Source organism: Squalius cephalus (genome assembly GCF_949319135.1).
Source record: "Squalius cephalus genome assembly, chromosome: 11".
Classification (NCBI taxonomy): Eukaryota; Metazoa; Chordata; class Actinopteri; order Cypriniformes; family Leuciscidae; genus Squalius; species Squalius cephalus.
This window is the reverse complement of record NC_137132.1, coordinates 32009001-32153179: the sequence shown is the minus strand read 5'-3', so window position 1 is coordinate 32153179 and position 144179 is coordinate 32009001. Positions and strand designations below refer to the sequence as shown.

General features: G+C 39.4%; 4 protein-coding genes and 1 pseudogene across 5 annotated transcripts; 2 read left to right on the top strand and 3 right to left on the bottom strand.

Annotated features, from left to right (window-relative positions):
* Positions 1 to 33842: 33842 nt before the first annotated feature.
* LOC307167238 (olfactory receptor 52K1-like) lies at positions 33843 to 124874 on the top strand (the record flags this gene model as incomplete). Its single annotated transcript, XM_079886227.1, has 4 exons — positions 33843 to 33905; positions 122939 to 123528; positions 123964 to 124085; positions 124822 to 124874. 4 exons carry the CDS (start codon positions 33843 to 33845, stop codon positions 124872 to 124874), a joined length of 828 nt encoding a protein of 275 aa, XP_079742353.1.
* LOC307167241 (olfactory receptor 51I2-like) lies at positions 42781 to 50798 on the bottom strand (the record flags this gene model as incomplete). Its single annotated transcript, XM_079886229.1, has 3 exons — positions 42781 to 43077; positions 45303 to 45567; positions 49885 to 50798. 3 exons carry the CDS (start codon positions 50796 to 50798, stop codon positions 42781 to 42783), a joined length of 1476 nt encoding a protein of 491 aa, XP_079742355.1.
* LOC307167240 lies at positions 82036 to 92322 on the top strand (annotated as a pseudogene). The gene is made up of 6 exons: positions 82036 to 82134; positions 83264 to 83392; positions 89760 to 89953; positions 90662 to 90809; positions 91794 to 91997; positions 92141 to 92322. The product of its transcript is annotated as an uncharacterized misc_RNA (transcript).
* On the bottom strand, positions 105268 to 106218 carry LOC307167239 (olfactory receptor 4B13-like; the record flags this gene model as incomplete). Its single annotated transcript, XM_079886228.1, has 1 exon — positions 105268 to 106218. One exon carries the CDS (start codon positions 106216 to 106218, stop codon positions 105268 to 105270), a length of 951 nt encoding a protein of 316 aa, XP_079742354.1.
* A 2267-nt stretch (positions 124875 to 127141) lies between the features above and the next one.
* On the bottom strand, positions 127142 to 128089 carry LOC307167237 (olfactory receptor 6N1-like; the record flags this gene model as incomplete). The annotated part of the gene is made up of 1 exon (XM_079886226.1): positions 127142 to 128089. The coding sequence occupies one exon, from the start codon at positions 128087 to 128089 to the stop codon at positions 127142 to 127144; it is 948 nt and encodes a 315-aa protein (XP_079742352.1).
* Positions 128090 to 144179: the final 16090 nt, after the last annotated feature.

Below are 144179 nucleotides of genomic sequence, written 5' to 3'. Positions count from 1 at the left end.
ACGCTGATTTGACGCTGCTGTTTTCATATCTCAAGATTATCCTTATAACAAACTCCTCCAACACACGTGTGTGTGTGTGCGTATGTGTGTGCGCACTGCGCAGCCTAACGTGACGCCCGTTCTCCAGTATTAACCACTCTAAACGATGAGTGTCTTCCACACTATACATTCAAATATTGCAGTATTTTCATTTATAATTGTTTGTGTATTGAGTGATCTGATTTGTTTATTTTGAGTGTTTTACAGTGTTGTATTTTGATTTGTGAGTTCCTTCAAGAGGTGCTGGTAGAAGGTCAGTGAGAGTAATACCCAATGCCAGCACCAAACTTCGACTTTCATATTTTCATTTTCTGTAGTATTTTCTTGTTTGTTGATCTAAATGTTTATTATTTGTGCATGTTTGAGTGAGGGTGTTGTATGTTGAGACCATAAATAATTTCACACTCTTGTTACAGGAGCTGAGGCTTTGGGGCAGACCACTAGTAGGCCCGTACGTGGTGGTAGAGAGCTCGTCACAGAGTGCTGTGTGATTATTTCTTGACTTTATTGCAGTGTGTGTGCTGTTACTTGTACACGGGGTGTTGAGAGTGATATTGAAGCCTTGGGCGTGTGTCTGCCATCAAGCCTCGGCCTCCTTTGGATTATGGTCTCTCCTGCATGTGTTTGTTGATGATTCTCAGCTTTTATATATATTAAAAATGATTGTATTTAAATAAAAACTTTTGTATTATTGGTATCCACGTCTCTAGCCCTTTCTTGCTAATCACGTTCCTGTGTATCCTTTACCAATTCTTAGTAGTAACATCTATATTTCCCTATTAAATAGGGTGGCGTAGTCATGTGACGCTAGAGGCAGTGTTCCTATATGTGCCCCAAGTGTGAAGGGCCAAGGTCCCGCTACACCAACATAATTTTCGAGTCTATTTAAAAGAATGTTGTGGTCGATAGTGTCAAATGCAGCACTAAGATCGAGTAACACTAATAGAGAGACACAACCACGATCGGATGATAAGAGCAAATCATTTGTAACTCTAATGAGAGCTGTCTCGGTACTATGGTACGGTCTAAATCCTGACTGGAAATCCTTGCAGATATCATTTCTTTCTAAAAAGGAACATAGTTGTGAGGATACTGCCTTTTCTAGTATCTTTGACAAAAAGGGTAGATTCGAGATCAGCCTATAATTGACTAATTCTGTAGGATCAAGTTGCGTTTTTTTAATAAGCGGTTTAATCATAGCTAGCTTAAAAGTTTTCGGTACATATCCTAGAGACAAAGATGAATTAATGATATTAAGAAGAGGATCTATGACCTCTGGAAGCATCTCTTTCAGTAGCTTAGTCGGTATAGGGTCTAACATACATGTTGTCGATTTAGATGATTTAACGAATTTAGTACATTCATCCTCCCCTATAGCAACGAATGAATCAAATTTTTCTTCAAGGAGACTACAATGCACTGCCTGACGCGATACTGTAGTAGGGTCATTATACGAAAACGTGCCATTTTGTGTCCCTCAGAAAAAAAAAGCTCTGTAAATCTTAATAAACCATAAAACAAATAAAATATTTTATAATTTAGTTTTCATAATATGTCTCATAATATAAGAATAAATTAATTTCTGTTTCTTTTGTTTTTAAAGGATTTTAATTACATTTTTGTGCAAAGCATCTTGCAGAAATGTTGAAAATGGCCTGTCCCTCAGTATGATTTTTCTACTTCTACTTGCTATCGAGGCCAAAAAAGTCAAAATATCATAAAAAAACATATACTTGTATAAAGCCTTAAGTGTCAGTTCATTAGTCATGAATGGATTTTATTCTTAACATGTGTCAAATTTTGAAAAAAAAAACACAATTTATTTGGGTCCCTAGGTTCTCGTCAACCCTGTTACTTTTTATGAAAACACCTCCTTAAAGATAATGGACTGTTCCAAATGTTGCATCAGTTCCAGGAAGTGACATCATCTGCCTTTCATGATGTTGATGGTAGAAGACAAGTATGTGTTATCTTCTTTTAATGAATTTTCTTTGAGTTTATGTAATGTCTGAAAGACAGGGACACGCTCATTGTGTCAGCCCTGTTACCAGAAAAGCATACGTTAAAAAGTTATTTGTACATATTTAAAAATGTACACATATAACAACATTTAAGCCTCTCATTAAGGCACATAATATGGTGTCATTACCTATACCTCATGGCTAGTAATGGCCGCCAATAACATTTTTCGTCAACCCTGTTACCGTCAACCCTGTTATCATTCCAGGGTAACAGGGTTGACGAAAGTATGCTTTTGTGTGTCTTACCCATGTTGTATACCCAAGAAGGGTTAAATCAAGGGCAACTGGACTTGGCACTTTCATATTTGAAGATGTTTTGGAGCTACTCCTTAGTTGCCCTGGCTGTGTGTTTCGGGTCGTTGTCATGCTGGAAGACCCAGCCACGACCCATCTTCAATGCTCTTACTGAGGGAAGGAGGTTGTTGGACAACATCCATGGCCCCTTCTATCCTCCCCTCAATACGGTGCAGTCGTCCTGTCCCCTTTGCAGAAAAGCATCCCCAAAGATTGATGTTTCCACCTCCATGCTTCACGGTTGGGATGGTGATCTTGGGGTTGTACTCATCGTTCTTCTTCCTCCAAACACGGCAAGTGGAGTTTAGACCAAAAAGCTCTATTTTTGTCTCATCAGACCACATGACCTTCTCCCATTCCTCCTCTGGATCATCCAGATGGTCACTGGCAAACTTCAGACGGGCCTGGACATGCGCTGGCTTGAGCAGGGGGACCTTGCGTGCGCTGCAGGATTTTAATCCATGATGGCGTAGTGTGTTACTAATGGTTTTCTTTGAGACTGTGGTCCCAGCTCTCTTCAGGTCATTGACCAGGTCCTGCCGTGTAGTTCTGGGCTGATCCCTCACTTTCCTCATGATCATTGATGCCCCACGAGGTGAGATCTTGCATGGTGCCCCAGACCGAGGGAGATTGACCGTCATCTTGAACTTCTTCCAATTTCTAATAATTGCGCCAACAGTTGTTGCCTTCTCACCAAGCTGCTTGCCTACCCACATAGCAACATTGTTTCGGCCCAGTGTGGAATGCGGATCTGGCCCACATGCGGCGTGGAATGATGGCACTTGACTGGACCGCTCCTGTTTGCCAGATCTGGGCCACAAGCAGGCCATAGCAATGCCACATGTCAGCCAAGAGCAAAGAAATAAACCAGAACTGGACCTTATCTGAGCCACAAAGTCTGTGTATATTAAATATAGAGTCATCTCATCCTTAACCCTCTGAGGTCGACAAACGCGCGGGCGCGTTTTGCTGGATTTTCTCCACATTGTAGCACTATAAACTTAAATTACTCCGTCATTTATGGTCATACAGAAAAAAGAAATATAAAAAAAGAATCTGTGATATTTCTCCTTTTGTATGTGTCCACTTACAATCAAATCAAAACATTGTGCTTTTGTAAAATAAAGAAAATAAACAGGGTGTGCGTTCTGCCTCTCCGTCGCGGTGAACTTTTTTTTCTTGAGCACGTCTATAAACTGAAACAAAACTCAGCGAATACTTGTCACACATTTATGAGCCATATACCTTTATAAACATTTAAGTGTGTACTTTTAAATGATCGGATTCAAAACGAAAACAAATATTCTCTGTTTAAGTAATTTGTATAAAACCAACAAGATGTCCAGCTTCTCAAACGCTTGCTCATTACAGTTAATTTGGCCACGCCCACTCGCGCAAAAGATATTCACATGCAAATCTCCACATGGAACGCGGACTCGCTCATTACCTCAACAACAAAACACTTCACTTCACTTTTCGTCGAGTTTGAAAGACGTGCCTGAGCTTACATTGGATTTAGGCTACCTCAGAAGAAGAAGAACGCGATTTGAAGACAAGAAAGATGTAAGGTAAGAAATTCTTACATATTAGTTTGTTATTGTTGCATAAATGTCACGTTGCAGTTGAACTGTTGCTAGATATATGGGGAATATTATAATATTTAGACCCGTGTTTACTGTTACTGTGTTTGTGGATATCTGGTCAAACGTAGATATGTATATGGTAACCATAATGTTTTATATTTGAGCGCGATCGCAATTGAATGTATCATGTTTTGCAGCGCGATCGCGTTTCAATGTATCATATTTTGCTGCGCGATCGCGTTTGAATGTACTGTATCATTTTTTGGATGAAAGCAAAACGCACCAAACGGCTTCATGTTTTTATTATTATCTCATTTCATATCATCATAACGGATGGAAACATTTGAAGTAACATGATAATCAATATATTTTTCTCTAGCTTAGTTGTTACTGAAATCTTTTGGAAGATTTATACTGCTATAGGTTATTTATTGTTATTATTATTTTATCCGGCACTGCACATATACCTTATGCCTACAAGGCACAACAAACCTGGTGTTCATTATATTAAATATTGTTGGAAACATTTGTGTGTGTGTGTGTATTCTGTGAATTTTAAAAAGGAATTTTAAAAAGCAATTTTAACCAGAAAAATCTAATATTTATTTCCAAAATCGTGCAGGCCTTTCTCTTGATATCACTTTTTTTTTTCAGGGCCCAGATGCCACTGAGGACTTCAACATTCACATGAGTCTCTGTACGTGAACACGGTAAAGTGAAAATCTTGGAAATGAAAGGTATGTACAATGTTTTTAGGAATGGCACAAAGGTCTCTGTCTTTGAAGTGCTTTTTTGGCATTTGTTGTGTATCTTTGGATTATGTTGTGTTGTAAATAAATCCAAACAATTTAAAAGCCATTCTTTTTTAAATCTCCTCATTTACAGTATTGTGCAAGGTTGCTCAGAATGATAGGGGCCTGATAGCTCCTAATAGGGCCGTTAGGGGAGGTTCTTTGTCTTTCTCAGGTGAGAAAAGCTTACATATTAATGAGCTCCCGCATAAAGCTTTTTCACACAAAACACGTCGTAAAATTTTTTAATCAATATATTGTCTTATCTGAATGAGCAGTCAGGGTGATTTTCACATAGTTTTGCAGCAAATATTCTAGGCTACGTCATACAATTTTCAAAAGTCTTGTGAAGAAATAATCAGTATGGGTTTCATGGCCTTATTTCAGTGAGAATTTTTTTTTTTTTGTATTTTCACAAACCACGCATAAATGTCATTATCTCAAAACTACAAACTTTTACATACATTCTGCTGATATATTATTGTAGCAGAGTTTGTGCTGAATACAGTGTAATTAGACTTTAGCCATGAAAATGTCACAAGTAACAGAAATAACCAGAAATGTCAGAGCATGTCAGAACACCTCCAGGGCCCAGAAAACAGCTCAGACCTCAGAGGGTTAAAAGTGTCTAGGTTTTGACATAAATGCAAATATAAATGTAATTTTACAAAATATGATCGATTTTCAAATACTGCTGTATTGAATGAACAGCTTTTAGCAAACTCTATTGCTATACTGAGATGAGGAATATATACTGTATGTGTTTTGTCAAAAATAAAGTCATCAACTAACTAATGAATCCTTTACTTTGAAATACGTATGATGAAATGTATACTTTAGTTTTGAAAGACGTTGACTAGTTTTTAAAAGATTATAAAGTATGTATGTGCATGCATATATATATGTGTGTGTGTATATATGAAGAGTTCAGATGCAAAAGCCTCTAAATGCCATCTGAAATTTTCTCCTAGAATGATCATTTTTATGAAGCTTGTATATTTAAGTTAGCTATAGGTGACACACCTGAATGAATGGCTCATTAAGTATGCAGGGACGTAGTCTCACCAGGTGTGAACTACTAAATATGCATGATGCTGTTGGAGCGTTTACGCCCCATCCGCATATTGGCTTTCCAAACTAAAAGTGTTTCACAAAACTAAAATCAATGTATCGTTTTTTTGTGAATGATTAGGCAGGATGATTTTCATATCATTTTGAAGAAAAAAACACTAGGCGATGAAATCCATTAGTCAAAAGTCTTATTGCCACATATTTAGTATGTGTTTTGTGGCCTTATTTCAGAAACTTTAATTTTTAGTTTTTTCGATAACCATGCATAAACATTATTCTCTCAAAAATGAAAACATGTACATACATGTGGCTCACATATTATGGAAGTCCTGTTTGTGCTATATAGAGTGAATTTACACCTTTGCCATTAATAAGTTTATAAGCAACTGAAAAAAGCACAAATGTCAGGGCATGTCAGAACATCTCAAGGACCCCAAAAACACCCCAGACCCCAGAGGGTTAAAAGAGGAACCCCTGCTTGCTTTGGGGAAAACATTCGAGTCAGATTTAGAAGACCTTAAGCATGAGCTTCATCAAACGAGACGGCTTCTTTTAAGAAGGGAGAAAAGTGGAGAGAGACCAGCTTCTCTACTTGAGTTTGTGGGGTTTTTGGAACCTTACAAAGAGGTTTTCCTTGAACTTTTTAGGCTTAGTAAAATTTCGGTTGTGATTCCAGTTAGCACTGCATCCTGCGAAAGAAGTTTCTCTGCCCTTAAATTAATAAAAACCCACCTCAGAACAACAATGGCAGATGATAGATTAAGTCACCTGGGCATACTCAGTGTTGAGTCAAGGAGGGCATATTCCATTAATATGGAGGACTTTGTAAAACATTTTGCTTCATCTCACCAGAACCGCAGAATTATGCTGTTCTGAATGTTTGTTTTTGTGAACTTGGTGGTGCCATACCACTGGGTAGATGCAGGTCATACCTGGTACAACTATTGAAGTTTATCATTAGAGTCAGTGTTAAAGGGCTCTATGTTTTTGTGTATTGTTGTTCTATTATTATTCTTGTGGTACATATTTGAATGTGTACAACTGCCTTGTCCTGCCTTGTTTTGACAGGTCCAAGTTTACCTCAGTTTTTGTTTACTACTGGACTTGATTAGTCCAAGGAGCACTTTGAATACTTGTTGTTCTGTTGCTGTATACTTAATACATATATAATTGTGTACATTTTGGGAAAATAAACAACTTTAATTTAATCTATATACATTTTGTGGAAAATAATTTATTTTTAGTGTAATTGAACACTTTGTATATTGACCCCCCAAAATAATACCTTGCCACCCCTTTCCCACCCCTGTTTTAAAAGTCTAGCTCCACCACTACATGTCAGCCAAGAGCAAAGAATTAAACCAGAACTGGACCTTATCTGAGACACAAAATCTGTGTATATTAAATATGAAGTTATCTCAGCCTTAATAAGCCTGTTAACAAAAATAATCACTGAAGGTAAGAAGATAACAGAAAAAAGACTACAACTGACTTCAGACACAGCCTTGAAGTCAACTGAAGAGAAAAGACATTAAATCTCTGAAGATCTCAGCAGAGGAGGATTAAACAACTCCACGAACAGCATTACCATCTTCACTTATTACTAACCAGACTGACTTTTTTTCTGTCAGATGTCTACAAAAGTTTTATTGAGAATTAACAGAGGTTTAAGTCACCATAACAGTGATTAGTGTTTCCATTAGTTGAGCTCTTAACTCTTATCATATCTTTTGTCGTTTTTGGCTGCTGTGACAGTGTGTTTATTAAACACATTTGCAGCAGCAAAGAAAGCTAAAGTGAAACAAGATCAGGTGATGATGGTTGCCTGTTGATGGATTTAGAATCATCTTGAAATTGGCTGATTCACTGATGTCTTTTGTATACAATTGTGTTGTTCCCTTAATATATTCTCATCTCACCAATGGTGACAAGCACATTTTTTTAGATAAACATAAATTCAGAACATCACTGAAAAGCTACTAAATGTAACAACAAAAACAACAGCAAAAAATAAAAGCACATACAGTATTTAGAATTTAAAATAATAGAACAGTTCAGCTGCATAATTTATTCATGTTGCAATGCATGCTGGGAGTTTTGTACTATGCTGGTACCCAGCATGCATTGCAGCAAGGTACTTTTGATTGTCACCATTGTTGAGATTCATAAATTTATTATTGATGTCTGTGTGTGTCATCATATGTGAATTTTTAATGCTCATTTTTGTTAAAGTCTTCTAACTGATTGTTATAATATTGCTGGATCTCATGCTGCAATAACACAGGGTTTGTGACGTGAATATATTAATGGTACAACACAGTTATTAGATTCAAATGACATCAGTGAATCAGTTTTTTTCATGATGATTATAAGACCATCAACAGGCAACCATCATCACCTGATTTCGTTTCTCTTTAGCTTTCTTTGCTGCTGCAAATGTGTTTGACAAACACACTGTCACAGCGGCCAAACAAAGACAAAAGATATAAGAAGAGTCCAACTAATGGAAACACTAATCACTGTTATGGTGACTTCAAATGAAACAAGTTAAACCTCTGTTAATTCTCAATAAAAACTTTTGTAGACATCTGACAGAAATAAAGTCTATATGGTTAGTAATAAGTGAAGCTGGTAATGCTGTTTGTGGAGTTGTTTAATCCTCCTCTGCTGAGATCTTCACAGATTTAATGTCTAATTTTCTCTTTGCTGAAGTCAGTTGTAGTTCTTGTGTTTCTGCTCGTCTCTTTTTTCTGTTCTCTTCTTTCCTTCAGTGATTCTTTTTTTTAACAGGCTTATTAAGGCTGAAATGACTTCATATTTAATATACACAGATTTTGTGGCTCAGATACGGTCCAGTTCTGGTTTATTTCTTTGCTCTTGGCTGACATGTGGCATTGCTATGGCCTGCTTGTGGCCCAGATCTGGCAAACACGAGCGGTCCGCTCAAGGGCCATCATTCCACGCTGCATGTGGGCCAGATCATCATATCATCATTCCACGTGTGCCAGATGTGTGCCGGATCTGGGCCAACACAATGTTGCTATGTGGGTAAGTGAAACGTAGGACGGCGGTCTAAAGTTCGAAGTTTCCCAGCAGAGCGCAAGTCCATCTCCGGGCACGAGAACCAGACCGGTTCATTAAACTTGAATTACTTGAATGTTTAATTTTTACTTCTAAAATGTTTGTTATATGAGTTTAAATGTAGGCAATATTGTATACATGTTAAAACTGTATAGAATATGCTGTATTGCTGTACTCATCGACAATAAAGTCCAATGTCATGTATACCATTGGTTGTATGGAACATTTTTACAAAGGTTTAGACGAAATAAAAAAGAAAGTTAATATTACTCATAAATAAAAACAGTTAATATTACTCATAAATATTGGTTTTTAAATGTTTTCCCCCAATTATTTCTACTCAATTTTATTTGTTAATGTACCAAAGCAGTTATACAGTTATTACTCGCATCTTCTTTTTACTTATTATTTTTTACTTACATTTACTCAGTTCATACACTGTAATTGATTTCACTGCTTTAAAATTTAATCAATATTTTTAAGTGTAAAAATGTTTCACCAGAAAACAAAACCAAAAAAAAAAAAAAAAAAAAAAGTAAATTATAGTAAAAGTTTTTAGAGTGCGGCCTAATTTGACTTTAATAAACATGGTTGTTAAAGTTCATAATGTATGTTTCCACTCTCATATTGCCTTAGTGCTTATACCCAGAAGGCCTCTTTGTCCAGAGCTGCTCTCAGTGGGATAACAGAACAGATAATTATCTTGTAATGATAACACTTTAATTAAACCCCACTGACCATACAATGACACTTAGATCCCTTCGGGCTGATCATAGCTTTTAGTGACCTCTAAATTAGCTAATTTTTAATGTCAAATAGCATTCAGTGGTATAGTAACAAATTCAAATATTTTTAGTGCACCACCAAATGATGTAACTCAAAACATGTAATTAACAACTCATTAACTTGTTTTTACTCCTAATATGGTCCCTTGACCATTCCAGGAAAGCATCTTGACCACCACATCTCCCAGTGGGCTGAGATAAATGGACCTTCAGGTTTAATTAGACATTACAACAACAATTAAATCCATTTGGTCTAAAGGTCAAAAAACCTGTCCAATGAGGCTTATGACTGATGTTTTAGATGAAGAATATTGCGTCATTATAATGGATGATGACACAGAGATAATGTATACTTTTCAGATTTTCTTTTTTAGTTGTTTTCTCTGACAACAATTAAATATATTTATAGAATAAAATAAAATAAGATAAAAACTGCTTTATGCCTTCAAAACAATACCACCTGGGACCAGGAAGGGGGTTCAATTGAAATTTGATTCTGACCAAGCAATGTGTTTTTATATTTATATTTCAATATATTCATATTGCATTTTTATGTCCAAAACACACACATAGCACATGTTAATATTTGTTAACACTTTTTTTAATGTGTGCTTAATACAATTAAGTACAGAGTCACAAAATGTACTTACTATATGGTTAGTTGGAATTAGTGTTTGGTTTAGGGTTAGTTGCATAAAATTAAGCATACTTTAATGTAATTGGTATAATAAATACATGTAACAAATCCCCTGTAAAATAAAGTGTTACCAAATATTTCAATTAAATCCGTGTTTCAGTGGGGTGTTAATTTACAGGATTACAATGACAGTGAATGTCAGTCAGGTGCAGAGGTGGGTAATATGTGATGGATGGGACGGCTCTGGTGATACACCATAAGTTTCACTGAAATGTCCAATCTCAGATTTAACCCCGAAATTACTGTATTTATGCAGTGACAGTGCCTCTGGCCTGCTGCCTGCATCAGCAAATTGACCAATCAGCGTGTTGTCAAGGCAGAATTTCAGGCACGACCAATCATATCAAACAGAGATATCTCAAATCATTTAAATAACTTGAAATTTTGAGTTCAGAACACTGAAAATCTTAATCTGAAAGATTTTTGCAGACAAATGAGTACATTAAACACACTTGTTTAATTTTTGATGCCAAAACGTATTATAAGTAAGGTTAAGTTACACTATTAACCCTTGCTGTAAAAAAAAAGGGCAAAATTCTGACAATATCATACCATTTTCCATTAAAACAGTAATATACCGTAGAAAACAAAAATAGCCTACAGGAATATACTGTAAATTAACAGTGCTCAAAATCGACACTCAGAGGCTGTTTTCACAATCACACCCTATACCCTCATTCACTTTTTCCTACATTAGTTCACTAATATAGTCCACTTGACTGAGTGAATGAAAAGAAATGAGTGAATTCAGAAACGAACACCTGATAAGCAGAATCACTGAAGGACAGAGAAACAAGAACAGAAAAAAAGAGAAACACAAGAACTACAACTGACTTCCAGTCACACTGAGTGTGAAACCAGTTCACAAACCAGTTTATGATTATTTATTTCATACATGTACAAAAGTTCTTGTTGAGAATTAACAGATATTTAGTTGTTGATATTTGATTGAAAATAATAAAGTTTGTAGTCACCATGATGGAGATCAGTATTTGTTTTAGTTGGTCTCTTGACCCTAGACTTTATAACATTAGTTTATCTATGGATGCTTTAACAGTGAGTGTATAAAACACATTTGATATGGCAAGAAAAAGCCAAGAGGAAGATGATCAGGTGTTTTAGGCTGTTGAGATGATCGCATCCAGTATATAAGCTTTTAATTTATGGGTATTTAATACTTATCGTATATCTGTTAATCTACAACATGAAATACAGCAATGTTTCTGTAAGCAGTTATTCTGAAGGATATTAAATTCATATAGTGCACTAACACATTTTGAACTCCTACTTAACTCAGACATCAACAATCAGCATATGAATCTCAACAATGGTCACAATAAAAAGTTTCATGTCACAATGCATGCTGGGTTCCAGGATAGTATAAAACTCCCAGCATGCACTGCTGCATGAATAAAAAATAAATAAATAAAATCTTGTATAACTGCAATCAATATAACTACAATCATTCACAAACCATGTGTGCATGAACAAGTGGGACCTGCAAAAACACAGCTCAAGCAACAAGAAAAAAAAAACTACTGTTAAAAAGTCAAGAGTCCAGAACCCAACTAAAGCAAACACTGATCTCTATAATGGTAACTTCAAACCAAACATTTTCAATGAAACATCTCTATAACAACTTCTGTAGATGTATGACAGAAATAAAGTCATACTGGTTAATAATAAGTGTAATAATGTGTAATGGCTGGAAGGCAGTTGCATTTCAAAATGTATTTTAACAGTAATAAACTGTAAGTTATAAAACAGGTATGTACTGGCAACACTGCTGCCAGTAGTTTACTGTAAAATTAACTTTTTTGGGACACCATTGTGCTGAAGAGTAGAGCCTGTGCTTCAGTCCAGGAGAAGATCTAGAAACATTGATGAGTTGCCGCATGTTGCTTTATTTAACAGGCAGTGATTGTGTAGTTGCTGGTCCAGTGGAAATCTTTTTATGTACAATAGTTTTTTAGTGGCCTCAAATTAAATAAGTTCACAGTAATACTTTGCTCACATTTTTAATGCATTATACATTTTAGTTAATACATTTAAATGACAGTTGGTGAGTTTAAAGCAGTCGGTTTCTGCAAGTGAAATTAGATAACTCGAGTTTTAATTTAGTGCATTTTTACAGTAAAGAACTGTACAATTAACAGTAAATTACTGGCAATATTGAAAATATATATATATATAAAAAAAAAACTGGTAAGGTCGAACAGTGTATGATCACTTGATTTCTTTATTAATGACAACATTTGGGTTTACAGTGTAACCAAAACACAATGGAACTAAACCAAAACAGAACATACATCTTACAATTAAGGCCTATCATAGAAAGTCTTACATGTCAAGTCAAGTCAAGTCAAGTCATCTTCATTTATATAGCGCTCTTAACAATGTAGATTGTTTCAAAGCAGCTTTACAGAGATAAACGTATAATTTAAGGTAACAGAGATTGTTTTGGCTTTATAACGGTTCTTTAATAAAGTTATTTTCCAGCTAAAGTTAGTTTTGATTGATTCGCTTCCGTCGCAACGATCATTTGTTATTAAATTAGGGGCCGCTAAGACGACACCATTCTCTCTACACAGACTTTAAACGCGAACCTGTGAGAAACGCTGATGGTGGTCACATGCACATTAAGAACGGGTTCTATAGTTATGTGCGTTTGAATATATGTGCGCATGTTTGGAATTCCCTACAAACCAAGCCTAAACAAAGTACTGGTGTTTTCTTATCATTTTTGATACAGCATTTTATTTTATTTTATCAATTCGGGGTAGATACGCGAATTGAGTTTCCTGACGACGCTTTATCTGTAGAGTGGTAAAGGGATCCTCCATAGGGAGAGACTAGTTGGCACTTCAGCACTGCGTTGTCATCGGGTCCAGGCGCAGGTCCTTCATCAGATCTGGATACGGGCTGGATCCGGCAGGCTGCGGGAAAACCTCGGGATAAACAAAAGACACTAAAATTAGCGTAGATGCCATTCTTCTTATGATGTAGCCTAACGAGTACATCAGGATTTATGGGAAGTGTTCCCGGTTCCAGCTGACCTAATCTATGCAGCCTAACACTGAATTATAGAAGTCTATAATGTATTATGTGAATGCTAGGTCAAAGAGATGTGTCTTTAGTCTAGCTTTGAACTGACAGAGTGTGTCTGCTTACCGGACAATGTTAGGAAGACTGTTCCAAAGTTTTGGTGCTAAATAGGAGAAGGATCTACCGCCAGCAGTCGATTTTGATATTCTAGGTATTATCATCTGGCCGGAATTTTGAGATCGCAATAGACGTGAAGGACTATAATGCGTTAAGAGCTCGCTCAAGTACTGCGGAGCTAAACCATTTAGTGCTTTGTAAGTGATCAGCAATATTTTAAAATTGATGCGATGTTTAATAGGGAGCCAGTGCAGTTTTGACAGAACCGGGCTAATATGGTCATACTTCCTGGTTCTGGTAAGAACTCGAGCTGCTGCGTTTTGGACCAGCTGTAGTTTGTTTATTAAGCGTGCAGGACAACCACCCAGTAGAGCATTACAATAATCTAGCCTTGAGGTCATGAACGCATGAACTAACTGTTCTGCATTTGTCACTAAGAGCATATGGCGTAATTTAGATATATTTTTAAGATGGAAAAATGCAGTTTTACAGATACTAGACATGCGACTTTCAAATGAAAGATTGGTATCAAAGAGCACACCCAGGTTCCTAACCGACGACGAAGACTTAACAGAGCAGCCATCAAGTGTTAGACGGTATTCTAGGTTATTACGTGAGGAAGTTTTATGTCCAATAATTAGAATCTCTGTTTTTTCAGAATTTAGAAGTAGGAAATTACGAATCATCCAATTTTTTATATCAGCTATGCATTCCGTTAATTTTGTGAATTGGTAGGTTTCGTTTGGTTTTGAAGAATTATAGAGCTGAGTATCATCGGCATAACAGTGAAAACTAATGCCATGTTTCCTAATGATATCTCCTAATGGTAGCATGTACAGAGTGAACAGCAGTGGTCCTAGTACTGAGCCTTGTGGTACGCCATACTGAACTTGTGATCAATGAGACATCTCTTCATTTACTGCTACAAACTGATAACGGTCAGATAAGTATGATTTAAACCATGCTAGTGCAATTCCACTAATGCCAACATAATTTTCGAGTCTATTTAAAAGAATGTTGTGGTCAATGGTGTCAAATGCAGCACTAAGATCGAGTAACACTAATAGAGAGACACAACCACAATCGGATGATAAGAGCAAATCATTTGTGACTCTAATGAGAGCTGTCTCGGTACTATGGTACGGTCTAAATCCGGACTGGAAATCCTCGCAGATATCATTTCTTTCAAGAAAGGAACACAGTTGTGAATACACTGCTTTTTCTAATATCTTTGACAGATAAGGTAGATTCGAGATCGGCCTGTAATTGACTAATTCTGTAGGGTCAAGTTGCGATTTTTTAACAAGTGGTTTAATCATAGCTAGCTTAAAGGTTTTTGGTACGTATCCTAGAGACAAAGATGAATTAATGATATTAAGAAGAGGATCTATGACCTCTGGAAGTATTTCTTTCAATAGCTTAGTCGGTATAGGGTCTAATATACATGTTGTAGATTTAGATGATTTAACGAGAAATTCTACCTCTCCTATAGCAACGAATGAATCAAATTTTTCAAGTTCAAGTTCAAGATTTATTTAGCCATTTCAACATTACAGTTGATAGGAATTTGTCTTGGAATGCTCACATATACAACTTAATTAACAACAATACACTGACACAACAACACTTCCACACATATACCTCACATATATCCCCCAATAACATCAAATACACAAACATAAACAACACATATTGCACATTAAGTGAGTCATTCAAGCATTCAATGTTCTAGCTTCAGACCATGTTTAGATAACGTATGGCTTGGTGATAGGTACTATCTCTGAAGCGTGATGTTCTACTGATGATGCTTCTGTACCTCTTCCCCGAGGGCAGTAAAGTGAACAAGTGATGTGCTGGGTGATAGGGGTCAGTAATTATGTTTTTCGCCTTTTTATTAATTCTGGAGTCGTAATGTGAGGCTATAGTAGGCAGACTACAGCCAATGATCTTAGATGCTCTTCTCACTACTTTCTCTAGCTGTTGCTTACCCTGACTAGTCGCATTACCATACCAGGACAGTATAGAGAAGGTCAGCACACCTTCTATGGCGGCTCGGTAGAAGTGAGTCATGCCTTTCTGGCTAACCCCAAATTTCCTCAACTGACGGAGAAAATAAAGTCTCTGATGGGCTTTGCTAACAATAAGACTGATATTCAAGTCCCATGAGAGGGATTGATGAATGGTGGTGCCCAAGAAACAAAAGGAAGAGACCCTCTCAACAACCTGATCATTGATGGAGAGGGGAAGATGGCGAACTGCCTTCTTCCTAAAGTCCACTATAATCTCTTTAGTTTTAGATGTATTGAGGATTAAGTTATTGACCTCACACCACTTCACCAGCTGTTCTACTTCACTCCGACAACCAGATTCATCCCCATCAGAGATAAGACCTATTACAGTGGTATCATCAGCGAATTTTAACAATTTAACTGATGTTAAATTGGATGTACAGTTATTGGTATAAAGAGAAAATAAAAGAGGAGACAGGACACAACCTTGTGGGGCGCCAGTGTTAAGAACCCTGGTTGATGACACACGATTATTAATTTTAACATATTGGTTCCTGCATGACAAAAAATTCAAGATCCATTGACACAGTACAGTATTAACACCTATGGCTAGAAGAGAGTTATACAGCCTGACAGGGATAATAGTGTTAAAAGCTGAACTAAAATCAAGGAATAAAACACGTGCATATGTGTTCTTAGACTCAAGATGTTGGAGAATAAAATGGGCGCCTAATGACACTGCATCATCTACTCCCCTATTCGCCCTATACGCAAACTGATGATGATCCAGTGTAATATGCGCTAAGTTCCTACAGACTAGGCGCTCAAACACCTTCATAACAACAGACGTGAGTGCAACAGGCCTGTAATCATTAAGGCAGGTGATGTTATTCTTCTTAGGCACTGAGATAATCATAGCTGATTTAAAACAAATGGGAACTATTGAAGAAATGATAGACCAATTGAAAATGTAAGTAAGTATGGGAGTAAGCTGGTCTGCACAGCTCCTCAGTGTAGCTGGTGCGATACCATCAGGCCCCCCTGCTTTCCTGATGTTTTGATGGTGGAGCAACCTCCTGACATCATGCTCTAAGATTGAAAACGGAGGCTGACCTACCAGACCCAGATGGGGGTTACTGAGAGAGTCTATTCGAGCTTCATTGGACTCAAATCTGCAGTAGAAATCATTAAGCCTCTCAGGGAGCGAGGGGTCACAATCTAAAACATGATGCTTGATCTTATAGTTAGTGATTGTCTGCAGGCCCTGCCAAACACCCTTAATGTCATGGACTTGGAGCTTATTTTCAAGTTTTACTCTATAAGTGGCTTTAGCTGTTTTAATAGCCTTTTGAAGTTGATATTTAAGGAGTCTGTATTGTGCTTTATCACCACATCTAAATGCAGCATTTTTCTCCCTGCATAAACACCTTACATCCTTGTTGAACCAAGGCTTGTTGTTACTGTAACTGATGACAGTTTTAATGGGGATACACACAGACTCACAAAAATTTATATAAGACATTACAGAGTCAGTGAAAATGTTAATATCATCATGCTCAAAAACACTCCAGTCAGTAATATCAAAACAGTCTTGTAACATGTCTATGGCCAGGGGAGAGTACAACCTGACCCTCTTAATCGTTGGTTTAAATGTTTTGAGTTTCTGGCGGTATTTAGGAATGAGAAATATAGTGTTGTGATCAGACTCACCAATCGGGGCTCTAGCTAGAGCTTGATACGCCTCCGGAATGGAAGAGTAGCACTGGTCCAATGTTTTATCCAGCCTAGTGGGAATATGAATCTGAGGCTTGTATCTGGGAAGAGCTTTCTTCATAGATACATGGTTAAAATCTCCCAACACCAGGATTGCAGAGTCCGGGTTGGAGTTTTCCATGGTGAAGATGTGATCGGCCAGTTGCTGTGTCGCTGACGTCATCGCAGCACTCGGTGGAATGTAAACAACACACAATATGACGGAGGAGATTTCTCTTGGTAAGTAAAAGGGGATACACTTAACTGTGAGAAATTCCAAGTCCGGTGAACAGTTGTGTGTCAAGGTTTTGGTGTTCGCACACCAGTTCTGGTTGGTGTAGACGCAAACACCTCCGCCGCGCTGCTTAAGTGATTCACCGGTGCGATCCGCCCGATGAAGGGTGAAGCCTTCCAGTTGTAACGCAGAATCAGAGAGTGATGCTCGGGAGGGCTAGCCGGTGCCCTCGATGTCTTAGCCGAACCAATGCTCCTCCTCGCTTACCTCTTTTCCTCGGCCGATGTTTTGGGTATTTCCAAGGGAAATCAGGGTGTGAATCTAGCACAAATGACTGTGAAACCGGCAAATTATCTCGGATGTGTATGAGTTCGGCTCTGTCATACTGAATGAGTCCATCACAGGATTTCAAGAACAAACAAAACAACAAGTAGACCAGACAAACAGAGAGCAAAACCGAGTCGCCATAGTACGGCGCCATCTCAGGGAGACTACAATGCACTGCCTGATGCGATACTGTAGTAGATGGTTGCATAGTTATAATTTTCTCCCTGATATTATCAATCTTATAAGTGAAGAAGTTCATAAAGTCATTACTGCTGTGCTGCTTGGAAACTTCGGTGCTTGAAGCTTTCTTTTTCGTTAGTTTAGCCACCGTTTCAAATAAATACCTAGGATTATGTTTATTTTCTTCTAATAGGGTTGTAAAATAAGCAGATCTAGCAGCTTTTAAGGCCTCTCTGTAAGTAATCGAGCTCTCTTTCCATGAAATGCGAAATACCTCTAGTTTTGTTTTCTTCCAGTTGCGCTCCATTTTTCTGGCTGCTCTCTTAATAGTCAGGGAGCCAAAGTCTCAAAAATGGGTTGAACCTGACATGGTCTGTTATACTTTTTATTTGTGTTTTTTCTGTTAACTTTGACCCTAAGAACCAATAATTGAAGGGTCTGCTCTGCCGGAAATATCGCGAAAAAAAATTGTGGCCATTTTAGTGTATGCACCCTTTATTTTTTATCAGAAAAATGTGAAAAATTATTTTTTTCCTCAAATCCTCAGTGGGTTTGGTAGGCTGTCAATAAATGCATTCCAGATACAAAGAACACATTTGCTGACAACATCCACTGAAAAAATAACTCTTAAAACACATTTCTACATGATTTTGCATCAATTTAATGCAAAAAATTAGGCGTTTTCTCACTTTTTTCCAATATTTTCATCTTTACTTCATTGGCAATCAACTATTCCCCCAAGTTATGACATCAGTCAATATGCCATTCTTTTCACCAAACAGTATACTCATTCCACAGAAAAAATCATAAAAATCCAACCAAAATCAATGGATCTGTGATGATTTCACTAATAGTTGATCAGCAGGCTCAGAACCACAATAGAATTGTAGGCTACTCTCAAAATTCCGAAAGACATGTAGTCCATGAGCCAGGGGGGTTGATCGGTATCATCGGGGGGAAAAATGCTATCATTGTTATTTGGCAAGGTATACACCCCTAGTATTAGAAAAATCATGATAGCAGTGCAGGGATGGTAGTGAAATCACTTTTTTCAGCTCATGAAGTTACTAACCCCCTAAGATAAATTCCGTTTTTGAAATCTGGTGTATATCTGGTTTAGGCTCATGCTAGGGATATTGTCAATATTCTATAATATGGTGCTTGGTATCGCTGGAAAGGGGACCTTTTAGGCTTTCATTTAAGCCCAGTACTGAATCTGTCTGCCAAACACAGAGGTCACATGACTTCTTTAAACCAGAAATAACACACATTTTTTCACAATTTCCGCCTAACACTGTATGCTTTATTTTATCCCTGTGGTATGAAAGAACACCACGGACACAAAACTCAACAACTTCAATACTCAAGGCACTCTGATGACTCAGAAAATGTATAATATACCCATACTATTTATTTGTGAGAGCCTTAAATTAGACTTGTGCAGCCAGCACAAGTCTTCAAATTAGAATAGAGCCAATAGAATGGACAAATAGAATACCCTTGTCCAGGGCCAAATGTTGTAATAAAAACACTTGTAATTGGTGTAACAAAATGTTTCTATCATGTATTTTGATATTTACCCACTTTCAGTTAGAATGTCAGAAAGTAGCTCATGCACTGAATGTTGATGGATTTTGACAAGGTTTTGTCAGTTTTGTGAAAAGATTGTTGGAATCAATCGCTGTAAAAATCTATTATTGTCTATCCATTATAAAAGTGCATCTGTCCATCTATCCATTATAAAAGTGCATCTATCCATTATAAAAGTGCATCTATCCATTATAAAAGTCCATCTATCCATTATAAAAGTGCATCTATCCATCATAAAAGTGCATCTATCCATTATAAAAGGGCATCTGTCCATTATAAAAGTCCATCTATCCATTTTAAAAGTCCATCTCTCCATTATAAAAGTGCATCTATCCATCATAAAAGTGCATTTATCCGTTATAAAAGTGCATATATCCATCATAAAAGTGCATCTGTCCATTATAAAAGTGCATCTGTCCATTATAAAAGAGCATCTGTCCATTATAAAAGTCCATCTCTCCATCATAAAAGTCCATCTCTCCATCATAAAAGTCCATCTATCCATTCTAAAAGTCCATCTCTCCGTTATAAAAGTGCATCTATCCATCATAAAAGTGCATTTATCCGTTATAAAAGGGCATATATCCATCATAAAAGTGCATCTGTCCATTATAAAAGTCCATCTGTCCATCATAAAAGTGCATCTGTCCATCATAATAGTGCATCTCTCCATCATAAAAGTCCCTCTATCCATTATAAAAGTCCCTCTCTCCATTTTAAAAGTGCATCTGTCCATCATAATAGTGCATCTCTCCATTATAAAAGTCCATCTCTCCATTTTAAAAGTGCATCTGTCCATCATAAAAGTGCATCTATCCATCATAAAAGTCCATCTATCCATTCTAAAGTCCATCTCTCCATTATAAAAGTGCATCTATCCATCATAAAAGTGCATCTATCCATCATAAAAGTGCATCTATCCATTATAAAAGTGCATCTATCCATTATAAAAGTGCATCTATCCATCATAAAAGTGCATCTATCCATCATAAAAGTGCATCTATCCATTATAAAAGTGCATCTATCCATTATAAAAGTGCATCTATCCATTATAAAAGTCCATCTATCCATTATAAAAATGCATCTATCCATTATAAAAGTCCATCTCTCCATTCTAAAAGTCCATCTCATAATCATAAAAGTGCATTTATCCGTTATAAAAGTACATATATCCATCATAAAAGTGCATCTGTCCATCATAAAAGTGCATCTATCATCATAAAAGTCCATCTATCCATTCTAAAAGTCCATCTCTCCATTATAAAAGTGCATCTATCCATTATAAAAGTGCATCTGTCCATTATAAAAGTGCATCTCTTCATCATAAAAGTGCATGTCTTCATGTTCATTTTATGAAGTATACTTAAGTAATTTTCAAGTATATTTTTAAGTATACTTTATGTAGTAAGTATACTAATATCAATGTGTACTTGTAGTAAAATTGTGTACTATTTCAATACTGCTTGGGACTAAATTGGCTCACTTTTAGTATTTTTAGTATTTGTAAGAGTAGTAAACTAAGTACACAACTAGGTTTCTAATTTGTAATGCATCTGTACTACAAGTGAACTTATAAGTAAACTAGCAGTTTACTGTTTTAATACAAGTAGTACATTTTTTAGTTTATGAAAGTACACACTGATGTGTACTCTCAGTAAACTACTAGTATATGTATATGAAAAAACTATGTAAAAAAGTATATTTAATTGACTACTCAATCAAAAGAGTTAACACAACTACAAGACAAGTATACTTTGAATTCTTAATTATTCTTTTAAGCAGGGTTCACCAATCTTGGTCCTGGAGGGCTGCTGTTCTGCAGAGTTTAGCTCCAACCCCAATTAAACACACCTGAACCAGCTAATCAAGGTCTCACTAGGCATACTAGAAACTTTCAAACAGGTGTGTTGGAGCCGGTTGGAGCTAAACTCTGCAGGACAGCGGCCCTCCAGGACCGAGATTGGTGAACCCTGCTTTTTAAGTATATCTGGATCAAAAGACTGAGTTCAAGTACAGGCCAAATATACCTGGGCCCGTATTCATAAAGAATCTTAATGCAAAGAGTAGCTCCTAGTGACAAAATTCTAAGAAAATTCTTAGAAATGTGGCCGTTTACTCTTAAAATTAAAGAAAACATCCCAGTAAAGAAAAAAGTAATTCAGAAAGCATCTTAACCCTTAGGTCATCTTAACCCTTAGGCATCTTAACCTCTTAAGGTCAAAATTGTTAGGAGCACGGACGAGGACTTTTAAGAGGCTTAAGAGTTTCTTCAGCAGAGGAGAACATGGCAGAAAGAAGAAGGAGAAGAAATCTGTTGCAGACAATGGGTGACAGTGAGTTAATAAGACGCTATAGATTAGATCGTGCAGGGATCATGTTTGTGACTGATCTTAGAGACGCGCTAACATCTCCGACAGCGCAGAAATGCAATAGCGCCAGAAATTAAAGTAATCACTACATTACGATATTTGGCAACTGGGAAAATGCAACAATGCAGCAGTGTGTAATGTACACAGTCGCATGTAATTTCAAAGTGAAGGCTTAGAATAGACACTATACTTAAAATCACTATTTTTTTCCTTCTTGGACTACCAGCCAATCACAGTCTTCAAAAGATTGTGTCATACATAGCAAAGGGGTCAGCCCCGCCTCCTCACTAAGATGAAAGTTTTTGTCTTTTCCTTGCTCAGAGTTGCTCTCAGATTGGCCCCGAATCGCTCTTAAGCTAAGGCTACGTTCACACTGCAGGGCTTAATGCTCAATTCCGATTTTTTGAAAAAATTTGATTTTTTTGCAAGGCCGTTCACATTTCCAATTAAATGCGACCTTTTGTGATCTCCTGTGTGAACGTGAAATGACCCAGAAGTGACCCGCATGCGCAGAAGAGTACTCAACGGTCAACGACGTCACTTGTTGTTTGCGGAAGTAGCTAAACATCTTTTTTATTTTTTTTTAGCTAAACTTGAACTAACTGTGATTCCCTCACACACACACACACACACGAGCGCGCGCAGCGACCGTTACACAAGAGCCAGACAGCAGCCGCTGACCTATCTAATATCAGATTCAGCACAAATAAGTTAACATAACGTATATATAATGGCCGTGGGCTTTTATTTAATTTTTTTTAATTAACGGGCTCGTCGAGGTCGACCCGTTCGGCAGATTTACCTCAGCTCGACGAATATGCAGTCCGTTTTCAAACCGACGACTACAGAATTATGCCGTTTTTCGCGTATCAATGACGTGCGGGTCGGATACATGCGACCTGGCCGTTCAGACTGAAGTCGCATTTCAAAAGATCGGATATGTATCGGATTTGGGACCACATACCCAAGTGGCCTGGGTCGCATTTGAAAAGATCGGATCTGTGTCGTTCAGACTGTCATGAAAAGATCAGATACAGGTCGCATAGGGGCAAAAAAATCGGAATTGGGTCGTTTCAGCCTGCAGTGTGAACGTAGCCTAAGACTCCTACGTAAAAAAATTTAAAGGAGAACTCCGGTCAATTTTAACATTGAGCTCATTTTTTTGTAAATTTGGAGTGCTGTCAATACAGAGAACAACGACAAAAATCAGTGTTGCCTACACCATGTTATACTCTTTTTAAAATTTGCACCCTGTTGACTTCAATGGGGCAAGTTTTAAACCTGCTTTTAGCCTCTTAACATCCTTGATGTGTCATTACAAGTGCACAGCCACGTGAGTGATTCCTTCAGAGTGAACGCGGGTCAATCTGACTGCAGTAGATGTGAAAGATATGGATAAAAATGATAATAATTCAGCCACCGCTCACATGGGCACTTGTAATGACACATCAAGGATGTTAAGAGGCTAAAAGCAGGTTTAAAACTTGCCCTATTGAAGTCAACAGGGTGCAAATTTTAAAAAGAGGATAACATGATGTAGGCAACACCGATTTTTGTTGTTGTTCTCTGTATTGACAGCACTCCAAATTTACAAAAAAATGAGCTCAATGTTAAAATTGACCGGAGTTCTCCTTTAAGCTAAAGCTAGAGTTTTCTGAGAGGATTCTTAGAATCTTTTTGAATACGGGCCCTGGACTTTTCTCTTAGTATAAATCAAGTACACTGAAGTGTAATTTTAAGTATATTTCTGAGAAGTACATAAAATGTAGACTGAAAGTATACTTTCTTATTTTAAGTTTAAAAGAAGTATACTAAGTGTGAAAAACACCAAGCTTACATTAGCTACTGCTACTATTCCCCACCAATTCACAAGCACAAGAGAAAAAGTATTTTGTACTTACATTTAATACCCCTGGAACTCAATGGAAGTTGATTGAAGATGGTATATTTGGTAGTGTTGTTATAACCAGTCAACTGAACCAACAATCTTTTCACAAAACTGACAAAACCTTGTCAAAATCCATCAACATTCAGTGCATGAGCTACTTTCTGACATTCTAACTGAAAGTGGGTGAATATCAAAATACATGATAGAAACATTTTGTTACACCAATTACAAGTGTTTTTATTACAACATTTGGCCCTGGACAAGGGTATTCTATTTGTCCATTCTATTGGCTCTATTCTAATTTGAAGACTTGTGCTGGCTGCACAAGTCTAATTTAAGGCTCTCACAAATAAATAGTATGGGTATATTATACATTTTCTGAGTCATCAGAGTGCCTTGAGTATTGAAGTTGTTGAGTTTTGTGTCCGTGGTGTTCTTTCATACCACAGGGATAAAATAAAGCATACAGTGTTAGGCGGAAATTGTGAAAAAATGTGTTATTTCTGGTTTAAAGAAGTCATGTGACCTCTGTGTTTGGCAGACAGATTCAGTACTGGGCTTAAATGAAAGCCTAAAAGGTCCCCTTTCCAGCGATACCAAGCACCATATTATAGAATATTGACAATATCCCTAGCATGAGCCTAAACCAGATATACACCAGATTTCAAAAACGGAATTTATCTTAGGGGGTTAGTAACTTCATGAGCTGAAAAAAGTGATTTCGCTACCACCCCTGCACTGCTATCATGATTTTTCTAATACTAGGGGTGTATACCTTGCCAAATAACAATGATAGCATTTTTCCCCCCGATGATACCGATCAACCCCCCTGGCTCATGGACTACATGTCTTTCGGGAATTTTGAGAGTAGCCTACAATTCTATTGTGGTTCTGAGCCTGCTGATCAACTATTAGTGAAATCATCACAGATCCATTGATTTTGGTTGGATTTTTATGATTTTTTCTGTGGAATGAGTATACTGTTTGGTGAAAAGAATGGCATATTGACTGATGTCATAACTTGGGGGAATAGTTGATTGCCAATGAAGTAAAGATGAAAATATTGGAAAAAAGTGAGAAAACGCCTAATTTTTTGCATTAAATTGATGCAAAATCATGTAGAAATGTGTTTTAAGAGTTATTTTTTCAGTGGATGTTGTCAGCAAATGTGTTCTTTGTATCTGGAATGCATTTATTGACAGCCTACCAAGCCCACTGAGGATTTGAGGAAAAAAATTATTTTTCACATTTTTCTGATAAAAAATAAAGGGTGCATACACTAAAATGGCCACAATTTTTTTTCGCGATATTTCCGGCAGAGCAGACCCTCCAATTATTGGTTCTTAGGGTCAAAGTTAACAGAAAAAACACAAATAAAAAGTATAACAGACCATGTCAGGTTCAACCCATTTTATTGAGCTTTTGAGACTTTGGCTCCCCGACTATAAGGGCCCGAGTGTGCTCGTTGTACCACGGCGTTAGACTATTTTCTTTAATCTTCTTTAAGTGCAACGGAGCAACTGTGTCTAAAGTGCTGGAAAAGAGAGAGTAAAAAGTTTCTGTTGCAATATCGAGTTCTTCTAATCTATCCAGGATACTGAGATGATTAAACTGATTAGGAAGATTATTAATAAAGCAATCTTTAGTGGCAGAAGTGATAGGTCTAACATATTTGAAACACGGAGTCGGCTTTGCAGCCTTGGCTAAATGAAGTTTACACGAGACTAGATAATGATCTGAGATGTCATCGCTCTGCTGCAGAATTTCAACAGCATCAACATCTATTCCATGTGATAATATTAGATCTAGAGTATGATTACGACAATGAGTAGGTCCTGACACGTGTTGTCTAACTCCAATAGAGTTTACAATGTCTTTAAATACCAAACCCAATGCATCTTTTTCATTATCGATGTGTATATTAAAATCACCAACAATTAGTACTTTATCTGCAGTCAATATTAATTCTGATAGAAAGTCCGCAAATTCTTTGATAAAGTCTGTATGGTGCCCTGGTGGCCTGTATACAGTAGCCAGCACAAATCTCAAACGTGATTTATCATTTATACTATATATTTTTACATTAAGTACTAACACTTCAAAATAATTATATTTAAAACTTGATTTCTTAGTGGTTTTGAAAATATTACTATAAATTACAGCAACTCCTCCCCCTTTGCGTTTCAGACGAGGCTCATGTTTATAACAGTAATCTTGCGGGGTGGACTCATTTAAAGTAATGTAATCGTTTGGTTTTAGCCAGGTTTCTGTCAAACACAGCACATCTAGGTTATTATCTGAAATAATATCATTAACAATGAGTGCTTTTGAAGTAAGCGATCGAATATTCAGCAACCCAAGCTTTAGCATTTGCTCGTCTGTATTATAGCTGTTTTTTATTTGTTGAACATCAATTAAATTTTTAACCTTAGATGGGTTTAAACGTTTTTTGGATTTCCAAATTCGGGGAACAGACACAGTCTCTATATGATGATAGCTAGGTGAAAGAGGCTCTATGTGATGGAATTTATCTGACCTGGGTGACGCGAGGCCGCTAGCAGACGTTCGGTTAAGCCAGTCTGTCTGCTTCCTGACCTGAGCCCCAGATTGTCATGTTTGAGCTCTAAGACTATGTGCCATATTACTAGAGAGAAGAGCAGCACCATCCCAGGAGGGATGAATACCATCCCTTTTCAACAGGTCAGGTTTGCCCCAAAAACTTTTCCAATTGTCTATAAATTCTATATTATTAAGCGGACACCACTTAGACAGCCAACCGTTAAGAGAACACAATCTACTATCTATCTCATCACTCCTGCGAACAGGAAGGGTGCCAGAGCAAATTACAGTGCTTGACATCGTACTTGCGAGTTCACACACCTATTTTGGTGATCTCCAACTGGCGGAGTCGAACATCATTTGTGCCGACGTGGATAATGGTCTTAGAGAATTTACGATTAGCATTAGCCAGCACTTTTAAATTTGCTTTGATGTCAGGCGCTCTGGCTCCCGGCAAACATGTGACTATAGTGGCTGGTGTCTCTATTTTCACGTTCTGTGTAATAGAATCGCCAATAACTAGGGCACAATCAACAGAACTCTCAGTGGGTGTTTCACTGAGCGGGGCAAATCGATTTGTTATGGTAATCGGAACGGAAGAGTGTTTTTTTGATCCGTGACTAGAGCGATCCCTCACTGTCACCCATTTGCCTGGCTGCGCAGGCACTAATTCAGCTGGAACCGAATCATGTAAAGAGTTCACTATGCTAGGCGCATCCAAAGCATCTGAAGCTCTAGCACTCTTACTATCCTCAATTAAAGTTTGGATGCGTGTCTCTAGTTCTGAAATCTTCTCCGTTAGCCTAACTGTCTCCTTGCATTTATCACATATAAATCCTATATTGCCAGCAGAGAAGGCTAGTCTAAACATGTGACATGAAGTGCAGGTGACAATAACAGGACAAGACATTACTCACCGTGTTTGTTGAGTGATTCTTACTCACCTGAGCTTTTTATGAACTCAAAGGCGTGGGCGCGCAAGAGAAAAATAAATAAATAAAAATAGCTGAGCGCACGGGTGGCGCGTTAACAGGCTATAGCGAATTACTAGCGTGTTGTGCTAGTAGTAACGGAAGCTAGCGATGTCAGGTTAGCGATGTGGGTAAGCTGTATTTAGTAGTAGTATAAACAACTAGAAATTGTAGTAAATGATGGTTCAAAACAAGGAAATACGAGGCTAAGACGGAGCTTACAGCACCGAAGCAAACACACTCACAGCAGGCAGCGAGGCAGACAGGAGCAATCGATCAGCGATCAGCAGCCAATGTCTATCATAAGTCTTACAATTAAGGCCTGTCATAGCAAGTCTTACATGTTCTCTACTGTCAAGTGATATTTGCAATTATTTGATTTGTGCACATTATTCTAAAGCCATTTTGAAAGAAAGTGCCGTCTAACAACATAGAGGAAAAATGGAAAATGATTTCATTGTATATTACTGGTTTCATATTTATGTAGTGTTGGACCTTATACAGTCAGCTAAAGGATTATAAGGAACACCATACTAATACTGTGTTTGACCCCCTTTCGCCTTCAGAACTGCCTTAATTCTACGTGGCATTGATTCAACAAGGTGCTGAAAGCATTCTTTAGAAATGTTGGCCCATATTGATAGGATAGCATTTTGCAGTTGATGGAGATTTGTGGGATGCACATCCAGGGCACGAAGCTCCCGTTCCACCACATCCCAAAGATGCTCTATTGGGTTGGGATCTGGTGACTGTGGGGGCCATTTTAGTACAGTGAACTCATGTTCAAGAAACCAATTTGAAATGATTCGAGCTTTGTGACATGGTGCATTATCCTGCTGGAAGTAGCCATCAGAAGATGGGTAATTGGTGGTCATAAAGGGATGGACATGGTCAGAAGCAATGCTCAGGTAGGCCGTGGCATTTAAACGATGCCCAATTGGCACTAAGGGGCCTAAAGTGTGCCAAGAAAACATCCCCCACACCATTACACCACCACCAGCAGCCTGCACAGTGGTAACAAGGCATGATGGATCCATGTTCTCATTCTGTTTACGCCAAATTCTGACTCTACCATCTGAATGTCTCAACAGAAATCGAGACTCATCAGACCAGGCAACATTTTTCCAGTCTTCAACTGTCCAATTTTGGTGAGCTCGTGCAAATTGTAGCCTCTTTTTCCTATTTGTAATGGAGATGAGTGGTACCCGGTGGGGTCTTCTGCTGTTGTAGCCCATCCGCCTCAAGGTTGTGCGTGTTGTGGCTTCACAAATGCTTTGCTGCATACCTCGGTTGTAACGAGTGGTTATTTCAGTCAAAGTTGCTCTTCTATCAGCTTGAATCAGTCGGCCCATTCTCCTCTGACCTCTAGCATCAACAAGGCATTTTCGCCCACAGGACTGTTTTTGGGGCAAACCTGACCTGTTGAAAAGAGATGGTATTCATCCCTCCTGGGATGGTGCTGCTCTTCTCTCTAGTAATATGGCTCATAGTCTTAGAGCTCAAACATGACAATCTGGGGCTCAGGTCAGGAAGCAGACAGACTGGCTAAACCGACCGTCTGCTAGCGGCCTCGCGTCACCCAGGTCAGATAAATCCTATCACATAGAGCCTCTTTCAACTAGCTATCATCATATAGAGACTGTGTCTGTTCCCCGAATTTGGAAATCCAAAAAACGTTTTAACCCATCTAAGGTTAAAAATTTAATTGATGTTCAACAAATAAAAAACAGCTATAATACAGATGAGCAAATGCTAAAGCTTGGGTTGCTGAATATTCGATCGCTTACTTCAAAAGCACTCGTTGTTAACGATATGATTTCAGATAATAACCTAGATTTGCTGTGTTTGACAGAAACCTGGCTAAAACCAAACGATTACATTACTTTAAATGAATCAACCCCGCAAGATTACTGTTATAAACATGAGCCTCGTCTGAAACGCAAAGGGGGTGGTGTTGCTGTAATTTATAGTAATAGTTTCAAAACCACTAAGAAATCAAGTTTCAAATATAATTCTTTTGAAGCATTGGTGCTTAATGTAAAAATATATAGTGTAAACGATAAATCACGTTTGAGATTTGTGCTGGGTACTGTATACAGGCCACCAGGGCACCATACAGACTTTATCAAAGAATTTGCGGACTTTCTATCAGAATTAATATTGACTGCAGATAAAGTACTAATTGTTGGTGATTTTAATATACACATCGATAATGAAAAAGATGCATTGGGATTGGCATTTAAAGACATTGTAAATTCAATTGGAGTTAGACAACACGTGTCAGGACCTACTCATCGTCGTAATCATACTCTAGATCTAATATTATCACATGGAATAGATGTTGATGCCGTTGAAATTCTGCAGCAGAGCGATGACATCTCAGATCATTATCTAGTCTCGTGTAATTTGCACTTAGCCAAGGCTGCAAAGCCGACTCCGTGTTTCAAATATGTTAGACCTATTACTTCTGCTACTAAAGATTGCTTTATTAATAATCTTCCTGATCATTTTCATCATCTCAGCATCCCAGATAGCTTAGAAGAACTCGATATTGCAACAGAAACTTTTAACTCTCTCTTTTCCAGCACTTTAGACACAGTTGCTCCGTTGCGCTTAAAGAAGATTAAAGAAAATAGTTCAACGCCGTGGTACAACGAGCACACTCGGGCCCTTAAGAGAGCAGCCAGAAAAATGGAGCGCAACTGGAAGAAAACAAAACTAGAGGTATTTCGCATTTCATGGAAGGAGAGCTCAATTACTTACAGAGAGGCTTTAAAAGCGGCTAGATCTGCTTATTTTTCAACCCTATTAGAAGAAAATAAACATAATCCTAGGTATTTATTTGAAACGGTGGCTAAACTAACGAAAAATAAAGCTTCAAGCCCAGAAGTTTCCAAGCAACACAGCAGTAATGATTTTATGAACTTCTTCACTTATAAGATTGATAATATCAGGGACAAAATTATAACTATGCAACCGTCTACTACAGTATCGCATCAGGCAGTGCATTGTAGCCTCCCTGAGGAAAAATTTTACTCATTCGTTGCTATAGGAGAGGAAGAATTTACTAAACTCGTTAAATCATCTAAATCTACAACATGTATGTTAGACCCTATACCAACTAAGCTACTGAAAGAGATGCTTCCAGAGGTCCTAGATCCTCTTCTTAATATCATTAATTCATCTTTGTCTCTAGGATACGTACCAAAAAACTTTAAGCTGGCTATGATTAAACCGCTTGTTAAAAAAACGCAACTTGATCCTACAGAATTAGTCAATTACAGGCCGATCTCGAATCTACCTTTTCTGTCAAAGATATTAGAAAAGGCAGTATCCTCACAACTGTGTTCCTTTCTTGAAAGAAATGATATCTGCGAGGATTTCCAGTCAGGATTTAGACCGTACCATAGTACCGAGACAGCTCTCGTTAGAGTCACAAATGATTTGCTCTTATCATCCGATCGTGGTTGTATCTCGCTATTAGTGTTACTCGATCTTAGTGCTGCGTTTGACACCATTGACCACAACGTTCTTTTAAATAGATTAGAACATTATGTTGGCATTACGGGAAATGCACTAGCATGGTTTAAATCATACTTATCTGACCGTTATCAGTTTGTAGCAGTAAATGATGAGATGTCTCATCGATCACAAGTTCAGTATGGCGTACCACAAGGCTCAGTACTAGGACCGCTGCTGTTCACTCTGTACATGCTACCATTAGGAGATATCATTAGGAAACATGGAATTAGCTTTCACTGTTATGCTGACGATACTCAGCTGTATATTTCTTCAAAACCTAACGAAACTTATCAATTCATAAAATTAACGGAATGCATAGCAGATATAAAAAATTGGATGACTCGTAATTTCCTACTTCTAAATTCTGAAAAAACAGAGTTTCTAATTATTGGACAAAAAACTTCCTCACGTAATAACCTAGAATACTGTCTAACACTTGATGGCTGCTCTGTTAAGTCTTCGTCGTCGGTTAGGAACCTGGGTGTGCTCTTTGATACCAATCTTTCATTTGAAAGTCACGTGTCTAGTATCTGTAAAACTGCATTTTTCCATCTTAAAAATATATCTAAATTACGCCATATGCTCTCATTGACAAATGCGGAACAATTAGTTCATGCGTTCATGACCTCAAGGCTAGATTATTGCAATGCTCTACTGGGTGGTTGCCCTGCACGTTTAATAAACAAACTACAGCTGGTTCAAAACGCAGCAGCTCGAGTTCTTACCAGAACCAGGAAGTATGACCATATTAGCCCAGTTCTGTCAAAACTGCATTGGCTCCCTATTAAACATCGCATAAATTTTAAAATATTGCTGATTACTTACAAAGCACTAAATGGTTTAGCTCCGCAGTACTTGAGCGAGCTCTTAACGCATTATAGTCCGTCACGTCTATTGCGATCTCAAAATTCCGGCCAGTTGATAATACCTAGAATATCAAAATCGACTGCTGGCGGTAGATCCTTCTCCTATTTAGCACCAAAACTCTGGAACAGTCTTCCTACCATTGTCCGGGAAGCAGACACACTCTGTCAGTTCAAAGCCAGATTAAAGACACATCTCTTTGACCTAGCATTCACATAATACATTATAGACTTCTATAATTTAATGTTAGGCTGCATAGATTAGGTCAGCCGGAACCGGGAACACTTCCCATAAATCCTGATGTACTCGTTACATCACGAGAAGAATGGCATCTACGCTAATTTTAGTGTCTGTGTTTATCCCGAGGTTTTCCTGCAGCCTGCCGGATCCAGGCCGTATCCAGATCTGACGAAGGACCTTCGCCTGGACCGATGACAACGCAGTGCTGAAGTGCCAACTAGTCTCTCCCTATGGAGGATCCCTCTACCACTCTACAGATAAGGCGTTGTCCGGAAATTCGTTTCGCGTTCCTACCCCAAAGCAACAAAATAAAATAAAATTCTTTATCAAAATTTATAAGGAAAGACAAGTACTTTGTTTAGGCTTGGCTTGTAGGGAATTCCAAACCTGCGTATTTTCAAACGCACATAACTATAGAACCCATTCTAAATGCGCATGTGAACGCCATCAGCATTTCTCACAGGTTCGCGTTTAAAGTCTGTGTAGAGAGAATGGTGTCGTCTTAGCGGCCCCTAATTTAATAACAAATGATCGTTGCGACGGAAGCAAATCAATCAAAACTAACTTTAGATGGAAAATAACTTAACTCTGCTATAAAGCCAAAACAATCTCTGTTACCTTAAATTATACGCTTATCTCTGTGAAGCTGCTTTGAAACAATCTACGTTGTTAAAAGCGCTATATAAATGAAGATGACTTGACTTGACTTGACTGCCGCATACTGGATGTTTTTCCCTTTTCACACCATTCTTTGTAAACCCTAGAAATGGTTGTGAGTGAAAATCCCAGTAACTGAGCAGATTGTGAAATACTCAGACCGGCCCGTCTGGCACCAACAACCATGCCACGCTCAAAATTGCTTAAATCACCTTTCTTTCCCATTCTGACATTCAGTTTGGAGTTCAGGAGATTGTCTTGACCAGGACCACACCCCTAAATGCATTGAAGCAACTGCCATGTGATTGGTTGATTAGATAATTGCATTAATGAGAAATTGAACAGGTGTTCCTAATAATCCTTTAGGTGAGTGTATATTGTTAAGAATGTGGTTGGACGTAGAAGTTTACAAAAGTAGAATTCTACCTGTGGGCATAGCTTGACATTGTCAGTTATTTTAACTTAAGAGAAAATTAGTCTTTTGAGAGCTTGTTAAAACTGTTTTCAATGTTTGTGGTCAAGGCAATTACCATGAGACCAGTGTCCATATATAGCAAACCAAATCAAACCTTTACAAAACACTACTGGAAACATGCTACCTGATAACATGGTAAGAGTTCAACTGCCTTTGTAACTGAAAAACAACAGCAACTACAATGATGCATGCTACTGTTAAATATTTAGATATTTCATGTCCAAAAATACAATACAGCTAAACAAATGTCTTTTAAAAAATGAATAAATGCTCCGATAACTGTGTAAATTAAGTGCTCTTTCATCTGCATGTCATTAAGACCATGATGGTGAAATCTAATGCATTTTTTTTTTTAAATGTAATAATAATAATAACAACTGCATAATAATTGCATATCATTCCAGATGCAGCCACCACTGGAGAATGAATCCATTGTCTTTGTATTTACACTCTCTGGACTTAATGAAACAATGGAAAATAGATTTGTGTTTTTTTCCCTCACTGCACTGTTTTATCCCCTAATGGTGTTTTGTAATGTAACTATCATTTTTACTATAATTTCGCATAAGAAACTTCACGAGCCAATGTATGTGTTTATATGTAATTTGTGTATAAATGCACTTTATGGCACTGCTGGATTCTACCCTAAATTCTTGTATGATTTATTAGCTGAAGATCACATGATTTCTTATGCTGGCTGTCTGATTCAGATTTTTGTAATTTATTCATTTGCCTTGTGTGAGGTTTCAACATTAACAGTGATGGCATATGACAGATATGTGGCAATATGTAGACCACTTGAGTATCATTCAATAATGACCAATCAGAGGGTTCTTGAATGGATCCTTTTCTGCTGGCTGACCCCATTTTTTTGCATGTCTGTCTTAATTGTATTACTTTCTAGACTCACTTTATGTGGCTCTACTATTGAAAAGTTATATTGTGAGATTTGGGCAGTTGCAAAACTTTCTTGTTTTTCTACAACAGTAAATAATGTGTTTGGGTTCACTGTTATTCTTCTATACTGTGGACATGGTGTATTGATATATTGCTCCTATTTTCAGTTGATTAGAAAGTGCATAAAGTCAATAGAAGTCAGACACAAATTCATGCAAACATGTGTGCCACATCTGCTTTCACTGATCAATGTGACTGTTGCTTTTCTGTTTGATGTAATGTACAGTCGTTATGGCTCAAAGAATGTGCCTCAAGGTGTGCGTAATTTCATGGCCCTGGAATTCCTACTTATTCCACCCATTTTAAACCCCCTTATTTATGGACTAAATCTGACTACAGTACGCCAGCAAGTTATGAGACTGTTTTTCAAGAAATAAGTAGGAATATCTCAGGAATTCAAAAGGCCATATGCTTTTCTTCTTTTAGAATACTTGCAATCTAAATGTTCAAAAATAAAATTCATAGAGGTTGTTTTAAATAATTATTCTATGGAAATCATTGTTTTGTAATAAAAAAGTAAAGTAAAAAAAAAAAAAAAAAAAAAAAAAACAATATAAAAAGTTAGTAAGCCACAACCCACATATGTTCCAGATCCGGCCCACATCCGGCCACAAGCAGGCCATAGCAATGCCACTTGTCAGCCAAGAGCAATGAAATAAACCAGAACTTGAACTTATCTGAGCCAGAAAACCTGTGTATATTAAATATGGAGTCGTATCAGCCTTAATAAGCCTGTTAACAAGCAGAATCACTGAAGGAAAGAAAAGAACAGAAAAAGAGACGAGCAGAAACATAAGAACTGCAACTGACTTCAGTCACAACTGAAGATAAAAGATGACATTACATCTCTGAAGATCTCAGCAGAGGAGGATTAAACAACTCCATAAACAGCATTACCAGCTTCACTTATTACTAACCAGACTGACTTTATTTCTGTCAGACGTGTACAAAAGTTTTTATTGAGAAATAACAGACGTTTAACTCTAATGTGTTTCATTTGAAGTTACCACAACAGTGATTAGTGTTTCCATTAGTTAGGCTCTTAACTCTTTATTATTTCTTTCATCTTTTTGGCTGCTGTGACAATGTGTTTGTTAAACACATGTGAGGTGAGGTGAGGTGAGGTGAGGTGAGGTGAGGTGAGGTGAAGTGATGGTTATCTGTTGATTGGTTTAATAATCATCATGAACTAGCCTGATTCACTGATTTTTTTTTTTTTTATTTAAATTAGCAATTATGTTGTTCCATTAATTCATTCATATTACAAACCTTGAGTTACTGCAGCATGAGATACAGCAGTATTATAACAATCAGTTAAAATCTTTTAACAAACATGAGCACAATAACTTAACCCATGCTGACACACACAGATATCAACAATCAGCATATGAATCTCAAAATGTCTTGCTATTTGCTCTTGGCTGACATGTGGCATTGCTATGGTCTGCTTGTGGCCCAGATCTGGCAAACAGAAGTGAGCCACCCAAGGGCAGTCATTCCACGCTGCATGTGGGCCAGATCATCTTTCCACGTGTGCCAGATATGGGCCGGATCTGGGTCACAATGTTGCTATGTGGAAAGGAATGAAATGAAGAGCCTTAACTCCCCTTAACCACAGCAACATTTCTGTACTGCACAGCTTTGGCTGGCCTATTGCTTCTTTAAAAATGGGAGCATAAATATTTCAAAAGCCAAAGATAAAAAAATAAAAAATACCTATAATAACATAATAATAATCACAATAAACAACTCTTCTGCCAATAATTTGTGATTTGGCACGCCAATACGGGGCCAATTTGTGTGTGACCACATATTTTATCTGTTTACAGTTTCTTTGACCACTCACTTAAGATCCAATGTTTTAGAGCTGAAAATATTGTTTTATAATACATTTATTTATTTATTTATTGTGATTGCCAGAAAAACAACAACAACATCAACAAACCTGTATATCAAGATTTTTTATTATTACCAGACAAACCATGACTTTGTCAAAAAAGAACTGAACATGTTTCTTGTTTGAAGGAAAACAAACTCTGGCATTGAACGTTACATTTCCTGAAATATTCAAAATCCTTATTAATCAGTCAGTTTCAACACATTAACCTTTTTTTCAGTTTAATATTAGTAGTAAAATAACCAGTAAGTAAAATATATCAATGTGCATTTAGTTGTATGTAATAAACTTTGTTCACCTACAATAAGTCATTTTTCTTAATGATTTTTGAGGCCAGGCACTGGCTACCCTATGTAGCTATCATATGTAATCCAGTGAACAAAATCCATGAGAAGCTTTTATATTGTCGGTGTTCTTGTACATGGATATTGTCAAAGGCAACTGGCATAAGGAAATTATTAGCTAATATTTGTGTATGGACAACTTATTCCTATTACCTATAGACTAAATACAGCAAATCAAAGTTTCAAATCTACAACTCTCCTTCCTGACTTAGCACAGGCTTGTGCAAGAAGGCTCACTGGGGAAACACGTTTTTGGGTAGGCCCCGGGGCCAGCTGTGTGCCAGAGTCTCCGTCCCGAGGGTCTTCGGCTCGGTCGGGGAGTAAATGACTGGCAATGGGACAAGTTCGGAGAGGCAAACAGTTGCAACTGTGCGTCCCCGAAGTGATCCCAGAACAGCTGGACCACCTGGGGATGGAGTCTCCACTTTCCTTGGCCACAGGCTGTCGTGAGGCCTCGTGGGCGGCACGATTGAGCAGGCCGGAACTTAAAGTGGATTAAGCAACCTCAGAAGCTTCTGACCCCATAGGAGGAGGTGGCGGGCTAGTTGCGACATGCAAGGGAAGTGTAGCGCAACGGTCGCTGTACTGAGCAGTAAAGGCTTGCTGAGCAGCGGCATCAAGCAAGGTGTACTGCTAGCAACTCGAGGCAATGGATGCCAATGCAGTTGGATGCTCGCCCAGACCCCCGTTACTGCATGCCCGTTATACGTGGCCCCTCAACTGGTGTTAGCAGAAACTTGTTCTAGGGGCATCTGGCCTGGAGAAACAAAGTTCTGATCATGGGCTGAGAGTTTGGCGGCAGACCGGGTGTTTGTCACACGGAGCGTGCCGTTCGGCCACGGCCACCTCGGGACTCGGCCCGAAGCCAGTGCTGAAGCGGTCTTCATTTGGAGGAAGCCAATTTATTTGCGGCTGCATCTACTATATGCCCCAGGAGCCTCTGAAAAGTTTCAGTGGGAACCTTTCTAACTTCTGTCTAACACCGACCAGACACATTCCTCTTGAGGTACGCGTTAGAGTCCATCTCCAAACCGGAAAAGAGAATCTCATTCCGTGAACGAGTTAACTCTTTCCCAGTTGACCTGAAGACCCAACTGGCTATGTAGCACTCGAAGGGTGGGACTTGTACTGAGACTTCGACCCCTTGAACGCAAGAACACAGGCATGGCCTTGGTTGCGGAAGGATAGAGATCTGAAATACTTGTCCTTCTGGTCGAACACTGCAGACCAATCTCGGGGACGGAGCATTTGAAAATGCAACTTGAGAACGGAAGCTTCGAAAAGGGCCCGATTCAAAACTCGCAGGTCCAAGATTGGCCGTAAGCCACTACCTTTCTTGGGTACCATGAAGTACGGGCTAGAGAAGCCGGTCTTCATATCGACTGGAGGAACCAGCTCAATCGCATTCTTCACCAGTAGGACTGCGATGTCTGCGCCTGCCAGGGGCACATTTGCTTAACACTGAAGTGAAGCAAATAGCGCTGACTGGGCGGATGCCAGCTGAACTGAATCGTAAGCCTGGTACGGAGGAGCCTTGATGGGGCAGCAAGGTTGAGGACAGGGACCCAGCTTGGAAGGTCCGGGGGCGGCCCAAAGTGGGGTCTGTGTGTGCAGTGCAACACTTACCTGTCTCCAAGGGTTGGCAGGGGGGTGCGCGAGAAGGCATTTGACCGGGTCCTCGAACCGCACGCAGCTGCCGGCTAGCGACACAAGAGGGGGCTGAGGGGTGCAAGGCTTTAAAGCAGGGCTATTCAATTAGTCTCATTCGAGGGCCGCATTATCAAATCGAAAAGTTGAGGTGGGCCGGTGGGTTGGTTTGGGGGTTTAGCTTATTAATTGAAGCATAACAGTTTCAATAAATAAGTTAAAGTAACCCTTAAAAAAGTGTGGTATTTACTTGGAAATGTGGTACCCAACAGTATGCAAATATATAAAATAATTAGTGGTGGGCCGTTATCGGCGTTAACGCGCTGCGTTAACGCGAGACTCTTATCGCGCGATAAAAAAAATATCGCCGTTAATCTATTCCCCAAGTTGGGTTGGGAGATGATGACGCAATCTACCCGCGGCCGCGAGGTAAACCCGGCTGCAACGCATATTCGTCGTCATCTTAAGTAAACACGGCTGAAAGTGAAAGCTGCAACATCCATTATTTGGACTTGGTTCGGATTTAAGCCGTCCGACAAACAGCAGCAAACTATAGACAGAGTGTGTGGGTTAACGGTTCGGTAAGTTAACACACGACTAATCCGTTCTACCACCTCAAATTCAAAACGAAACATGATATCACTGAATACCAGCGCGAGCGTATTATTCTCATTCCAATATATCTTAGTGGTGTAACGTCAACACATAATCTCTGTCTACGCCCGATTTTAAGAATCGTTGTTGTGTTTCTTTTTAACTGAAAAGACATCAGTTAGACAATATTATCACTTTAAATTTGGGGTTTCATAAGCTCAAAGCTATAATAAACATTAGACCTACTTAAGTCTCTGCAGCTAGTGTACTTAAATTTGATTTATCTGCAAAATTATGTTGTATACTCACAGTTTTGCACAATATGTTCTCAAAACTACATATACCCTTTAAAAAAAATACATTTAGCAGTTGTTTAGCAGGGTCTGTGTAACCTGTTCTGAAATGGTTTTATTATAATATACTGTATATCGTTATCGCAAGAGGCTGCAATGTATATCACAATATAGATTTTAGGCCATATCGCCCATCCCTAATTGATAGCCTATAGTAGTTGATAATAACATAGGCCTACCTAATGTTGCCTATGGACGGTAACAGTACAGTAGTAACCTTTTAAAGTCTATGAGTAGAACAGCTTTCTCAAGCAGTTTGTGATGCATTTTGGAAACAGGAGATGAGCCCCTGGTCTAATGCGCCACCTGGCTTGAGAAACCCGTTCTTTTATAGTCATTATTTGGGTAGCACACATATTCTGAATGCCTTCGGCAGAATTCAAATGAGCCATTTTAATCTAGATTAATCTAGATTAATTTCAAAATTAATCTAGATTAATCTAGATTAAAAAAATTAATCTATGCCCACCTCTAAAAATAATATATATAATTTACAGCTGTGTACAACTATTTACCTTGGAACAAATAAATTATTTATACAAACTTATAGCTGTTGGTGAGAAATAATAATTATTTTATTTATAATAGTTATGCTTAAATGAAAATATTCTGACAGTGACAGTACTCATTCCCACTGTATAAAAATTGCCTAAACACAAGTTAAAAACTATACGAACCTTTACAAAGAAACTGACATAATTTCATAACAAACATTAATTATATATTCCTCTACACACCTAATAAATCTAATGCAATATAAATCACTATATTTACTATTATACTACATAATATTATAGTAGTATATCTTTACTATATTTATTTATTACTACATAGTATTCAATATAAATATTGCACATTTCTGCCCAACACATGGTAAATTACTACAGTACATTCATGGTAAATGTTTGTAAGGGTGATTAAGGGATTTAAAGCCTTCTAATTTCGTTCATGCTTTCCTCATCAGTCTTGTTGGGAATGTTGAGGCTGTTTCATCCGATTTAATACTAGTTAAATCATCGAGTGATTTGTGGTTTGTAACGGAGAGGTTTCTGTCGAACGGAAACGCTTCCCACTGGTTGTCGCAACGCTGTTTAATATAGTGTCCGGGACCGGGAGTAAACGCAACTCCGTGCTGGGCCGTGTTGAAACAACTAGTGAAACAACTGAAAACAGCGTTATTTGTTGTTATACTGTACTGACCGAGAAACCGCTTCAGATGATTCAGTGACGGAGCGGTCCGAATGAATCCGAATAGTTTTAGACCGTTATGCAAGCGCGTTTAGAACCGAACCAAAATAATGATTCATTCACGAATGATTGGTAGCCTATCGCTGGTTCAGTCGACATAAATTCGGGACACATATAATAACTGCTGAAATATTCGCACATAAAACGTTTCTCAGGTCAATCGGAGCGAGTATCAAACTGAATTAGCCACACCGCCAGGAAAAGAGGAGGAGGGAGGTTGGTGCCGTCTGGCCGCATGGAGATAATTGGCGGGCCGCATTTGGCTCGCGGGCCGCCAATTGAATAGCCCTGCTTTAAAGGGTTGCACACCGCCAGGCTGGCCTTCTTGGGACCCATGAACAGAGGAATTTTCTCTTTTGACAATTAGGTTACCATCTGAAGAGCTCGTTCTGCCGTCCCTGGGTGACCTGTCTCAGGGATGCTTGGTCTGACGCTTGCCACCTGGTTTGGCAACACCCAAGACGGGCTGGGCAGCCTGCCTGCAGCTGGCCCCACATTGAGGCCTGGTTGGAGGCTGCTGTGGTGGCCTTGCGGGAGTGGAGGCGGCGGCAGGGAGATGCCCCCGGTGACGAGCAGACAGAGGATCTGCCACCGGCGGCGGGGTGGAGGCAGCAGCGGGCTGCCGGGGCAGGATGTGCCGGATGGCCTCTGTCTGCACCTGGGCGGCAGAGAACTGTTGGGCACAGTTCTCTACCATGTCGCTGAACAGCCCAACCTGGGAAATAGGGGAGTCCAGGAACTGAACCTTGTCCACATCCCCCATATCTACCAGGTTGAGCCAGAGATGGCGCTTTAACATTGCTTTTCCTGTAATGCACCTAAGTTATGGAACTCATTACCTGCATCTATTAGGAATGCTGCTTCTGTGGATTGTTGTAAGAAACTTCTTAGGGCACATCTTTTTAGTCAAGCTTTTAATTTATAATTTATTACTGTGTATATTTTGATATTATGCATGCGGCTGGAGGATCTGTTCCATGAGACGCTGAAAAGTGGCCGGTGTCCCAAACAACCCAAAAGGAAACGAAACAAATTGGTGCAATCCAAACGGTGCTGTGAAGGCTATTTTTTTCTTTGGATATAGACGATTAGGGGACCTGCCTATACCATTTAGTTAAATCCAGTAAATTTAACCATACGGATGATTCACTGGCTTTTTTAGAAAGTAAAATCACAGAGCACAGGCAGAGATACAAAGAGTTGTTTCCTGACATCAAGCTGCTACCAAAACATCATTATTTGGAGCGCTACCCCCAGATGATAAGGCAGTTTGGTCCAGTCGTCGGGCAGTGGACAATGCGCTTTGGGGCTAAGCATAGCTTTTTTAAGCAGGTTAGCAGACACACAAGCTGCTTTAAGAATGTGCCCCTCTCATTAGCCTCAAAGCATCAGATGATGATTGCTTACCATCTGAGTTCTCCATGTCTAAGCAAATCTGACCTAGAGGTCTCAACTGTATCCAGTCTACCAGTAGACTTACTGAAAGAGGAGATAGCACAGATCATCAGGCAAAAATTCCCTGACAAAACTGAGGTTCACCTTGCACAGCATGTGACAACGAAGGGCATAACCTATAGAAAGGGAATGATACTGCCACACAGAGTAGCAGGTGGATTGCCTGAATTTAGTGAAATTGACCAAATTTGCATTGTACAAGAGAGTGCGTTCTACATTGTCAAAGAGCTCTGTGGTTGGTACAGAGAGCATTATAGAGCCTTCGAACTCAGCCCAGCACCCACAAGAACACTTACTCTCGTGGCACCCTGTGAACTCCTTGATGCGTACCCACTAGTTGCCTACAAAATTGGATCAGCTCACATGGTGACTTTGAAAAGGCATATTGAAATAAAAGGTGGGGTAGCAAAAGTAAATGTGCTGCTTGCTTAGGTCTTCATTTTAACATACACCTGCCTTAAAGTCATTAAAAGACTTGTATCTTTATCAATGAGGTCTTAATTTTGTCAAACCTTTGACACTGACCATTGTGGTAAAAGGAAATTTGGAAAAAATTTGTTTGGCCAAAGATCAGTCTGAAATATAGTTAAGATTTGTATTGTTTATGACTTTCGCACATCGAAGACAGGAAGTTGTTTGAGATGCACCAATGGTGGCGAATCAGAGATTTTTAAATGCTGTATAAGTGCAGTTCATGTTAACTAATGAACCTTATTGTAAAGTGTTACCAACAAAATACTTTTAGAGAGAAAGCATTGGCCATCTATATTGTATAGTCAATTACCTCTGTCTAGGGACCGAGATTAGCGAGTTTGTGACCATAAGATCTGCGAAAAAGAATGGCCGACACAAGACCCTGAGCGACATTGGTATCAGAATGAATAAGTAAAATGTAAGAATAAAGAGTTAAATAGAATAATCAAGTGTCTAGATAAATTATTATATAAATGGTCAATAATCAATTGGCATTCTAACCTAAATTCGAGGTTTGTTATGAAATGGAGTCAGATAAAAGTTTTCTGCAAAATTCCCAGAAGGTTAGGGTTAGCCAAACCAAGCTTGATTTAAATTTAACATTTGAAGTCACCAATGATATCTGACAACAACTGTCATAAATGTTCTTTCAGTGTGATGATGTAGATGCTGGATGAGAGGGTGTGCTGCCATTTGTTCCTTGTTGGAGCGGAAGGCAGGCCCTGTGAAGTTTTTCTGGCACAAGGTTGTCCACTCTAAAGCCTTTGTCCACCATCACAGCCATGTCAGGGGACAGGAGAGGTATGATGCCCGACAATCTGAAGAGCTCACGGTCACTGATAGAGCCCCCATAGAGTGCAGAAACAAATGTCAGAGGACCATGTGGTGCCATGCCAATCATGGCCTTGAAGGTACAGTGTGATTTGTAGTGCGAGTACACCTCACTCTGTAGCACAAGTGAGGATGGAGTTTGACACGCAGTTCTGTGCAGTCAACAATGACCTGAGTGTCTGCATATTCCTTGAACTCAGGAGGTAGGTTGGCTGTGATTTCTACAGGTGTCTTTCAGATACACACAGCTCCCAGTACACAGTAAAGAAAGTTGGCCCAGGTTGTGATGATCCTGCTGGCTGTTGTCCGATGGATGTTAAATCGGTGGCCAAGCTCTCTCTGTGTGCATCCGGTTGATAGATCATTTAGAAAAAGAAATAACTCATCTATGGGCAGCAACTTAGTTGATCTGTTCGATGTTGTCTTCTCTGCCACAGAGGCCGGTGCTTCTCTTGCCACACTTGTCACACGGATCATCCTTGATGTTGCTGGTTCAATGAGCCTCCAGAATGCCATCAGGGAGTCATAAGAATGGAATCTTTTAAACAAAATACACAAAAATAACGTTGTTAGTCACGGTAGTCTAATTTAGTTACACGTGATCACTTATCTTCATTTTTAACTTAACTTTAACTTACTACATTTGTTTTACATAAAGAAAAGGCCTTAAAAACAACAAACATATTTTACATTTAAACCAAACCAACACTGCTTAACACAAATGTGTCTGAAATAAGGTCTCAAAATTAATTTATTAAATACATATATTTCAACTAGCATCCCACATAGCAACACATCCGGCCCACATCTGGCACTTGTGGAATGCGGATCTGGCCCACATGCAGCGTGGAATGACGGCACTTGACTGGACAGCTCCTGTTTGCCAGATCTGGGCCACAAGCAGGCCATAGCAATGCCACATGTTAGCCAAGAGCAAAGAAATAAACCAGAACTGGACCTTATCTGAGCCACAAAGTCTGTGTATATTAAATATGGAATCATCTGAGCCTTAATAAGCCTGTTAACAAGCAGAATCACTGAAGGAAAGAAGATAACAGAAAAAGAGACGAGCAGAAACACAAGAACTACAGTACAACTGACTTCAGACACAGCCTTAGATAAAATCAACTGAAGAGAAAAGAAGACATTATATCTGTGAAGATCTCAGCAGAGGAGGATTAAACAACCCCACAAACAGATTTACCAGCTTCACTTATTACTAACCAGACTGACTTTATTTCTGTCAGACTTCTACACAAGTTTTTATTGAGAATTAACAGAGGTTTAACTCTAATGTGTTTCATTTGAAGTTACCATAACAGTGTTTCCATTAGTTGGGCTCTTAACTCTTCTTTTATGTTTTTATTTTTTTTGGCTGCTGTGACAGTGTGTTTGTCAAACACATTTGCAGCAGCAAAGAAAGCTAAAGTGAAATGAGATCAGGTGATGACGGTTACCTGGTGATTGAGGTTGTGGACCTCAGGGAAAAAAGGCGCTGGCTTGTGACAGGGGCCTGCTGGCACCCAGGCAGAAACCATCCATCCAGCCGGCTTCTAGGTGGCTCCTCAGACGAGGCCCATTTGAGACTGAGGTCTGAAACGGCCACAGTGAGGATACGCAGTAACCTGGTTAAAACCAGACCATTCTCAGTAGTAACTGAGTTATGGTCTGGCAAAGCTTCATTAATAACTCATTTCCAAAGGGCCGTCACCAACGGACGTCGCTCAAATGCCTCTGGGCGCAATTGGATAGACCTAAAACCAATCAGAGCGATCGTCATCGTGTAAAGCCATATGCTGCGTCCCAATTCGCCTAAGTTACACTACGCCATAAAAGTATGTACTCTTTTTGTGAAGAAAAGGTATTTACTTTTGAGTGTGTAGCAAAAAAGTTGGCAAGCTTTGGGACATACTACTTCGTCATCTTTATCGGACGGATCTGTCGCGTGCATCCTGTCACGTAAACTGCCCTGTCAATCATCTTGTCACAGTTAAAATGCTCTATTAAATCTAATTTAATTTCCTACCGTTTCGGAAAGAAATGTAGTAGCACGTTCATCTGCCAGTGGGTCTTTCATGGAGACTGTCCTCATGTGTTTGCAATTTGAATATAATAATGTGCGCTTCACCAACGGACGTTGCTCAAATGCCTCTGGGCGCGATTGGATAGACCTAAAACCAATCAGAGCGATCGTCATCGTGTAAAGCCCGCCCCAAGGTTTCTGATTGGTGCCGTGATTTTGAAGGATTAGAAATGGGCTTGAATGAGTTCTTTGCCAGACTACTTGCAGAGCAAATCTAAATTTGCCGGAAGTTGTCTGGGTTTTCCCAAGCTAGATACACAGCATCTCAGCATCCGAATTAGTTCCGGTAGCAGCAGCGCTAGCACCAGACTGTGAGAGGGCGGGGTCAACCAAGCCCATCCACTCTTCCTCAGAGGCAGCAATGGAGAGGCTGTCGTCATGTTCTTTGTGCAATCCGCCGAAGGAGACGAGACCTGCCTTGAGATGTGAGAGCAGCCCGCGGCAGAGAGTGCCGCTTCAGTGTGGGTGGGTCCCAGGCACGTGGCACACTCCGAGTGCCCATCTTCCTCGTGTATGCGTGCTCTGCACGAGGTGCACAAGGGGCGAGGCATTTGAAACAACGTTCGCTTAATTTGACCCTTTTAGAACTGAGTGTCGTAGCGGCGAACACAACAGTAGCAGTAAAAGGATATAGCATTTTTCTCGCCGGATGGCCTCAGGAGAGCAGCGACAGAAGAGAAGCAGCTTCGAGGTGAGTTGAAGGCGCTGTCTGCTGTATCCAAGGCTTGCTCTAGCTGTTCTGGCTTGTTTCGACGGCGAAAGCTTCAGAGGAGGTCAGAGAAGTGAAGAGTAGCTGAAGGAGAGAAAATCTGCTATTTGGCCAGAATGGGCTTCCTTTATAGACTAAGGCCATGCCCATTTAGGCGCGCTCTGACGTGTTGGGCCCAAAGTCATCTGATTGGGTCGCGTGTCAGAGGCGCTTGGCCATAGGTTGTGCAGTTGCTGCAGCACAGCCAATGGGCGAGCTAGACGCTCTGCTGTGTTCGCTGTGCAGCTACTGCGTTTTAAATTATTAGCTTTAATATTCTCGAGGAAAGGAGTTTGCTACTGTGTATTAGCTACGCAATACGAAGTGACCGTTCTCGAAAGGGAACCTTGATTTTCCAATGTCTTTATGTACAAGTTGACAACATGTCTGATGAAGGGCTTGGGCCCGAAACGTTACACGTGGTGAGCAACCATTAAAATTGCTAAGGAGCATTTTCTGGTGTGCGGACTCATTGTTTACCTTTGCAACTACTTGTCTGCCCAGCACCCAGTTTTATTGTTTTGGATGTGCGTGCTGTACCTTTGAACTCTTCATGTACAAGTTGCACATGGGTCTTAGCTGGACAACCTCTTTGCATACAATCACATTCCAAAGAATGTAATCCTTTACCACACAATACGACTTGTTATGTGCTGCTATCTTCTGGGCCTGCAGGCTGTCAATGTTGTCTGCTGCCTTTTCTGCTCTCTCCCTTCCACGCTCATGGGTTTGGTACTCTGTGTTGAAGTTGTTTCTGCATGATAGATGATACTTAGCTTCCATTGCAAAAAGGTCCTTGTCCTACACCTTGCGATAAAGAGCCTATTTCTTTAATTCCTGTGCCCTAGGTTCAATAACTTTCCAGGCTGGTTCCTTATGTTTCCAACTTTGAAACTTTGTAAGCTCTTCAGTCTTGCGCTTGAACTTGGATTTTGTTCTGTCACAGAAAATGTACTGATTGGGAACCAAGAAGGAACACCTCCTTGGAGCTCCTTCAGATTGAATTGACAGAGTTTTGACATGGTGCGGAGAGTCATTTTTCAATGATGATGATTCACCAGATGTAGAAGCCTTAGACACTTGTAAACGATCTATTTTCCCTGCAAGCTTTTATAGCAGTATTGGTGACAGCCAAATGTATCCAAAGGCAAGTCCTCTAATGTTAATGGAATCTGTTCACAAATATCCATCATGCGGTATGGTGAACTGGCTGCTTCACAGAGTCTCATATCTCGGATACTGTGTAGATATGATAGCTTCTTGCTTTCCGAAAGCCTGTGATTATAGTAAAAACTGTTGAAAAATTACTTTAAGTTATGACTACAAAGGTATATCTTAATTATAGTTTCAAATACTTAGTGAAATTGTTCCAAAAGAGAGAGCAGTGGAAGATGGCGATCTGCAGGTACCAACCAACAGCCACCAACTGCCAACTGCAAAGCCCCAACATTCCCAAACTGGCAGTTAGTCAACGTTTTGGACCTTTTTGGAATTTTTTCTGTATTTTTTTTTTTTTTTTTTAAAGTTAATTTGCTTTGTTTTGTTTACTTCAAATGTAAAGCTATTTTAAATTTCTTCAGGTTCAGGATAAGTGCAGTAAAAGGTTAAAATAAACCCCATTTCAGGCTGCTATTAGTATAATAAAAACGTTGTCAAATGAGCTTTTTTTGCTGTTTTTGACCATAGATGGTCAAGATGTTGTAAAATATAACAAATAACAATTTCCCTGGGTCAGAATTGTATGGAAAAATGTGTCCATTTGTCTTTGTGAGTTGTTTACATCAAAAGTTATGGCACTTTATATCACATTAGATTTTTCGGGTTTGGTGCAAAGGGTTAAAAATAAAGCATTTTGGACATTATTTCAGCTTGGTACCCAATTTAATCTTAAAATAGACACTTGAATGATAAAGAAATAACAGGTTGTGGGAAAAAAATCACCCTATGCGCTTGAGAAAACGAAAATATAGTTGATCCTCTACACATATTTGGCCATTTTTTGCTATTTTTGTCCAGAAATAGGGTCAATATGTTGTCAAATTTAAAAAAATAACCATTCCATTAAATTCCTGGGGTCAGAATTGTATGGGAAAATGTGTTCATTTGTCTCTGTATGTTGTTTTCTTAAAATGTTATGCCACTTTCTATATAATTTTTTGATTTTACGGGTTCCGGTCGGGTGCAGCAAAGGGTTAAAAATGAAGCCTTTGGGACATTATTTCAGCTTGGTACCTGGCAGATTCTGAAAATAGACCCTTTAAGGATTTAAAAAAATCAGGTGGCATAAAAAAAGCCGGGGGGTGCGCGTGGACTCCTATTTCCATCTAGACTACTTAAAGGAGAATTCCGGTATTTAAAACTTTGAGTCTATTTTGTAGTTTGTTTGGGATGAACTAGAGTGGTGGACAAAGAAATTTTGACAATGGTTCCTGTCTCGACTTTTTGACTATTTTAGAATTGCCCATGACCGCTTTAGAATGGAAGTCTATGGCCATTCACAAATATGTCCTTAAAACAACCCTTAACGTTCGTTTTCAAAACTGTGCAACTCACCGAGTGGTTAGTGGTGTTCGTTGATGTTCCAAAACAAGTAGTGTAGCGAAATACAGTTTTTATTTAGCATTTTGTAAAATCCAATTGATTTCCGTTGGAGGACTCATTGCTCGTTGATATTACTGCGCTACCGGAAACGGAAAGGGGGCTGTTTACATTTGGTTGTAGTCTCGGGTTCTCTGTCTCTCAGAAGGCTAGCGTGAGCAGAGCAACGGAAGTTGCGGAAGAGCGGAAGTTTATACGCGGTTGTGAGGTATCTGAAAAAATAGTTCCAAATAAACGGATTGAAATCATACATTGCGCGGATATATTTGTTTTTAATCATCAACGAACACCACTAACCACTCGGTGAGTTGCACTGTTTTGAAAACGAACGTTAAGGGTTGTTTTAAGGACATATTTGTGCATGGCCATAGACTTCCATTCTAAAGCGGTCATGGGCAATTCTAAAATAGTCAAAAGGTCGAGACAGGAACCATTGTCAAAATGTCTTTGTCCACCACTCTTGTTCATCCAAAACAAACTACAAAATAGACTCAAAGTGTTAAATACCGGAATTCTCCTTTAAATTGTAGACATTTTAGGATTATTTTACAATGCGAGTACCATACTTACAGGTAGCCAGTCCACCACAGAGTAACTTAAACTTTTTGTCTTTCTTATCTTTTGTAGATAGTGGACAGATCCCATACTATGCAGGTGCCAGCTGCAAGGGAAGGAGCGAGACACCTGCAACCCTCTCTTTTCCCACCTTTTTGTCTTTTCTTCCCTCTCTCACTCTCTCTTCTCTCTCTCCTTCTTTCTCTTTTCAGCTCTTACGTTGTGAAGTACCATTATCATATAGTAAACACATGCACACACATATTGACACACATTCCTGTTACCCAGTGTTCACTCCTGTTACCCAGTGTTTATTCCTGTTATTAAATTGTATTTTTCAAGTACCATTATCACATAGTAAACACATGCACACACATATTGACAGACATTCATGTTATCCAGTTTTCATTCATGTTACTCAGTGTTTATTCCTGTTATTAAAAGTGATTTCTAAAAAATAAAAGTTAAACCATTGTTTTTATCAGTTTTGTTTGGTCCATCATTTATGCTCAATCACAGTAATGTATAGACATTCAGTAAAATACAGTAATTCTACAGCAGCTTACTGCTAAATCACAGTAATATGATGGCATAATTGTTGTGAAGTCACAGTAAACAGCTGTCATTTCACAACTATTTACTGTAAAAATGATACGGTAACTTACTGTGAAAGTCATGCAACTGGTAACCTGCAATTTATTGTAAATTTACAATAAAAGGTAAAAAAGAAAAGGTACTTCTGCACAACAACAATTAGATAAAGTAACAAACTAATATCTTAAAACACATGACGTGGGGAACAAAACTTTGAGGAAAAATAAAGACAGGCTGCTAGATTGAACATTGATTTCCAACTTCCTTTAAATGTAGTGCAATTTGGCTGGTTTATAGTCTATAATATTCTGTGTAACCTTTATTATACTAGATAAATAATTTACCTGGATCCATTTATAAAACGGATAATTGTTTTGCGAATATCAGGCAAGTTTAAAGCATAAATAAGAGGGTTCAGGATGGGTGGTACAACAAGAAATTCAAGTGAAAGTAAAACTGACAGCCATATAGGAAGTTCTAAGGTCACAACTCGACTCAAAGTGACCTCAGAAATAACAGCAATTGAGAAATTCAAAAGGACCACTATGTGTGGAATACAAGTTTGATAAGCTTTGCCCTTGAACTGTGATGAGCTCCTTTGACAAACAATAATAATTTTTACATAAGAATATAATATTAAACTTACTGGAATGATTACAGTTGTGATCAATATAAAAAAACCCATCACATTATTAACAGCAGTGTTTGCACAAGACAGTTTGACCATTTCAAAGTTGTGGCAGTACACCTTAAACAATTTGTTACCACACAATGTCAGTCTGGAAGACAAAAAAGCAGTAATACCAAGAGAAATCATTGGATAAGTCAAGTTTATAACTATTAAAACAGTTAGAAACCTTGGTGTAATTATGTTGTGGTACTGTAAAGGTTTACTGATTGCAATGAATCTGTCAAATGCCATTAACATTAATATTGTATTCTCATTTGCTGCATACGTGAAAATGACAACAGTCTGTAAGAGACATGCTCCACGGGAGATTGAGTGTGTATCAGACAGCAAGTCTGTCAGTGCTCTTGGGAAAAAGCCAGCTGTTCCAAACACAGAGTTGATAGACAAACATGAAATCAGAATGTACATGGGCTGGTGTAAAGTCCTTTCCAGAAATATTACAAGCATAATAATGACATTAAATAGTGTGATAGCACAGTATAGAATAAATCCCAAACTGAAGAAAGCATATCGTATGTACCCAAGATTTTCAAATAACATGAAGTAAAAATATGTTCCATTTTCCATTTTCTGATAAGCAAAGGTAACCTTCATTTACCTGAGTTAAGACAACAGACAAAGATCTTATGATTTATACACATTTTAAAATCATGAGCAATATGTTATCCAATTTTGTTTTTGTTTATTCTAAATAGATCAGTAAAATTCAATGTATTAGTTCATGATACCTTACCTTCTTCACAGTTAGTGTAATACATTATCAGTTTACCAGTATAGATGCAAAGTTTCAACAACTTTAAAATATTTTTTTTCAATCAGTATCAGACAAAAATGCAATCAGTATCCTAAAAAGACATTGCACAATTTGTGTACCTTCTCTAATACACCTTGAAACGACCACCAATGCTTCCTCATTTATTGTGCTAGAATGACTGTGGGTTACCAGCACAGGTTCATTTTTTATACATCTAACATGTCTCAGGACAGGAGCCTCCGCTTATGGGCTTATTTTGCATAAAGGACACACAACCCTATTGATTTGACTTCCCTAGAAGCTAATTAATGGAATAAATCATGGAAGACTGAAAATAGACAGTAATTAGCTTATGTAACAGGACATACTGTAACAAAAAGCATGAATCACTTTTATCACATTGAAAATTGGAATTTAGAAAATGTTTTTACTAAAGCTTTACAATTTTGCTTATAACACTGTTGACATGTCTGCTATCATCACCTACCTATAGTTCAGATAAAATTAATTGCTATGATTTCAAATTATATCATTTTAATTGACACAGGCTGCTGGTCTCGACTTACACTCTGTACTTTGATGGCACACATGTTCGTGAGATTCATGTTTGCATATTTGCACTTTATAAATCCACAGGTCTTTTCCAGGATATTTTAGGCCAAACATCAAACGTGGCAAAAAGAGAACATTTACTGTCTCTAAACAGAGTAAATTAAGCAAGACGATCTCACTTAATTTTTACCTGCTACCAAAAAAAAACTACCATAACAACTTTGACAAATGAGGAACTTGAACTCCTCCAAGCAGGGATGGGAGACAGTGACCAGAAAGAGGTACAGTTTAATTAAATAATTTAGGACATTGTGTTGTTGGACATTAAATGTAATCCCCCATAAATTAAACCAACATTAATCCTGTTCTATATCCTTTATCTCTTTTACACTCTTTGCTTTGCTTTTTGCTGTTATTCATGATCTCAAGAATCTTTTTGGAGGGTGGCTCTTGCACAAAGCAACAGGTGTGCAGGACTTTAGTCATCACCTTAACAATATAGATTGTTTCAAAGCAGCTTTACAGTGATAATAGGAAATTGAAGTAACAGATATTGTTTTGAATTAACAGCAGCTCTAGAATAAAGTTATTGTCCAGCGTTAGTTAGTTTTGATTGATTCACTTCCGTTGCAAAGGTCATTAGTTATTAACTTAGGGGCCGCTAACACGACACCGTTCTAGCAGAAAACCCTTAATGCGCTCCGACCTGCTCATTTGCACAACAACAGTGCCTTGTGGCTCGAGAACGCAAACCTTGAATTAGGTTCCAAGGTGCAAGCATTGAAAAAGTTATCATCTCTGCGTAAACTTCAAAAACGCGAATCTGTGAAAACGGCGACGGCGTGCACTATAGTCTGTAGGTATGCGCGTTTGGATATATATGTGTGCAAGCATGTAGTCTTTCTTTAAAAATTTACCTCAACAGATTACTTGTCTGGCCTTAAAAAATATATATAATAGAGAATTTTTTACACATGTATGTGAACTGGAATCATTTTGACAACGTTTTATCTGTACATAGGTAAAGGGAAGGGAAGGATGTCTTCACAGGGGAGATACTAGTTGACATTTCAAGACTGCGTTGTCATCGTGTCCAGGCGCAGGTCCTTCATCAGATCTGGATATGGCCTGGATCCGGCAGAATGGTGTAAACCTCGGGATAAACAGAGAGGCTAATATTAGCATAGACGCTCTTCTTCTTATGATGTAATGAGTACACCATGATTTATGGGAAGGGTTCCCGGTTCCGGCTGACCTTATCTACACTGTAAAAAATTAAATCTTTAAAAAACGGTCAATGACTGTCAGCTACTGTAAAATGTAATAAGTTGACTTTACTTAGAAAAAGTGAGGAAACTGTTTGCCTTAAAATTTCCAAGTAAAGTAGTGTATTATTTTTTAGTTGGCACAACTTAAAGGGGTGGTTGATTATGATTTCACTTTTCTAACTTTAGTTGGTGTGTAATGTTGCTGTTAATATACAGTATAAGCATAAACAACATCTGCAAAGTTTCAATGCTCAAAGTTCAAAGCAAAGGCCCCCACCCCCTGAACACTATTTATAGATTATCAAGACAGAATATGCTAATCAATGACTAGAAGATAACTACACATCAGCTACATAAATTCATCAATAACCATTCAGAATTGTCCTGTTGCATTCTACATGTTGTCACTTTTTCTTGAGTCTCTCCATCATTGACTCCATTGACATCATCTGACTCCGGTTTGAACAAAAAAAGGCTAAAAGTTTTTGAAATTTTCAGTGTATGTCTCTGTGAGGTAAAATGACACAAGCTGTTGAATCCCCGCCCCCTGTGCTAGGAGCAGCAGCTCATTTGCATTTAAAGGAACAGACACAAAACAATGTGTTTTTGCTCACCCTCAAAAAGTGACAACTTTAACATGCTATATAAACATATCTGTGGGGTATTTTGAGCTAAAACTTCACATACACACTCTGGGGACATCAAAGACATATTTTACATCTTGTGAAAAGGGCATTATACAACCCCTTTAATAAAATGTGTATAGAAAACTTGTTGAGCAAGTGTACTCAAGTACTGTTGAATCAAAATCATTAGTTGTGTTAAAGGGACATTCCACCGCTGGAAAGATGAATGTGTATTTAAAATAGGTCATTTATGTAGAAGAAATGTGAAATTATTTTTGAATTTGGAGCTTTCTAGACTGAGAAAAGCCAGAAAATGTATTTTTGGCTTATGTGGATGAAAGACAACAACTCCCAGAATGCACTTGCTTTGCTGCCCTACGAGGCCACTCCCAAGCCACGCCTACCGGTAAGACAGCGCAGTTGAAAACAACAAGGCAAGGCTAGGCTACGAGTGAGTCTCCGTGACGAGTTTGCCCGTGACTTCGAGATCGCCCAAAATGTCCGGGATTCGGCTTTTGTGTTCTACAGTCGCCATTCATCATGTTTACTGTGGCGAGCAGGACGAGGCTGAGGGGCGCGGGAGAACGGCGCGAGGCCGGTAGCGTGATTACTGACAACCGACACCTGTGAGGCACTTGTCTCGTATCTCTCACGGAGGAGCGGGTATTTTCTTAGCAATGGTAAAACGCACATCAACCGATCAAGCCACCGGCCTCGCGTCTTTCTCCCGCGGCGCTAGCCTCGTCCTGCTCCCTGTATTACTGTGATTACTGATGAGCGAGACCTGCGAGACGCACCGGTCTCATATCTCTCACGGAGGTGCGGGTATTTTCTTAGCAATGTTAAAACGCACATCAACCGATCACTTGTTTAGCGTTCATGTAAACACTACATTCAGATTCACCAATTGGAATGAATTCAGTTAGATTGAAACAAAAGGTGAGCATGTTAACAATGAATGGCGACCGCAGAAATCGCCATTCTGCTGAATCTGAAGCTGAAGCTGAATCCCGGACATTTTTGTCGATCTCGACGGCCGGACATGTCCGGGAAAAAGTGTATGGTAACCCCTACTACTCAGCTTTCTTCGTCCATGTTTTCTGCAGGTTTCTGCTGGTGAAATCAAACGTACTCGCACTGATCTGTGATAGGTCTGTTAGCGCATTAGCTCCAACCCCCTATGGGCGGGTTTGAAAGGGTGGGAACTAGTGCTTGTAGTCTTAACAGAAATCCCCCCCTCTTACACTTCCTCTGACAATGACGCAAAATGACGATTTTTGCGTCATTGTAGGAGGAAGTGTAAAGAGGTAAATACAGATATCTCTCGTCTCGGGGGAAAATGAGAAAATGTTGCACGACCATTCAATAGTATGACTGGGTTTCTAACATTGCAAAGCTTAATGCAAATGGGTGGAGTGTCCCTTTAACTTCTCATTAGAGTTCATAGAGTCACCATTGTTGAGATTCATATGCTGATTATTTATGTCTGTGCTAGGCTTAGTAATGCCAAAGTTGAAAACTTTTTCTGGGTAACACTTCATAATAACTTTCAGTTGTAAGTCATTTATAAGTGGTTAGTTAATGATTAATTAATCATTTACAAAACATTCATAAATGATTAGCAAGTGATATGCTAACATTTTATGTATGTTTTGTAAATTCCGTTACAAGTCATTAATCTAGTCAGAATAAACTTTATTAGTTGTCAAGCGAACATGCTTGAGCTTCTGTCTACCACAACTGATGTGCAAATTGATTAATGTTTATATGTGAATAAAAAGCCTAAATTTAATGTTCATCATGTAAAGTGATCGTCTCTCTTCAGAAAATTTGCACTAAACCGCTCCGTTCATATAGATATGGCTGCGTAACAAGAATGAACCTCATAGTTTCTTGCAGAAGCTCAAATGTGCTGTGTAACACATGAGAATGAACCTCATTGGTTCTTGTGAAGCTCAAACATGCTGCGTAACATGAGAATTAACCTCATTGGTTCTTGCAGAAGCTCAAACGTGTTGCATAACACAAGAATGAACCTTGTTGGTTATTGCAGAAGTTCAAACATGCTGCGTAACACGAGAATTAACCTCATTGGTTCTTGCAGAAGCTCAAACGTGCTGCGTAACACAAGAATGAACCTCATTGTTTCTTGCAGAAGCTCAAACATGCTGCGTAACACAAGAATGAACCTCATTGTTTCTTGCAGAAGCTCAAACGTGCTGCGTAACACACAAATGAACCTCATTGTTTTTTGCAGAAGATCAAACGTGCTGTGTAACTCAAGAATGAACCTCATAGTTTTTTGCAGAAGCTCAAACGTGCTGTGTAACACGAGAATGAACCTCATTGGTTCTTGCTGAAGCTCAAACGTGCTGCGTAACTCAAGAATATACTTTATTAGTTGTCAAGCGAACATGCTTGAGCTTCTGTCTACCACAACTGACGTGTAAATTGATTAATGTTTATATGTAGCCTGACGTCGTCATACTCAGATTCTAGTCAGAATGTGAGTCTGATACTGGTCCATTGAGCTTTGATTATAGGGCGTGTTTCAACCGAACCAGGAAAGAAAATGCCTCTGCACTCAATTGGATAGACCTACAACCAATCAGAGCAACGGAGTAAGTTTTCATTCATGTTTCCGATCGACAAATGCCTTGATCGCGGTTCTCTTTTCCTCTTTTAAAATTAATGCGTTGTCGATATCTTCTATAACAGACGCGATGGCGGAATCTACACATGATGTTTCATAAACAAAGTTCGGCAGGAGCACGTTCACATAATCAATCCAATCAACTTGTCATCAAACACAATGTCTACACTATCAGCATGAGAGGAAGCATATTATTCACTCTGTCAACTCACCTAACATTCCTTGACAGTTTTCAGCATCCATCCACTCACTCTCAGTTTGTCCTTCCACAGCCAGGAATACGGGGGGAGTAGCCTACTTTGGGTTCGGGCCGAATACCGAGCCCGAGCCCGAGCCTCAGACAGCACGCCAAATATGGATTTATTCTATCTGACTTATTTGTAAGCATGAACTCGTGAAATCTCAATTCTCCATTGGCAGTCATTTGTATTCAACCCAAGCGCTCGTTGATGACGTGGATGATTACGTTACCGTTGCTCATCTGTCCATCATCGTATAAAGCCCGCCCCTGACAATTTGATTGGTCCGAACAATTTTTGTTCGGGCATAATAGCTCCTCAACGGATCGAGTCCAGACCGAACTTCCCGACCTAAAAATGTTGTGGGCGGGGCTAAGTTCGGCTGGCATCCAGGCTAGTTTATATGTGAATAAAAGCCTAAATTTAATGTTCATCATGTTAAGTGATCATCTCTCTTCAGAAAATGTGCACTAAACCACTCCGTTCATATGGATTAGTTTTACGATCTCTTTATGAACCTTTTGAAGCGTCAAAGTAGCAATTGCGTAGCTGTCAATGGCGGATCAGAAATCTCTCAGATTTCATTAAAAAGATCTTCATTTGTGAACGAAAATCCTAAGGGTTTGTAAGGACATGAGGGTGAGTAAATGGTGACAGAATTTTCATTTTGGGGAGAACTAACCATTTAACTAATGTTAACTACTGAAACCTTATTGTAAAGTGTTATCATGTGAGTGATATGAAGTTGTACAGTATGTCGCTTAAAATGTGATATATAATGGGTTTTTTTTGTACCTACATTAATTAGTGTTAAGTGTATAAAAAAAAAATGAAATGTTTGTTTGTATCCATATAGCATGTCAGTCCATTGAGGTAAATGAGATAAGCCTCTGCTCTTATTTCAGATCTAGAGTTGAAACCATTGTAGCCACACATTACATCAAATTTCAGTTCCCATTCGAGAACTTTCACTTCGTATTGCGTAGCTATACGCAGTGGGAAAAGGAGAGTTACGTATGTAACTACGGTTCTATGAGTTCTGGATGACCGCCAGAGGCAGTGCTTCCCACTGAATATTATCTCTCTTGCTCATGCACAGGTCGAGTCTAATAACAACAAAGTCATCACATGACCAGGTACGTCATGGGGATCCCCTCTATTTAACCCCGTGACATCCTGCAAACTGTCTCAACAGAATCTTCTCGCAAGACTCCGAGTGACAGGGTGCTCTGGCAGTCATCCATAACTCATAGAACCGTAGTTACATACGTAACTCTCGTTCTATTTCGTTCTTACTGACCGCCAGAGGCAGTGCTTCCCACTGGATGGCTCATAACAACAAGGTCACGAGGAGGCTACTCCTAACCTTAAGCTGAAGTTGAGGGTCCCAACAGGACTGCCGCTTCCATAGCACCAGGGGCGGCCACATTAACTCTGTAGTATCTGGAGAAGGTATCAGTGGAAGACCAATTAGCCGCTGCACAAACGTCCATTAGAGGGACACCTTTTAATGCTGCCCAAGATGTTGAGATACTTCTCGTCGAATGGCATTTTATGCCGGCTGGCAATGTCATGTTGTTGGCCTTATATGCCTGGACAATGGCCTCCACCACCCAATGTGACAACCTCTGTTTTGACAGAGGCTGCCCTTTTCTTGGCCCGCCGTAGCAGAGAAAGAGTTGGTCTGACTGTCGCAGTTTCTCTGTGGCACTCAGATAGCCCCGAAGGGCTCGCACTGGACATAATTGTTCCGTTGGATTGCTATCTTGTGTGTCAGACACTGAACGATTGAGTGCTACCAACTCAATTGGTTGATTCCTAAATGATGTTGAGAGCCTTCTGGGTAGGAATGAGGGGTTAGGCCACAATGTCACCATTGTTCCATCCGCATTCCAACGCATACAGGACGTATTGGTTGACAATGCGTGGAGCTCACCAACACTTTTGGCTGAAAGGAATCCCGTCTTTATTGAAAGCCACTTCAGGTCACACTGCTCCATTGGTTCAAAGGGGTGTTGTGTTAGTGTTCTTAAAACCCGACTGAGGTCCCATGAGGGCACCCTAACAGTTGGAGCAGGGTGCAATCGCTGAGCACCTTTCAGAAAGCGGGTGATTAGAATGTGTGACCCTAGTGATTGATCATTTACCTTTACATGCTGGGCAGAAATTGCAGCCACATATACCTTTAGGGTAGAGGGAGCCCTGTTATTGTCTAGCAGGGACTGCATAAAACATAACACCATTGGCACCGGGCAGTGGTCTGGAACCAGCCTTCTTGGTGTACACCAGTCAGTGAAAAGCTTCCACCTACAAGCATATATATTCCTGGTGGAAGGTGCTCTAGAATTTAGGATTGTGTTTTGCACCTTAACATCACAAGACTTCAACAGTAACTCTGGCTCCTCAGTGGCCAGACACAGAGCTGTAGCCGATCTGGGCATGGGTGCCAAATCTGCCCCTGCAACTGAAGGAGCAGATCCTGCCTCCTGGGTAGGCTCCAGGGCTCCCCATTGAGAAGCCGGCATAACATTGGGAACCACAGGGGGCAGTGGGTCGAAGTCTCTGAGGCAAAGAGATCCAACTGTGCTCTGCCAAATCAACGCCAAACCATCTGAACTACTTCTGGATTGAGTCTCCATTCTCCTGGCAAAGGTCTGTGGCGAGACAAGGAGTCTGCCACCACATTCAACACTCCCGGTATATGCATCGCCCTGATGCTTGTGAACAGAGGTAAGGCCCGTGTCAGAAGGTCTTGTGCTACTCTCAGAGACTGGCTGGACCTCGTGCTGCCTTGATGGTTGATATGATATACCACCAATGTATTGTCCGTTCTGATGAGAATATGGTGGTTCAATAGGGCCGGCGCAAAGTGCTTCAGAGCTAATTGCACTGCTTGTAGCTCCAGGGTATTTATGTCTTTTGTGGCTTGCCCGGGTTTCCATGACCCCCTGATCATCCTGTGCTGCCACACTGCCCCCCAGCCAATTAGCGAAGCATCGGCCTGTATTACCTCTCGGCGAGAGGGAATCACACCCAGAGCTACCCCTTTCATCAGGAATGACCTCTCTTTCCATGGTTTCAAGGTAAGGAGGCATCGATCTGTAACTTTGACCAGTCTGCTCCTGTGCCATGTGGGGTTCAGGTGAAGACTGTTTACCCATCTTCAATAAGGGCGCAGTGAAAGAAGGCCCAGTCGTATCAGTGTAGCTGCTGCTGCTAGCATGCCCATCAATCTGAGCACCACTCTGAATGGAAGCTTGATCTGTTTCCGGAAACCCTGGAGAAAGAGCAAGATGCTGTCCACCCTCTGAGGTGATGGGAATGCTTTTATCGATCTTGAGTCTAGAGTGATGCCTATGAACTTCACCGACTGACATGGGACCAACTGACTCTTGCTGAAGTTCACCCTGAGACCCAACTGAGTGACATGGGAAATCAGCAGATTGGTCTGTTCTGTTGCCTGCTTTTGAGATGGAGCACAGAGGAGCCAGTCGTCCAGATAAGGAAGCCCCTGCACCCCCCTGGCTTGTATTGGGGACAATGCTGTAGCTATGCACCTGGTGAACACCCGTGGGGCAGAGACAGGCCAAATGGTAGGACCCGGAACTGATAGACCTGACCTTGAAATGCGAAGTGGAGAACGGTCTGTGTTGTGGTGCAATTGGGATATGAAAATAAGCATCCTTCAGATCTATTGTGGTGAACCACTGTAGTGGTCTGACTGCCTGAAGGACCTCCATTGTGCGTAGCATGTGGAATGGTAAAACCTTGAGGGACTGATTGAGGCCACGAAGGTCGAGAATGGGCCGTACGCCGCCATCTTTTTTCGGAATTATATAGTACACTGAATTAAACCCATTTAGCCGTGCTGACCACTTTACTGGTTCTATGGCGTCCTTTTCTAGGAGTTCGGCTATTTGTTTAGCCAATGCAAGTGAGCTGTTGGGGTCTTTAACAGTAGTCATCTTGACCCAATTGAAAGCAGGGGCCCACCATCGGAATTGCAGCTTGTACCCTTGAGATAGCGTTGCTATTATCCAAGGGTCTGAGGTGTTTTCTTTCCAGAAATTGAGCTGCTGGTGTGAAAAACATCCGGCGGTTGGCCCCAGGACTTCATGCTCTGCGAGCCTGGGCTTTATTATCTCTGGGGGTGGGAGCCCGAATTAATTGTTGTCCTCGTGCTCTAGGATACTGCACAAGCTGATCTAGCTGCCTTGGCTGGCTCCTCTGAACAGCACCTGAGCGAACTAAAGGTTGAGAGTGAGAAGGATACCGTCCCCCATACCCTTGTCTAAATTGTGATGGTGGAGTCCCTCTTAAATCTGCCAGCTGCTGTCTGGTCTTATTTGTCTGAATGCTCTTTTCCAGAGTTTGCTGTGCCGCTGCAGACCCATGCGTGCTGCAGTATTGTATGCTTGACTAAGAAGATTGTCTGTGATTCTGCACTGAGGTCGCGGGCAGCGAGCATTCGGTCTCCAAGCCTCTTCGGGTGATATGATGAAAGAGGCGATAAATGGATCCACTTTAGGCATCTGACCCAGGCCATAAGAGTCCGGTTCGTGCATAGCTGCCAGGGCCCTGCTTGCTGTGGTATGATGAGTAAGTAACTTGGGATTAGCCCAGCACCTCTGTAGCTCCTCAATATAATCTTTGGATGGGGGAATGCTAAGAGCAGATGATTTTGCTGTCCCTCTGACATGGCACTGGAGGGAGCTGCCACTATAGGGGCAGTGTCCAGGCTTAATCGTGCCAACGCAATCTGGATGGCTTGTCTCACTACATCCTGATCAGATTCTACTCCTTCCACTGAACCCCGTGCCGTGTTCTGAGAGTCATCATGAGAGAACGGAGAGTGGACTCCCGATAAGAATTCTTCATTACCCTCCTCACAAAACTGGTTTTGAGAGGCTGCCATTGACAGCATATCCTCCTCAGGAATGGGTAATTCCGTTCTAGGATTTCCCAACATCTGTGATGGTGCGTCCCTTGGTTGCAGATTCAATATTAAAGACTTAATCTGGGCAAACTCTGAGGTCAAAACCTCCACTTTATTGGCTAAAGAATCCTCTCTATGTCTCTTACTGGTGGAGACACTTCACTGCTTCCACCCTTTTCCGCTTAGCCATCACTTTTCCCTGCCGAGGCGCATCTGAGGTCAAGAGTGCCTCTACTGCAGCTAGTCTGGAAGTTCTCTGTTCTTCACTTATAAGATTGATAATATCAGGGAGAAAATGATAACTATGCAACCGTCTACTACAGTATCGCATCAGGCAGTGCATTGTAGTCTCCCGGGGGAAAAATTTGATTTGTTCGTTGCTATAGAAGAGGAAGAATTTACTAAACTCGTTAAATCATCTAAATCTACAACATGTATGTTAGACCCTATACCGACTAAGCTACTGAAAGAAATACTTCCAGAGGTCATAGATCCTCTTCTTAATATCATTAATTCATCTTTGTCTCTAGGATACGTACCAAAAACCTTTAAACTGGCTATGATTAAACCGCTTGTTAAAAAAACGCAACTTGATCCTACAGAATTAGTCAATTACAGGCCGATCTCGAATCTACCTTTTCTGTCAAAGATATTAGAAAAAGCAGTATCTTCACAACTGAATGAATGAATGAATGAATGAGGCATTTATATAGCGCTTTCATATGTACTACTGTACACCCAAAGCACTTTACAATCATATCAGGGGATCTCTCCTCAACCACCACCAGTGTGCAGCATCCACTTGGATGATGCGACGGCAGCCACAGAACAACGGCGCCAGTGCGCTCACCACACACCAGCTACAGGTGGAGAGAAACACAGCTATAACTGTGTTCCTTTCTTGAAAGAAATGATATCTGTGAGGATTTTCAGTCAGGATTTAGACCGTACCATAGTACTGAGACTGCTCTCGTTAGAGTCACAAATGATTTGCTCTTATCATCCGATCGTGGTTGTGTCTCTCTATTAGTGTTACTCGATCTTAGTGCTACATTTGATACTATCGACCACAACATTTTTTTAAATAGACTAGAAAACTATGTTGGCATTAGTGGAATTGCACTAGCATGGTTTAAATAATACTTATCTGACCGTTATCAGTTTGTAGCAGTAAATGAAGAGATGTCTCATCGATCACAAGTTCAGTATGGCGTACCACAAGGCTCAGTACTAGGACCGCTGCTGTTCACTCTGTACATGCTACCATTAGGATATATCATTAGGAAACATGGCATTAGCTTTCACTGTTATGCCGACGATACTCAGCTCTATATTTCTTCAAAACCTAACGAAACTTACCAATTCACAAAATTAACGGAATGCATAGCGGATATAAAAAATTGGATGACTCGTAATTTCCTACTTCTAAATTCTGAAAAAACAGAGTTTCTAATTATTGGACAAAAAACTTCCTCACGTAATAACCTAGAATACTGTCTAACACTTGATGGCTGCTCTGTTAAGTCTTCGTCGTCGGTTAGGAACCTGGGTGTGCTCTTTGATACCAATCTTTCATTTGAAAGTCACGTGTCCAGTGTCTGTAAAACTGCATTTTTCCGTCTTAAAAATATATCTAAATTACGTCATATGCTCTCATTGACAAATGCGGAACAATTAGTTCATGCGTTCATGACCTCAAGGCTAGATTATTGTAATGCTCTACTGGGTGGTTGCCCTGCACGCTTAATAAACAAACTACAGCTGGTCCAAAACGCAGCAGCTCGAGTTCTTACCAGAACCAGGAAGTATGACCATATTAGCCCAGTTCTGTCAAAACTGCACTGGCTCCCTATTAAACATCGCATCAATTTTAAAATATTGCTGATCACGTACAAAGCACTAAATGGTTTAGCTCCGCAGTACTTGAGCGAGCTCTTAACGCATTATAGTCCTTCACGTCTATTGCGATCTCAAAATTCCGGCCAGTTGATAATACCTAGAATATCAAAATCGACTGCTGGCAGTAGATCCTTCTCCTATTTAGCACCAAAACTTTGGAACAGCCTTTCTACCATTGTCCGGGAAGCAGACACACTCTGTCAGTTCAAAGCTAGACTAAAAACACATCTCTTTGACCTAGCGTTCACATAATACATTATAGACTTCTATAATTCAATGTTAGGCTGCATAGATTAGGTCAGCTGGAACCGGGAACACGTCCCATAAATCCTGATGTACTCGTTACATCATAAGAAGAATGGCATCTACGCTAATTTTAGTGTCTTTGTTTATCCCGAGGTTTTCCCGCAGCCTGCCGGATCCAGGCCGTATCCAGATCTGATTAAGGCCCTTCGCCTGAACCCGATGACAACGCAGTGCTGAAGTGCCAACTAGTCTCTCCCTATGGAGGATCCCTTTACCACTCTACAGATAAAGCGTTGTCGGGAAACTCAATTCGCGTATCTACCCCAAATTAATAAAATAAAATAAAATTCTGTATCAAAAATTATAAGGAAACACCAGTACTTTGTTTAGGCTTGGTTTGTAGGGAATTACAAACCTGCGTATATATATATTCAAACGCACATAACTATAGAACCAATTCTTAATGTGCATGTGAACGTCATCAGCGTTTCTCACTGTTTGCTATAATTAATCACTTTGGCTTTTCTATGGAGCGAAACCAGGATGTAGTGCAACAACTAGGGCTGTCAAAATAACGCGTTGATTTCGATGAATTAATCTGAGAAAAAAAAATGCGTTAAAAAAATAACGCAGATTAATCCATTCCGTATTGACCTTTGACCCGGAGCTGTTCTAGCCACCATTCAACTGTAAAATGAAGGAGGGAGACTCCGAGAACGCGCTGCCTGGATCACTGATTGGAACATTTACTTGTAAAAAACAGAATTTGCTTATCACCGGAGTTCGTCAACTGTAAAGTACCACATCAATGCAAAGCATCCAGGGGTTAACGTTAATCGGGAGGTACGACCTAGCACGTACCGTGATACCAACTTTAGCAGTCAACGTCATCTTCAAACCACACTGGAGGAAAGGAGGAAACACTGAAACGCAAACTTAGCAAATCAGTATATGACTGATTGAGCAATTCCCTTGTAAAATGGGTCGCAGTGTCCAGCAGACCAGTTTCGGCGATAGAAAGGGGGTTAGCAGAGGTTTTGCAAATAGCCTCTTACATAGCATATAACCCGCCATCGCGAAACAACATTATGTTAAAAATCCTGTACGACACTGAAAAACATAGCAAAAGGAGATGTATTGGTGGGAGCGGAATATATCGTGCTGACAGGGGATCACTGGACTTCAGTTAACTAATAATTGTTGCAAACTGCTACTACCAACAAAATATAATTGCATTTCTGGAACTGGGCGTCGTTACACTATATCCTTATGCATCGCTATCTGCTAGGACTTTTACATGCTTTTCCCAAACCACTGAAGGGACGTCGACGTCCGGGTTAGCAGCAGCATGAGCTGTCAGGCAAGTGTTATTTAAATAAACTCCTGATGTACTTACAAACTTTCCAATGCCTCGTTTTATGAGTACAGAACCTATTTGTACTACTGTATAAGTTTGGTACCATTCTGAGCATTATTAGTGGGGTAATTTATGAGATACATCGTAGGATCCATTAACGCCTGCAATAAGCCATCCGGCTGATTTCTCTAAATAAGCTCTAACTTTAATAATGTTCAACCAAGGAAAAAAAAAAATTACATGCTACATTTGAAATTTCAAGTCAGAAGTACAATGAATAATTAATTGTATGTACACCATGAAATTCATATATAAATGCAGCAAATCCGATATATTAAATCTACTCATATACTCGTTAATCTGAGATCTTCCCATTGGATTGATGAACAGATACAATTTACAATTTATTATATTCAGATGTGTTATATGTTTTACTTGTTAGAGTGAAATGAAGACTTGACTCCTATCTTGGTCTCTAAAAACACTGTGTTGTGTTCCCATGAGTCTGTGTGCTACTCCCATTGAAGAATAGAGCTCAACGCCACATGTATTATGGGATTTCAGTTTCTGTGTCAGGAAGTTTTTTCTGAGTTATAGGATTTTTGTGAACTGTGTTGTAGGGGAGCATATCGATTTTCCTAGGGTCATATGTTGCCCAGCTTTATATGGCACATAATCAACATATGGAAAAGGGTCCAATGTTCCCCAGTTCAACTGTCTATTAACACTCATTAAACAAACCTTTTTATACGGTCAGGATTCATTTTCCCAGGACGCTATCAACTTCATGAACTTTCATCCCTAACCTAAGGAAACTGACCATTTGTGATTCCATTACTACAACCATTTTAGTTCAGTTACCCTCAAGTCTAGCCTATTATACTGAGAGCCATATGGCAGTGCTGAGGAATAGAAAACTCATTTGACAAGTTCCCAAAATAACCCATGTCATATTAAGGGAATACAGAGATTGTCATAAATAACTCCATATAATTTACACAGTAAAACCCCCAGTGTTAATTTAACACAACTAAGGGTTTATATAAACCACACTACAGAGTGTTAAAAGTAGCACTGAAGCAGTGTTGAAGTTAATTAGATCAGTGTTTCCCAACCCTGCTTCTGGAGGCACACCATCAGTGCACATTTTGGATGTCTTCCTTATCTGTCTGGTCTTGGAGTCTCTACTAACAAGCTGATGAGTTGATTCAGGTGTGATTGATCAGGAAGAGTTGGAAAATGTGTTGGTGTGCCTCCAGGAACAGGGTTGGGAAACTGCATTAAATAATTAAGTAATTAATTCAGGGGCTGTTTACAGGAGACCATTTTCAAATAATTATTTGAAGCAGTGCTTGCCGGTTAGAAATTGTGTCCAACTTGACACAGCGCAGACACCACGTGACTGTGACTTATCCTGTCAAAGTACTGCGAGAGTGATTCGAGAGCAGCCGGTGGACTGATGACGACACAACTGTTCCACGATTGTCGGGTTTCGTGTTTATTCTCACACCTTCAGTTCCACTAATGCTCATATATATATATATTAGAGGTGGGCATAGATTAATTTTTTTAATCTAGATTAATCTAGATTAATTTTGAAATTAATCTAGATTAATCTAGATTAAAATGGCTCATTTGAATTCTGCCGAAGGCATTCAGAATATGTGTGCTACCCAAATAATGACTATAAAAGAACGGGTTTCTCAAGCCAGGTGGCGCATTAGACCAGGGGCTCATCTCCTGTTTCCAAAATGCATCACAAACTGCTTGAGAAAGCTGTTCTACTCATAGACTTTAAAAGGTTACTACTGTACTGTTACCGTCCATAGGCAACATTAGGTAGGCCTATGTTATTATCAACTACTATAGGCTATCAATTAGGGATGGGCGATATGGCCTAAAATCTATATTGTGATATACATTGCAGCCTCTTGCGATAACGATATACAGTATATTATAATAAAACCATTTCAGAACAGGTTACACAGACCCTGCTAAACAACTGCTAAATGTATTTTTTTTAAAGGGTATATGTAGTTTTGAGAACATATTGTGCAAAACTGTGAGTATACAACATAATTTTGCAGATAAATCAAATTTAAGTACACTAGCTGCAGAGACTTAAGTAGGTCTAATGTTTATTATAGCTTTGAGCTTATGAAACCCCAAATTTAAAGTGATAATATTGTCTAACTGATGTCTTTTCAGTTAAAAAGAAACACAACAACGATTCTTAAAATCGGGCGTAGACAGAGATTATGTGTTGACGTTACACCACTAAGATATATTGGAATGAGAATAATACGCTCGCGCTGGTATTCAGTGATATCATGTTTCGTTTTGAATTTGAGGTGGTAGAACGGATTAGTCGTGTGTTAACTTACCGAACCGTTAACCCACACACTCTGTCTATAGTTTGCTGCTGTTTGTCGGACGGCTTAAATCCGAACCAAGTCCAAATAATGGATGTTGCAGCTTTCACTTTCAGCCGTGTTTACTTAAGATGACGACGAATATGCGTTGCAGCCGGGTTTACCTCGCGGCCGCGGGTAGATTGCGTCATCATCTCCCAACCCAACTTGGGGAATAGATTAACGGCGATATTTTTTTTATCGCGCGATAAGAGTCTCGCGTTAACGCAGCGCGTTAACGCCGATAACGGCCCACCACTAATATATATATATATATATATATATATATATATATATATATATATATATATATATATATATATATGTATATTATAACAGTACAGTCTCTTTTCATGTAGTCGCAATGTTGTTTTGTGTCATGTTTATCAAAACAAAAATGAGAAAAAAACGTAGACCCATAGCTGGAGGCGGATTAGAATCCATGTTGCAGAGCATGTGAGCGGAGTGGAGCGGGAGCGAGCGGATCTTGGACAGAGCGCAGAGCGACATTTTTAAAAGGACGGAGCGTCGCCTTATTTCCCGCTCCAATTTCGCTCAGCTCACATCACGAGTCTGAAGCATGCTCAGTCAAACCTAAACCAGGATCCATCTGTCTTGCACAGTCATCAACAGTAGACTATTTTCAGTCAAAACTCGGCTCAATAATGGAGTTCAAAAAGTAGGCTTCTTCAAAAAGGAAAATGAGAAGTCATACAGCTCAGGTGTACTATTAATATAACTAACTAACAATGATAATGTGGTACAAGAAAACGAATGTGGAGACATCGTTTCAGTCAGCAAAGATTCATTTTGGAATCTCAAAAGACACATCTCTCGAAAACATGAACGTGAGCTACGCAAACACGCTGGGAAGAAAACAAAAGGTTAGCAAATTGAATACGGTAACTTATAACAAAGTGTAAATTAAATATAGTAATATTCAAACAAATTCGTTTTTTCATTCAAGTAGACTTAATGGTTCGTTTTATTTAGCCGAATTTGTGTAGTCCGTAATAATATTTATATTATTAGGCCCATTTATTAGTTTAATTTTACAGCAGTTTGTGTGTATGGAAGCCAATTTAAATTTTAATCGTGTGCGTTGTGCAAAAGTTCACTTATCAAAATTCTGGCCTTATAGTTAATTTACTTTAAAAAAAATGTATGTATATTTTTGTTTAATTTTTATTTATATTATTAGGCCCATTTATTCGTTTAATTTTACAGGACTTTTTGTGTAGGCTATATTCCTTCTTACATAGGCCTGTAATTTGAAATAAAACATTTCTATTTGAAAAATTTTGTTGTTACTCATTAGTTCTTTAGCAGGTAAGGCTGTAGTCTAAGCTAAAAGTGATATACATGTAGATTTTTTTCCTTTTTTGGAGCGAGCGGGGGGCGATTTGAGAGGAGCGCGAAGCAAACCTCGTTGAGCGCTGAGCGATAATGAGCGGAGCAGCCTGATGTAGCTTTGAGCGGGGGAGCGGAGGGGTGAACAGTTCCGTGAGCGATGAGCGGAGATTCTCACCGCTCCACTCCGCTCACATGCTCTGCCATGTTGTAGAGGTTTTTAATTGTCAAAGACAATCAAAGACAAACAATCCAAGACGATGGTCAATAGACGTAATAAAAGTCCAGGCAAGGTTCCAAACACAGCAAGGCAGGCAGACAGCAAACAAAATCCAAACAATAGACGAAAAGGGTCAATCCAATAAACAGGGAAAAAAAAGGTCAAAACACAGCAAGGCAGGCAGACAATGGCAAGAAAAAACACTTAGTAAGGCAGATAAACTGGCAATACTTCACAATGTGATCACGGAAGCACATGGCTTATAAAGCTACAACAAAATCCCCAGTGTTAAATTAACAGTGTACATATGTGTCCACACTACAGGGTGTTAAAATTAACACTGAAGCAGTGTTGAAGTTAATGAGATAATTAAGTGATTAATTAAGTGATGATTGGCCATTAGTGGCGACACCTGATGTTAATAAGCAGAATCATTGACGGAAAGAGAAAAAACAATAACAGAAAAAAGAGAAACACAAGAACTACAACTGACTTCGAGTCATTACACATTGTTGCACTTATTACTACCAGTTTGACTTTATTTCTGTCATACATCTACAAAGGTTCTTGAGATTCAACAGAAGGTTAGACGGTAATGTTTTATGGAATTTTTCTTGTCACGTCACCATTATGGTGGTCAGTGTTTGCTTTAGAAACATTGTGTTTTTAAAGCACATGTGTTACTGCAAGAGAAAACATGACCTGCTCACAATATGTTTTGATGATAATGACATTATCAGCATGTAGTGACCTGATGTCATTTAGAATCTAAATCTTTAACTATATGCTTGATGTCTCGTTTTAGAATTGGTGATTGTATTCCTGAGATTCTACAGCAATATGACTAATTTTGAAAAAACTTTGTGCACAGAAGTAATGTGTTTAAACACACAGACATCAAGAATCAGCATATGAATCTCAACAATGGTGACACTAAACAAACTACTGACAAACAGATCAACTCTGAACATCACAAAACAAGCTACTAAAGTCATAACAAAACAATAGCAAAATTAAAGCTGCAAGCAGCGATGAAAGGGCCCTCGCACCCGTGCCATCAACACTCGGTGGCTTTAGGAAGGCAGAGCATGGTTGGGAAATGTACATTTAAGGAGGTATATATAGTAAGAGTATGTCAAAGTCAGTTACAAAATGTTTTGTATAATGGTGATAATAGCATGCTTCATGACTCAGCTAAGTGTTGCTAGCATGTTCAGTCTGTTTCTAGCATGCTTAGTACACAATAATTATGTGGTTAGTACTGCATTACTGTGTTAACCATGTCAGTTTCTGTTGCCAGTAGGTGGCGTTATGACTATAACTGAATATGAGCATGGATGTGTGTTCAGGACAGAACTCTTATCAAACATGTGAAGTTTGGTGCAAATTGGACATTGCCTTCTTGAGTAACAACAAAGTCATGTTTCATTGAATTAGCATTCTTTAGAACTTAGCTAAGCATTGTTAGCATGTTTTAACATGTTGCTAGAACGGCATCAACGTGTTAAACATGTCACTTCCTGTTGCCAGTTGGTGGCGCTATTACTATAACTGAACATTCTCATGTAGATGTGTTCAGGCCATGACTCTTATCAAAAGTGTGAAGTTTGGGGCAGATTGGACATTCCATGCCTGAGTTACAGCAAATTCCTATTTAATTGCAATAATAGCATGCTTTAGCACTTGGCTAAGAGTTTGCTAGCATGTTTTAGCATGTTTCTAGTATGTTGTTAGCATGTTTAACACTTGCTGGCACTTTTTTATATGTTATTAGGAGTCCACAACAGTGTTAAACATGTCACTTCCTGTTGCCAGCAGGTGGCGCTATGACTGTAACTGAATATAAGCATGGTCATGTGTTCAGGACAGAACGCTTATCAAAAGTGTGAAGTTTGGGGCAGATTGGACATTCCATGCCTGAGTTACAGCAAATTCATATTTAATTGCAGTAATATCATTCTTTAGCACTTAGCTAAGTGTTTGCTATTATGTTTTAGCATGTCTCTAGTATGTTGGTAGGATGTTTAGCACCTACTGGCATTTTTTTATATGTTATTAGGAGTCAAGAACAGTGTTAAACGTCACTTCCTGTTGCCAGCAGGTGGCGCTATGACTATAACTAAATATGAGCATGGACATGTGTTCAAGAGATAACTCTTATCAAACGTGTGACGTTTGGGGTAGATTGTACATTGCCTTCTTGAGTAACAACAAAGTCCTGTTTCATTGAATTAGCATGCTTTAGCACTTAGCTAAGTATTGCTAGCATGTTTTAATATGTTTCTAGCATGTTTAGAACTCAATGGCATTTTTAACATGTTGCTAGAACGGCATCAACGTGTTAAACATGTCACTTCCTGTTGCCAGTAGGTGGCGCTATTACTATAACTGAATTTGAGCATAGGCATGCGTTCAGGCCATGATTCTTATCAAACATGTGAAGTTTGGGGCAGATTGGACGTTCCATGCCTGAGTTACAGCAAATTCCTATTTAATTGCAGTAATAGCATGCTTTATCACTTAGCTAAGTGTTTGCTAGCATGTTTCTAGTATGTTGCTAACCTGTTTAGCACTTGCTGGCTCTTTTATATATGTTATTAGGAGACCACAACAGTGTTAAACATGTCACTTCCTGTTGACAGCAGGTGGCGCTATTACTATAACTGAATATTCTCATGTAGATGTGTTCAGGCCATGACTCTTATCAAACGTGTGAAGTTTGGGGCAGATTGGACATTCCATGCCTGTGTTACAGCAAATTCCTATTTAATTGCAGCAATAGCATGCTTTAGCACTTAGCTAAGTGTTTGCTAGCATGTTTTAGCATGTTTCTAGTATGTTGTTAGCATGTTTAGCACTTGCTGGCACTTTTTTTATATGTTTTTATATGTCCACAACAGTGTTTAACATGTCACTTCCTGTTGCCAGTTTGGCGCATATTGGACATTGCCTTCTTGAGTAACAACAACATCCTGTTTCATTGAATTAGCATGCTTTAGCACTTAGCTAAGTATTGCTAGCATGTTTTAACATGTTTCTAGCATGTTTAGACCTCAATGGCATTTTTAACATGTTGCTAGAATGGCATCAACGTGTTAAACATGACACTTCCTGTTGCCAGTAGGTGGCGCTATTACTATAACTGAATATTATCATGTAGATGTGTTCAGGACAGAACGCTTATCAAAAGTGTGAAGTTTGGGGCAGATTGGACATTCCATGCCTGAGTTACAGCAAATTCCTATTTAATTGCAATAATAGCATGCTTTAGCACTTAGCTAAGAGTTTGCTAGCATGTTTTAGCATGCTTCTAGTATGTTGTTAGCATGTTTCGCACTTGCTGGCACTTTTTTATATGTTATTAGGAGTCCATAACAGTGTTAAACATGTCACTTCCTGTTGCCAGCAGGTGGCGCTATGACTATAACTGAATATGAGCATGGCCATGTGTTCAGGACAGAACTCTTATCAAACGTGTGAAGTTTGGGGGAGATTGGACATTCCATGCCTGAGTTACAGCAACTTCCTGTTTCATGGCGAAACATCGAAATTTGTAAGGCCGCCGAGGACCCGCCCTTCGACGAAAACTCAAGATCTTCGCAATTTAACGTCGCAAAGGCCTTAAGATTACACTCACCAAATTTGAAGATGATCAGATTAAAACTGTAGGAGGAGTTCGTTAAAGTACGAGGCCTGAAAATGGCAAAAACTGCACAAAAATCTGAGAGGAAGTTCAAAATGGCTGACTTCCTGTTGTGTTTAGGGCTATGCTCCAAGAGACTTTTTTGTAGGTATTAGGTCATTACACGTATGTACCGAATTTCGTGCACGTACGTGGAACGTTGCAGGAGGCGCACTCCGTTGAACTTTTATAGGTGGCGCTATCGAGCCATTTTGCCCCGTCCAATTCTGAAACCTATATCAGATGTAAATTTTCGCCAGTTCTGACGCGTGTGCAAAGTTTCGTGAGTTTTCGCGCATGTTTAGGCCCTCAAAAATGCAATTCAATGCGGAGAAGAATAATAATAATAATAATTAAAGCTGCAAGCAGCGATGAAAGGGCCCTCGCACCCGTGCCATCAACACTCGGTGGTTTTAGGAAGACAGAGCATGGTTGGGAAATGTACATTTAAGGAGGTATATATAGTAAGAGTATGTCAAAGTCAGTTACAAAATGTTTTGTATAATGGTGATAATAGCATGCTTCATGACTCAGCTAAGTGTTGCTAGCATGTTTAGTCTGTTTCTAGCATGCTCAGTACACAATAATTATGTGGTTAGTACTGCATTACTGTGTTAACCATGTCAGTTTCTGTTGCCAGTAGGTGGCGTTATGACTATAACTGAATATGAGCATGGATGTGTGTTCAGGACAGAACTCTTATCAAACGTGTGAAGTTTGGTGCAAATTGGACATTGCCTTCTTGAGTAACAACAAAGTCATGTTTCATTGAATTAGCATTCTTTAGCACTTAGCTAAGCATTGTTAGCATGTTTTAACATGTTTCTAGCATGTTTAGAACTCAATGGCATTTTTAACATGTTGCTAGAACGGCATCAACGTGTTAAACATGTCACTTCCTGTTGCCAGTAGGTGGCGCTATTACTAGAACTGAACATTCTCATGCAGATGTGTTCAGGCCATGACTCTTATCAAAAGTGTGAAGTTTGGGGCAGATTGGACATTCCATGCCTGAGTTACAGCAAATTCCTATTTAATTGCAATAATAGCATGCTTTAGCACTTAGCTAAGAGTTTGCTAGCATGTTTTAGCATGTTTCTAGTATGTTGTTAGCATGTTTAACACTTGCTGGCACTTTTTTATATGTTATTAGGAGTCCATAACAGTGTTAACATGTCACTTCCTGTTGCCAGCAGGTGGCGCTATGACTGTAACTGAATATAAGCATGGTCATGTGTTCAGGACAGAACGCTTATCAAAAGTGTGAAGTTTGACGCAGATTGGACATTCCATGCCTGAGTTACAGCAAATTCATATTTAATTGCAGTAATATCATTCTTTAGCACTTAGCTAAGTGTTTGCTAGTATGTTTTAACATGTCTCTAGTATGTTGGTAGGATGTTTAGCACCTACTGGCATTTTTTTATATGTTATTAGGAGTCAAGAACAGTGTTAAACGTCACTTCCTGTTGCCAGCAGGTGGCGCTATGACTATAACTAAATATGAGCATGGACATGTGTTCAAGAGATAACTCTTATCAAACGTGTGAAGTTTGGGGTAGATTGTACATTGCCTTCTTGAGTAACAACAAAGTCCTGTTTCATTGAATTAGCATGCTTTAACACTTAGCTAAGTATTGCTAGCATGTTTTAATATGTTTCTAGCATGTTTAGAACTCAATGGCATTTTTAACATGTTGCTAGAACGGCATCAACGTGTTAAACATGTCACTTCCTGTTGCCAGTAGGTGGCGCTATTACTATAACTGAATTTGAGCATAGACGTGTGTTCAGGCCATGATTCTTATCAAACGTGTGAAGTTTGGGGCAGATTGGACATTCCATGCCTGAGTTACAGCAAATTCATATTTAATTGCAGTAATAGCATGCTTTAGCACTTAGCTGAGTGTTTGCTAGCATGTTTCTAGTATGTTGCTAACCTGTTTAGCACTTGCTGGCTCTTTTTTATATGTTATTAGGAGACCACAACAGTGTTAAACATGTCACTTCCTGTTGACAGCAGGTGGCGCTATTACTATAACTGAATATTCTCATGTAGATGTGTTCAGGCCATGACTCTTATCAAACGTGTGAAGTTTGGGGCAGATTGGACATTCCATGCCTGTGTTACAGCAAATTCCTATTTAATTGCAGCAATAGCATGCTTTAGCACTTAGCTAAGTGTTTGCTAGCATGTTTTAGCATGGTTCTAGTATGTTGTTAGCATGTTTAACACTTGATGGCACTTTTTTTATATGTTTTTATATGTCCACAACAGTGTTTAACATGTCACTTCCTGTTGCCAGCAGGTGGCACTATGACTGTAACTGAATATGAGCATGGTCATGTGTTCAGGACAGAACGTTTATTAAAAGTGTGAAGTTTGGTGCAGAATGGACATTGCCTTCTTGCGTAACAACAACATCCTGTTTCATTGAATTAGCATGCTTTAGCACTTAGCTAAGTATTGCTAGCATGTTTTAACATGTTTCTAGCATGTTTAGAAGTCAATGGCATTTTTAACATGTTGCTAGAATGGCATCAACGTGTTAAACATGACACTTCCTGTTACCAGTAGGTGGCGCTATTTCTATAACTGAATATTCTCATGTAGATGTGTTCAGGACAGAACGCTTATCAAAAGTGTGAAGTTTGGGGCAGATTGGACATTCCATGCCTGAGTTACAGCAAATTCCTATTTAATTGCAATAATAGCATGCTTTAGCATTTAGCTAAGAGTTTGCTAGCATGTTTTAGCATGCTTCTAGTATGTTGTTAGCATGTTTAGCACTTGCTGGCACTTTTTTATATGTTATTAGGAGTCCATAACAGTGTTAAACATGTCACTTCCTGTTGCCAGCAGGTGGCGCTATGACTATAACTGAATATGAGCATGGTCATGTGTTCAGGACAGAACTCTTATCAAACGTGTGAAGTTTGGGGCAGATTGGACATTCCATGCCTGAGTTACAGCAACTTCCTGTTTCATGGCGAAACATCGAAATTTGTCAGGCCGCCGAGGACCCGCCCTTCGACGAAAACTCAAGATCTTCGCAATTTAACGTCGCAAAGGCCTTAAGATTACACTCACCAAATTTGAAGATGATCAGATTAAAACTGTAGGAGGAGTTCGTTAAAGTACGAGGCCTGAAAATGGCAAAAACTGCACAAAAATCTGAGAGGAAGTTCAAAATGGCTGACTTCCTGTTGTGTTTAGGGCTATGCTCCAAGAGACTTTTTTGTAGGTATTAGGTCATTACATGTATGTACCGAATTTCGTGCACGTACGTGGAACGTTGCGGGAGGCGCACTCCGTTGAACTTTTATAGGTGGCGCTATCGAGCCATTTTGCCCCGTCCAATTCTGAAACCTATATCAGATGTAAATTTTCGCCAGTTCTGACGCGTGTGCAAAGTTTTGTGAGTTTTCGAGCATGTTTAGGCCCTCAAAAATGCAATTAAATGCGGAGAAGAATAATAATAATAATAATAAACAGAGCAATTCCAAGAGGGTCCTCACACCATCGGTGCTCGGGCCCTAATAAACAGAGCAATTCCAAGAGGGTCCTCACACCATCGGTGCTCGGGCCCTAATAAAAGCAAACAGAAAAAAAAACCCCAATAAATTACAGGACAATTCAGCTGCATAATTTATTCATGCTGCAATGCATGATGTGAGCCATTGATGCATTCTGATTGGTGGCTCCCATCATGCACTGCAACATGAAGCATTTGTGTGACTGTCACCATTGTTGAGATTCATATGTAGATTCTTGATGCCTGTGTGTGACTTTAAAACCTTCAGATCCATGGGTGTCAGTTTGGTTTGAAATGTGCTGGGGACAGAGACGCATTTGGAAGTGCATTTTCAGAAGTGCTGGGTACAATGATGCATTCATTTTATTTTTCTCTTTCTTAAAAAAAAACCTACTATATTCTAATTTTGTCAATAATTATGACCGCCGGTCATATAGGGATTGTCAAAGTTTTTTTTTTTTTTTTTTCGTCATCTACTGAATTTTTCGTCAACGATACCAGGGACACCGAAACACCAGGGAACATGAAATTTGGTGGGCATGTAGCCCCACTAGACTTTTACGGAAAAATTTCGTTTGGTCCCCGGGGGCCACTCACCCCCCGCGCTGGGCCCCCCCAAACCCAAAAAATGCAGTTTTTCCTAAATAACTACCAGAACCGTGGCACCGAGGATGAAGAAATTGTTATGGTATGTTGGTCTTAAGGGCCCACATCAACCTAGCCCATAATCACTCATTTGTGATTTGCGCCCCTCCCATAAAAAATGAAAATGCAATATTATTCTGCTTTAATCGCCCCTATCTTCAGTTGAGATGTTCAGAACTGCACCATATTTCATGTGTATGATTAACTTGACATCCTCTGGGGGTATGCTAAGTTTCGTAGAATTTCATCAATGGGGGGGTATAAAATAAATTCATTTATGTGCACATTTAGTGACTGTACACTCATCGGCCTGTAGATGGTGGTGTTGAGCGAAGGGTTGCTGGTTTAGGATGATACTGTCACTAAGGTTGCCAACTGTCCCGAATTAGGCGGGACGTCCCGTATTTTGGGCCTAATTTATTTGTCCCGTGCGTGACCTCCCGTGTCCCTTTTTGACAAGCTGATAAACCACTGACTGATACAACAGCAACAGCAGCAGTGCTGACCACGACACTTGAGAATGATCACCGACACCTGTCATCATCCAATCACAGCTTTTTTTAATCACTGTTTTGAGACAAATCATTGTTTGATTTGCGAACATCCTCTGCCGTCTGGTCGCTTCCGCTTCAAGCCGGACTCGTCTCGCACTAACGGTAAGTTCCTTTCACTGTCCACGTTTTGATTTCGGCTAATCAATTTTGGCGAATGCAAACAACGTGATTATTGTTCATGAGTCTAACATCCAGCCACGCAAGAAAACATGTAATCTACCTGAGGGAATAATATGCTCAAAAAACATTTCTGATTATTATTAATGTTTTAAAGCTTTTAGAAAGTACATAGAAAGCTTTTGTAACATTATCTTAACTGTCACTTTTGATTAATGTAATGCATCCTTGCTGAATAAAAGTAGGCAATTACTTTCTTTATTTTTTTTCCCAAAAAATAATCTTACTAACCCCAAACTTTTGAACTGTAAGCCTAGTGTATAATGTTAAAAAAGCTTTCTATTTTAGATAAATGCTGTTATTTTGAACTATGGTTTGTTTGTAATGTGACTTTTTTCATGTATGACATTAAAATTATTTTTAGAATTAAATACATAAATAGGTTAAGCAATACAAATGTGTTTATGTCTGATAACCTTTTAAACACAAACTTAACTGCAGACACTGAAATGACGTACACTGTGTGATACAGTACAAATATTTTGAGTGTCCCTCATTTTCCTATAAATAACCACGATTGTCCCGCATTTTCCTTTTCTGAAGTTGGCAACCCTAACTGTCACACACACACATGCAGGAATACAAACAAACGCAAGCATGCACACACACTGACATCCACACGCACAGACACACACCCATACACACACATACAAATCCACATGCACAGACACACACACACACAAACAAACACACACGCGCACACACATGTACGCACGCATACATACACGCACAGACACACACACGCAAAGACACACACACACACAGACACACACATACACAAACACACACACATACACACACACACACAGACAGACATGCACATACTACTACTTTTTTTAGGTATATACATAAACACGCAATACAGCCAAATTGCTCCACGTCATTTATTTTTGTGGAAAGCCAGTGCAGGCCTGAGCGGCGGTCATATTTTGTACCGCCATGCGGTACATCTAGTTATAAAAAAAATCGCCAATAAGCTCATAATTTGTGCTAAAATAGTGTTTAGTTTTAAAAACCATTTTAAAAAGCTGGTTATATTTTGATGTTTCTGCGCAAGTTCAGCAGACAGTGAGGTTCGGGTTTGTTCCGATCAGAGCTCGTGAGTGGAGAACGCATTTCTGAATATTCTGCTCCGCTCGTTCATTCCGCAGGGTCGCTTGCTCAACCCAGATGTCCTGTCGCCTGGTTCGAAAATATGTGGAATAAGGGCTGCTTCCGACTAAAAGTTCCGACCGCACGCATAAAGCTTGCCACAAAGAACCGGTAAAAGTAATGATTATGAATGCGTCTAAATGTGTCTAAATACGCTGTGAATGTGAATGTGCATTATACGCAGAGTTTCGGTTCATTTATGAGACAAACTCCAGTTCACTCGCTGGCGCCTCCATGTCGTGATTCTGCTATATTTACTTCTTATTTATTAAATCCAGGCAATTGGTTCATTAAACATTGATTAAAATTAAGATATAATTAATACAAAACAAAATTCACTTTAAAGAAAGGCAGCTGTTCTGTTTGAGGTCTCTGTGAAAGTTTTAATTAACACAATGTCAATCTTCATCTTTATAACAGAAGATACAATACAATACAAAAATCTTCAAGATACTGCCTACAATCTTCACATGTATAATGGATTGTCACCTTAAAAACCTTTGTGTGGTGGAATAAGCAATGCTATATAGAAATATATGGTTAGTAGTATCTTAAACTTTATTTTATTATTTTATTATTTCAATAACTATATGATAACTCAACTAACTTAATGTAACGAGCTGGATACTAAGTACTAATTAAATGTCAAATATTAAATGTAGGCTCTTGATTAGAGTTGCCATAGACTAAAGATTTTTCTAGACTACAAGTCATTAATTTAAGCAATTATGACTAATCTAACGTTTATATTCAATCCTGGGAGTAGGCTATATAGCCTATTTTCCGCGCTCAAGCGCATGCATAAAACTTGCCGCAAAGCACCGGCAAAATAGGCTAATGATAATAGCCTAAATGTGTCTGAAAAAAATAACGAAGCATTTTAATTGTTTATTAATGAACTAGTCTTTTTCTATATCAGTAGGCTGCATGCAAACATATCTCCATACATCTCCGCTGTAATAGCCTAGATGCGCCTTTAATACGGACAGGATTGCATAATCAGATGGTAGCCTACCGTACGTATTTGCTTTCGATTGGATTTTTTTCGTTGGTGGACATTTTTTATAAGCTTTAGGCTTATATAGATAGCTATATTTCTCATGTCTGTGAGGCTTGTCTATACACTGTTTTTCAGTTCATTTTTAAGACGTGCTCCAATTCACAGAGATCATGAAAGCGCGCCCTGTTCGTTTTATTTTATTTTACAAAAGCACAACGTTTTCTTGTTGTTGTTAGTCTACACAAATAAAAGTAGTTGCGACTGATGTATTATTCTTTTCTGTATGACCAGAAATGATGGAGTATTTTAAGTTGTTTCCACTGTTGATGGGAGAATGCGAGTGATGGCACTGGCGCCTCCATGTCATGCAGTGCGCGCTCCACACTCCGCACAAACACTCGGATATGCGCTTAATAACAGCGAACATTTATCTAGGTTAACGTTAGAGCGAGCGGCCATGCCAGACGGATAAGTCCTCTTCACGTTTAACAAATCAAATTCTGTTGCATTTTATTGCGCCAGTTTGAAATGGGAGGCCAACGCTGGTGTTTTTCTTTAAATAAATTTGTTTAGGCTTTAAGATAAATATTGTTTGTAGGCTAATTAATGGCACAATAATTTGTTTATTTTATTATCTACTTATATTTTTCATTTTTGTTTTGCATTGAGCCATTTAAAGGATTTGCTGTGCACCGCAATGCCATCCTCCCATAGAAAGACACGTTAAGAGCCACCTTTATTTTCTTTATAATAAAGGGTTTCTATGGGAGGAAAACGCTTAATTGCGTTCATATTCTGGGCTCATCTGCTTTTCTGTAGGATAGCCTATGGTTTATTAATAAGGTGTGTAGCCTACAGCATTTGATCTTTATCACTGAAGTAGCCTAAGCCACATTAAAGGAGAACTCCGGTCAATTTTAACATTGAGCTCATTTTTTTGTACATTTGGAGTGCTGTCAATACAGAGAACAACGACAAAAATCGGTGTTGCCTACACCGAGTTATTCTATTTTTAAAATTTGCACCCTGTTGACTTCAATGGGGCAAGTTTTAAACCTGCTTTTAGCCTCTTAACATCCTTGATGTGTCATTACAAGTGCACAGAAAATGTGAGTGATTCCTTCAGAGTGAACACGAGTTAATCTGACTGCAGTAGATGTGAAAGATATGTATAAAAATGATGTTATTTAAGCCAGCGCAAATACCTGTGTTTACATCCTGTTTTCGGCTGAAGTCCACAGTAGTCGATTGCCGAGTTCACGCGCGTGATAAACCTATGCGCATGAACTCGGCAATCGACTACTTTGGACTCTAACCGAAAACAGGATGTAAACACTACTCTACTGCAGTCAGATTAACTCGTGTTCACTCTGAAGGAATCACTCACATTTTCTGTGCACTTGTAATGACACATCAAGGATGTTAAGAGGCTAAAAGCAGGTTTAAAACTTGCCCCATTGAAGTCAACAGGGTGCAAATTTTAAAAATAGAATAACTCGGTGTAGGCAACACCGATTTTTGTCGTTGTTCTCTGTATTGACAGCACTCCAAATGTACAAAAAAATGAGCTCAATGTTAAAATTGACCGGAGTTCTCCTTTAAGCTTTTTCTTTATTATAAGGGTGTTCTATGGGAGGAAAACGCATGTGCAATTAAATGCAATGTTCGTTTTCTGGGCTCATCTGCTAATCTGTAGGCTACACATGCTTTATTAATGTACAGAATTTGATATTTTAACATGAATGTCCATTGGGGGCTGCTATTGCTTCAGCTTTTTGAGCGTAGAAGTATGATAATGATTGGCTATAGGCTACATTTTATGTGGATAAAGGCATATTTTGTAGGCTACATGTCATATAAGGCCTAGAACATTTGTCGTTTTAACGACATATAACATCTTTTTCTTTATTATAAGGGTTTTCTGTGGGAGGAAAAGTTATTGCGAGAAAAAGTTGTCGTTTTAACAACATAAGATCTCGTTATTACGACATAATTGAGTGGAAAAAAATAGGCTTGTTTGAGATGCGCCTTGCCTCGCCTGAAATGTATACGAGAGTAGGTGGCTGCAGTGAGAGGAGGAGTGAAAAAAGCGCAGGCAAGCCGGACAGTTCTCTCTTCTCGCAGTGGATCTGACACCTGTGAGATCAAAGATGGATATCGCGGGATTCACGCTCGTGCACAGTGTTGCTAATAAACTGGATGTAATTTAAGTTCTGTTGCTTTTATATGAAAATAGATAAAATGAACAAGACACCAATAGTTGCCTAGTTGTTATTTAATTCAATTCCAAATACATGTTTATAACTATTTTTTTCTTTAATACAGACATATGTGTTTTTATTTATTTATTTATTTTATAAAAATTAAATTGCATAACCCAAAGAGATCGCACTGTCAGATAGTTTGGGAATATTCACACATAACATATACACATAAAACAAGATATTAGAGTTTTAAAATCAAACATTTTAAAAGAGAACAATACATCACAGTTGTTTAAACCAATAATGAGCATTAAGCTGTGTCGTCAGTAAGTCGTTTCCCATCATGCTTTTGATACGTCGATTTTGTGCTGAACATGGCATACGGAGAGAGCGTCTGCAAGATTCCCAGCTCGAGGTGGAAGTTGCAAAAGCAGTTACCGAGGTAGGTCAGTTCACATTTACGTATAATTAAATGTAAAGGTTTATGGCTATTTGACGTGCTGTCCGGGAGGAGGGCTCAGAGCTCGGAATTTCCCAGCAAACACATTTACGTTGTGGCAACGTCTGTGGCACGTTGCATTTCTTCTATGGCAACGTCGCTGTCTACGTGCTCGCAACATAGAATAACAAAGTAGAATTGTAAGACGCGACAGGGCTGTCGCAACGTTGTTGCGCGACATTCAGCAACTGAGAGACGACGTTCTGACAATATTTTTATATGCTGCTATATCCCCCATTTAGCATTTTGTTAGATAATTATATACTTTTTATCGTTTGTTTATCTATATTATTATTTAGTGGGGCTATCAACACCTGCAAGTGTACACTTTGAAGAGTAAAAATTACATAAGGTTTCGTTAATTCAACTTTATTAAAACTGCGTAATCAAATTGCACTTCCAAAAGTAATACATTTGTGAAAAAAAAAAAAAAAACGAATATACAAATTTATTTTAAGTATAATAAATGAAACATAAAAAGCAAAGGCAGATCAGAACATTTAATGAACAAAACCGGTTCTGTATGGCAGACAGTAGCCGAAAGCCGGACGAGAGGAGCAAAGAAACGAATGAGTCTAAATAGTAAAATACTAAAAAACTAAACAGTGCAAGCGAGGCTACATTAATCACATTAGAAATTAAAGTTGTAGGTTGTGTTTGATAGCTGAGGTAGGCTAAATTAAACGCAATACTCACGTATCCTTGCTCGATGAAGAACGAGACAACACAATGAGCCCAACAGGTGGTTGGGATTTAAATTGCTGATTTTCGCACTTCAGGGCAGTGACGAGTACATTATGTAGTCCAGTGGTTGTCAAGACACCGTTGGCACAACCTTAAGCAATGGCCCTGAACGGTGGTTCAATGTCAACATTGTGACAACGCTGTAACAACCTTCACCACACAACGTAGCTATAGCAACCTTTTGGCCATGTTGTTAAAACGTTGTTAGAAGGTTGGGTACGTTGCGCCAACGTTCTGTGTTTGCTGGGTTGGCCCTAATCAGAACTCCCCCCGGGTTGTGATAGGAATAGTTAAAACTGGAAGTGTTGTATGTTTTTCCCCTCAACAGACTGGGCCAACATATGGCAGAAAAATGATGAAGGGATACCTGGCTTCAAAAGGTATCAAAGCATCCGAAGGCCGCGTGGGATGTATGCTGCGAACAATCAATCAGCCCTATCACATGGCTCGATATCATGACTTAGGTAAAGTTGGTTTTATATTAGATATTCGCACATTCGCGGACTTCCGCGTTCAATAACTTGTGAATTAAACGTTGTTGCTACAGAAAACACCTATCACATATAACTACAGATAAAACACCAGAAGCTACAACATAATTTTCCTCAAAACGATCTTTCCTTCGCACTGGACAAAATACATTGATCTCTATGCGCAGGCTGCTAAGAAGGGACCATCTGCAAAGTGCAAACCCGAAGGAAAGCTCGTTTTGAGGAAGATTTAAATATTAAAACAATGTTATTTGTGTAGTAACAATATTCAGCTCACGAGATATTGAACGCGGAACTCCGCGAATATGCAAATATAAAACCAACTTTACCCAAGTTGCAGACTTGATCATGTAGGAGTACCACATACATGGACAGCACCATGAACATAGTCAAGTAAAAAAAAAAATACCAGTTGCCAACCAGGGTAAAAATAGTTTCAGGTTTGATATTTGCTGCGTATTCACCTAGACTGCTTTAGTGTACTTTTGTGTAGGCTACTGTACATACAGTACGCAAATATGTTTTATGTAAAAGTTACAGTAATTCACCAAAGGGATTTTTTTCATTTTCCAAAGGTAGTGCTTTCCTATTGACCAGACTGACTTACTACAGGTGAAATTTTGACAATACCTCCCTTACTGTAAGTATAGTACAAACATATTATTATTAAACAAATACTGTAATTTCTCCTTTTTCCGTGTTCCAATGGTTATAGTATGTTCCTAGTGATCACTCAATTAACTTTGATAAATGTATTAGGTAAAAATATGTATTAGAACTGCTGTTTCTTGTACAACACAATTCTTTCATTGATTAAAAAAATGCAGATATTTTAGGTTAATCATATTTTCAACGTTAGAAATAAGCAACACCCTTATTGTAATGATTCAAGTTAAGTTTTTGTTATGAAATCCTGAAGAAGTGGATTCTGGAACACACTGCTGCTTCAATGTATATATAATGAGTGATTATAATCAAGGTATTAATCAATAGTTTTCCTTCTATATATCAAATGAGTTGAATGACTTCTCTAGGCTTATGAGATTTTACTTTGTTATAGAAATTACCAGTGTGATTATCAAAAATGTTATTTCATGTATCCTTTAAATGTCTGTATTTGATATCTGAGGTGTAACGTAAGGGTCTGGCCCATGCCAGGAATGCAGTAACAGTGCTTGCTCATTTAGCCTGGCTTCCAGAGATGAAATATGGACTTCTTTAACAGGTGTCACTACATCCATCTGCTTTTCTAGGCTACCCTGATAGCAATGGTCTCAGGAGTCATTGAAACCTATAGTTGAGAGACCATTTCTTAGTTAAAGTCTTTACTTTACAGTTAGATTTAAAGTATCCTCTCCTTGAGAGAAATAACATGTTATCTTAATGTTTTGAGAAGACTCTCCTCCTCACCAAATCCAATCTTGAAGAAACTGTGTCTGTGTGTGTTAGTATTCTTGGTTACAGGTTAAGGAACAAGTGGAAATATAGCTGCAAACAACGATACAGGGCCAAGCCCCTGAAGCAGCAGCAAGAGCTGGAATAGTAAAAACAGCAGAAATTGAAGAAAAAAGAGCTGGTTTAGAAGTATAGGTGAAAATGAACTCAAAATGAACAGCAGTTCAGATGAGAATGAACATAGAATGAACAAGACATACATTAATCCAAGAGGAATAAAGATTAGTACAACGTTGAATAATAAAGGAATCGACATGACACACAATTTTTTTAAATCATGCCACATGGGGCTTGAACCCATTATCTCTGGGTCAGATACCTGTCACTCATATCATTGCGCCACTGGGAAGTTGTTTTTGGCAAGATGAAGAAGGTCCAATAGTTCAAGTTAGAAGCAATTCAAATGAATAATTTTTGTATAAATTTGCTGCATGTTGTATTTATCGAGTTCGTTCACATATAGGCACCATGTCTGGAACAGGAGCAACTTTTCCACCACTTAAGGCCACCATACCTCTTGCGATCTGGGAATGTGCCACACAGCATTCAAACCCACAACCGGAATGGTTCATGGTTCATGCTAACCAATTAGCATGCTAAGCTAACTACCATAAGGCAACAAATACAGGTCAAATTTGGAGAAAAATATATCGGGAACGGTAGCAAAAATCAAAAATCTGTTCAGTCACTTCTGTGTGGCTCGGTCCAAAGATCATCTGAGCCAATTTTTGTAAAAATTGAACAAAATTTGAATGAGGAGTAGCACAAAAAATTGAACACTGTACTTTTCAAAATGGCCACTACTGTAATGGGCAGAGTCTTATTGTAAGATATTGATTGTGATTACCATAATGAGTGGAATCAGGTGTACTAAGTTTCATTTTACATCTATTTACATTCACATCTACATCAAAGGGTTCAAAAGCTATAACCCTTTTAATGTGGAATTTTTGAACTGGTGGTGGTGCTATAGAGTTGGTCCTACAGACTCAAAAATTGGTCCAATTACTATTCATTACAATCACTACAAGTGTGGAAGGTCACGACGTGCCTAAATTCAGGGTCCGAATGTCAGCCGCATAATTGATGGAGATATGCTTCAGTCTATCTATGTGTAGAAAAAGTGTGATTATTTATTAGCCAATCAGAATCATTCAACCTGAAGCAATGACAAAGCTTAGACCTTGGTGAAGGGTATAATTGCTGTGATTTTTGTAAATGTAAGGGGAAGTGGCCTACTTTTGATCACTGGAGTAATCACTCCTTGTGATTCTTGAAGCTGACTTCTGCCTGATGAAACTGCAAACTATCTTCAGTAAAATTTCCTTTAATTTATTATAATTCCAACTCTTGTCTTAAATTGTCTGCACTTCTAACGCCTGGTCTTAATAAATCCTATCTTGTCCTTGGGTCTTTAACTGTAAGTCCCAAAATACAGATATACAGTGGTAATCCATATTTAAACAAGGACAATAAAGCAGAAGTTTCAGCAGATATTCTTTAATGATGTTCCACTGTTTAAGGTACACAGTGAGCACAACCATTGGGCATCTTTTCCAGGTAGCTTGTCTGGTGATAGTCCAATGCAGCATACATTGGGTACCATCTTTGGCACTGTTCACATTGGTAAACATGACAAGGATTAATTATGTAACAAACCACTAACAGTTATAGTTATGTGTGTTAACCAATTACATAATGCAATGAATAAATATTAAATAACATGTTCAATTGCTTAAATATTTTTGTTTACCCAAAGTAGTCCTGACTGAAAACATTTGAAAAAATTGTATTCAAACACACACATTTCTTTTACTTAAACTTTTACGTCACTTCACTAAACGAAAATATAGTAAAGTAAAAAGTACTTGACAAAACAATCAGTTAAAGGGTTTATGATAATATAAGAACAACTTAAACCAAGAGAGGATCAACAACAGCAAAATTTTGAAGAGGTGAAATTGAAATATTACTCTAACCACAAGGAATTAATTACAACTTTTATGTATAATCCCAGAGTGGTATTCCATGAACAATTAGAAAGATAATAGAAATAAAAACACTGTGCACTGTACAGTATCTTGAATGCCTCCATGATCTTGCTGTTCATTATCTGTCAGATTTGCTGCACCAATGCGTACAGGTTCAGTCACTACTGTTAATAATAATGTAGCCCCTATTAATGTACTACAACCTTAAAAAAAAAAAAAAAACAGTATTATATTATTATGTAAAACAGTATTATTAGGTATTGTCAAAATTTCAACTGTAGTAAGTCAGTTTGGTCACTAGGAAAGCACTACAACCTTTGGGATATATATATATACAAAACACTAAGGTGATTTACAGTTTATTTCATAAACATATGTAATACACATATGTAATAATATGCTCATTACATAAACATATTTGATAATTGTACAGTAAGGGAGGTATTGTCAAAATTTCACCTGTAGTAAGTCAGTCTGGTCACTAGGAACATGCTACAACCTTCGGATAGTAAAAAATCCCTTTGGTGAATTAATGTAATTTTATTTTAAAAATATTTATGTACATTATGTACAGTGAGGCAGGTTTCCTAAATACAATCATTATAATGCACTTTTTATTGTTGCTAAAGTGCAATCAATAGCATTAGAACACATAATGTGAGAGAGATTTGCTGGTACATCTGTACTTTGCAAAAATGTAGTTGTCTTTTTGCACACAATGAAAAAAAAAAAAAAAACTTTTTAGATGGTCCCTATCTTCTTTACCACACACATTGAATGTTCAGTGAACAGTCGCAACTTTGTATGCCATTAAAACAATATTTGCCCATTTTGATCTATTGTGGAGAGTGTTGTAGTTCACCATCTTTGTCCTAAAGATCATGTAGCTGCTTTTATTTTGCAAAAATGTGCTTTATTGCGCTTGTTATTGAGACAGTTTTTAAGCAAAAAAGTGTGAATGTGCGAATATAAAACCAACTTTACCTAAGTGATATCATGTAGGTATTGGTAAATAAAAGATGGATTATGTTGTTAAATTTTGGAAGTGTTTGTCTTTAATCAAACCATGTTAGTGTTATAAAGGTTAAAAAGTTGTTCACTTCAATAATATATTACTGCAATACCAGGCTGCAGTTTCAGTGTTTAACAGTGACCATAGTTTTTTGTGACCACGCCACTAGCCAATTCAGAAGAGACCTGATTCAAACTTGATGCAAAGATGAGACCCATGGAAATTATTCACTTTTTACTATCTTTCACTGGAGTCAGCAGTCTCCAGTTATTATTTAGCTGCAAAAACAGTTAATTGTGCTTCTGGCTGTTGTAAACTGGCATTTGTTTGATTTATTGACATTCTGATAAACACACTAGTTTTACAGTTTACTGCACTTTAAGTGTATCACACATCAGAGTACGCATGTGGTACGCATGTTGCACTTCGGCTAATGAATTTAAGTCTCGCAAAGATACAGAAAATAGTCTCTTTTCAAGGATATTGAATTTAAAACCAGAATATAGTTGCTCATATACTGAAACAAATTAGGTTAAATATTTCAAGAGGATTACCAACAGATATGTTTAGGGTTAGGGTTTGATTAGGACAATCATTTAATTAATACAATTAAAATCATTCCTGAAAGATTATAAAATAAATACATAATTTAATCGTAGGCATAAGTGCCATAAAATGGTAGAAACTGCTATTACATGCTTGCATGCATACAAAAATGGCTGGGTTGTTGTGGTCAGCTCTTAAATAAAATCAGGCTTTGTGAGATGGGTATAAACCTGGAAAGCACCGTTAGCCAACTATGCTGTCAAGTTTCATCTTTATCAGCAAAGTTTAAAGAGTCTGTGTTTGCCGAAACCAACGGACATTCGCAAACAACCTACAAAGTTTTGTGGTTGGAACGACGGCTCCCGACCTGTGGCTAGAAGCAGAGTTTCTTGTTTGCATGACATGGACTCAAATCCTTATCTTGAGCCAAATAAATAAGCTGACATTCAGTACAATCTATATCTTTTATTTTATCAAAAATATACAAATGCTATTTCTTTTAAGGACTGGATTCACAGACATGGGTTAGTTTAAGCCAGGATTAGGCCGTAGTTCAATTAGGACATTTAAGTAGCTTTTATAAACCTGCCCCAAAAAAACATTACTGGTGTGCCTCTTGAGACAAAAATGACACTGACATATTTGAAGATATATCAATGCAATTTCAGTTCAAACATGCATTTTAGTCTTGGACTAGCTTAAGCATTGCTTGTCTGTGAAACCGGGGGTTAGTTTGTCAAAAAAAAAATTGAAGCAGTTTTTGAAGAGTTAGCACGTGGTCTAGTACGTAAGAACAAGCTATTGAGTCTGGAAATGAATCAAAATAACTGATAAAATGAGAATTATTGCTATAAATTGCAAACATGGCATCTGGGGACTAATTTGATCTCAAACAAATTTGCGACAATACGATTTCGGGAAAACAATCGTGACTATCTAGTAGTTGATTTCTTCAATGATGAATTGTACTATGGTAGTTAAGAAGCGAGTTGCATCATTGTATGGGGAACGCTCCCCTGGCCGAGCCAGCTAGTTATAGAGGATCAGCTTTAAATGTGTGGGACTACTGCTCCTTAAATAGAAAGTACACTCCTAACCCCACTAACTTGAAAGTCTCCACCCACTGGAGTTATAAGCTCTGCACACTTGAGTCTCCAGGCTACAGCAACGATGCAATGTCATGTAGATTTCTGTAATAGAAATTAAGTAGTAAAAAATCTATTATTAAATAACTATTTAGTAGGTAGTGTTGTTTTTCCCAGTGTTTTGCTATTAGGTTAAAAAAATCTAAATAATCTAAACATTTACTACTACCCTTTTTTTATACAGGGATCTCGGAACTTGAATCCGATACCATACACTGCAGAATACATGGGTCAGAAATTACATATCGACCAAAATGAGAAGATGGTAATGTTTGGGGTGACCCATGTAGCAGCTGTGGATGGATACTCCAGAAAAATTGTCGCACATTCCACTATGCCAGTAAAAAACAACCTGACAATATATCAAAATGTTTACAGGTAACTTCAAATTTTTGATCTTGGTTTTTTTGGGGTACTTTAGTTGTGTAGTTCCAAATTAATTCCATACATCTATGAGAAATGTGTGAATAATCCTAATCATAACACTAACCGCCAAGAGTATGAACAATTAGGCTACATGTTTTTGGGTGCAAGAGTGAACTTGGCTTGAACTGGAGGAGAAAGAGTCCAAAAGATAATTGGTTTTTTCAACAAGCATTACCTATTCACCATGTGTGTTTTCTCAGAGGAGGCAAAGATTTGTATAAGAAAATAATCCATTCGATAAATTCCACCTTTAATTTTCCAAGCATCAATTCACAAATAAAATAGGACTATACATGAAATCTGAATTGTGTTACTGCATCTTTGGAATAAATGAAAAGATTTGAGATTTATACATGGTTTTGATTAATATAACAGTAATTGCATACATTTAAAAAAAAAATGTATTGGTGGTGTTCTTAATAGTTTATGTAATGTTTATGTAACCTGGAAAATGTCAGCATTGCGTGTAACTGGAACATGAATTTACCTTTTTTTTAAATACTGAGGACTTTGCCTCATTTCAGAACACTGCTAATAATACATTTGTGTTAAGCAAGACATTATTCTGTAGAGCTGATAGACAATAACTTGACTGGCTAAACAGCATTTTTTTTACCTTCAGTGCTTTTAGCGATAAGCTGTACTTTTTGTTTCTTGCAGAAGTGCAGTGATCGAATATGGAATGTGGGACCAGGTCAGGGTGGATCATGGGAAGGAGTTTTATTTAACACTTTTTATTCAAGAGAAACTTGCACACCTTAGAAACAACAGAGAGAAGCAGCCATATTGCCAAACACCGTCAACAAATGTAAGTCATAATATATTCATAAACATTTTAGGGCAACAGAAACTATAGTGTCCTTTTAACATAATCTATTAAGATGTTTTATTTTGTTAACTGCACTTAGTATTGTTGTGTCCAATACAGGGGCCTATACCATGAAGCCGGTTTTGGTGGCTAGCCAGATATGTTTCACTTTAGTTTGTGCCAACCCTGGGTTTTAGGTATCATGAAAGTGGTTTGGCTTTTAGCAGTGTCCATCGCCATAGTAACTTGCACTGATGTCACTCCTAAACCCAGGATCAAAGCCTGTGTTGACAGAGAAAGTTGATGAACATCGTAATGGCACCAACAAAGCCTGGTTGGATTGTTTGGTTTTGTCAACTCGAAACTAATCCCGTAACCCTTTGTCTAACTACCATCATGATACCATCAAATATAGTGATACTTCAGGATCACTGGAAACTGATTGGAAGATTAGAATACTTTACTGACCCTGTAGGTTAAGCAAAATTAACTAAACTTTATTCAAGTTATTTTAGCAGAATTAGAATGCTATATGTTCAGTGGCTAAGTTCTCTTAACACGCATACATTTTTACAATTTGAAATCAGGAAATCATTCTAATGCATAAATTATGAGAAACATGAATGATTGGTTCTCCTTCACAAATATAAGTTTCCAGGGAGGTTTGTTAGAGGGTGAGTGGGACATTTAGAGGAAAGCGACCTGCCAGGAACAGTACTGGACAGTATTGGACACCCCAAGAGGTGTATGAATATTTTTATGCATCTTTGAAGTCTTTGAAACTATACAATTCTGCAAACGTATGCACTAACTAACCAGCTTATCTCCGTAGAAACTGACTCACCATGCTCCATACCACACTGAACCCCCTAGAAACTTTTGATGTCTTATCTCTCTTAATGACTGTCTGTCTTTGCTATAAAACTTCCATAGTATGTATCAACAAACTTAGCTGTCTTGTTTTTCTTTTCATTTATAAAACAGAATCACATTATTGAAAGAATATGGCCAGAAGTCAACAACAGAGTAAACTATCCGCTGAAAGGGGCACTCATTCAGTTAGTGGACCAGGAGGAGATTGATATGCAGGATAACCTCACACAATACTGTGTGTCTACTCTGACGTGTCAAGTGGCTCAAATTGGACTTGAACGAGTTGTGCATTCCTAGAATGCACACAGTATTCCAGTTAAATCTGAAGCAGTTGCTTTTTCGTTAAACCCAGCCTCTTGACCTTGATCATTTGTTGACAGGATTTCTGTCTGCTGTGCTACTTCATAACATGAAACGTAGGCTCCACCTGAAGCCCTAAAATCTCAATTTCCTTGTAGGGAATGGAGTTCCTGATCATCTGGCCCATGGCGGATGCCCGAAGAAAGTCTCTCCTGATGTTTTGCCTGATGCAGTGGATGCAGCAAACTGTTATGACCAAGAAGTTGATTCTTCATTGACACGGGAGTCATCCTTTGGCAGGAATCCTTTTTTACATCTCGAAGACCAGGAAGCACCGTGACACTATTAAAACAACAAAATTAGGTGACATCCAAGGGACGACACCTCTTCAGCCTAACAGGAGATCAAAGGCAAGCAAAACCACAGATCATGAGATTCACACTTCACTCACCTGCATTTCATGCGAGAACAAAAAAAAAAAAACGGACGAGCCCCCATTTATGTTATGCTCCCACAAAACATAAGTCTAGGATTCAGGGACACATAACATAAAAGATTGACAACGAAGTGCGTGATCAAAAATTATATATTTATTATAACTCAAACAACTCACAAATTAACCCAAAAATGAGAGACGAGGAGCTCAGCAACAAAGGGGGGATTATTATTTTTTTTATAGCTGTACAGGTGAACTGGTTTTAATTGTTCAATATTTTGGCAAAAAGTGTTAACATTTAACAATCTACCACTATTAGTTGCAACTGATATGAGGGAGTCGTGTTCCTTTAAGGAACCCATCCCCCATCCACCCCCAACTTCGACTGGCGGCCAGTGTTTCACTTATCGTCGACAGCAACATTAAACTAAATAACATCTTCTAAGTGTTAACTCTTCTTCTAACGCTAAAATCTGTGACAATGGCATACGTTTTGTTTAAAGACAACAAAAGAGTTTCTTTGAGGCTGGAAGATATGCGCGCCGAACGGATTGGAAGGATTGTCCAGGTGTGTTTAATTAGATAATTAAGTTAGTTTAATTGAAGTGGCATTAAGTCGTTAATGCTGTCAACAGTTAACCCTTTTGCATCAATTAAAAAAAGTTACACATAGGTCCATAAATGTCAATGTCAAAAAACTCATAAAAATTTGAAGCTTGAGAGCACAAACTTAAGTTTGGTCTCATTTTAAAGAAGACCCTTGGAAGGTGAAGTAAAAAAAAAAAAAATGTAAAAAAGTTATATAGGTTTAAGTTTATGAAAATGATTTATGAACATTTTATATAAAATGTATATTTTATGAAACATGTTGAACTCTAAAACGGCTAGAAAATCAAACCCATACATCTAAACAAGTTGTGTTCCAAATTAGAGGTTGATATAAAAAAAAAGTAGGTTTCCGTAAGATTTTGTTTGGGCGCAGTAGGCCTAACACATTCCCCATTAGATGCCAGCAAAACTCCACTGGTTATTCGCAGTTGAGTTTTTCTCTCTCAAGTATTACAAGCACACACACACACACACACACTTTTTTTTTTTTATAACACATAAAAACCACACTCCGACATCCATACCAACACACCCACACAATTATTGTTGCATAATTTATCCAATTGGCTAGATAATATATGGAAGCCCTGAACCGCAACGTTAATAAAAAATTTTTACATTTTTTTTTTAAAATCCGTAAAAAATAAACAAAATAAATTCTAAAATTACGAGAATAAAGTCGAAATATTTAGAGATTATTGTTTTGCCTATAGACGAGCACGATAACACATAGCCTAGACTTTGAGTCAACGTGCCACATAAGCTGTGTCCCAATGTGAAGTCTGCATCCTCCGAAGGCCGTATTTGAAGGCCGATTGCGTCACAGCGGCGCGTCGAAACGTCACAGCGGAGCGACGAAGGATGTCCCAATTCAAAGGCTGCACACTTCGGAGGTCGCATTTGAAGGCCGATTGCGTCACCGCGGCGCGATGAAGGCTGTCCCAATTCAATTCTGCATCCTCCGAAGTCCGTATTCGAAGGCCGGTTGCGTCATCGCGGCGCGACGAAGGCTAAAGCGACGCCAAATGCACCCTTCGTTTCCCCGTGAAAGGAAGGATACATAAATGGACACTTTGCGGTCTATCTTACCCTATTCTACCCCATAATTCATCGCGCGGCGGTGACGACAGCATTTTTATTAATAAATAAATAAATAAATGACGGCCGAGAGTTCGCTGGTGGACGGCAAATTCACATTTAAATGTAAGTATTATGTTTTCATTTACTCAAATAGCTAGTGAAACCTGAGTTAAAAGCCACAAGTTTTTCTTTCTTATAAACTTCATCTTAACTCCTTCACCATTGCGTGGCTTCATTTGTCAGGTGGTCTGAGGCAAAACTTGAGCTAATAGTTTAATAATTGTTTCAGGGAGCAAGGAGCAGACAGCTCAATTTATTAAACTGCAATTTAAAATAAATAAATAAACTAAATAAATTAAATTAAATTTTATTGTAATATTTGCACTAGTCTGTCTAACTTGTGTGAATAAGAAATATCACTCACCCTATAAAGCCCACAACAATAGGAAAAGCAGTAGATAAGGCAATGGGGTTTCACTTGTATGTGTTTTTGTAGTGCTGTCATGCAAGCTATGTCTACAAAGGTTTTAACCAAATTTGAGTATTCATGAATATGATTTCTGAACATGAATATGATTTTAAAAATACAAAGTAAGAAAGTTGAGATCACATCTTTGCTGAAATGTATGTGCTGTTGTTGTTAACAAGCCATGGTTATTTTGCTCTGCCTTAGGATTGCACGTGTCCTGGGACAGGAGAGGGTGTGAGTGGGAACCCACTGCTGAAACTTGGCCCTGGTTTGTCCTCATGGATGAGATGATTGCACCCTCATTGCCTCAATCCCTGAGGACACACCAGGGCCGAGTTCAGCTGTGTGTGACCAAGAAGAGGAGGAGCCAGGGGCAGCAGCATCATCAGCATCAGCACCACGATGAAGGCGAGACAGAGAGGACGAGTTTTTGGACTTGATTAGAGAAGACATGGAACTGCAGAGGCGAGGAGAGCACAAGAGAGAATGGACAGGCTGTTTTCTCTTCTTGAAAGAATGATTAAGAAATATGTATATGTATATATATATTCTTTAACTTTTTTCACTTATATTTTTTAAAAGGAAAAAAAAAATATTCAACTTTAAATGTGTAAATAAAAGAGAATTCATTGCTCTGGACATTGTTTATTTTTCAGTTTTTCACAGTCACAGTCATAATTTCTACATGAAACAAATTCTTCTATAACGTTTTCCCCCCAACTATTTACAAAATACGTTAAACATCTCAAAATCAACATAAACATTTAAATTTACAGTACATAAAATATTATATATTATGTAGAGTTTTATTCAGCTGAGTGGGAGACCCTGGTGTGCTGCTGGAACGGGATGGGCTCCACAATAGAGACCCTGGTAAGGCCTTCTGCTGGTGGGACATCATCTGGGATGCTCTCCAGAGTGTTTGACTGCATATTTACACTATCCAGTGAAGTTGTCTACCAACAGGTTTGCAGGACTCATGGAATAAATATTGAGATACTTTATTACACTAAAGTACTTTTAATAACCACTAATACTGCATTGGGGAAAAACTACTAGTCATATATTTCAAACCTTAGTTAAGCAAACTTATCTTGCATACTCTAATGTACTTAAGGCATCAAGAGTAAAAGTAAAGGAATTCTGGAGGAAAAAAAACCTTGTCAGAGTTTTTATGATGGTTCTGCTTTTATATTACTGCATATGTTGCATTTTACTTCTGAATATTTTCAAGGTTGATACATTTAAACTATATACTTTTGTGTAGTTTATTGTAAAACAATGCATCATATTGTAAAATAACATAATTTTGTAGTGTTGCTGTCCTGTGTGGGAAAATCACTTCGAGTATTAACGATGTAGTTCCTTACATACCACCACTGGTTATTTTGAAAATTAAAAAAAGTAAATGTAGGCCTATTGTCACAATATTAACAAATTGTTGGTAACTACAGCTCCGTCCCATTTCAAAGGGCGCACCTGAAGCGCTCGGACCGGTCTAGCCTACGGAGGACTGTTCTTGTCGCCTAGCAACAGTGATTGACAGCTGCCAATGAAGAGCGGGAGTAACATCCGCACTGGACTGTTTATATTCAACTGAGTTTTATATTCAAATAGGGTTGAAAACCTGTGTAAATATATTTACCAATGTCCATTTAAAGAATACACTAGCCTACAAAATCGCATCAAGGTAAGATATAAATGAACATTTGAATCTTCGGCTAAGCCGAAAGTACATGACCTGAAACATCCTTAATACCATGTCCTCCAGTAAAATATAAAACATAAAAATGACAATAGCCAATTCTGGCTCCATAGCTGTTTACTCAATTATATCAAATGAATTATCAGGATGGCAGCATACTCTCGCACCGTTGCTTGGCGCCTGGAGCGGTAATCGGGAACACTGGCTGCACAATTAGGAAATCCTACTAAGGCTACACGGAGCGTCGTTCGGAGGACGCATAGGCTGCATCGTTTGAAGTCCGCAGCCTTCGAAGGATGCAGTCTTCACATTGGGACACAGCTATAGAGTTTGGACCAGGATTGTGGTAGGCTACCTACTCCGGCGGAGTCTGTGTGCCGTCTATAGGCAACACCCTAATGCTTGTTGGTAGATTAGCACCTGTAGAATTTCCTTTTGTTGAAAGCCCAGATAAAAGTAAAAAGCTACTATTAAAGGAAATAGGGGTGAAATAGTAAGACACACGGGGCAAAACCAGCATGGGGCAAAAGACACACAGTAATGACACAAATAGGCTACTTCAGCTTGAATAATGTTTTTAATAATGTCTAAGTTACTACTTGATCAAAACAATCACTTCAGCAAAGTTTGTATTATTTTCGGTTTAGTTTGATAAATAAAAATTCATTTTTGTTCAAAAAATAAACTGTCATTAAAATATGATAATTTTAAAAGTAAAGATTCTGAAAGCATTGAAGAAGATCCCATAATAATTTAATATAGATTCACAGTAGTAACAAATACATATATTTTATTATATATGATTAATATCCTATTTTTAAATATGATGGTTTCATTATAAATATGGTGAATTCAAAATTAAAAACCCAAATTCCAAATCGATGTATTTTAATCTAACCATGTCATGTCAACAAATGGAAAAGACAGATGGCTGTTTATTATAACAGATAGCGGGGGGGGGGGGGGGGGGGGTGCCTTTTACCCCAAATACCATATTTTTATATATTCTTCCTTTATTTAAAAAAAAAATGTTGCTTTATTACCTTGAACAAAAGTAAAAATCATTAAAGACCATGAATCATTAAGAAAAAATTAAAAACATTAAATATTAAATCAAAGGCCAAATTTCCATGTGCATCATCAAAAGTGGTTGTTAAGAAAAGTGCTGAGCTGCTTTTTTTAGTGCATGATGTGTGGGGCTCTGTATTTATTTTTGTTATTTTAATTTATTAAAGATAGTTCAATAGATACATTGTCTGTACTTCAGTGGGCATTTTTGCATATTATTGAAAATCAAAAGTTAATTAGAATTGTAGTTATTCAACATAAATAATTTTGAAAAACAGTCTAGGAAAGAATCACTAGACGTAAAAGGTGTATTTCAGTTATCACTTTTTTTGTGTTTCAGGTTGGAACAGACTGTCTGTATTTAACAGACTCTGCAAACGTCGCTCTTTTTCCTATGGAAAATGGAGATTTTTGCAGCTTGGACCTAACTGACAGAGGGCATATGAGGTTCATGGCGGTGAACTTCAAGGGCAAGTAACAGCTTTGAGTCAGCGTAGTTTCTCATTTTCTCAAAGGCCTTCAAGTTCACCATTGGCAAACATCACACAGCCACCTAGAGCTAGTACTCCAAGATCATTTCAAAGGTAACCCCTTAAAATCCTACTCCTTTATAATGTCAATATGTGAAGTCATAAAAATATAAACATTTTAAGCTTATTATTCCTATTCAAACTATTAATTATTCTGGATTTAAGTTGCACTTTTTGTACAATACAGAAATGTGTTTCTTTTATAGATCCATACACATCTCTGAAATACAAGATGCACGCTTGGTCTCTAGTCGAGTAGCGGTGGTGTGTTTTACAGAATCTGAGGCAAATGTGCCCAGCATTCTAGAGAAAGTGAAGTTGGCTCTGCTCTGGGCAATGATGAATCTTACGTCCTTACCAACACCCAAGGAAATGAAATCTTGCACTCAGAGGGCACAACTGGTAAATAAAATCCTATGTTTGTTAATATGGAGTTTTGCACAAAGTATATTTTTTCTTATTTTCAAAAAACAAATAAATTGAAGATAAAATCTGAAACTTGAAGAAATAATAAAGGGGCAATATTTACACAAACTGTCTCAAAAATGTACTAGTCAATGAGAACCCATCTTTGTTATCCTTTCTAACATGTGACAAAAACACTGAGGGAAAAATGAAAAAGCATGATTTAAAACTTTAGCAGCTCATTTGTACTTCTGAGAAACAAATGCAGACAGATATTTTCAGTAGCAAATGCCATGTTTATAAAGACCAAGTTTTTAGCCTTTGATTTTTTTTTCTTTTCTTTTTTTCAGATTCAATTTCAGACTTTTTCTTTTTTTTTCTTTTCTTTTTTTTTAAGTTTTATTTTATTGGCAAATACTTGTTGCTGTACTGTTTACTGGGTATCTGCCTGTGTTGTTGTTTTAGGATCATCTTATTGGAGACACACACACACACACAAAACTGCATCTTGAAATGTCCTAACCAAAACACAGTAAACTAGAAGGAACAAATCTGGTGCTACAACAGTAGCATGGGTATTGCTCAGCTGAAATCATGTTCAATCTATTCACTGATATCAGTTGCAAGTGTGTGGCCCCTATAGGCTGGGTTTTTGCAATAACTGCCAAAGGTTCCCAGCCAGCACAGCCATGTGGGGCCCAAATGGGTTTGACCTGGGCTAGCTAACTGGGGCCCAGCCAGTTTTGCACCCGATTTCCATGTAGGCCCCACATGGGTTTGCCCAGATGAAATGAACACTGCTTAGTGTGCACACTACAGGCTGTTTAATGTAACACTTAATCAGTGTTGGAGGTAATGAGATAATTAAGTGATTGAATAATGATTGTGCATTATTGATGAACAGCAGCTGTTAACAAGCATAATCACTGAAGGAAAGAGAAACACAAGAACTACTTCCAGCCACAACCTTGGATGAAATCAACTGAAGATAAAATACATAAAATCTCTCAAGATCTGATTAAACAACTCCACAAACAGCATTACCAGCTTCACTTATTAGTAACCAGACTGACTTTATTTCTGTCAGACGTCTACAGAAATTCTTATTGAGAATTAACAAAGGTTAATTATTATTGTTGATTATTTATTTGAAAGTAATAGTTTGGTGTTAATAGTTTTGATGTTACCATTATGGCGATCCGTGTGTGCTTTAGTTGGGCTCTTGACTTTTTAACATTAGTTTTTTCTGGCAGCTGTGTCTGTTTATTATGGCGAGAACAGCAAGAGAAAATGTAGTCAGATGCTTTAAGCTGATTGATGGGTTATAAGTTTATTTCATTTGAAGTACTTGTACTAAATGTTACGCTCTTAGATGCTAGAAAAACATCCCTATTATCTTTAGCCTTGGCTACCGTATATAGACCGCCAGGGCCTTACGCTGATTTCCTAAAAGAATTTGCAGATTTTCTCTCAGACCTATTGGTCAATGTCGATAAAGCATTAATTGTTGGAGATTTTAACATACACGTAGATAATCAAAATTATGCGTTAGGGGCTGCGTTTATAGATTTATTAAACTCCTTTGGGGTTAAGCAAAACGTTACCTGACCAACTCATCGTTTTAATCATACACTCAATTTAATTATATCACACGGAACCGATCCAACCGATATAGACATCATTCCACAAAGTGATGATGTAACTGACCATTACATGGTAACTTGCATATTACGTACCCCTGTAATATATCATGCTGCGCCACGTTATCGATTAAGCAGAACAATCCTTCCATCCACCATAGATAATTTTTCAAATTGCTTATCGGATCTGTCTCAGCTGCTCAGTGAACCCAAACAAACAGATGAACTAGAGGAACTAACCAGCACTATGAGCACCATTCTCTCTGGAAAATTGGATATTGTTGCACCTATTAGACTAAAAAAGGTCAGAGAGAAAATTAAAGCACCATGGTACAACAATACTATGCGTGTTCTAAAGAGAGAAACCCGTAATTTAGAGCGTAAATGGAAACAAACTAATTTAGAGGTTTTTAGAATCGCTTGGAAAGACAGTACGTCACATTATAAAAAGGCCCTAAAAGTAGCCAGGGCTGAGCACCTCCGCAAACTAATAGAAAATAACCAAAACAATCCTAGGTTTTTATTTAACACCATGGCTAGACTAACAAATAAACAAGCGTCACCTGAACAAAATATTCCGTTACAGTTTAGTAGTAATGATTTCATGAAGTTCTTCACTGAGAAAATAGAAAACATCAGAACCACAATTGTAAACGTTCAATCTTCAATCGCGCCTTATAACTCAGCCTCGATTATCACCCCGCAAGAACAATTACAGTGCTTTACAACTATAGAACAAATAGAGTTAAATAAACTTATCACTTCCTCTAAAACAACAACATGTTTATTAGATCCCATACCAACTAAACTACTGAAAGAAGTGTTACCTATAGTGGAAGAGCCTCTCCTCAATATTATTAACTCATCTTTATCTTTAGGTCATGTTCCAAGAACATTTAAACTAGCAGTTATAAAACCACTCATTAAGAAACCACAATTAGACCCAAATAACCTAGCAAATTATAGACCCATTTCAAATCTTCCTTTTATGTCTAAAATACTAGAAAAAGTTGTGTCTGCCCAACTAGGCTCTTTCTTACAAGAAAATGACATCTATGAAAAGTTTCAGTCTGGTTTCAGGCCACACCATAGCACTGAAACTGCGCTCGTTAAAATCACAAATGATTTACTCTTAGCTTCTGACCAAGGCTGTATCTCAATACTAGTTTTACTTGATCTTAGTGCTGCGTTCGATACTATAGATCACACAATACTCTTAGATCGACTACAAAATTATACTGGTGTTCAAGGACAAGCATTAAAATGGTTCAGATCATACCTATCTGACCGATACCATTTTGTCTATTTAAATGGAGAAAAATCGATCATAACTCCAGTAAACTATGGAGTGCCGCAAGGATCTGTGTTAGGCCCTCTATTATTCTCAATATATATGCTGCCACTTGGAAATATTATAAGGAAACATGGAATTAGTTTCCATTGTTATGCTGATGACACTCAAATATATATTTCATCACGGCCGGATGAAAACGCTAAATTATCCAAATTGACAGAGTGTGTTAAAGATATAAAAGATTGGATGACGCGCAATTTTCTTTTATTAAATCCAGACAAGACAGAGGTAATACTTATCGGTTCAAAAAACCACCCACAAAACCTCTTACAATACAACTTTAACATAGTAGGATGTCCTGTTACTTTATCCTCTACAGTAAAAGACCTGGGTGTTATACTTGACTGCAACCTGTCTTTTGAAAATCATATTTCATATGTTACAAGAACAGCCTTTTTCCACCTTAGAAACATTGCTAAGCTACGTAACATGCTATCAGTTTCTGACGCAGAAAAGTTAGTTCATGCATTCATGACCTCGAGACTAGATTACTGTAATGCTTTATTAGCTGGTTGTCCTGCATCCTCAATAAACAAGCTACAGTTAGTCCAAAATGCAGCCGCTAGAGTTCTTACTAGATCAAGAAAATATGATCATATAACACCAATTTTATCATCACTGCATTGGTTACCTATAAAGTCACGTATTAATTACAAGGTATTGCTACTGACTTAAAAGACACTTTTATGCTACTGACACTTCTTAATACATCATGCTAAAATAATCTGTCATAGCCTATAGGCCTACTGTCTGTGGCTCACATTTTTGGGGTCGCTTGCAAGACTCATCAGCACGAATTACGTAACCAGCAACATATTTCTGCTTCAAATATTGTGCGTAGTTAACAGTGAGTGGTGGTTTCAGACATTATTTTATTAAAGTGCATTTGTGAGTGCCGCACTCGTAAATAATTAAAAAAAAGAAAAAAAAAGCTTGTACTGAAGGCGGAGCGGTTTGACCAATCAGATGAAAGGGGCGTTTCAGGGCCGCCCACGTGTGCAAATGAAATATCGAACCCATAAACCGATTTGTAAACCACAAACGAAAAATTAAAAATCGAGGCAAAATCAAATTTTTCGTTTTTTAACCTAAGCAAAAAAACGAATAAACGAGCTGGTTTTCAGTTTTCGTTATTCCATTCCAAACAGGAAATGAAATGATCAAAAAGTACATGGACTGGCCGTCATTCCACGCTGCATGTGGGCCAGATCATCATTCCACATGTGCCAGATGTGAGCCGGATCTGGGAAGACACAATGTTGCTGTGTGGGTTGTAACCTATAAGAAATTAACTGAATTTGACATACTTCTGTCAGTTTCTGACGTATGATTGTCATAACCTATTAATAGTAATGAGTAGGATCATATGGAACAGCACAAACTGTTCATGAGTTTTTGAACAGTTTTGAAAGCATCCACAATTGATAGCAGAAAGCATTCTCTAATTAGCCTGACTTCGTCATACTCATATTCTAGTCAGAATGTGAGTCTGAGACTGCTCCATAGAGATTTGATTATGGGGCGTGTCTCAACCGAACCAGGAAAAAAAACAACCTCTGCACTCAATTGGATAGACCTACAACCAATCAGAGCAACGGAGTAAATGACGCATGTTCTTCATTCATATTTTCAACCAACAAAATGTCGCGGCTCTCTGTTCCTCTTTTAAAATGAATGCGCTGTGGATATCTTCTATAACAGACGCAATGGCGGAATCTACACATGATGTTTCATAAACAAAGTTCGGGAGAAGCACGTACAAATAATTAATCCAATATCAACTTGTCATCAAACAATACCATGTCTAACGTTACCCTATATCAGCATGCATGAGGAAGCATATTCACTCTGTCAACTTACCTAACACTCCTTGACAGTTTTTCAGCATCCCTCCACCACCCTGAATCCTCACTCTTGTCTTGTTCTCTCACAACCAGGAACACGGGGGGAGTATGGCTACCGAGCCCACAGCCCTCGGACAGCACGTCATATACGCATTTAATCTATCTGACTTATTTGTGTGAACTCGTGAAATCTTATATGCATTTATTCTATCTGACTTATTTGTAAATGTGAACTCGTGAAATCTCAATTCTCCAGCTGCACTCGTCTTTGTTGTAAACTAATTCAAATCAAGCACTCTTTGGTGACGTAGGTGATTACGTTACCGTTGCTCATCTGTCCATCATCGTATAAAGCCCGCCCTGACAATTTGATTGGTCCGAACAATTGTTGTTCGGGCATAATAGCTCCTCAACGGAGCGAGTCCAGACCGAACTTCCCGACCAAAAAATATTGTGGGCGGGGTTCGGGCTGGCACCCAGGCTATTCTCTAATAGACCAAATGTGTTGAATTGTGATTGGCAGAAATTTAAAATCAGAAGATTTAAAGCAGCTCTAAACAGTTATTCATCTAAAGTCAGTTCAGTGTTAATTCAGTTATCAATAATGAAACAAGTTAATTTCAGCAATGCAGCTCTACAGAAGGCAACGGTTTCATTATTAAGCTCAGTTCAATTCAATAACACAGCTATAAAGAAGTTCTGCACAAGACAATAGTGTCACCATTCAGCTAAATCATTGTTCTCATATCAATAATATTACTGCATATAAAGTGTCTTTTCAAACCCCAACTAAGAAATCCAAAGGTGACAGTTACAAGGAACCCAAACTCCATCAGGTGACAGAGTGGAGAAAAAAAACTTGGAAGAAACAAGACTCAGTCAGGGTGCCAGTTTCCTAAATATAGTATTAACGAAATATAGTTAAACACAACAGAACCATTGTTAATAGGAGTCTATATGAAAAAAAGTAACTCTCAATAACTTATGCTTATTATTAAATTAAAAAGCAGTTTATTCTCAATGTTTATGAGTGTCACAAAGTAATCATAAAGTGCCATGTATTACAAGGTCACACACACACACACACACACACACACACACACACACACACACACACACAAATTAAACAGCAATGTACACTATATATTTTTTATTTTATTAGTTATTAACAAATTCCTTTTATGACAGCACTGTATTGTTTATATTTTGTGAGCTAGCTCACCTTCAAACTTTATAATATAATTTGAAAACACAAAGCATTTTTTTTTTCTCTCAGCTCAAGTACACAATAGTATTACTTTCAGCAATTGTTGTAGGCTAGTATTCCTTATACAAGTGGTCCACCATGTGGACAAGGTGATGCTATTGCATTTACCAAAACAAGGCAAATGAATCTCAGGTCTGCATATAAATAGGAGTTTTTATATTTAAATAAGTACAGTAGGCATATCTCATATTCTGTCAGAGAAAATGCATTTGGTAAGTTAAAAAAAGTCATTAACTTAATCTCAAATAAGCCAGCGATTAAGCTTTAAACAGGTAATATTAGAAAGATATTTTGAATTGTGTACTTTATTATGTGCTGTCAATAAGAACTAAGAGCTGAGATAGGCTGCTACATTTTAAAGCTTAATCTACAGTAGAAAGATTAAATCATTAAGGATTCAGCCTTAAATGATATTGCATTTCTGTCAACAGATCCTCCTAAATATTACACAATGCATCTCTAAAGACTAGCATTTGTATCATGTTTTTGTAACAAAAAAAAAAAAAAAAAAAAATTGTTCTGTGGTCTAAAACATTCATAAGAAGCATTAGTGAAACACAATGAGAAGCAACAAAGAACATTTATTTTTTTTAATAAATTCAGAGAAGCAAGATAAGAACCATTTTTAAAAGCACTACTAATTAGTTAATATGCCCTTTTTTGTACAGAGATTAAACAATATTTCTACATTACGAAATCATCATTCATTATAACAGATTCTTAATAATCTTTCTTATAAGATTTTCTTATTTTGACAAATACAAACAACAGTTTTTGTACACATGCAAACCTGTTTTTTTTTTTTTTTTAAGTGCATGACTTACAGTATTAAGTTATTTTTCTACCTTATAGGTGACAGTAAACAATTGTCATAGACACTATTGTGATACAGGTTTTATGTGGTTCCTGGTGTAAATACATTTTTTAAGTGCCGTTTTTATTTTAGAAAGTCTCATACCATACATGATAGGATTGATGAGTGGTGGACACATAAGAAAATAAATTGAAAGAATCACACGTAGTACAGGAGGCATAGAAACCTTATCAAATCTGCTTTGAATTATTTCAAATGAACAGCCAACGGAGTAATTCAGCAGTGAGATAAGGTGAGGAGTACATGTGCTTAAAGCCTTTTGGGTCTTTTCTCTTGTGGACTTTAGGCAGACTCTAAAAATTTTTGCATACGAGAACAAAATTAATGCCAGAGGAGCAACAATGGTCACAGTGGTACCGATTATGCCAGAGATGTTGTTTGCTGTGGTGTCCGAGCATGCCAGTTTCACAAGCATGTAGTTGTCACACCATACTTTGTCCAGTACATTTCCACACAACTTTAGCTGTACATTCACTGATAAAGTAATGGAGAATTTGATAATTGATATTGACCACCCCAGAGCGATCAATGTAACTGTCCTGGCAGGAGACATGATTCTGTGATATTCCAACGAGTAACAGATGGCTACATACCTGTCATAAGACATGATTGCTAAATTACAGAATTCTACTGATCCATAAGTGTATAAAGCAAATATTTGAGCATGACAAAGGGTGAGTGAAACTTCAGGGATCTTTGACAGTAGCATATTACTTAAAAGGGATGGGATTAAAGCAATACAGCCATAAAGTTCATTTACAGACAAACTGCATAAAAAAAAATACATAGGTTCATGCAAGGACTTCTCCTTGCATATTATTCCAATAATTAATTGATTTGCCACTATGATTGCAACAAACAACAAGATCAAAACAATGAAACATAAATACTTAATATTCCCAATATCAATGTAACCAGACAATATAATGGTTGTGATATTAGATAAATTACCCATGGATGACATATATTTAAATGAAATATTTAACAGTTGAGAATTACAATCATTACAGCCATCAATCACTGATAATGAGAAGATGTGAAGGGAGCAGATTGTCAATAGAATGTTATTTTAAAACATGTAAACCTGCATTAAGAATATGGCCAGAACAAAAATCTGTAGCTTGTCAAAACCGGCAATCAAAACGATCAACCTAGCAAATATAAAATAACTTTTTGGAAATGGACATACAAGAAATTGAATTATGAATTATGTTGTGCTGGTGAAGCATCTACATTTATAATACAAGACAAACACACAAGGGAATGTTGACGTGGATGTTCATGTAATACATTTTTAGGTCTGGGCTTCACTTCACTTCACAAATGTAATAATCTTACAAAAAATAAAAATTGCTGTATCATTACTTCAACCGTAGTTTAACTCAAGTAAAAAAAAAAAAAAATTGTGTTACTATAAAAGAAGACATTAAATATCTCAAGATCTCAGCAGAGGAGAACTCCACAAACAGCATTACCAGCTTCACTTATTACTTACCAGACTGACTTTATTTCTGTCAGACGTCTACAGAAGTTGTTATTGAGAATTAATAGGGGTTTAACTCTAATGTGTTTCATTTGATGTCACCATAACAGTGATTAGTGTTTCCATTAGTTGGGCTCTTATGATTGATGATTAAGCGGCAGATAAAAGAGGACTTTTATCATTGATGGATGCACTTTGATGGAAGAGCCAGAACATTTTTTAGTATAGTGTCACCGGGTGACATTGAAGGAACTTTGGGGAGCGGAACGAGTTCCCCTGGGGGGAGACTTCCGGTGTGACACCAGGCCGCCCGTATTGACAAGCGGCAGCTGCAGCGGCTAATCAAATGGTCATTGGAGCGCGGGTCTCCAACGGGGGATTTAAAAGCGGCGTTTTGAAGAGGCACCAGGAGAGAGGCAGAGCGGTCGCGATTAAAGCGTGAGTCACGAGAGCAGGAGAGAGGCAGAGCGGTTGCGATTAAAGCGTGAGTCACGAGAGCAGGAGAGAGGCAGAGCGGTCGCGATTAAAGCGTGAGTCACGAGAGCAGGAGAGGCAAAAGCGGAGGGTCAGCAGCAGAAGCAAAGGCGGTTGTTATTGTGAGAGAAACGAGTGGGCTTTGAATTTTGGATCGTTCGTCAAACCTGATGTCCCCCTTTGAAGATCATAACAGTGGATTTGCCGGCCCCGACGAGCTGGAGTGAAGGTATACTTTTCACTGTGAAGTGGTGTGTCATTGCAGTGTCTGACGATTGAAGTGAGCACGTGTGAAGATTTAAAGTGGTTTGATGCATGCACGAGTATGGGGAAATTAAATGTTACCAGCACTCTGAAAGCTTTGTCGGGGATCGTCTAGCCCGGTGGGGCGTCAGGAATTAGTTTGAACTGCTGTGGGTAAAGCTCTGTACAGGTGTCCCAGTTCATGCCGCTGTGGTAAAGAAAGAAGTTCTGCTTTGTATGTCGTTGTGAAGATCTGCATTCTGCCATTGCTGTCTTGTGGTAAGAATAATAATAATAATAATAATAACTTTAATTTATATAGCGCCTTTCACAAAGCCCAAGGACTCTTAACAAACAGCAAAGGGGGGGGGGGGGGGTAATAAAGGGGAGTAAAACCAGGGCAGCTATAGCCCATATGTCTCAGCGAAGAGGTGTGTTTTAAGCTGTTCTTTGAAAGTTGCCAGGGTAGGTGCAGAGCGGATGGCATGAGGAAGTTTGTTCCAGAGTGATGGTGCACCCACACAGAACGCTCTATCACCAAACGTCCGTAGCCTGGATTTAGGGACAGCGAGCAGGTCCTTGTCTGAGGACCGCAGAGACCGAGCTTGGTTGTAGGGGTGGAGTAGATCAGAGAGATACTGGGGTGCAAGTCCATGGAGCGATTTGTACGTCAGGAGGAGGATTTTATATTTGATCCGTGATTTAACTGGCAGCCAATGAAGCTTCTTCAAGATTGGAGTGATGTGAGATCCGAGTTTAGTGTGGGTAAGCATCCTAGCAGCAGAGTTCTGTACGTACTGGAGTCTGTCAGTAGCTTTGCTGGGCAGACCAAGCAGGATACCATTGCAGTAATCGAGTCTGGTAGTGATGAAAGAGTGGATGAGGGTCTCGGCTACAGAGTTGGAGAGGCATTGTCGGAGTCTAGAAATGTTCTTGAGATGGAAAAATGCTGTTTTAGTTATGTTTTTGATGTGATGCAGGTAGGAGAGAGTGGAGTCCATGATGACGCCCAGGTTGCGTATTTGGGAAGATGCTGATATTGAACAGCCATCCACATCCAGTATAAAGTCATCAACTTTTTTAAGAAGTGACTGTGGAGCAAACACCATGAGTACAGTTTTGCCTGTGTTGAGTTTGAGGAAATTACTGTCCAGCCAGAGCTTTATGTCCTTCAGGCAGTTGATAAGTGTCAATGGTGGAAGAGGAGTGGAAGGCTTAGTACTGATGTAGAGCTGGGTATCATCAGCATAACAATGGAAATGTAATCCATGCTTCCGGATGATCGACCCAAGAGGTAACAAATAGACATTGAATAGTAGTGGGCCAAGCACCGATCCTTGTGGCACGCCATGTGAGACTGGCGCCAGTTCTGAGCAAATATCCTTAATGGTGATGTATTGTTGCCTGTTGGTGAGATAGGATTTAAACCAGGAATACACAGTACCAGTGAGGCCAATGAGATTTAAAAGTCGAGTGAGAAGAATGGAATGGGAGACCGTATCAAAGGCAGCAGAGAGGTCAAGAAGTATTAAGATGCTGACATTCCCAGAATCAGCTGCCATGAGCAGATCATTTGTGATTTTAATTAAGGCAGTTTCCGTACTGTGCTGTGTTTTGAAACCAGATTGAAATGGCTCGTAGAGGTTGTGTTGTAGCATATGATCGTTAAGTTGGGAAGCCACGACCCTTTCCAATAACTTGCTGATGAATGGTAAGTTAGAGATTGGGCGGTAGTGGCTTGGATCATCTTGGTTCAGGCCAGGCTTTTTAAGTGTAGGGATCACTGCAGCAATTTTAAAGCTGGTGGGGACCACACCGGAAAACAACGAGGTGTTGATGATGTTGACAAGGGTGGGAGCCAGAGTTGGAAGACATGCCTTAACCAGTGCAGTCGGCATTGGATCCTGTTTGCTGGTTGTAGCCTTTGCCTTTGACACCAGCTCAAGAACTTGAGCTGTGTTTAGCATGGAGAAAGATGAAAGGGAGTCCTCCAGCGTGAAGGCAGTAGTGAGGTTTGTGTCAAGCAGCGGTAGTGTCGTTGAATGAAAAGGGCTGGACTGCTGCAATTGCTGGTGGATAGATTCTACCTTTCCCTGGAAGTAATCCTGGAATCTGGAGCATAAGCCAGGAACGTCAGATGGCAGAAGCGTGTCAGGTGGGCAGAGTAGGCGATTGATGGTGGAAAAGAGTTGTTTAGGTTGATTTTGTTGGTTGCCGATGAGTGTAGAAAAATAGTCGTTTTTGGCCTCGGACAGAGCATCTTTGTAGCTCTTAACATGGTCGTTGTAGGCTTCCCGGTGGACAGTGAGGCCAGTTTTTTTATGATACCTCTCCAGCCTCCGTCCTGTGGCCTTCATAAGGCGGAGTTCAGCAGTAAACCAGGGAGCAGGGCAGGAGAAGGAGACAGATCGAGTGATGAGAGGGGCAACAGAATCCAGACTACGCAACAAGGCCAGGTTATAGTCATTAACCAAGTCATCGACTGTACAGTTTGAAGGATAGCTGATCAGATGGCCTTCAAGGATGTTTGATAAGTTTTGAATGGATAAAGAAGACTCAGTTATTAACTGCTGGATTCTGTACTCACCTTTGTTGTTCTATGAACAGAGATCCCGTCATCCGCCGCTGCATTCTGCCATTACTGTCCTGTGGTAAGAGAAGACTCAGTTATTGAATGCTGGATTCTGTACTCACCATTGTTGTTCTATGAACAGAGAGATCCTGTTATCCGCCGCTGCATTTTGCCATTGCTGTCCTGTGGTAAGAGAAGACTCAGTTATTAATTGCTGGATTCTGTACTCATCATTGCTGTCCTGTGGTAAGAAGAAGACTCAGTTATTAACTGCTGGATTCTGTACTCACCATTGTTGTTCTATGAGCAGAGATCCGGTGATCCGCCGCTGCATTCTGCCATTGCTGTCCTGTGGTAAGAGAAGGCGCAGTTATTAATTGCTGGATTCTGTACTCACCATTGCTGTTCTGTGAACAGAGAGATACTGTTATCTGCCGCTGCACTCCAACTGCTGTTGCCCTCTGAAAGAAAGGTGACACTCAGTTATCTGATGTTGTCCTGTGAAAAGAGAAAGCCCACTGTCTGCTGCTATCTACCTGTAGTCCCTTGTGCCCTGCCCGTCACCTACCGTCGTCTGCTGTACCTTATCTGACGGTCATTGCCCTCTGCCCGCCACACGCTGTTGTTTGCTGCTCATCATTGGAAGGTCCCGGTCCTCTGTCCCATCCCCGCTGACCTGTAAAAGAAAGGTGACACTCAGTTATCTGATGCTGTCCTGTGAAAAGAGAAAGCCCACTGTTTGCCGCTACCTACCGGTAGTCCCTTGTGCCTTGCCCACCACCTACTGTCGTCTGCTGTACCTTATCTGATGGTCATTGCCCCCTATCCAGCACAAACTGTTGTCTGCTGTTCTTCATCGAAAGGCCCCGGTCCTTTGTCCAATTCCCCTCTCCTTCACTGTGGTTCTACGAGTAGAGGTACCCAGTCATCGGCTGCTACTTACCTGAAGGCTCACGCCCTTTGTTCCCCCACACTGCTGTTCCGTACAAGTAGATGGCCAATTGGCGGCTGGCCTGAGTCTTCCATCAAAGACTCCTTCGACCTGTTTCAATGAGCGGCCCCTACGAGGAGTTCTGTGTCAGTGACATTCCTTTAAAGTTGTTTTTACATTCAATAAAAAGAATTAAGCTTTTATATCACTTCGTTGTCTGGCCTCTTGGTGTACTTTGGTGTAGCTCCTCTGGAGTGGTGGTTGTCCTCGGCCTGTGACAATAACTCTGATTGTATTCGTCTGAAAGAAGAATGTCATATCATATACACCTAGGATGGCTTGAAGGTGAGTAAATCATGGGGTAATTTTAATTTTTACGTGAACTATCTCTGTCCGGGAAACTGCCCCTATATATGGGTTTATGCTGCATGAGTAAATTTATATGCAATATATTACATATGCTGCACCATATCTGATCACATATACATCTATATAAGTGTATTACTAAATAAAAAATTACATGCATTATGATATATTAGTAAATATATTGTCACATATTTTTCAATATATTAAAAGCGGCATTCCTTGTGTATTATTCAATATATTGTAATATATTATTCTGTATATTTTCAAATATACTGTTAAACCAATATATTGATCATTCATATATAGGGAAATATCTTTTCTTTTCATAAGGGTATACAGGTGGAGCTGGGGAAAGTGGGAGGTTTCTGAAAGCGCAATGCACTGCTAAGGCTCTGAGTTTACAACGAGATTCATTCATAATTCATTGTTTAAATCCTTTTTAACCACTGCCAAGCACTGTACAATAACTGTTACGTTTCACAACTAATTCATATGCATTTTAAAGATCTAGCGTAGGCTATTACTGAAATGCTGGAAAGAACAATATTTCCTCACCGCTCAAAAGATAAAGAGAAGAAAAGCACATTAACATTTGAAATGGGCCTTTATTATGGCAGCAATATATACATTAAACAATAAACCAATCAGCTTCGCGTTTACCTCATGTAAACACAAAGCTACTAATTTCCACTAATTTTCACATTTTTTAAATGACATCCACCACTTTCAGATAAAATGTAAGACAGAAAACCATTTTAACTACAATGTGTCTATCTTCCTATTATTAAACATGAGATTTAATTAATCACATAATAAATAGGATATTATTTTTCTATTTTTAAATTAAATATGAATTTATTCTTATTATTCCAAGCATGTGGCATTTTGTTTACAGCAGACAATCATGCGTCTGACCATATGAGCAGTGCATTCCTTGGTTCATAGGATCACAAAACTCCACCCGTGAATTTTATCAGTTTTATCACTGAGGTGCCATACAAATTTATTTTTACGAACGTCCACATGAGAAACAATTACCATCCGAATAAGGCGGTGTTCCTATTTGCCCTAATAGCGAGAAAAAAAAAAATCACAATAGTGTTTCTACTACCGTAAAACTTCAAATAATAGCCTCTGGCTTTTATTTTCCCAAATCGCCGAACTGCACTGGCTTGTATTTGAGACAGGCGTCTATATGAGACAGGCCTTTAATTTAGTGTTGAGATGAGCATGACAGTAGGAGGTTACCAAATCTGTGTTTGTGTTTAATAGATCAGTTAATGTAAGAATTAGCCTACTATATTTCCATATGTCTAAAGGGGGTCGCACGCCAGACGAGAAGCACAGCACCATGTCTTTAAAATTCGAACACATTATTCTCTATGAGTGTACATTGTCTCAAATCATCCTTAATGTATATACTGACTTCACCCTGTGCTGCAATATACATTCAGTTTTACATTCATTAACAGAAATCAGCTGCTTGAATGAAAATTGCTGATGTTATCGGATTTTCAGGTGATATTCTCAATTCATTCAGTTAACGGACGCTCTGAGGCAAAGTGAATTCAGACTGCAGACTAAGCAACGATTGTACGGTGTGCGACCCCCTTTAGATTATTGGCAGCATAAAAAAATTAAACTATGTGACAGCCATGGGCTGAACAATACAAGTTACCGGTAATATCCATCGAACTAGTTGCCAGAAACACATCAACAAGAAAGAACGAAGGCTACCCTGTAAAACAACTGCAATCATGTGATACAAAATGACCCTATTCATCACTATCATCATCACCGCAATCCTCAACTACAAGTTCATTGGCGAATTCCTCCTCCTCGTCGCTCTCCTCCACTTCTCCCTCTCCGGCCTCCGCTAACTCTGCCTGCCTTGCTTGCACTAACAGCTCCCGCCCAGATGCACAGGGCTCTCTTGCATGCGCAATCTGCTCCATAGCAAGCTTAAACAGACGATCTGACAGGTTTTAGAAGATTAAATACAACCCCAAACTAAAAAACAGACCGGGCCTCTATTTGAGACCGGCCTTTATTTATCCAAACCTGTAGACACACCAGGCGTGTAAAAGAGACAGGCGTTTATTTGGGACTCGTTTTACAGAATGTTTACTTACTATGTTTAGAATAGACACAATAACAGATGGGCATTCAATTCAGTAAATTTTTTTTGCAAATTTAACAATGACGCAATAATGGTGCTGTGAACTTCACATATTTTTTTTTAAATCCAGTGATTAATCCTGATTAATTGTCACAGTTGTGAACATAATGCACTTGGTTACTTACGTAACCTCGGTTCCCTGAGAGTAGGGAACGAGTATTGCGTAGCTATACGCAGTGGGAAAACTCCTTTTCTCTAGAATTTTGAAGCACAATGCAGAGCTGCCTAGCATGCTGATTGGCTGGGCTGCGAGAACTGCACGAACCTATGGCAAAACGACGAGGACGCACGATCCTGTCAGGACACTTCCCGCGTCGCGCGCGAGAATGGGCGTAGCTGCTGACTATATAAGCTGCCCATTTTGCCATAGAAATCAGGTTAAATTGACTGAAGCGACATACATGAAGTGCAGCTTAATAGCACGGCCGGCTATGCCCGAGTCTATTCCCGAGTCTCAGGGAACTGAGGTTACATTAGTAACCGAGTACGTTCCCTTTCGAGAATGTTCACTTCGTATTGCGTAGCTATACGCAGTGGGAACCCATTTTAAAATGCTGTGCTATTAGCTGAAGACTTCGCACTGAACCATTGCCTGGGGCTGCGTGGCCCGAGGCTCATAGTATAACTAAAGTCAGAGTCCAACGGGGACCAGACAGCGTCGGGATGGGATATCAGAGGCTCAGGGGCCAAGACCTCTCAAATAGAAAGCACTCGTGCCTGCAGTGCTGGCACCTCCAAGTTATAAAATCTCACAAATGTGGACACCGAAGACCAGCCGGCCGCCGCACAAATGTCTTTGATTGGTATACCACTGGTCCAAGCCCTTGAAGAAACCATGCCCCTTGTGGAATGAGCTCTGATGCCTATGGGACATTTCAGGCCCACTGAGGTGTAAGCTAGAGAGATAGCGTCCACTAACAAGTACTATGAGAGTACCTTGGGTACATATACTGGAGGGAATACGTAAAGGGGGAGGCTGGGCCATCCGTGGGAGCCCTATCCCATTCCCTGTCCTCCGAGAAAAATGTTGGGCAGTGAGAGTTGTCTTTTGAGGCGAAGCAGTCTACCTCTGCCCTGCTGAAGACTCTCCAGATCAGTTGAACCATCTGAGGGTGGTGAGACCATTCCTCTGGGGAACTTAGGTTGGAGGCGTTTGTTGAAACCACTTTTCTCCTTGAGACCACACCCATGCTCACACCAGAGTGGTACCAGCTGGTGACTTTCTAAGGGGCCAGGGCTCTGATACAGCCGTGGCTCACCTTGATGCGTAATGGTGCGCTCACACTGGACGCGAATAGCGCCTCAGGCGCGAGTGATTTCAATGTTAAGTCAATGCAAAGACGCGTTACGCACGTAAAAAATTCCTGCGGCGCGAATGAGGCGTGGAGCGCGGTGCGGTAGATGCGAATACGCCTCATTCGCGCGTCAGGCGCGTTAAGCACGAATGATTTTATTAGTGCTTTTTGTGCATTCACGTGTTTGGCGCGAATTGAAAAATCTGAACTTCTGCGTCAATTCGCGCCGTGTTAACCAATCAGGAGCCTGCTTGCTGCTGTCACGTGGTGAAGTGACAGTTTATAATGTTATTTTATGTTTGGTCTCAATAAATTATTTTGTAATATGACTAAAATGCACAACAAAGCAAATCTTTCACATAAAAACTCGATTTCAATATATGAGAGATACTCATTTTGTATTGAATGCTATTTATTCCATATCTATTCTAGGTTATATGAAACATTATTAATCTAATGTAAAGACAACAAACAAAATTTAGTGTATAAAAACTAAAAAAAAAAAAAAATCACAGGACAGGTTTCACTTTTGGAGGCTGGCTCCATTTATTATCAAAACAAAAATAAATGACAGATTAGGTGGGTGCGGGCGAGGGTGAACCTTGCGCCGGGCTGTACATTGCGAGCTCGTCAGGCAGCGACCACTCGAGGCCGAGGCCTTATACGGCCTACGCTGTCCTCGTCAGCGTCCTCACCGTTAGGTCCACCAAACCTAGCTCCTGGAGCAAATTGTGAAACTCCTGAAACCCTCCGGAGGGTCTGGTGGACCCGAGTACAGCGACAATGTCCCCTACGCAGCTGTTTCTGCTCTCCAAAGCATATACGAGCGGTGACTCTCTCGATTAATGCTAATGCTCGATAAACATCTAAAAAAGATGGCAGCCAACGGGTTTCGAAACTTTCGCCTCCGGATTTTGCCTCTGACGCGCGTAAATTTCGCTTCAAACTTTAGTTTTTACCCACGTCAATTTCGCTCTTGACGCGCAAATTAACACAAAGTGGTCAAGCGTATAACTAGATGCGGCAGGCGCGAATTTGACGCGCTATTCGCATCCGGTGTGAACGCACAGTAAGTTGCCGTGTCGCCACACATGAGCCGGAAAACTCTGTGTTTTAGCCAGTGCTGAAAGGGTAGGCAGTAGGCCCAGTTGGAGTACTGACGATGCTGAGGCCATAAGGCCCAGTGCCCTCTGAAACGTGCTGAGTGGTCTGAAAGAGCCCGCTTTGAATGTAGCCACTAGCTGCTGAATAGAGAGAACACAATCTGGCGTGAGCCAAGCTCTCATTTGGACAGCGTCGATTATTGACCCCAGGAAGGTTACATGCCGGCTGGGGAGCAGCATGCTCTTGGAAGCATTGATCCTGAGCTAAGGCATTCTAGATGGCCAAGGAGCCAGGATCTGTGGGTTATTAATTCGGCCTCCGACTGAGATAGAATTAGCCAGTTGTCAAGCTAATTCAAGATGCGCATTCCCCGTTGTCTCAGGGGGGGAAGAGCTGTGTCTATGTACTTCGTGAACTTGCGAGGAGCCAGACACAGTCCGAATGGCAGGACCATGGTCTAAGGTGTTTTGGGGGTCCTTGAGATGTTTTGACATGCCCTGACATTTGTGATTTTTTTTCAGTTGCTTATAAACATATTGACCTGCATAATGAGCTGGATAATGAGCCTTTCATTTAGGACAATATATATATATATATATATACTGTATATATACATTTGGGGAGAGGATGTATTCCAAAACTTTCTGAAAATATAATGAGAATTAACTGCACAATCACTAGAAATGTTTGAGAAAAAAAACAATTTGAGAAAAAAAAAAAAAACGAGATGTTTCCAACTGTGAACCAATTTTGTATTTTATATATATATATATATATATATATATATATATATATATATATATATAACATTTGAGCAGAAATTGGCAAACATAAGCTTATTTGATGTGGCAGTATTTTACAGTAAAAACTTTATAATCTATCCAAAACTAGTCAACGAAATGTTTTCTTTCATATTTCGTCTGTAACATAGGCCTATCGTTTTTATGATATATTAGGTCATATAAATGTTAATTTGTAGTTTAATATGTTAATATGTTTCTTATACAAAGACATATTATTTCAACATATTGCAGTCGATTTTTACTCATCTCAGTATAGCAATATAGTTTGGTAAAAGCTGTTCATTCTTCACACAAAAACGTGATTCATATTTAAACAATTTTTTGCGTTTACAGACACTATTCCATATTGCGATTAGAACAAAGCACTTAAGAATAAAGAACTTACCTATTCCATTGCTCCTCGAAGTGAACCAGCACTTGTAAGGTAAATAAGGATTATTATTAAGATAGTATTATTCCTCACAGCATCGTAAAGCATGAGTCTGATTAAACTTGGTGTGTTTTATCCAGCTGATGTGGGCATTGACACGTTTGCATGGATCGCCTCAGATCATTTGTGTTTGAATAGTGCGCACTCTCTGTGGGAGTGGTCACATTAACACTTAATGAGCTATAATGAGCTGTATTGAGAACGACTGACATTTCTCTCTTTTCATACAGATTACATAGTTTTTATATAAATTACTCAATTTAAAAGAAGAAAATTCAAGCTTCATGCCTGTGTGTCTGTATGCCTGTGTGACTGAGTATTCGCTGAGTTACATTTCATTTTCGGACGCGTTTCAGAATGGATTTCACTGACAGAGAGAAGGCAGAACTCGCATCATGTTTATTTTTCTTTATTTGGCAAAAAGCACAACACTTTGTTTTTATTGTGAGTATACACAAAAAATAGACACTTAACAGGATCGAATGATGTATAACACTTATATGCAAGATCAAAATCAACAGATTATTTTTGCACTGATAAGAAACAAAGCGAGCTGGTATCGCCGGCGCGACCGCCGACCCCAGGGGGTTAAGATCTTCAAAGGGTAATTCACTACTGCCAAAATGGGCTTTCACCAAAACTATCAGGGCTACCTGACTAGAGAAAAGAGAAAACAAGGGCTGTTGTCTTCCCTTTTGCCAAAAAGAAAATGTCAACACCCATAATAGGGTTGACTAGAGTCAAATACCTCCTTGCTTGAGTAAGAAATATTTCTTAACAAACTTTTACTTCACAATGGTGGCGACTTGGATTGTTCCCGGGTGCAAGAATTCAGAGAGTAAACTTTTAGCAGGACTGAAGTAATTTCGGTTTCCAGTGAAGGATCCAGCGCATTGTAGGCAATGTCTAAAAACAGCAAAGAATCGTAAATACGGAGAGAACACCGCAACGGAAAAAAACAACACAGGCTCATGGGAAAAACTTACCTGTGGCAACTTTTATGAAAATGCTAAATACTGTACGTACCAATACATACATATCACTGCAGTTTCCAACAGAAATTAATACTAGAGGCAGAAAAACAGCATGCACTTTTAATCCTTTTCACAGAAAATATGATTACATGGTACAGATTATGGATTGATAAAGACTTTTCACGTGGCTCCTAGCAAAATATTACCCTGGTAATCCAGAGTTCTCGCAAGAGCACAAGTTGAATTTGCTCAGCGAGTTACTCTGGTGGTGTCGAATAATGTTGCTCATTAAATATGCCCCTCGATCCGAGCTGCACCAATCACATCGGGTTATTTGATATAGGTGGGCCAGAGGCAAGCTAAACAGATGACGACAGCGCTGTGATGTCCAAGTCATTAGTAAACATTGCAAGATGGTTATGGATGAATACCAGTTGTTTGAAATGGCTTTGGGTGCTACAATGAACGAGTTAGACTTGGCTTTTTATCTAAAACAGGAACGGAAGACGCCGCTCGAATCATTCCTTTGCAAGAAGGATGTTTTTGCTGTTTTGCCGACCTGATACGGTAAGAGTATAATCTACCAGTTAGCCCCGCTGGTAGCTAAGCGTATGGGGTTTATTGTTGTGATTGGTCGTAATGTTATCCAATTGCGTGCAGTGAGATTTTCAAATGCATGCTTGGTGCCGCCCCTCGAGCTGGCCGAGTTTCATTAGTCGACGCCAGACCATTAATCTTTTAGATTAAGGTCTGGATTTCCAGGCTAGCAAAATATGATATTATGACCTCAAAACACTTTTTACCATAGTGCATGATTTGTCATCGAATACATTTAGGAGTTTTCCTCACATAACCAGCTCTATATGTTTGACTTTTATGACTAACTAAACTTACTCTGTAGCTCAGCTGGTACAGAATTGTACTTGTGATGTGAAACGCTTGGGTACAAGTGAAACACGAGTTACGACAAAAGAGCTCAAAGACTTCTAGAAACAAGCTAAAATGGCACGGTTGCTTCAGCAATTGCGTTTTTATGTTACATTTGCTTTTGTTAACACTAACTGGTAGGTTTAGGGTTTAGTGTAGGTTTTAAAATGCAATAGAGCATTAACCTTTTAGCGCCACTCACCGGACATTTCAATTCAGATCTGCGGTGATACGTACAAAAACAAACGTAACAAAACATTGCCAGATTCACGTTAATCTGTTTCGGATAAAATTGATCACGCTTTTAGCACCAATCAATCGACATTTAACTTTCAAACTGTTACAGAACTTGCATGGCGCAACGTAATATAATTTTGCAGAAATGTTGCCACAGATAGGCCTGGGCTGGAAAAACCTCTGTGTTTGTAATCTCCATTTCAAAGTGGATGACTAGGAACAGTGTTATAGGCCAAACGGAGGGGAAAAAAACTAAAGAAACTGCCATTTCACAAGTTAATTTGCAAAGAAGAGGAACAAGGAGCATCTTCTTCCCAACATCCTTAAGCAAAACGCTGTTGAGTACAGGGGAGGAGGCTGTTGATGTATTGATGTGCTACGGTTTCCGGGTTGAACGTCATGTTTCCTGGAAACGGCGTGCACCGGTGTGCAACAGGGTTTGAGATACGTTTTCTCTTGTTTGGTGGGTGTGTCAGAACTGCAGTCCAATCAGCAGCAACATGTATATAAAGCACGCGGTATTAAAGTGAACCCGCACAGTGGGTTCAAGGAAAGTAATTTACAAATGTGTTCGATGCAGCTCGGTATATGCAACAACTGAGGATATTAGAAGACATGTTTGTCGTAAGTTTTATTGTAAAAATATAGGATATCAACATAATGGTGTAGTTGTTTATATTTTTAGCTTCATTGCAAGTGTATGACATTTGGTATAGAAATAAACAATGGTAATTAAGTGCTTTTCCTAAAAATGAGAAAGAAAATACAGGGTATTAAAACAGTATGAACTACAAATAAAGTCAGTATGTGAGGCTAAATAGATGTTTTAGTCTGAATTACGTAAGATGTGTGCTTCCATTTCAGATTCCACAAATCCCTTCACTCGATTGGGATGTTCTCTTTTGTTCTGGTCGGCAAGTGCAGTAACTGTAACATCGGGCATATTTTGTAGTATTAAACACATATTTATACCGATTTCATCAGGCTCAGAAAATTCTTCACAAAGAACACAAAGAATGGCCTTCTCAGCTGCCATAGTTCAACTCTTGCGTCATCAGAACAGTGTGTTCAACGCATCACCGTTTCTGTTCAAAACACGTTGTGCTACGTTTTGTCGGGGCTGAACGCAGCCCTGATGTTTTTTGTATAAAACAATTGTGTTGTTCCATTAATACAGTGGTTCCCAAACCTGTCCTGGAGTACCCCCAACACTGCACGTTCCCTTTGTCTCCCTAATCAAACACACCTGATTCGACTCATCAGCTCATTATCACATGGGTTAATGAGCCGATGAGTTGAATCAGGTGTGTTTGATTATGGAGACAAAGAAAACGTGCAGTTTTGGGGGTACTACAGGACAGGTTTGGGAACCACTGCATTAATATATTCACATCACAAGCCCTGTGTTCCTGCAGCATGAGATCCAGCAATATTATAACAATCAGTTAGAAGATTTTAACAAACATGATCACGAAAAAACAATCTATGGTGACACACACAGATATCAACAATCAGCACAACAATCTCAACAATGGTGACAATCAAATGTTCTTAGATAATCAGATATATTCAGAACATCACTGCAAAGCTGCTAAATGTCACAACAAAAACAACAGCAAAAAAATAAAAGCACATATTTAGAATTTAACAAAATAATAGGACAATTAAGCCGCATAATTATTTCATGTTGCAATGCATGCTGGGAGTTTTGTACCATGCTGGTACCCAGCATGCATTGCAGCAAGGTACTTTTGATTGTCACCATTGTTGAGATTCATACGTTGATTATTGATGTCTGTATTTGTCATTGTATAATAATTTTTAAATGCTCATGTTTGTTAAAGTCTTCTAACTGATTGTTAGAATATTCCTGGATCTCATGCTGCAATAACACAGGTTTTGTGATGTGAATATATTAATGGTACAACACAGTTATTAGATTCAAATGACATCAGCATCAGGTTATTTCATGATGATTATAAGACCATCAACAGGCAACCATCACCACCTGATCTCGTTTCATTTTAGCTTTCGGTGCTACTGGAAATGTGTTTGACAAACACACTGTCACAGCGGCCAAACAAAGACAAAAGATATAATAAGAGTTAAGAGCTCAACTAATGGAAACACTAATCACGGTTATGGTGACTTCAAATGAAACAGAGTTAAACCGCTTTTAATTCACAGAAATAAAGTCAGTCTGGTTAGTAATACGTGAAGCTGGTAATGCTGTTTGTGGAGTTGTTTAATCCTCCTCTGCTGAGATCTTCAGAGATGTAATGTCTTCTTTTCTCTTCAGTTGATTTCATCTTAGTCTGTGGCTGAAGTCAGTTGTAGTTCTTGTGTTTCTGCTCGTCTCTTTTTTCTGTTCTCTTCTTTCCTTCAGTGATTCTGCTTGTTAACAGGCTTATTAAGGCTGAAATGACTCCATATTTAATATACACAGATTCTGTGGCTCAGATAAGGTCCAGTTCTGGTTTATTTCTTTGCTCTTGGCTGACATGTGGCATTGCTATGGCCTGCTTGTGGCCCAGATCTGACAAACAGGAGCGGTCCACCCAAGGGCCATCATTCCACGCTGCTTGTGGCCCAGATCTGACAAACAGGAGCGGTCCGCCCAAGGGCTGTCATTCCACGCTGCATGTGGGCCAGATAATCTTTCCACGTGTGCCAGATGTGGGCCGGATCTGGGCCGACACAATGTTGCTATGTGGGATGCTGTTTAAAGAGAAAGTACGATACAATTTTCAGTGATAAATCTATTCTTGCAATAACGGTTTTGTTAATAATCCTCTGTCAATCCAACATTTCATGCTGAAAAAAAAAAAGAAGGAATTTCTCAGCTAACACTCAGTGGTAACACTGAGAGAGTAAACATTGTTCATTTATATATACTACCAACACTGTAACAATTCAAAGCGGGTTGAAAATCAGTGAACTTACAATCTAAGTCTTGTGTTTTATGCCAGATTTTTATACATCCATTACCTATTACCACCATTTTTTAAGTTAATGAATAGGAAAACTAATGAGGTCAATTCCCATGTGTTTGGTTGGTATATGTGCCCCAGATAGTGGAGGCGGCTTATATATAAACCGCTTAAAATTCACCAGTTGCCTCAGATCAAATGCAACAACCAGTTCTCCTCACTATTCCCTTAACTATTATGAGCATCTCTCTTGATTTTTCTAAAAATATATATATTTTTTAGACTAGACTGAACAGAGGACATCAAAAACTTTTGGATGTTTTTTTTTTTTTTCATATAACAGACAACAACTGAATCCATACATTTATTTAAGTGGCAATTTCATTTTTTTGACCAGCAAATGGAAAATGGAACCATGCCTTCATATTTTTATTTTACTTTGTTCAAGGAGTTTGTTCATATTAAGTATTTCATCCTAATATTGATACTTACAGTTTATTTAACAATTATATTATTTAATGCCATCATTTTGTTTGTTGTGTTTAAAGAGAGATCCCTTCATGAGACAATGTACATCCTGATATTTTGCTTGTCTGTCAATGATCTTTATGGGTCAGCTGGTTTTTTCCCTAGGATAATGGTTGATCTTCTTTCTGATACAAATACCATTTCTAGGCCAGCGTGTTTTGTTCAGATTTTTACAATTTATTCTTTTGGAATATCTGAATATACAATATTAACTCTGATGGCATATGACAGATATGTTGCCATATGCAACCCTTTAAAATATCATACAATTATGACCTCAAAAGTAACAGCATCGTACATGGCAATAGCATCACTTTATGCAGCATTTTCTGTGGGTCTTCTTATTTTCTTCTCAGCCAGGTTGCCTTTGTGTGGGACTGACATAGCTCGACTGTACTGTTCCAACTGGTCTGTGGTTCGGCTCTCTTGTGGGACTTCCACTTTGAGTAACAACATACTTGGATTTTTTGCCTCAACAACAACAGTTTTTCTCCCTGCCTTCTTCATTTTATATACTTATGTCAGAATTTTGATCATTTGTCAAAAAAGCTCCAAAGAATTTAGGGGCAAAGCATTACAAACATGTCTTCCTCACATTATAAGCTTTCTGAACTACTCTGTAGCATCATTTTGTGACATTGCTCTAAGTCGGTTAGATTCAGACAAATACAAGATTGTGGGTATATTTTTTTCAGTGGAATTTCTGATTATTCCTCCTGTTCTCAATCCTCTTATTTATGGCTTAAATTTGCCAGAAATTCGCAAAAACATTTTGTGCTTGTTTCAACGGTCAAAAATTGCCAAGTTTCCTTTAATAAGTAATTAAAGGAGAATATGACATTTTAAAAAGCTACTTGGTTTTGCAGTGATTTTTTTTTTAATTATAAAACTTAATTATCAGAAATTATTTGTTTAGAGCTATAAGATGAGGCACATTGTTTTATCATGTAACAGATAATTATGATGTCATCATAAAACAAGTCAACATTTCTTTGATGTTCTGTACCAATTGAATTGCTGGAGCACCAGCTTAAGGTGGGAAACAGTATGTGAACATTAATCTGTAATTTGTTGTTGAATGAAATATAAAGCAATAAATACAAATGTCTTTTGTTACAGGAAATAAAGAAAAAATGAACAACACTTGACTGTTAACTGGTTTTAATTAAAGTGATTTTGGCAAATCATGTCTCGTACCACCCTGCCATCTCTTTGGTCTACTAGGTTCACTGGGGGTTCCTCTTGGCCATCTTCATCAAGCCTGCGTGGGCTCAGGGTCAGCCCAGAAAGGTCATGTGACATCACAGCTGCTTTTGTTGTTCTTCACAACATTGCCACACTGAGAGGTGAGGCACCTCTCAGTGTGGCAATGTTGTGAAGAACAACACAAGCAGCTGTGATGTCACATGACCTTTCTGGGCTGACCCTGAGCCCACGCAGGCACTGAAACCTTGCCTTCAGGATGCCTATGGTAATTTCCACCTTGACCCGTGTTCTGCTGTGGGCCAGGTTGAATTGTGCCTGTGGTCCAGGCTCAGGTTCAGGGTAGGGTGTCATCATATAGGGCAGACCTCTGCCCCCCAGCAAGTAACCATTGAAGTGTCCTATAAAGGTAGTTAAAGTGTATAATTGCATTAAAAAAAACATAAAAAACAAAACAAAAAAACATTGTGTAAGGCAAAACATACCCTGTTGAAATTTGTGGCACAATGATGACTCCCTAAACATTCTGGCATCATGTACAGACCCTGGCCATTTGGCTTCAACATTGTGTTAATGTTAAAAAGGAAAGGGTCAGGAGCCCAACAAAAGCAAACACTGGTCACCATAAACATTCCATAAAACATTACCATCTAAACTTCTGTTAAATCTAAATAAGAACGTGTGTAGATGTATGACAGAAATAAAGTCCAACTGGTAATATTAAAGGGGACCTATTATGCAAAATTCACTTTTGCATGCTGTTTGGACATAAATGTGTGTTGGCAGTGTGTGTACACAACCACCCAATAGTGATAAAAATCCACTCACTCCTTTTTTATTAATCCCCATAAATCATAACTAGTGTCTCCCTGTTTTCAGAATGCGGCTTTAGTGATGTCACTAAAGCCACAGGTCCCACCCACGAGTGTTGACAGACACTGCCGTTTTAACATAGACCCGCCCTGATCGAGTTCACAGCGAGTTGGACACATCCTCCATTGCTGCACTGACTCCCAAGCGTTGTAGGTGTTGTGTGGCTGGATGTATTAATCCACATAGCTCTCTCTCTCTATTTACTCCCAAAATCTGAGGCAGCCACTGAAGACGAGGTGGAATTATTTTGTTTTCAAAGAAAATGCTCCCTCAACTCTACCGAAATTCGTTTATGTACTTACGCACTTCTTATACTGTGTTTACTCAGCTCTTATGGTGATTTTCTGGAGTAAAACTGACGCTTCATCTTTTGTGTGATGTACAATAAACTTTATTAAACTCATCAGTATATTTTTGATCATCATTCGGACCTGGTCCGAAACAGCAGACTTGTAGGCTATTAATAGTGGATACATACAAGCAGATGACAAATACGTTATAACCGTAATTAAATTAAACTATACCTGTTCCATCTCCATACAGCACTCTGACTCTGTAGGCATTATTATCCGACTCCGGGTCGAAATGAACACCGTTACTGAGAGTTTCTGATATTATCATCATTCCGTGAGATGAAATTGTCCTGGCTCTGAGCGCGAGCCCCCTGTGCCGTGCAGCAGCAGCTTATTTGCATTTAAAGGGCACACACTAAAACAGCGCGTTTTTCTGAGCACCAAAAAGTGACAATTTAAACATGCTGTAAAAAATGATCTGTTGGGTATTTTGAGCTAAAACTTCACATACACACTCTGGGGACATCAGAGACTTATTTTACATCTTGTGAAAAGGGGCATAATAGGTCCCCTTTAAGTACCCTGGTAATCCAGAGTTCTTGCGAGAGCACAAGTTGAATTTGCTCAGCGAGTTACTCTGGTGTCGAGTAATGATGCTTATTAAATATGCCCCTCGATCTGAGCTGCACCAATCACATCGGGTTATCTGATATAGGCGGGCCAGAGGCGAGATGACGACAGCGCTGTGACGTCGAAGTCATTAAACATTGCAAGATGGCTATGGCTGAATACCAGTTGTTTGAAATGGCTTTGGCCACTACAATGACCGAGTTAGACTTGGCTTTTTATCTAAAACAGGAACAGAAGACGCCGCTCGAATCGTTCCTTTGCAAGAAGGACGTTTTTTGCTGTTTTGCCGACCGGATACAGTAAGAGTATAATCTACCAGTTAGCTCCACTGGTAGCTAAGCGTATGTGATTGTTTATTTTTGTGATTGGTTGTAGTGTTATCCAATTGCGTGCAGTGAGATTTTCAGATGTATGCTTGGTGCCGCCCCTTGAGCTGGCCGAGTTACATTAGTTGACGCCAGACCATTAATCTTTTAGATTTAGGTCTGGATTTCCAGGCTAAATATTAAGTGCAATAATGTGTAATGGCTCAAAGTCAGTAGTTCTGGTGTTTCTATTTTTTCTGTTCTTGTTGTTTTTCTTTCCTACAATGATTCTTATTAACATTAGGTGTCACCACTAATGGCCAATCATCACTTAATTAATCACTTAATTATCTCATTAACTTCAACACTGCTTCAGTGTTAATTTTTAACACCCTGTAGTTGGACCTATATGTACACCGAGGAGTGTTAATTTAACACTGGGTAGTTTGCCGTGTAGCTAAAATTATTAATACATTTAGCATTTTTATAGAATATTTTTTATGACAACCATTTAAATGACTATATCTCAAAAATGATTAAACACTTAGAATTACAATAACAGAAAGCAGAAACTTTACTTTTTTTAATCTAGTGCATAAATCTTAGTGAAGTTATTAACGTAATTTCGGGAGGAGTACGCCCATCTAATCTTCTAATTAATACCAAGGTATGAAAAACAACCTCTTACCATTTCTCATTTTTAGTACTTTCAGCATCTCTCCTCCTCCCCTTCTCCTCCTTTTGAACCATATTTTGCCTGTGTAATAGGGGCAATCGAAGCTCGAGTCGAATATCCTCTCTGAGCCCCTCTATAGCAGACAGCAAGCTAAATCCGTTTACCACTTATGCTAAGATTATATGGGCATACAAACTTGTGAAATGTATTTCTGGGTTAAAGTGACTCAAAATAATGGAGCATGTCATCATCCAAAAAATTTTATTTAACTGTTGTGTTTCACAGACAAGGCTTAATACCTATAACATAATGTGCAGTTAATACATTATGCTTTGTTATTACATTTTGAGTTGCTACAACATCTAAACATATATTCTTCCTTTAGGCTTTTTAGTGAAACAATCTTACTGAAACAGAAATATTCACTCCGATATTCCCATTTGTTTCTTGAAAAACATTCTCATAACTTGCTGGCGCACTATTGTCAGATTTAATCCATAAATAAGAGGATTTAAAATAGGTGGTACAAGTAAGAATTCCAGGGCCATGAAATTACGCACACCTTGAGGCACATTCTTTGAGCCATAACGACTGTACAGTACATCAAACATAAACGCAGCTGTCACATTGATCAATGCAAGCAGATGTGGTACACATGTTTGCATGAATTTGTGCCTGCCCTCTATTGACTTCCTGCACTTTCTAATCAAGTGAATGTATGAGCAAAATATCAATACTGCATGTCCAAAATATGTAAGAATAACAATGTATCCAAACACATTATTTACTGTTGTAGAAAAACAAGAAAGTTTTGCAACTGCCCAAATCTCACAATATAATTTTTCAATATTAAAGCCACATAAGGTGAGTCTAGATAATAAAATAATTAGAACAGATATGGAAACAAATGGACCCAGCCAGCAGTAAAGAATACATTTAAAAATTTTCTGATTGGTCATTTTTGAATGATACTCCAGTGGTCTACATATTGCTACATACCTGTCATATGCCATCACTGTTAATGTTGAAAAGTCACACAGAATAGATGAATAAATGACAAATATCTGAATCAGACATCCAATATAAGAAATCACATGATCATGGGATAATAAATCATACAAGAATTTAGGGTAGAATCCAGAAGTGCCAAAAAGTCCATTTACACACAGATTACATATAAACACATACATCGGCTCATGGAGCTTCTTATGTAAGAGTATAGTAGTAATTATAGTTACATTACAAAAGACCATCAAGGGATAGTACAGTGCGGTAAGAGAAAACAAGACATATCTATTTTCCATTGTTTCATTCAGACCAGAGAGTGTAAATACCAAGACACTGGACTCATTCTTTAATAGTGATTGCATCTTGAATGATATGTAATTATTTTGGAAATTTATTTGAAAACGAATTAGTTGTATCAAGTTGAATGGTCACTGTCAATAAGAAGTCTGTAGATGAAAAACACCAACAAGCAAACATCAAATCCTATAACAATAGCATACATGTTTATATATATATATATATATATATATATATATATATATATATATATATACTGTATGCTTTTTTTGTTTGTTTTTTTTTTTTGAGTAACAAAACAGTTGGAATCTTACCATGATTCTCCGTTCACATGCTTCCTGTAGTGTTTTGCAAAGGTTCGATTTGGATTGCTATATATGGACACTGGTCACATGATAATTGCCTTGGTAGCAAACACTGAAAACAGTTTGAGCAAGCTCTCTGAAGACAACCTTCTTTTAAGTTTAAATAACTGCCTCCATACTCTATGCCCAGTGCCCACAGATAAAATAGCATGTATTATCTATTTATCATTCATCGACATCATCCAAATACACATTACAGCGTTCCACGTCTCTCAAGACTGACTGCATTAGGCACTGAAAGGTTGCAGGTGCAACATGTTGTGCATTGTGCAACCCAAAAGCCATCCGTGTATATTGGGCAAAATAATCTGGCATAACAAAAGCACCAATGTCAGAAGCGCGTTAAGTCAACGGGACTTGCCAGTATCCTTTCAATAGGTCTTATTTTCTAATTTACTGTGCAGTTCCAATATTGTCAATGCAATCTTCAAGAATGTCATATACACATAGGATGGCTTCAGGGTGAGTAAATGATAGGCTAATACATTTTTTTGGGTGAACTATCCCTTTAACCCTTTACTTTCAAGATATATAAGGGTTCGTATTAATAAACATAATATTTTCAAACTTGTTGTTGATTAAGTGTGGTTATTTATTTACTTTAACTTATTTTTTGTAACTGTGTTGGTTACTAATTTCCTTGGGTCCCGTAAACCTAAAGTGTATTTAAATACGAAACAATAAAGTAAGATTTTTAGTAGAACCCGACTGATATGGATTTTTGGGGTGCGATGCCGATACCGATATTAGGGAGTAAAAAAAGCCAGATATTGATATATCGGCCGATATTATTTATTTGTATATTATAATACAGAACCAATATTATTTATGTGTATATTATAGTACAGTACCAGTCAAAAGTTTGGACATACTTTCCTATTCGTTTGTATAAATAGATAAACAGAATATATGTGTATATATATATATATATATATATATATATATACTGTTGAACTGTGTCTATACCGGACGCGGCCGTTATTGCTCGCGTCGCAACAGCTGTTTACCCAAGACGCGAAAAAGCGCCCGTTACAAAGCAGAATGAGGCATCAGTTTATTGTCGGAAATTTGTCGCTCGCGCCGCGCCGCATCCGGTGTAGACCACATTAGGGCTGTAACAATTCCGATTAAAGTCGAGTACTCGATTTTAAAAAATCCTCGAATGCAATTTACCCGTGTCGAGTAACCGGCAAAACACCGGAAGTGGCGCATTCCACAGACGAGAATCCATTAACCGCATTAATACACCGTTTTCTAAGGTTACGTGATATATTTAAAACCATTTACAATCATAAGCATAGTGCTATCGTGAAATCACAAAGTCTGTGATTCAGTTAAATAAATATATGGGCTGTCACTTTGACAGCGAATAACTTTACATCTGAGGCGTTTAAAGATTTGTCCATTGTTTATTTCTAAAGAAACACGAAAATGTATAAAAGGCTCCATTACCTTGTATCTTACGTTATGGCCCAGTAGAAACAGTTTTTGTAAAAATAGGCTAACAATTGCGTCATAACCACGTGACTCTCTGTCGCACAGTAGAAAAATTACGGCATGGACAGGAGGAGAAGCTCGCTCGCAATCGGGGGGGACGTGGAGGCAAAATAACAAAGTAATTAATCAGAATACTTAACAAAAGTTGCTCCTGCTCCTAGCTCATGGACAAGTATTTTGTTACAAGTATTAAGCACAAGAAAAAAAAGGAAATTAAAATGGTCAAACTAAATTCTTTATTTTTTTATTTATCCTTTATTTAACCAGGAGAAGCCCATTGAGATTAAAAATCTCTTTTGCAAGGGAGACCTGGCCAAGATAGGCAGCTGAATTACATCACATCATTACATACGTACAAAGACACAAAAAACATGAAAATAAAAACAAATAAATTAATAGAAACAGTTTGAAAGCCAATTATGCACTTACAATGAAATCTCAATTAAAAACATTGACATGTGAGGGAGTCCAACTCAAAACATCTCATTCTTAACTTAAAAACACTCAAAGGAATCAATTTACTAAGTTTTAAGTTGTTCTGCAGCAAATTCCATGTAAAGGGAGCAGAATAAACAAAGGCCTTTTTACCCAGCTCAGTACTGACATGTGGGACAGAAAGCAAGACAACAGCCTGAGAACGGAGAGAGTAATGACCAGCACTTTTTTTCATAAGAAGTGAACATAAATAGGATGGAAGCACACCAAGAATAGCCTTATATATAAATGTGTACCAATGACAAAGCCTCCGTGTGGCCAGAGCAGACCACCCTACACGAGAGTACAGCTCACAGTGGTGGCTGCGAGCTTTACAATTAGTAATAAATCTCAGCGATGCATGATAGGCTGCGTCAATCATATGAAGGCATTGAGCAGATGAATGCATATATAATATATCACCATAGTCCAGCACAGATAAAAAAGTGGATGCCACTAACCGTTTTTTAACATTAAAAGAAAAGCACAGCTTATTTCTAAAGTAAAAACCCAATTTTAGCCTCAACTTTCTCACTAGACAGTGAACATGAGGCTTAAATGATAGGCAATCATCAATAACAATACCAAGATACTTATAAGTTGTAACAGTCTGTATTTCACGTCCGTCAAGAGTAATCACTGAGGGAACATTCAGTGGTCTATTCCGAGGGCCCGTGAAGAGCATACATTTGGTTTTGTCTGCATTGAGCACAAGTTTCAGCTGTAGCAAAGTGTTTTGGACCACAGTGAAGGCATTCTGTAAATGTGCAATGGCTTGTTTAAGAGAGGGTGCACAGCAGTAAATAACTGTGTCATCTGCATAAAAATGAAAGTTTGCATCAGACACATGCCGATTAAGGTTATTTATATAAATAGTAAATAAAAGAGGGCCTAACACAGAGCCTTGTGGAACCCCTTTAAGGATTGGTAAATACCAGATTGAACACCATCATACCTAATGCACTGGGTTCTGTCACTAAGATAGTTTGAGAACCAAGAGACAGTATTCTCTGAAAACCCAGAATTAAGAAGCCCTAATCTTTAAAACATCATGATCAACCGTGTCAAAAGCTTTTGACAAATCAATAAAAAGTGATGCACAGTGCTGCTTCTTGTCACGAGCAACAGAGATGTAATTTATCACCTTCATTGCAGCTGTGATGGTACTATGTTTTTTTCTAAAACCTGACTGAACTGGGGATAAAATGTCCTGTACATGCAAGAAGTCTTTCATCTGATCACTCACCAGGGATTCAAGCGTTTTGGCCAAAACAGACAAATTAGAAATTGGCCTGTAATTATTTAAATTTGACGGGTCACCCCCTTTCAATAATGGACAAACAAATGCAGATTTCCATATTTTGGGAATAGTGTTGCTCTCTAAAGTAAGATTAAAAAGGTACGTTAGAGGCTGTGCTACACAATCAGCAGCTATTTTTAAGAAGTAGGGCTCTATAAGATCAGGTCCTGGAGGTTTTTCAGGAGCCAGCCCTTTTAGGGCTTTTTGAACGTCAGCCACTAAGAATGGAGTGAAATTGAAGACACTTGTAGAGACTGGTACATCTCTACAAGGTGTCACAGTATAAGGACAAGCAGTGTCAAACAAAGAACCAGACTGAATAAAATGCTCATTAAAATGGTTCAATATCTCCAGCTTGTCATGAACTACTACAGACTCTTTCATAATAAAAGGAACATTAATACTATCTTTGTTTAGAGAAAGTAATTTTATAGCCTTCCAAAATTTTCTAGGATCATTTAAGGTGTTAGTAGTGGCTGACAGATAAAAGTCAGATTTTGCTTTCTTAATAATATAAAAGAAGAACATTTATTTCTTAACTGCCTAAAAACAAGCCAATCAGACGAAGAGCCCGTTTTTCTTGCTTTGGCCCAAGCTAAATTGCGGTCATGAAGAATATCTCCAAGCTCAGAGGAAAACCAGGGATTGTCCCACCCCTTAACTCTGAATCTCTTTAGTGGGGCGTGTCTATTTATTACTTGCAAAAAACTATCCCGGAAAAAGATTCAGGCTGACTCCACATCGGGAATCAGCTCTATTCTACTCCAATCACAATTAAACAAATCATGGCAAAAGCCCTGTTCATTACATTTTTAATGAAATGCGGGACATTAGTCAAATGTCCCGCATTTGCGAGGGCATTAGTCAAAATTAAATCAATTAAGGTGGATTTCTCATGGCACTTAAGAATTAAATGAGTGGGAGAATTGATTAACTGTGTAAAATTGACAGAATCACAAAATGACTTAAATTCATCTGAACAAGGTTTCAGCCAGTCCCAGTTTAGATCACCTGCTAAAATAATTTCAGAGTAGTCCAATCTGGATAAGAGTTGAATAAGAGTCTGCAATGCAGTACTCAGGGCAGAAGGAGGCCTATAACACCCAACAACAGTAACATAAAGGCCCTTGGCCAACTCCACCTTCACTGCCAAAAATTCCAGCTGCTTACCGATTGATTCTGAATAGACTAACTTCACATTAAATTTAGATTTGACATAAATAGCAACCCCACCACCCTTCTTTGGTCTGTCAGCACGAAACACGTTATAACCACCCATTCCAATATCCATATCAGTGATTGATTTTGTCAGCCAGGTTTCAGGTTTGTCAGTGCAGATCTCAGAGCCTAGGCTACCTAGAGAGACGCGTTTTTTTGACAGCATGCTTATGGGGCGGGCAGCTAGCGGATCGTTAGGAAATATTAGATGAATGTGATCATTTATGTTTGGGCCTGAAATCGCTGATACCACCTTTAAGGTGAATTACACTCAAACCAGACATGGATTTCACATCAGATGGCAATGGAATACACTGCAACTCAGGGCCTGGATTTGGCTGCACATTGCCAGATAAAAGCAGCAATAAAAATATTAACCATCTCTGTTTACCATCAGTATATGAAGAATCTGTAGAGTTTTTAAAATGAGAGTCCCAGTAATGTCTGCCATCAAATGCAAAATAGTCATTTAAAATCAAAAGATTTTGAAGCTGAAGAATATCTCTGGGTAGAAACCAGGCTAAATTTAAGTCCTCTGCCAACTCTTTTGGCATTTGAGGGGAATGCACAAAGGCTGAACAGTTGAATCCATAGGCTATTTCCAAAGAGCCACAAATGTTGTAAGATGTACTCACCCAGCATAAATCACTTGATCTTAGATTCTGCACAAACAATGAACAAAGCAGCATTAAGAGAAGAGCCATGTTAGCAGAAGATGCTAGCAAAACCAGGAGGAGCTGACAGGGCCTCAGGATCCACGCAGAGCCTGGAGATTTTAGCTGGGCTGCTAGGGCCTAGAGAAGCTAGCAGAACCTCAAGATCCAAGTAAAGCCTGGAAAGGCTAGCAGGGCCTCAGGATCCAAACAGAGCCTAGAGACGGTAGCTGGGCTGCTAGGGCCTGGAGCCTAGAGATGGTAGCTGGGCTGCTAGGGCCTGGAGCCTAGAGATGATAGCTGGGCTGGAGCTGGGCTAGAGAAGGAAGATGGTAGCTAGGCTGCTAGGGCCTGGAGCCTAGAGATGGTAGCTGGGCTGCTAAGGCCTGGAGAGGCTAACAGGGCCTCAAGATCCAAGTAGAGCCAGGAGATGGAAGCTGGGCTGCTAGGACCTGGAGAGGCTAGGAGGGCCTCAGTATCCAAGCAGAGCCTGGAGATGGTAGCTGGGCTGCTAGGGCCTGGAGTCTAGAGATGGTAGCTGGACTGCTAGGGTCTAGAGAGGCTAACAGGGCCTCAGGATCCAAATAGAGCCTGGAGATGGAAGCTTTTCTGCAGCAAAGTAGTCCATAATCCAATAAAAAATTATTTAATCTAAAAACCAAAGAGCTCAATCATAGAATCTGCTAAAAATTTTACTCCATATATGAGCATAAAAGCAAACAAATGAGTATAGATAAGAGGACAAACACACATCAGACCATACATGCCGCCATCTTGGATTTTGAATCTGGACTTTAAATATAAAACAAAAGAAAAGCAGATAAGTGATAAGTCTGACACTGCTCATTCACGTCTGTCAGCTGCCATGCGCTCAACAGAAGAATGAGCCGCTGCTCCTCTCAGCCATTCAATGAACAGGGGAGACGCAGCTAGATAGAGTGATGGCAGGGAGAACGCAAGAGCTCTCGCTCGTAGGACTGACAACATTTGGAGGTTACTGAGTTTGTCCAAAATGTCGCTAGATTTGTCGCTAGTCGCTTTTTTGAAAAAATGTCGCTAAAGGGGTCTGAAAAGTCGCTAAATATAGCGACAAAGTGGCTAAGTTGGCAACACTGTGTGAGAGTGCAAAACTTTCAGTGCCTTCAGCTTTCCGCGTTGATTGGCCGGACTCATGACTCCCAACAAATCAGATGGGCGGGGACATTGGTCTAGTCTACAGAGTGGTGAGTTCCGACAGAGGTGGCTGCGTCAGAGCCAAATATAGAGCCTTTCAAAATTAAATTATTTTATTGGCATATTGGCCACTATGAATCAACGTCCATCCCACCACAATAATAGTAACATAAAGTATGGTGACGTGGTACAACATATGGAATCACAAACAGCAAAAAATAAAAACAAAATCATCCAATCTGTTTATTATTAGACAAATATTAGAGTTGGGAAACATAAAGGTGTACAAGCCCCCCTGTAATTGCGGGCAGAATGGATAGTGGCACTTTACAAGTCAAATATTTGATATGTAACAGAGAGATAGATTGCCAGCTATGTAAAAAACTTGGTACTTCTAGGGGGGTCTGGGGGCATGCCCGCCTGGAAGAAAATTTCATTCATTAATCTGGTGCACTTTGAGTCACCCGAATCCACTGTTAAAAAAAAAAAAATCCGCCAACCGCCCGAACCTATGATGTTCTTAGATTTCGATATCTGCATCTGATCATCACATTACAATTATTCAAATTCTCAGTGTTAAGCATGATAAAATGGTAAAATATCACACTGAAGTAGGCTGATTTAAAAGTAACATTTATTTAAAATAAAAGTTCTTCTTTTGGCAAAATTACATTTCCTTAATAGCCTAAACAGAGGCTTTAAACTTAAATTGTCAATGTTTCATTAAATCACTGTTAGAAAACACTCTTATCAGAATATTTTTTTTACCTTTATAAAGGGCTCCATCTTTCATTTCAAATTCTTACATTTGATCAATACATTCAATTAGAATAATAAGACACTTGGCTATTACCAATCAAATTAAATAATTTACATTGAAAAAATACAACTGTATTAAATGAGATTATTAATTGAAATATTTAAAATTCTCTTTCACTTGTCCCTTAAAAAAAAAAACACAAAAAAAAAACACACGTGTCCCGGACAAGCGTTAATGTCGAGCCCTGATATGTTCTCTTACGAGAGGTCGCTCGTACTGCGTAATATCTTACGCTAGGGGAAAATCTCTTTTCCGCAAGATATTGAAGCCAAAAATTATCCTTAATTTTGTAATAATGCAAAACGCGTTGCGGCAGCATGCAGACATAGGCGAGACAGCTTGCGCGCCCATTGGCTGCCTTGCGGCAACTGCAGCAGCCTATCGAGAGAGGCCCCTCATGACTCATGTCCAATGAGGGCGCTTCGCGCCCACTTTGTCACATCCCGCTGAAATGGGTGTGGCTTAGGCTTATAAATATAGCTCGATAGGCTGATCGAATCTGATTTTTCATCTCTTCAGCGAAGCTCACGCATCACTGGATCCCGAGAGGAAGAAGCCGCGCCGTCTGAGAAAGCCTTCTGCGGGACAAGCCTTCGCATCTGAAGCCGCTGGCCGACAACTCGCGCCTTCAGTCGCCGTTCCTGCTACGCTATCCGGCGTGTATATCCTTTTTCTCTACTAAGTGTGTGTTCGCCGCTGCGACTCACACTCATTGACCTAAAAGAGCCAAGCATCTTTTTAAAGATGTCTCGCACCTTCTGTGGCTCGTGTCAAGCCCCACTCAGCAACGGGGACCGCCATGTCATCTGCGCTTCCTGCCTGGGTGAGGATCACACAGCTCTCGCGCTCACTGAAGGGCGGCTGCCCTCACTGCGAGCTGATGCCCATGGTGACTCTGAGGACTCGCCTGGCATCTTTCGCTGAAACTGCACCTCCGCCCGCTGCGGTGCTGCGCCGTAAAGTGCCATGCTCAGCGGGTCCCGGAACCTCCTCCAACCAGCAAAAGCTCGCCGGTTCGCCCGCCAGCTTCGCCTGCTTCGCCCGAGTCTCTCACTGTCAGACAGCGGCCGCAGTCTGCCGCCGCTTCCGTCATGGATGATGATGAAGAAGCCGCGTCTATGTGGATGGATGTTTCCTGCTACAGGGCTAGCTTTCTTTACGCTACAAGAAAGCTACCCCGCCCCTCGCGTGTGTCACTCACTGGCGGAAGGAGGAAAGAAAGAGAGTGTTTTAGTCCCGCCGAGGCCGGACCAACCTCCATTTCTCACACATTTCTCAGTCCTCTCCTAAGTCAGGTGACTGGAAATATCAATATTGCAGTAAACGAGCCTGTTATAATACGTGCACGCCTGCAATCAAACGGCGTCACAAGACAAGATGATGCTATCTGGCTATCCGCTACCATTCTCTATTTTGCAGAAAACAAGCCGGTACCACAGCCCGTTTGCCTGCACACAAACGCCGTTTTTACGTCGGCCCAGATAAATCTCATAAAGACTGTATTTTCTGGTATTCTGGCCACGGCCGATGGTGTTATGAGTGTAGTAAAATGCCCACCACATTCCAGGGCTCGCACACATAAAATTGACTCATGTCGATTGTGCATTAAATGTAGTGAATGTGCCCACGACCCAGTGCCCACAAACACTGCACACTGCATGTCTCACAGTTTCTGTAAAAACGAAACCAACGCACATACAGTCTCAGTGTAGTAAATGTGCCCGCTGTCCAGCGCCCTCATTCACTCACAGACATGACAAGCCCCACAGGCTTCCCCCCCCCCGGCCACGGCCGATGGTGCTATGAGTGTAGTAAAAATGATCACAGTCCAGTGCTCATCCCTACACATAAGCACAGCCCGCCACACTCCAGGGCTCGCACACATAAAATCGGCTCATGTCGATTGTGTGTTAAATGTAGTGAATGTGCCCACGACCCAGTGCCCACAAACACTACATACTACATGTCTTGCGGTTTCTGTAAAACGAAACCAACGCACATACAGTCAGCTCATGCAGACGGTGTTTTCAGTATAGTAAATGTGCCCGCTGTCCCGCGCCCACATTCACTCTCAGACATGACAAGCCCCACGGGGTTCGCCCCGCTTGCTCTCCCTCAGCAAGCCGCCATAGGAGAGTCGAGCGCGGGCAGGCTGCCCGCTGTGATCAGCGTGCCCCCCGCCTCGAGCGCCTTGAGCGCCGCAAGCGCGGCATCTCTGTTACAGCATACCGAAGCTCTCTGGTTGCCACCATGTCGCGCCCAGAGCCCAGATCTCATTCAACCCCTAGTTATTCATGCAAATGCATGGGCAAATCTCCCCGGGGTATCAGAATGGGTGCTGAACGTTATAAAAGAGGCTATTCACTACAGTTCACTCGACGTTCCCGCCTTTACGCGGCGCAAATCGAAACTATGGTGAAAATGGAAGTAGCACATCTACTTCGAGCTGAAATAGCGAAACTGTTGAGCAAAGGGGCCATAGAGCCTTTATCTCAAGCTCAGAGCGAAGGGGTCTGTACAGCAGATATTTTCTGGTACAGAAAAAGACGGGGGTCTCAGACCCATTCTAGATCTAAGACAGCTAAACAAAGTGCTTTCGAAACGCCGGTTCAAAATGCTCACAACCAGGAAAATCCTCTCGCAAATTCGCCAAGGGGACTGGTTTATGTCAATAGATCTGAAGGACGCGTATTTCCAAATACAAATAGCGTCACGTCACAGGCGGTTTTTGAGATTCGCCTTCGAGGGTCATGCATATCAATACACAGTCCTGCCGTTTGGCCTGTCCCTAGCATCCCGTACATTCACGATGTGCATGGACGCGGCGCACGCACCCCTGAAACTTAGGGGAATGCGAGTTTTGAATTACTTGGATGATTGGCTGGTTCTAGCTCGATCACACTCATAGCTCATTGAACACAGGACCATATTACTCGAACATCTCGAGAATCTGGGTCTCAAAGTCATTTGGGCGAAGAGTTTACTGTCTCCCAGTCAGAGAATATCTTTTCTGGGCACAGAACTGGACTCGCTGTCTATGACAGCACAGCTATCGCTGCAGCGCAGACTGGATATTCAGCGCAAGACGAAAACCTTTCGCTGCGGCACTATAGTCCCGCTCAGAAAGTTTCAGAGGATGCTGGGTCTCATGGCCTCAGCATCATCAGTACTCCAGTTGGGTCTGCTTCGCATGCGCCCACTGCAGTTCTGGCTAAAAGCGCGAGTACCGCGTCGAGCGTGGACCTCCGGTCTTTTCGCCTCAAGGTCGATCAGAAATGCGTCTCAGCTCTGAAACCTTGGAAAGCGACCGACTGGTACCGGTCAGGTGTAAACCTGGGGACTTCCTTGAGTGTGAAGGTGGTGTCTACGGACGCCTCCACCTCAGGATGGGGAGCGCTGCTCGAGGGCAGACCATTCTTCGGCCAGTGGTCAGAATGGGAAAGGCTCCTGCACATAAACTGCCTGGAAATGATGCCAGTCGACAACGGGCTGAGGCGCTTTTGTCCACAAACGAAAGGACACCACGTCTTGGTCCGTTCGGACAACATGTCGGTGGTGGCCTACATAAATCGCCAAGGAGGTATCAGGTCCCGAAACCTTTACAGGCTGACGGAGCTTCTCTTGGTCTGGGCTCAGCACAACCTGCGCTCGCTGAGAGCAGCGCATGTGCCAGGCCACCTGAATGTAGGACCAGACAGACTGTCCAGGAACAATGTTCCGGCAGGGGAATGGTCCCTACACCCGCAGACAGTCCAACTGTGGTGGAAGACATTCGGCAGAGCGAAGGTAGACCTGTTTGCGTCTCAAGAAAACGCTCACTGTCCGGAGTTCTCTTCCAAGAGCAGGGATGCACTGGCCCACATCTGGCCCCGCTGCCCGCTCTATGCCTTTCCCCCCGTCATGTTCTTGCCTCAGGTATTAGAGCGGATCAGGGAAAGCGGATGCTCAGTGCTAATGGTGGCTCCGTTATGGAAGAACCAGGTTTGGTTTCCAGCTCTGATGCAGCTGACGAGCACTGCCCCATGGCCAATACCAGTGAGGAGGGACCTCCTCTCTCAAGCCAAGGGCTCGATCTGGCATCCTTGCCCAGAGCTATGGTCCCTACATGTGTGGGCCATCAACGGGAACCCGCTAACCTCCCGGTGGGAGTGCTAAACACGATCATACAGGCTAGGGCCCCGTCTACCAGACGGCTCTATTCCTTGAAATGGTCTGTGTTCTCTAGCTGGTGCACAGCTCGTGGCATATCAACCCCAGACTGTCGGGTGACGGAGGTTCTCTCTTTCCTGCAAGAGCTACTGGATAAGGGCAGAACCCCATCCACGTTCAAGGTCTATGTGGCGGCCATAGCAGCGTTTACTAAACCGACGCTTGGCCAGTCACTTGGAAGGAACGATCTGGTCATCCGCTTCCTTAGAGGAGCTAAGAGGTTAAATCCTCCCAGACCTCCCTCAGTCCCCATGTGGGACCTTTCTACGGTTCTGGAAGCCATGAAAGGTGCCCCATTTGAGCCAATCCAATCGATAGATATCAAACACCTGTCGCTCAAGTCGGTGTTCCTTCTGGCTCTCGCTTCGGTAAAGCGTATAGGGGACCTGCAAGCGCTCTCAGTGAGCGCGACGTGTATGGAATTTGGGCCTAATGACTCGAAAGTCATACTCAAACCAAGGCACGGGTACGTTCCTAAATCCCTCAACACACCGTTTAGGGCACAGGTGATTTCCCTGTCGGCCCTGCCGGTCTCTAATGAGGAAAAGGACGCAAGCTTCCTTTGCCAGGTCAGGGCTTTAAGGGCTTATGTGTCTCGCTCGTCTGTTTTCAGACAGACGGAGCAGCTCTTTGTCTCGTTCAGCGGACGTTCTAAGGGACTAGCCGCGTCGAAACAGAGCCTATCCAGATGGATAGTTGATGCTATAGCGCTGGCTTACACTTCTAAGGGCCTACAGTCCCCATTAGGTATCAGAGCGCACTCCATGAGAGGCATGGCCTCGTCGTGGGCTTGGTCTAGCGGGATTGCCTTGCAAGATATCTGTATGGCGGCGGGCTGGGCCTCCCCGTCTACATTTATTAGGTTTTATAACCTAGAAGTTCCCGCCTTGCAGGCTAAGCTGTTTTCGGTCTAATATAAGACCCTTATTATTCATCAGTTCAGGCCGAGTTTTCGCCCTGACTGTGTGGAACACCTGATATAACTGGCTCCTAATAGGACGCTACTTATTACGGAAATTATGCTGTTCTAGCCCCTCTTTCCCGGACTCTCTGGGAGTCCCTGCTGATCATGCACTATATGAGCCCCGGGCACCTGCCCTTGGGACTTTGGTGTTGGATCTCAGCATGCACAGCATTTTTCATTGTGTTCCCCTAGCGTAAGATATTACGCAGTACGAGAGACCTCTCAAAAGAGAACGTACTCGGTTACTAACGTAACCTCGGTTCTCTCTAGAAGAGGGAACGAGTACTGCGTATCTTGCCATGCATGCATCACGCTCTGGTTCGCTTCGGCGATGAAAAACCAGATTCGATCAGCCTATCGAGCTATATTTATAAGCCTAAGCCACACCCGTTTCGGCGGGACGTGACGTAGTGGGCGCAAAGCGCCCTCATTGGACCTGACGTCATGAGGGGCCTCTCTCGATAGGCTGCTGCAGTTGCCGCAGGGCAGCCAATGGGCGCGCGAGCTGTCTCGCCTATGTCTGCATGCTGCCGCAATGCGTTTTGCATTATTACAAAATTAAGGATAATTTTTTGGCCTCAATATCTCGCGTAAAAGAGATTTTCCCCTAGAGTAAGATATTACGCAGTACACGTTCCCTCTTCTAGAGAGAACCGAGGTTACGTTAGTAACCGAGTACGTTTTCCTTGATTTGTTTTCCCTGAAGAGTTACGTTGAAAACGACAGTAAAAGAGTGATGCTCGTTCATTGAGTTTTACAGTGATGAGAGTTCCGTGTCTTTATTTAAAATCAACACATTATAATGATTTATCTGTCATCCACCCTCGATTAATTGGAATGTTATGTTTTTATTACTTGGCCCGCCTGACCCGCGGATTATCCGCGATCCGCGCAGCACTATCGGCAAACTATACGGCTTGAGAATGGACACAGACCGAGAACCTGCAACAGAACCGTCACGGTGGAAAAAGTGTATCTGAGCATGTGACTGTCTGTCCGAGTTTTGTCGAGAGCCGGAGGCGGCACAAAATTTGACGGCGGCGGCCGCCTCATAATTCTCTATGCAGAAAAACCCTGTTCTTTGTCGCGCTTTCAAAATAAAAGTTACAAATGTACAGTTTTTGTCCCTGCGGTATAGGCAAATTTTTGGGTGGGACACACGTTCCCCCGGTTCCTACGCCAATGGATACCGATAACCATAAAAATGCTTAATATCGGCGCCGATAATCGGTCGACCCCTATTGAGCATTACCTTGCAGATTCTGAATAATTTGACCAATCATAATGCAGATATCCACCATTTTTGTCTGACTAACAAACCAAACCAAAACCATAAGGTGTGTATTGACATATTTTTGCAGATATGAAAGCTTTAGCATAAGTTCTGTCGGGAAGACTCAATTACTACGTCACCTATTGCCTTCACTTCTATCCAATCATATTTTTATGCTCACTGTATAAAAGCTCGGTACTTACTCATGTTTGAGTTCGCAGATACTGAAGCGACGATTACCCCCATCCTCCCCACCACCACCAGGATGGTGCTGTCCATAACTCCCGGCGGGGTCGGCTGCGCCCCTGCCTTCATCTTCAGGCAGGAATTGCAGTTCCGATACCCTCGGATTATGCACTACGGACGGGGCCTACGCCAAATGACTTTGTATATTATCAGCTTGCTGAACTGTCAATAAATGTACGGTTTATTGAAATAATTCTCCCGAGTCTTTCTGGTAGAACTAATGGTCATTCATGTTTAATTCGTGCTATAACTAAAATAGATGATCAGTTCACATACTGCTTGAACTAAGTGCTACACATTAAAGTGCCACAAAATTGTATTTATTGTTTGAATTTCACAAAAGTGACACAATGTTTAGGTTTTGAGTTTAGACTCGATGTTATAGGTCACTTTTAAAATCATGTCATATTTTATTATATCCTGGCCATGGATACATTAATCATTGCATCTGTCTTTCAAAGATGTCAGGTAAAAAGCAATTAAGCATCCTCTCAATCGCCCTGAGAGGAAAGCCCCCTAAAAAGGCCAGGTTAGAGGATGCTGGCCCAGAGAAGGTGGCAAAAAGGGTAGGCCCATTAGAGGAGGAGACATAGGAAGAGACAGTGCAGGTGGAAGGCAACAAGTCCAAAAAAGCAACAAACACTTACAATAAACAACACCAGTCATAATCTCTCTCTCTCTCTCATGCGCGCGCAGAAATTGAATAAATACTTTGTATTTGGTTGAATTTTCAGTGCCATGTGTCAAATCTTTTCTTCTGCAAGTCTGAGCAATTATTAATAACAACAACAAAAACACTAATAATAATATTATTAATGAAACACCCCCATTCCCGCGCCCCGTCCAACCCGCCCCCCCCTTTGACCCCCTGACAAACCTGGAGAGCCCTGCTATGAATTTGCCATTATCTCTTATAGGAAGAATCTCTACAATATTACCATAATATTTGGTCATATTACCAAAAATTAACTACCTATTTACAATGATACCAATCCAACACACTAAGAAATGGTCAGACATATTAAATAGCAAGATAAATAAATTTACTGGAAAACTAAAAAAAATATAAGCATTACCACATTACAGAAAAACCAAGATATGGGAGGATTAGAGGCACCCAACTTTCACCATTATCTAGCTGCACAAATACAATATCTCTGCAAATGGATAAATGGCAATCATACCCATAACCCATGGTTAGACTTAGAACAGGCAGATTGTAAAAATATTTCATTATCCGACTTAAGGCTCATAATTTATACAATAACATGACAATTTGTCATTAAACATTATTAGCATGGTGGAAAAGTAATCAAATAACTCATAATCCAATAACACCACACTCCTTCTCTCCTATATGGCATAACCCCAATTTTACCATGAATAAATCTTTACTTAGGAACCCCCTGGGGTCGACGGTCGCGCTGGCGAGACCAGCTCGCTTTTCTTCTAATTAGTTCAAAAGAGACTCAAAATATGTTGATTTTGATATTGTGTTATACATCATTCAAAACTGTTAAATGTCTTCTTTTATTTGTGTACACTCATAATAAAAACAAAATGTTGTGTTTTTCGTAAAATAAAGAAAATAAACATGATGTGCGATCTGCCGTCTCTCTCAATTTGAAGTTCATTCTGAAACGCGAATGCTGTTACTCAGCGAATGCTTGTCACACTGACATGAGACATATGTCTTTACAAACCTTGAAGTCTCTATTTTTAAATGATGTAGATTATATCAAAAACAAATATTCTCTGTTTAAGTAATCCGTATGAAAGCAACGACATGTATAGTTTCTCCAGCACGTGCTCATTAGCTCTAATGTGACCACACCCAGTAGGGCTTTGACTCTGAACTTCGTTATTCGAATATAATTTGAATATTTAAAAAAATAATGATATTCAAACGAATATTAGGCAGCCTTTAATATTCAAACCTATTATGGGCATTATTTTTTGTAAA